A 119,789-nucleotide genomic window follows, 5' to 3' on the forward strand; every position below is an offset into this window, starting at 1 on the left:
CAAGTGCTTTCTTTTAGTTTGACGGTGTTCTTGGGACTTACTTACTGTGTGACCTACCTTGCTTGTAAATAGAGTAATAGTCGTCCTTTTTTTTTTTTTTTTAAATATTTTATTTATTTATTATTTATACAGTATTCTGCCTTCGTGTGTTCCTGCACGCCAGAAGAGGGCATTAGATCTCACTATAGATGGTTGTGAGCCACCATGTGGTTGCTGGGAACTGAACTCAGGACCTTTGGAAGAACAGACAGTGCTTTTAACCTCTTAGCCATCTCTCCAGTCCCAGTCGTCCTATTTATTTATTTATTTATTTATTTATTTTTGTTTTTTCAGGACAGGGTTTTTCTGTGTAGCCCTGGATGTCCTGGACTCGCTTTGTACACCAGGCTGGCCTCGAACTCACAGCGACCTGCCTGCCTCTGCCTCCTGAATTCTGGGATTGAAGGCGTGCGCCACCACACCTGGCATAATAGTTGTCCTTAACTCATAGAGATGAATAATTGAGATAGAAAGCGCTTTGCATTGTGCCATACTTTAGAAACATCGAACCCAGGAAGGGGAAATAGCCAGCTCCAGGTTTTCCTTTTTGTTTTTCCTTCGCGTTCGGCATCCTCAATGCACCCCTTCAGAGGTCAGAGTAAAGGTGCAGGTAGCTCCACCTCTTTACAGTAATTTCTTCCATCCGGCCTCTTCCGGGTTAGTGAGTGAGAGATCGCATTTCACAGGACAAAGACATTTCACTATTTCACTATTTCCCCGTCTTTTCCACTCTGAAGCTGGTGGTCTGGTTCGTTCTCTCAGGAGGGTGACAGCCTCTGGGCGCCTCAGGCTTGAGTCGGAACGCTTTCCCGTAAGCTTCGCGGAGCCAAGAGGCCGGGACTACAACTCCCAGAATCCCATGCTCCAGGGCGGGCACAGGCGCCATAGTGGCGAGGGTGGGGGTTATCGGAGGTGTCGGTCTCTGTGGGTTCCTGGTGCACGGCTTTTGCTGGAGCGCTCACGACTCTGGGAGCTCCGGTTCTTCCAGCACAGGTCGAGGAGAGGGAGGAGCTGGTGTCAGGGGTTCGGCAACATCTTAACTCTTGAGTAGGCCAATCCCTCAAGAGTTAGGCTGTGGGTGAGCACAGGCTGTGCCTCGGGCCCAGCGTCTTCACGGTCCTTCCCTAGGAACAGACCTGGAGAAGCGTGGAGGGGAAGAAAGAGTGCGAGGCCTGCGGCTCATCTACCAGACCCACTCCGGATTTCCAGTAGGTTCTGGAGAAGCTGTCCCCCTGACGTGTGAGGAGACCCGGCAAAACCTAGGCTGGCTATGAAGAGCGACACCTCGACTTCTGCAGCCCCTTTGAAAGGGCTCGGGCCGGGCCCTTTGCGGAGCAGCGAGCCGGCGCGCGCCCTCCCGGCTGTGTCGCCCGCGGTGCACCTGCTGGAGGAGGCGGCCGACCTGTTGGTGGTGCACCTGGACTTCCCTGCCGCACTAGAGACTTGCGAACGGGCCTGGCAAAACCTGACCGAGGAGCCCTCGAATGGCACGTATGTGCTGGGCTATGGTGATCCTTTCTGCACCCCTTTGGGGAGGAACTCGGTCTCAGAATCTCTGGCATTGCCAGACTGCGTCAGCCTTACACCGAGCTTTCACTCGGGGGTCCTCCCTCTGAGAAAGGCCGCTCGCGCATCCTGCACCCATGCTACTGACAATGAAGTCAATCATGCAGCAACAGCTTGGAGGGGTGGGGCACAGCCAATTCTTTTTTTTTTTTTTCTTTTGGTTTTTCGAGACAGGGTTTCTCTGTGTAGCCTTGGCCATCTTGGACTCACTTTGTAGACCAGGCTGGCCTCGAACTCACAGCGATCCGCCTGCCTCTGCCTCCCGAGTGCTGGCCTTTTCTCACCATTTTAGCGAGGGAGGACCAGGGTGGCTGTCTATTAAGTGTTCAGTCGTAAGCAGGTTCGGTAAGCAGGTCTCGGAAGGTCTCCTTTGGGGACCCACCTCCTAGTCACTCTTGGGCATGGGCAGATCATGGAAAACGGGCGTCAAGGCAGAAACACTCCGTTCTGCTCCTGTCGAAGGACCCAATGATTTGGCTTTAGGATTTGAGTTGCTCTTTCTAACGCATTAGCCGCCTCTGGCAGCTTGGGGGCACCATTACTCTGTGGAGTGTAAACTTTCCTCAGAGCAGTTTGAGGGAGGGAGTAGGCATAATAGTCAAAGTTGGCGGCAGAGCAGCAAACACTGGAGAGACTTGGCTGTGGTTTCAGTGGGGTGGAGGTTGCACGTCGAATGTTGAGGCTTTGCTTATATGAACATCTGGATATAGTTTTTTTCCCCCCTTTGAGTCGGGTTCCTGTAACCCTGGTTGTTCTGGAACTCACTATGTAGACCAGGCTGGACTCAAACTGGGAGACCCACCTGCCTCTGCCTTAAAGGCGCGTGCCACCACCACCCCCTGACTGGATGTAGATAATTCTAAAAGACCAGTTATGTTCCCATATGAACACATAGCCAGAAACCTCGCTCCAGGCTCCTTTCTCACCAAGCAAACCCTGGACTCCAGTCTCCTTCAGTGCACACCTGTTCATGCCATTCCCACAGGATTACCTTTCTGTTTTCTTTTCGTTTGGTTTTTCCAGACAGGGTTTCTCTGTGTAGCCTTGACTCTCTGTACTCACTTTGTAGACCAGGCTGGCCTCGAACTCACATCGATCAGCCTGCCTCTGCCTCCGAAGTAGTGCTGGGATTAAAGGCGTGCGCCACCATGACCGGCGTCCTTTCTGTTTTCTTTAAGATTTATTTATTTATATGAGTGCTTCACTTTCATGCACTCCAGAAGAGGGAATTAGATTCTGTTACAGATGGTTCTGAGCCACTATGTAATTTCTGGGAATTGAACTCAGGTCTTCTGGAAGAGCAACCAGTGTTCTTAACCACTGAGCCATCTCTGCAGCCCCTAGGATTACCTTTCATTCTGATTCCACCTGGATGCAAACGTGTGTGTTGGGTAATAGGTCATTTGCCTCTGAAAGGTTTCCAGAACTATATCCAGGGGGTGGGGGGCAGGGCAGCCCAAGAGACCTGTGGTGAGGCCTGGGCCACCAATCCCAGAGTGGAAGAGGGAGAGAGGGAAGCACTTCTGAACCGACTTGTGTCTTTCTGCTGACAGTACTGTGGAGGTGAAATGCTCCCTGTGTGTGGTGGGGATCCAGGCTCTGGCGGAAATGGATCGCTGGAGAGAAGTCCTGTCCTGGGTCCTCCGGTATTATCGGCTTCCTGCAGAGCTGCCTCCCAGAGTCCTGGAGTTGTGGTAGGTCCTTGTGCTGACACTGGGTCAGTGGAGGAGCACAGGCTCATTCAGGGGCTCGCGACTCCCTTGTCCCCTTGCCTAGCAGTTCCCTTCAAACTCAGGTTTCCCCACCTTGTGCAGACTTCAAGCCACAGGACTAGGAAGCAGGCATTTGGGGTTAGGATAGATGAAGAGAGTGCACACGTGGAGTAGGCTCATGAGAGGACAGAGCCAATCAAGCTTCCTGTTGCCTCCTGGGAAATCTCCTAATTCTTAAAACGTTGTGTGTGTGTGTGTGTGTGTGCGCGTGTGTGTGTTCGTGTGTGCGCGCGTGTGTGTGTGTGCGTGTGTGTGTGCGCGTGCGTGCGCGCGTGAGTGTGTGTGCGCGCGCGTGTGTGTGTGCGCGTTTGTGTGTGTATTTTGTGTATGTGGGTATGTGTGTAAGTGCTGTATGTGCAAGTGCATATGCGGGTGCACATGCATGTGTGCATGGAGATGGGAGAAGGGTATTTGGAGTCCTCTGTCACCCCCTGCTTTATTCCTTTGAATCAGGGTCTCTCCCTGACGCTGAAGCTCATCTTCTTTCTTAGCTAGGCTGTTAGCCAGCAAGGCCCAGTGATCCTCGGGTCTCTTCCCCTGAATGCTGGGATTACAGGTGCAGGGGGAGCCATATCCAGCTTGTTAGATGGGTGCTGGGCTCCTAACTCTGACCTTTCAGGCTTGCACAGCAAATACTCTTTTTTAAAAAATTACGTTTTCCTTTATTTTAATATGTGTATGGATGTTGTGCCTGAGTGTACTACGTGCATGCCTGGTGCCCAAAAAGGTGCCAGAAAAGGGTGTGGAGTTCCTTGGAGCTGCAGTTGTAGTGAGCCTCCATGTAGGTGCTGGGAATCAAACCAGGGTCCTCTGGAAGAACAGCCACTTCTCAGCCTCTCTCCAGCCCCCAATCTCTATTTTAAAAATGTCATTTTTAAAAGTTATGTGTGTTTGTGCACATGACTGCCAGTACCCTTGGAGGCCAGAAGATGGTCTCAGACACCCCAGAGCTGGAGTTACAGGTGGTTGTGAGCTGCCCAATATGGGTGCTGTGAATAAAACTCCAATCCGCAGCAAGAGCAGTGCTCACTCTTGTCACTGTCTCCAGCCCCTCCCCTCCCCAAGTCTCTAATGAATAATGGTGTGCCATCCATGGCCCACAGGGAAGGGCTGGAGGACCGGGAGGGTAGGATTGCAGACACCTGTAGGGCACTGACTCTCCTTTTCTGGGGGTTGTGTTGTCTGGGGACACAGCATCCTTTTATACAGCAAAATGCAAGAGCCTGCAGCTGTGCTGGATGTGGCAGATGCCTGGCTCCAAGACCCAGACAACCAGGGCCTTCCTGAGTATGGATCATTGGCAGAACTCCACCTGCTCCGCGTGCTGCTACCCTTGGGCCGCTTGTCAGAGGCGGAGGAGCTGGCAGTGGGCTCCCCGGTTTTCAGTGAGGCGCAGCGGGCAGCAGTCCTCCAGGCCGTCCTTGCAGCACGGCAGCGACAGCACATGCAGGAGACCTTGAACTCCCAGGAGCCTCAGAAGCTGAGCCAGGAAGGTAGGACTTCAGGGCTCTGTGGCCTCTGCAGAGAGGTTCCCGGGCATCCGCTGTACCTTTCTGGCTTTCCTAAGCTTAGGAACTTAGGAATAAGTCTTAAGTCACTAGGCTGCATGTAAACCGAGCCGAACTCTGAGGCTGGAGCGCAGGTCCATATGGAGAGGTGTTGCTGAGTCTCTCAACCCTCACTTGTCTCCTGAAATGTTAGCCCTCATTCACACGCAGCTTAACTCAGTAACTCAGGACATAAAATGACCTCCTTCAGCGTTGGGTCTTTGTGCACAGCCTCCTATCTGCCTTCACTTAACTTGAATATTTTGTTTTTGTTGAATATTTTGACTATTTTGTTTTTCCCACTGAGGTCTGCCTTGTTCATTAGCGTGCAGCAGCTTCTGGTAGCATCCTTATAAGGCATTGGAGCTGGGTGTGCGGTTGTTCTGTTAAAGAACTTTAAAACCCTTGGCCCATACTTTCCTTCCTTCTCGGTCTTTTCAGTTCCTTTACCCTCAGCCTGTGTGTGAATACTTCCAAGGCTAGAAAACCACTTGCTTCCCGAAGCAGGGCCTTCTGTGTGTCTGTGGTTTTGTTTTTTTTAAAGATTTATTTTTATTTCAAATTATGTTGTGTATATATCTGGTTTGGATATGTGCATGTGAATATGGATAACCATGAAGGCTAGAGGCATCAGATTCTCCTGGAGCTGGAGGTACAGGTAGTTATCAGCTCCACAGTGTGGGTGCCAGGAACGAACATAGTGTGTGTGTGTGTGTGTGTGTGTGTGTGTGTGTGTGTGTGTATGTGTAAACTTGATTATAGGAAAGATTGCATCCCCTTTATGTGCTGTGATCTCACTTTATTGTATGGTGGAATAAATAAACTAAATAAAAATTTAGATATGACCAAAATGGTTGCAAATTAAAAAACAGACAACACAGAAATAAGCCAGACCAAAAGATTACAGTTCAGTGAACTTCTTTTCTTTTCTTTTTTCTTTTCAAAAAAGATTTATTTGCCAGGCGTGGTGGCGCACGCCTTAATCCCAGCACTTGGGAGGCAGAGGCAGGCGGATTGCTGTGAGTTCGAGGCCAGCCTGGTCTACAAAGTGAGTCCAGGCCAGCCAAGGCTACACAGAGAAACCCTGTCTCAAAAAAACCAAAAAAAAAACCAAAAAAAAAAAAAACCCAAACCCAAAAAAAAAAAAAAAAGATTTATTTATTTAATATGTATACAGTGCTCTGCCTGCCTGTGTCCCTGCCTTCCAGAAGAGGGCAGCAGATCTCATTATAGATGTAGTTGCTAGGAATTGAACTCAGGACCTCTAGAAGAGCAATCAGTGCTCTTAACCTCTGAGCCATCTCTCCAGCCCTCAATGAACTTCTATACAGTTTGGACAGCCGTTCAGAACAGAAGCTGTTGCACATTATGTTTTTATGTACTTAGCCACCATCAGAAACAAATGGCCATTTCAGAGTGGAACTAGAAAAACAATTAGCTTTATAGTCTCTTTCAGCACCTTCTGTCTTTGCACAGCTTAGAGGTTATTAAGCTTTCTTCTTTTTAAAGTTTACATGAAAACCTGTTGTTTTAATCAGCAAACTATAATCAAGGCACTTTTCTCTGTGGACTGGCTGAGATAGGCTCACTTCTTTGCTAGCAGGTTGTTGGTTTCAGGAGTTGCCTGTGGCTGCCAGGCCCTCCACCACTGGCTCAGTTAGTCTTCTATTGCTGGGATAAATCACCATGACCAAAAGCAACTTGAAGAAAGGGTTCATTTCATCTTATACTTCTGCATCACAGTCTGTCATTAAAGGAAGCCAGGGCAGGAATTGAAGACAGGAACCTGGAGGCAGGAACCGAAGCAGGAATCATGGAGGAGTGCTGCCTACTAGCTTGTTGCTCATGCCTTGTCTAGCCTGCTTTCTTTTTGTTTTGTTTTGTTTTATTTTTTGAGAAAGGGTTTCTCTGTGTAGCCTTGACTGTCCTGGACTCACTTTGTAGACCAGGCTGGCCTTGAACTCACAGCCATCTGCCTGCCTCTGCCTCCCAAGTGCTGGGATTAAAGGCGTGTGCCACCACTGCCTGGCCCAGCCGGCTTTCTTATACAACCCAGGACTACTAGCCCAGGGATGGTACACCCCCAGTGGAATAGGCTCACCCACATCAATTATTAATCAAGAAAATGCCCCACAGGCTTGTCCACAGGTGGGTCTGGTAAGGGCATTTTCTCTGTAGAGGTTCTCTCTTTCCAAATGATTTTACTCTGTCAAGTTGACATGAAAATGTGTACAACCATAACATCTGTGGCAAGAGGAGGTTCTGTCAGGACTGGCATCACTTGTTTTTGGGCTGCTGGTATTCATGATTTTATTCACAACCCCAGTCTTGAATTCTGTACTGAATATATTAAAGGCCTTCACTTCTCTGTGTTACCGTATCACAAGTAAGGCCCTGAGTTATTTCACTCAAGTCAGTTCTCAGTATGAAGAATACTTACACAGCTGAGTAGGTCTTGCATGCACTGGCAGTGTCTTCGTACGGCCTGACCTTAAAACATCTTTGGATAGCTGTGGATGTAGCCCAGTGGTAGATACTTGTCAAGCGTCCACAAGGTCATGGGATCCATCCCCAGCACTGCCAAAGCCAAACCAAACCAAACCAAACCCAACCCCCAAACAAACAGTGTCAAAGCTCAGTGCCAAAGAAGCTAATCTACCTGACTCACGTGCAGTGCTCTGTCCCCTGGTCAGGTCCATTCTCCCGTAAGTTGCTGTCTCTCCTGATGTTGCTTCGCCGGCTTTGGGGCTCTGCAGTGAGCCACCTCCTCTCTCAGCCCTTCAGAAAGGGCCTCCTGGTTGCCCTGATCCTCTGTCTCCTGGTTCTGCGGTTTGACCCAGGTGAGTGGAGGGGTCTGTCAGCCTGAGCAGGTGCTGCTGGGGAAGGAGCCACCTCCAGTGATATGGAGCCTCTTTCACAAAGAACAAGAGTCTACCTCGCCTAGAAGGAGAGACCAGGCCTAGAACCTAGGAGAGTAGTTGGAGAGCATTCCCCTACTCCCCCATGCTGAGGGAGTCACCTCTGCTCCATCCAGGGTGGCCTCTAGTCAGAGCGCAGGATAAAAAGCTTCCTCGTGGTAACGCCTGGGAAACAGTGGGATGGTCCAAGGGTCTCTTGGCTAGTGTGGCCTGGAAACTGTAAATGAAAGTCTGATGTGTTTTGGAAGAGGTAGGAAATTAACTTGAAACAGCTAAATGCTATTGTGGTTCACAGAACCGTCCCTGACTGGTTCCTGTTGGGCCATTAGATGGTTAGTCTCTTCTGCCTCACTGTGAAGTAGAGATGGGACTTGGGAGCACACCTGGCCATGCCCTGAGTGGGCCACAGTTAGGTGACTGCTGTTCAAGACCCGCCCTTCCCTTAAAACAAAAGGGGGGGGGGAGACAAGGTCTTGGTGCATAGTACAGAATGGCGTCAACCATTTTTGTTTCTGCCTCCCAAATGCTGAGATGACAAGTGTGCATCACTGAGCCAGCTTTCTGCTTTGCCCTCTTTGAGTTGTGAGCTAGTCTCTACTTTTCTCAAGAATTTAGACGTAGGATAGAGTTATGCAACTTTCAAAACCGAGGGAAAATGAGAAACCTTTATTTTGGTCCATTCAGTTTCTTTCAATTTTGGTTGAGAAATCTAATATCCAGAGAGGCAAAGTGACTAGAGCAGAGTCCTACACTTTGCCTGCTTGTAAAGGTGCTTTGGACTGTAGATCCCTGTGTTCCTCATATCCCCCTTTCTTTAGTCAGAGTTTGTTTAAACCCTTTGCTGGACTCTGAGCAGGCCTATCTGCCCCCCCCCCCAGCCCTGTTGGTTATACAGGAGAGTTGCTGGCAGCTTCCACAAACACTAAGAAAATGACTGTGAGCAGCCACACCTAACATGGGAAGTACGTTCTCAGCACAGGGAAGATACACGTCAAAAAGAGAAGTTTAAATGTGTGTGATTTCCCACCATGTTGACTCTCGCTTTTCAGATTTGATAAGAATTTAGAAATTTCTTGTGACTTCCCTTAAACCCTTTTGTGTCCTAGTCCTGACTCCTTTACAGTGACCAGAAAGCCATTTGAATGTGGATGTGTACTGGGCAGCTCAGAGCTTCCTCAGGAAGACTGGGGGTGGGCTGCAAGGCAAACTTGGAAGAAAGGAGGTCAGTTACTTTAAAGAGAAATACCATGTCTGGAGGGGCTGGGGTAGAGTTTGGTGGCAGATGGCATACACAGCATGTATGAAGCACTGGGTCTCATTCCCAGCCTTAGAGGAATAAAGAAATCTCTCTCTCCACTGCCCCCACCATGTGTGCATGTGTGTGCGTGCAGGTGTGCACATGCATGGAGGGTGGAGGTTAATGTTGGGTGCTTCTCTTACTCTCCACAAGATGACGATGATGATGATGATGACAGTGATGACTGGGGGTTAAATGAAGGGCCTCATACTTCTACCTACCACTGAGCTACAGCCCCAACCCTTCCATTCTGCCTTGTTGTTGTTTTCTGGGACAGGGTTTCTCTGAGTAACCCTGGCTGTCCTGGAACTCTCTCTGTAGACCAGGCTGTCCTGGAACTCATAGAGATCCTCCTGCCTCTGCCTCCCAAGCACTGGGCTTGAAGGTGTGTGCCACCACCACTGCCATCACCACCATCACTGGCCCACTTTAGTTTTTGAGAGCGTCTCTTCATTGAAGCTGGAGCTTGTCGTTAGGTTCCAGGCATGGGTGTTTCGGATTCAAACTCAGGTCTTCACACTTGTTGGGCAAGCATTGTACCGACTGAGCCATCTCCTTAGCCCTAAATGCTACTCTTTCCTGTTTTGAGGGGCAGGCCTGTGTGTTTCATTGTGTTGCCCAGCTTGGCCTCAACCTCTGGTCCAGGCTCAAGTTCCTGCCCCAGCCTTCTAAGGACCTGGGATATTTGTTCTGTTTAAGGAACAAATGAGCTCAGGTACTATGCCTGCCTGGTATGTACTAAAGCCTGGGTTCAAGCCCCAGCACCAGATATAACTTGGTGTGGTGGCTCACATCTATATTCCCAGCATTTAGGAGATGAAGGCAGAGGGATCAGCTCAGCCATCTTGGCCTGTAAAAGTTCTAGGCCAGCCTGGGCTACATGAGACCCCATCCCAAACATAAAACAGCCTCCCCAAATCAAACCAAAACAAGATAGAAATACATATTTCCTGCTTGTTTGATTTTTAAATGTGTAATCCAAACAAGGAAAAGAAATAAATGGTAGATTTTTCTTTATTTTCAATGTAGTTAATTTGTGATAAACTAGGTAATACTTGCAAAAGGCTCCAAATGGAGAAAGTGTAGCAAGGTACAAATGTAGTAGAAGTCTTGCAAATGACTCTCCTCAGTAGCAGACATTGATACCAATGTTTTTTATTTATCTTTTCATGAAATAGAGTTGGGGCTTAATAAACATCTTTTTTTAGACTTAAAAAAAAATATGCTCCATGAGTGGTGGCACACGCCTGTAATCCCAGCACTGGGGGAGGCAGAGGCAGGCGGATCTCTGTGAGTTTGAGGCCGGCCTGCTGTACAAAGTCCAGGACAGCCAAGGCTACACAGAGAAACCCTGTCTCAAAACCTCTCCCCCAAAATATGCATGGGGCTGCATGTGTATGTGTGCACCACATGCATGCCTGCACTCTTGGATCCCCTGGAACTGGCGTTACAGATGGTTGTGAGTCTCCAGGTGGCTGCTGGGAACTGAACTCAGGTCTTTGCGAGAGCAGCGGGTACTCTTAACCATTGAGCTATCTCTCTAGCCCCAATAAAATTTTTTTAAAATATAGGCCTAAACATGGGAATTAAGAAAGAGGCACTCAGAAGAAACTGAGACACCTGAGGCACCTGGAGCTTTTCTGAGTCACCAGCAAATGTGTATATATCAGAACGATTAAATGAAATACATCTGGATTTTTTTTCTAAAATATTTAAGGTTACTGTAATTCAAGTGGAGAAAATTTATCTCAGGGAAAGAGAATTCCTTGTTGTTGAGGAGGCTGCGAATAGCTGGAAGCCCAGATGTGTGCTCTAGCCAGCATGGAGGGGCTGAGGGCAGAGCGCTCAGTGGGCAGAGCACTCAGCGGGCAGAGCACTCATACTCTTCTCCATTCCCCACAGCATCTCCTTCTTCACTGCCCTTCCTCTACCAGCTGGCCCAGCTCTTCCGCAGGATACAGAAGGCCACACTTGCTCGGCTGTACCCTCTTGCCCTCCAGGACTGAGTGGCTGCCTTGGCCTCTTGCAGTCCACATCTACAGAAGCATAGAAGTTGAGCCCAGTGGCTGGGACCCACCTTGTCTCTGAAAGAGTGACTGAGGCAGGCGAGGTGTGACTTGCTGCCTTTGAATCCTCCCTTAGGCATCCCGTTGTGGCTGGCCTCAAAGGGAATGTGGGAACAGTGGTGCCAGCTACCCAGAGCAGAGTTCCGGCTGCCCAGGGCAGTTCTCCTACCTCTGACTGCAACAGCTCCTCAAAAAGGAGGGGCTTAGGAGCAGAGAATGGGTCTTGAGACATTCAGTTTTCTTGACAAAGGCAGAGGGTTACTTTCTAGGTCAGGGTGCTGAGGGAGCTGGGAGTTCACAAATGTGGTGGAGTGGCCCTTGGTCACTTACCTCTGAAAATTGCAACACGGGTTAGTATTTGAATGGAGTGAAACCAGAGGAGCCTCTTCTCCCACGCTTCTCCCACAGATGCCATAATTCCGAGTCAGTCCACCCGTCCCTCCCATTGGTCCTGCAGTGGGGCAAGAGGCTTTCTGCTTGAGGCATTTTGCTGTTCAGACAGGAGGTGGCTTCTGACCTACCCAGGTGGCCACTGGGAGCAAAGTGAGCCTGCTTGACCTTATCTCTGGGGAATGTGATCTTGCTTGGTGCCGCTTAGTCTTAGTTCAGTTTTCTAGTATGCCGGGGCCAAGCACGGCTCTCCTGGACCCAGTGTTCTCCCGCTGTACCTCACCACCCTTTGACCTGTCCAACCGACTCTGTCTCATCGTGTTCTCCTCAGTACACGTGGTGGCAGGTCCCTTCTCTGTGTCCTGTTGTCCTAGTTGTGGTCTGTTTGTTTGTATAATGCCCAAGTTTCTTTGCTCATGTGGCGTGAAAAGTAGGCCAGTCTCAGAGCTGAGAGCTGAAAATGGAACTGGGTAATCAGGTGAGCTGGGAGAGCTGTGGGGGCTGGGCTGAGGGGCTGATGGGGGCCAAAGGGACAGATCTCAGGGAGGAGCACTGGCCTCTTCCTTTTGATGACCACAAAGGTCTCGTGTTCTTCTGGATAAGTAAATACAGAGCACTGTGGTGGCATCAGGATGGGGCCCCTCAGCTGGCTACCCACACTCGATCTGTCAGTGTGGGTGAAGAGAATGCAGAGAGGGTTTACTGGCTTTTTGTTGGTTGATTTTTTTGGAACTGTGAGTCAACAGCCTTTCTTTAGAGGATGAAACTAGCCTGGTGTGTTGGCGCACGCCTTTAATCCCAGTACCCCAGAGGCAGAGGATCTCTGTGAGTTCGAGGCCAGCCTGGTCTACAAGGCGAATCCAGGATAGCCAAGGCTACACAGAGAAACCCTGTCTCAAAAAACCAAAAATAAGAATAGAAGAGGAAACTTGACAGACACTTACAATTCCATCTAAATCCTGGAGGCCTGGCATCCAGATAATTTTTTGTATGACTGTTGAATAAGCCCTAGATCACCGGCGGAAGAAAGGGAGTGATTCAGGAAGGCTTGAGATCCCTTGACCTGGTCCCTCTTCGCTTGCTTTTGAGATGTGAGTCTCACTTGTCCAACTTGGCCCAGAGCTCCTGGGCTCAAGGGATGAACTCCACCCACCAGCCTGTGAATATCTGTGACTCATGCACCATCTGACAAGGATTTTGAAATGAGAACTTGGACATTCGCTGGCCTTGAACATCCTCCTTAAAGGCTTCCATGGCCCACAGGATAAAAATCCAGATTCTTCTTACTGGAAACTTAGGCCCAGGTTTGGCTGATAGTGTCTTTGCTGTGTTGCCCATTTCCCTGGGCAGGCTGCATTCTCGTTGCCAGGCTGTCCTCAGGCCTCTCTGCCATGGCTTGGCTGTTACTGCTTGAGGGTCTTATAGCAGCTCTGCCTCGGGCTCTTGACTTTTCAGGCTTGGTCAAGGGTCACCTAGCATCTTTTCCCAGCTCTTTCTGCTTTCCCGCAGCAGTGGCTTGGTAGCTGGGGCACTGTTTGCCTCCTCCAGTGCTGTGAGCTCTTTGAGGCTGCAGAGTAAGGCTGTGTAGTGCCCTCTCTTCTGTGTGGGTGACTGCTGTACCGAGTTCAGCCTGCTCATCTGTCAGTCAGTCTACATCACACAGGGCTTCTTCAATGATGAATGAGCACCCAGGAAGCTTCTCCAGCCCTGAGAAGGAGTTCCTGTGAGAGGTGGCTATTCCCACACCCACTGGGCGTGGCAGGCTCTCGGAGGGATAAATGAATGGACTGATGGCGGAGGGCACATGCTTCTGGTGTGTGTGCTGCCCTGTGCTGTGAAACCCTGGACGTATAGGCAGGCTTGGTTGTGCTAGCCTGTCTTTGTGCTATCTCCTGATGCTCATCACGGTTGTTCTGCATGTGGACAGTGGGGCTCTGGTTACTCTTGTCCTGAGTGCTGCAGGGCTGTCTGTACCCTAACCACCTGGCTGTCAGGTGAGGAACTCACAACCCAAACTGCTGCTGCTACTTTGACCTTTCCAAGGATGTAGGCTGGTCCTCAGCTCTGGGCTTAATGAGATCAAAATGACAGGAGGGCCTTCTGGGTAGATCAGTAGCCATCAACCAAAGGTGGCTTTTGATCCTTTGAAATGTGGCTCATCCATGTGGACACATTCTGTAATTGTAAAACATGTACTAAAAATTAAAAATAAAATAAAAAGAATGGAAATACAAAGATTTTTATATTGTCTGTTGACATGATTTTATTTTGGATATATCAGGTTAAAGAAAACCTATTAAGCTAATTTCAGCTGTTTCTACTTTTTGTAACGAGGCTTGGGTTTAAAATGTCTGGTGCTGCTTGCATTTGGATAGTGCCATTCAAGATATTGCATGTACTGGCCAGTTTCAGAGGGGGATCGATGTCCAAGAAGAGCAGTGCATCCTGGGATTGGGAGACACTGGGCCTAGAGAGTCTCAATTGCAGATGGTATCTTGCAACCACTTTCTTTTTTAGTTAACGAACCGGAGACTCAGAAAGGTGAAACCGTTTGTCCTAAGTCACAGCCTGAATAAGACCCAGGCCTCCTGACCCTGCTAGTGTTCTCACCCAACCCCCACCCCCACCGCGGGCTTCTCTGTCATCCTCTGGCTAGAGTCCCTCCTTAATAGGCAGATGTACCAGGGAAAAGTGGAGAGAGTAGACCAACTCTCAGGTGTCTGCTGCTCGTGATGTAGAGTGGGCATTCTGACTTACGGGGTGCCTAGGACAGCAGGAGCAGGGTCCCCTGGGCTGGCACGGGGGGGGGGGGGAGGTTGTGTGGGATCAGGGGGAGGTGGGCAGGCAGCAGGACAGCCAGCACCTGAAGGAGACAGGAAGTTCTGAGATGAGATGCGTAGCATCCCCTGCCCGCACATACGTGTATGACAACATTCATATATTAGTTTTACACGTGCAAACTGATGCATGAGGTATAAAAGGGTAATCATGGGAAAGAAAACTTGTCCCTTCCGTGTATTTGTTCCCGTGCCCCATTTCCTGTCCCAGCGCAGCTTCTGCTGGCATCATCACATATTTTCACCCATCCTTCAAGTTTTCCTTTCTCTTACACAACGATAGTGCACCACTGCTTTTATACACACTTGAAAAGAAAAGAAAAAAAAAAAACCTCATTAATCAAGTGGACTTTGCTCCCTGTGAGCACAGCCGACCTGCCTCATTTTTCTCAGTTGTATAACAAGATGGCATTTTCCCTTAAAAAGGCCCTGTAATTCTAAGCACTCGGGAAGGCAAAGGCTAGCGCATCTCTGTGAACTGAGTCTAGGACAGTGTAGGATAAACCCACAAGCACAGAGCAGCTGCTCTGGCCACCTGGTCACTGCCCCAGCAATAGTGGCTGCGTGTCTGGGTGGAGGGAGGCCAGTGTATACTCTGGGCTTTGAGGTTCTGCTTCTAAAGCTGCCAGAAGGAATGACTGAAAGGGAAAGGTCTGATGCAAACAGCCTATAGGTGGACTGTCAGGGATCAGGCCTGACTTTTCTCTCTTTGCATGGAAAAGCTGAGGGTTGGTGGAGTTTGATCTCTGTACCCCTTTCGGGGTGTGGTGAGTTTATCTCTGCCTTAGTTAGACAAGCTGCTTGTGGCCTGGCCGCAGTTGACCTCGCCCTGCTCATTGGAAGTTAACTGGGAAATGCTAAATGACCTCCTCCCCCACTCCCCCCTCAATGCTTTTCTCCCTCTGTATTTTGTTTCCTTCCATTAAATGCAATGGGCGTGATGCCTTCAGAAGCTTAGTAAGCCCTGCTCTGGATTAAGGAGATCCAGATGTTGTTAGTTAAAACACATGCCGTGCTCTTTTACGGTGCTAGGGAATCATTCAGGGCCTCACATGTGCTGAGCATAACCTCTACCACATAGCTGTACCCCAGGCCCGGTTTCCCTGTCATAGAGCATTGCTTCAGCCTGTCCAGTTGCCGTTGGTTAACCTTGGAGGGTAGCAAACTGAATACATACAATACAGTAAGATTCAGAGAGAGAGAGACAGACAGACAGACAGACAGACAGACAGAGAACATGCCTATCATTTCTTACAGTGTTACTGTGATTGGTCTATATTATTATCAAGTATGTGATTTCATATTGTATCCAACTTATAAACTTAAAATTTTATTTAATCATTATGTGTGAGCACAGGCTTAGCACAGCACTTGTGTGGAGGTCAGAGGACAACCTGTGGGAGTTGGTTCTTTCCCTTCACAGTATGGGTCCCACAGATCAAACTCAGGTCTTCAGGCTTGGCTGCAAGCACGTTTACCTCCTGAGCCATCCTGCTGGCCCCCAACTTATTATCTTTATCATTACATCACATATGTGATATATGATAAATATAGTATCTTTATCACATTATTTATAATATACTATATTACACCATATATATTACATATATGATAAAGATAATAAAAATAAGAAATATTAGGATATGCCACTATCGTCAGACATCCACTAGTGGGGAGTTTCTTGTTTCCTTAGGTAAGGTAGGGGTACTGTGTGTGTGTGTGTGTGTGTGTGTGTGTGCGCGTGTGTGCGTGTAGGTGTGTGTGTGATCCTCCTAATCAAGCTTGCCTCAAACTGAACTCACCATGTAGCAGAGAATACCTTGAACTCCTGAGCTTCCTGTCTACTCCCCTGCTGCTGGGATCATAGGCCTGGGCCACCATGGCCAATAGCTTTCTAAAGCTGTTTGTTTCTTAATATAAACACAGACCCTTGGCAGCTTGAGACCCTGTGGAGGAAATAGCCTGAGAGGGAATGAGGCATACCCGGGGGCATGCTCTGCTCAGGCAAAGGGAGATGAATGTGGGAGGGCCCGGCTGGGCACAGGGCCACATGTGTGCGCTCTCAGTTCCGGGGCCAGATCTGAATACACAGGCAGGGGTTTTGTGGCCTACGTCTAGTTTTGATGCTACAGACTGACGCTTACATCTTTCTCCTACTTTCTGGTAGCTTTCTGAACCGTTTTAACACCCGTTGTCCCCTTCATCATACCTGAGGTGGGGGTCTTAAGTTAAATGGAGACTGACAAGCGTAGGATGATATATTTAAGACTTGGTTGAAAACCTAAAGAATTTTTGTAGACATATTTCACTTTGCGGGGGGTGGGGAGCCACTTTAACAATAATATCAGTGTTATTTATATGGTGACATTTCTTGGACAGAAACCAATTTGTATGGCTAAACTATACCCAACAGTTCTCACTCTCAAAGGTGCTAGGTTCTAGAAGAAAGCATTCATATTGGGCCTAGAACCTAGGATCTGGCCCAGGATCTGGAGTATGCTAGGCAGCAGCCTGCCCCCACCCCCAGCCTCTCCTCCAGCCCTCTACCTTTGTTTAAGATGCTTATTTGTCCAGGGTGGCAGCACCATGCCTTCTCCTCTTGCCTGGTGCTGAGCAGTGTGGCATATCTGTAGGGAGGTGGGTGAGTGGCAGGGGCGTTTTCTTACCTTTTGTTCTCTCTTGACCTCTGTGAATTCAACCACCACTACCTTTATTTGGAAGTTTTTTTCACCTCTGTTCTGACAGCTCAGGGGTTGCCTGACTCCATTTCCAGCTGCAGAGAGAACTCGGACCTATGTTGTCCCCACCATATTCCCCATCCCAATTGTCACCCTTTGCTTATTAGTCCCAAACCTGTTCATGTCCAACGTTCTCAGCACTTGGTAGGCAGAGACAAGCTGGTCTGAGTTCAAGGCCAGCCTTGTCTACAGAGAAAGTGCCAGGACAGCTAGGGCTACACAGAGAAACTGTCTAAAAAAACCAAAAAGCAAGCAAGCAAACAAAGAAACAACCCAGCCGGGCATGGTGGCGCACGCCTTTAATCCCAGCACTCGGGAGGCAGAGGCAGATGGACTGCTGTGAGTTCGAGGCCAGCCTGGTCTACAAAGTGAGTCCAAGATGGCCAAGGCTACACAGAGAAACCCTGTCTCGAAAAACCAAAAAACAAAAACAACAACAACAAAAAAACAAAGAAACAACCCAACCAACCAAAAAAATTCCCCTCTCATAACAACAACAACAACCCCTTAATAATAAACCATTTCATTTAGTCAAGAGATACATTTTTGAGGAGGATTAAGTCAGAGTGTTCCCCCTGCCTCATATTCCTGAGCTGCTGTCATCCTGTGCAGCGTGTCTAAGTACTTCCTTATATTAGCAAATTGTATCTTGCAACACATCAGTGAGGCAGGGCTGAGGCCACAAAGCAGACGTGGCAGGGCTCAATAACTTACATGCTCAGCTTTGCTTGGCTATTGGGTGGTGCTGGGATTGAAAACCAGGCTGACTGGCACCAGAGGTCACATTCTCACCTTCCACTGTTGCACCTAGAATGAGATTTTATGCATAAGAGGTGAATGAAGTTGGATTTGGGCCTTGAGAGTCGGAGGAAGGAAGGAATAGAAGCAGCAGAAGTTGGGGAGCAATAAAGGCAAACATTAAGACTATGGGGTGAAGGCAAGGAGGAGGAGGGACCAGCTTTGGGACCTGTTATGCAGTGCCCTTGCTCAGCTCACCAGCACTGTACTGCCATGACAAAGACAGCTTGTTGGCTCCCCCAAGATGACCCAGGTGGATGAGCCACACTCCTGGGTGCCACTGGCCTTAGCTGGATTCCAGCAGATAAAGCTGCCTCTTCCGAGAGAGCCACTTGGTGCCTTTGGTCTTCTCCACAGGGTTGTCCCAGATCCTGCTTCCTCTCCCTAGTCTAGTACAGAGCTGAGAGCTGGTCAAATTGCCTGTAATCCCACAAGAGACACCGCAGTACCCAGTCATAGCCTGCCTTTGGCAGTGGATGGCAGGTTCCTTTCAGCAAACACTCACAGTGCAAGGAGACTGAGGATCCTAGCCCCTCTCCTCTTTCTAGTAGTTTTCTGTCCCATTCGTGAATTTTATGCTTCTAGCAAAGTAACAATGACTTTTTTCCTTTCCTTCCCCTTCCTTCCTCTTTCTTCCTTCTTTATTATTATTATTATTTTTGGTGTTTTCCAGATAGGGTTTCTCTGTGTAGCCTTGGCTATTCTGGACTCACTTTGTAGACCAGGCTGGCCTCAAATTCACAGCGATTCACCTGCCTCTGTCTCCCGAATACTGGGATTACAGGTGTCTGCCACCATGTTCAGCTATGACTTGTTTTCATAGGTGCTACAGACAATGGCCAAAAGACATGCTCACGCCTGTGTACTTGCAAGTTCGTGCATGCGTGCTTGTGTGCGCACGTGTGTGTGTGTGTGTGTGTGTGAGTGCGCGTGTGTCTGTCTGTCTGTGGCATGTGTGTATGTATGTGCATGTGTTTGTGTATGTATGTGCATGTGTGTGTATGTGTGTGTGTGTGTGTGTGTGTGTGTGTGTGTGTGTGTGTGTGTGTGTTTTGGAACTCAGAGTCTTGATCATGCTAAACACAAACTACTGCCCAGATGCAAGGATAAGTAATCCCTTCAGGGCCTTTTTTTTTTTTTTAAAGGTGTGTACTCAATGGAGTACTTTTGCTATATGAGTGAGTGAGCACTGTGGGATGGTATTTAGGAGTCTGGTTCCTGATATTTTGGTTCTCATTGATTTGGCAAATCATTCTTTCCCATGCCTCAGTTTTAAAAAATATACCTGAGTTGACCTTACTTTGGATGCCTTGAGGGGTCTAAGCTTTAGATGCTGGCCTCTAGGCACCTAGAGCAATTGCTGAAGGAGATAGCATGTTTTTCTTGGTCCCTTGGTGCCTTTTTTTCCCTGCTGTCCTTGACTTTTAGCACGACCTCCCCTCCCCATCTGCTGAGTTCTCTGTGTGATGTGTGTTAGTTAACTGGCATCCTAAAAAGCCCCTTCCCACCACCAGTAGTCTGTGATGCCATCAGAGGCTATGTTGGTGTCTGTGGTCCATGCTGCTACCCCAGGCCGTGATGAAGCCTATGGATATAAGTGGTCCATGCTGCTGACTGATGACTTGGTGATGTCCTCAAGCTTCACTGCCTTGGGGGCCATGTTGATGTGGGTGGTATGTATAGCCATCTGAGGCCATGATGAGTCCCAGGGTCTGTGCTGCCCCTGAGGGCCGTAAGTGGAATGGTGTTCTAGATACGTCCAGAGGCTGTGTTAATGTCTGTGGCCCCTATTACCAGTGAAGGCCATGAGGATGTCTGTGGTCTGGACTCATGACTGAAGCCATGTTGATGTCCAGGGACCTTGCTGAGCTGGCCCTGCCCCTCGATGGCTACTGCATGGAGGTGCTGATGGCGTGGGCACAAGAGAGAGCTGGCCTAGGTGGTGTGGGTGCAGGAGAGCTGGCCCTGCTCCTCAATGGCCACCACTTAATGGTGTGGGTGTCTAGTGGAGGCCCAGGCTGACCAATTCAGCTACCATCCAGACCCAGATTCAGGCCTTTGAGTTGGCCCATCCCAACATCTACCTCATATGAGCTACTAGGGCTTGTGAAAGAGCAGGTCCTTTGAACTGAAGCTGCAGGATCTCTATGACTCAGGACAACGGCAGGATATCTGAGGCGAGTTCTCGGCAAGGGTCCTGTATTGATGGTGTAGCAGAAGTCATAGGCCTTGAGCCAGGCCAACGACTCACTGCAATGAACATTTGTAAATAAAGCTGTTTGGGGGAAAAGGGTATGTTGTGTGACACACTGCAGCTTCCAATACCACAATGACAAAGGAATATATGATGGAGAGGTGGGAAAAACAGAGAGGATTGGGGTGGGAGGGCTGCGGAGGGGTATATGCAAGATAGAACTGAAGACACAACAGCTGTGATGGGTGTGAGAGAAAGCTGCAGTTGATAGAGGAGAAGGTTTTGTCCAGAGGGGTCGGCAAGACTTGTTTGTTTGTTTGTTTGTTTTGTTTTATTTTTTTAAAGATTTATTTATTTTTTTTAATTATACAGTATTCTGCCAGCATGTGTGCCTGCAGGCCAGAAGAGGGCACCAGATCTCATTACAGATGGTTGTGAGCCACCATGTGGTTGCTGGGAATTGAACTCAGGACCTTTGGAAGAAGAGGCAGTGCTCTTAACCTCTGAGCCATCTCTGCAGCCCAATTTTATTTTATTTTTAAAGATAGATTTATTTATTTATTTATTTATTTATTTATTTATTTATTTATTTAATGTCTGATTGCTCTATCTGCATGTATACCTGCACACCAGAAGAGGGCATCAGTCACATTATAGATGGTTGTGAGCCACCAATGTCGTTGCCGGGGAATTGAACTCAGGACCTCTGGAAGAGCAGACAGTGCTCTTAACTGCTGAGCCCTCTCTCCAGCCCTGTTAGTTTTAATTTTTATACTTTATTCTCTTTTGCCAGGGATGTTACAGGGGTGGAGGTAGACATGGAAGGACTGGGAAATGAGGGTTGGGGTGCATGATGTAATATTCCCAAAGAATCAATTAAAAAATATTATGTTGAGGGAGGAAAACACTTCCTACTCTCAGGCAGGTGAGTTGAACACAAGTTGAAACCGAAGCCAAAGCGACAATGCCCTGAAAGTTGCCATTTGTGACATCGTCCAGTCAGCATGAGTGGGAGCGGGGAAGAATCAGGGCCAGTGTGAACATACTGTTTTTTCCAACTTAAGAGAGATCCGGAAGCTGGAGAGGTGGCCCAATGGTTGTGAGCACTGGCCTCTTTTCCAAAGGACACAGGTTCAAATCCTAGTACTCACAGGGCAGCTCACAGCTGTCTGTAATTCCAGTTCCAGGGGATCGGATACTATCATGCAGACATACATGGAGGCAGAACACCAATGTAAATAAAATAATAAAAAATTAAAAAAGACAAAGAGGCCCAGCCACCCTACTGTTGATTTTGGAAGTATTTCCTAGGAGAAGGGCCCGTGGGGTGGGGTGGTCTTACTGTTGTCCTGACATTTGCTTTTCCCTGATTATAGCTGCTCTAACCATGGAGGCTTGAAAAGGAGGCCACTGTGTCCGTGATGCTATGGCCCAAATCTTCACCCTTCCTTTTCTAAATGCCCTTCAGACTCTGAGATAACAAGGTTGAACATCAGCACCTAAATATGAACATACTCAAGGTGGTAGGGGATACACAACTGTAATTACCAATGTCAAGTACTTGAATCCAGGCCATTTCATGATAAGATATTGCTTGAGGTCTGTCACAGGCCGTGGGCACCTGGGCATGGAAACTTCTTCTTAGTTCTTTCCGCGAGGTAAACTCCGTCTTTGGCGCACCTTACTTCTACATGTGAGGTTTGGCTTCCCAGTGTGGGTTCATGGCGAACAATGACATTGAAGCTCAGGCTTCTGGCATCAGACTCCTGGGTGTAAAGTCCAGCTCAAGGCCTTTTACCAGTTGTTTAATAAGCACTAAGAATCAACTTCTCTAGGTCTCAAGTTCTCTATCTGTACAGTGAAAATGATAACAATTTTATTTTCTGTAGGCTGTTGTGAGAAGTAAATGAAACAATGCACAGAAAGCCCCTAGCAACAGCATTTATTCAAGATCAGCAAATACTGCACAAATAAACATGAATGTCACCAGTAGGCCTGGATCCCAGCCCATCAGCAAGCCGAGCCTGCTGGATCCAAATTCTACATGTAAGTTTAAGGTTAGCCCAGGTAACACAGTGAGGCTGCCTCAAAACCAAAAGGTAAAAAGCCAGGTGGTAGTGGCAGCAGCGCACACCTTTAATCCCAGCACTTAGAAGGGAGAGGCAGGAGAATCTCCATGAGTTCGGGACTAGCCTGGTCTACAAAGTGAGTTCCAAGACAGCCAAGGCTACACAGAGAAACCCTTTATTGAGAGAGAGAGAGAGAGAGAGAGAGAGAGAGAGAGAGAGAGAGAGAGAGAGAGAGAGAGAGAGACAGAGACAGAGAGACAGAGAGAGAGAGAGAGAGAGAGAGAGAGAGACAGACAGACAGACAGACAGACAGAGAGACAGGAAAGAAGAAAAAAAGGACGGAGGCTATAGCAGGTACAGGGCATTTGCCTAGCACACGCAGGCTCTAGGTTCAGTCCTCACTATCACAAACACAAATACCCACCTACATATCCATTCCTATGAAGACTTACTTTTTCTTGTATAATCTGTAGATGTTATCTCCTACTCAAATGAGTATGGCTCAGCGTTTAGGTCATAGTTATTCTAGTAACAGGAACTCACTCTGCAGAAATGCATGCCAGAGGAGGTATGTATGTCACACCTGCCAAGCAGAAGGTAGTCGGGGGGAGGGAATTCCTTCAGAAGGCTTTTCAAATGCAGTATGGGTGGCTGCCTTCCCACAGACAGCCTGGGTTTCACATAGTTTCTCTATTTACATAAAGGACATCATATTGGGTTCTTCCAAGGAATGGAAATGTCTTTATTTACTTATCTACCTAGATATAGAAGAGAGAGATTTATTTAATTTACATGTGCAGTGCTGGGGATCAAACCCAGAAATGTACGCCAGGGTGATGCTCGACCATTGAGCCACATACCCAACTCTAATAGGACTGACCATAAAGATTGGTTCATGCTATTGTGGTGGCTAAAAAGTGTAAGCTGTGCAATCTGTAGGCTTGGATCTAGGAGTCAAAGGCATAAGTTGTAATTCAAATGCAAGAGAGCGCAGAACAATCCTCGTAACTTAGCCCTCTACTCTGTTCTGTTCTTCATATGGGTGAGTCATCCTCACATAGGAAGGCATCCTATTAACTTCGTGTAAGTTTCATTCAGAAACGCTCTCATCGATAAACCCAGGTGTTAACACCCTGTGGCACAGTTAAAACACACACACACACACACACACACACACACACACACACACACACACACACGGGAATGGGGAAACATGTCCTTTTGTTTTTCTACTCAGAAAGGGACATGTCGGGTAAGGGTGGGCTGGAGGAGTGTCAGTGAGCATAATAGATGTGCTTAGGTCAAATAATTTTTAAAACGAGGACTTAACTGTCGAAAAGAAGCATACACTTTTATTCTTTTTAATTATATTTAGTTATGAAGTTCTATATGATGTGTTTTTTTCCATTTTATTTTATGTGTGTGGGTGCTTTGCCTGCATGTGTCCAGGTGCTATGGGCATGTAGTACGAAGTGGTAGGGGAGGCCAGAAGAGAACATTGAATCCTTTTGGATTAGAGTTACAGACAGCTGTGAGCTGCCACGTGGCTGCTGGAAATGGAACCTGGGTCCTCTGGGAGAGCAGCCAGTGTTCCTAGCTGCTGAGCCATCTCTCCAGCCCCCAGTACACATTTTTTTTTCTCTAGTCACTGCCAATCAACTCAGGCTACCAAAACAAAAATGCTACAAGCAGGGCAGCTTAAAGGGTGCAAATGTGGGTTTTTTGTTTTTTTGTTTTTTTGTTTTTTGTTTTTTGGCCTGAAGGTCCAAGAACAAGTGCTGGTGAGAGACTTCTGAGTCCTGTCTCCTTAATGCGCAGATGCCCACCTTGCTGTGTTCTCACGTGACCTGTGGGACTGCATCTCTAGACCCTCTCCCTCTCTCTGTAAATCCTGTTGCATTAGGGCCTCATCCCTTGTTGTATTGATTTCCTGGGAATTTCATATCATGCACCCTGATCACACTCATTTCCCAGTCCTTCCATGTCTGTCCCCCCCAACCCTGTGACTTCCCCCCAAAAAAATAAAAATAAGAATATTAAAAAATAGCTGGGCGTGATGGCGCACGCCTTTAAGCCCAGCACTTGGGAGGCAGAGGCAGGCGGATCTCTGTGAGTTTGAGGCCAGCCTGGTCTACAAAGCGAGTCTAGGACAGCCACAGCTACACAGAGAAACCCTGTCAAAAAAAACCAAAAAGGGAAAAAAGTTTAAAAATAGAAAAAAAAAAAAAAACCCAAGTTTAATTTGTGTTACCTATATACTCACTGGAGCGTGGCCTGCCCCTTAAATAGAACTGAGCCCTTCCCCTTCCATACTCTTGCCAGAAGCCATCAATTGTGGAGAGCTACACTTCAGTATCCCCAATTACACTTTAAGAAACATTTATTTATTATGTATACAGTGTTCTGCCTGCATGTAAACCTGCACATCAGAAGAGGCACCAGATCTCATTTCAGGTGGTTGTGAGCCACCATGTGGTTACTGGGAATTGAACTCAGGATCTTTGGAAGAGCAGCCAGTGCTCTTAACCTCTGAGCCATCTCTCCAGCACTGCCAATTAAACTTTTTAAAAGTTCTTTTTTGATGGCTTCCTGCCCAGGCTGTTAGCTTTTGGGGGAGTGAGATGAGGGATGGTTGATGGTTGTCACAGAAGCCTTCCATTTCCCTCCCTCTCAACTGTGTGTCTGAAGTCATCGCTATCACACAAAGGTAACCACCTGCTCTTCACATGGTTTCTGGCAACAGACAGCACAGACCACTAACACTGTCCCCATCTGTAGTAGGACCAGGGATCCAGACATGGCCTCAGGTGACAGTGCAGGCCACCTGAGTCAATATGGCTCCCCGGCTGTGGTACGGCCTATAGGGCCTTTTAAAAATGTGTATGGATTTTTTTTGTTTTTTGAGAAGGGTTTCACTGTGTAGCCCTGGATTTCGTGGAACTCACTCTGTAGACCAGGCTGGCCTTGAACTCACAGAGATCCACCTGCTTCTGCCTCCTAAATGCTAGAATTAAAGGCATGCACCACCACTGCCCCGCTATGTTTATGGATGTTTTGCCTTCATGTATATCTGTGTACTACACACATGTGGTACCTGTGCAGGCCAGAAGAGGGCATCAGAACCTCTGGAACTGGAGTTACAGAGTGTTATGAGTTGCCTTGTGGGTGCTGAGATTGAACCCTGGTCCTCTGCCTAAGCAACAAATGGTCTTAAGGGCTGAGCCTTCTGCCTTAATCTTCTCCTTAATCTAAAGACCCTATCTCCAAATAATCCCACTGGGGATTAGGCCTTCAGAAACTGGGAGGAGGGGGCAGATGCTAACAGTTCCATAAATGACAGTCAACATTCTTTTTATTTCTCTGGACCCAAAATGTTTAGCACTTGTTGTATAGCCGTGGCTCCATCAAACCCCGCAGAGACGAGGTGTTCAAAGATATCACCATTATAGGATGCAATTGACTGTCATCATTGTTACCAGTATCATCAACTTTCTCCTGAGACATTGAGAGCCTGTTCATAATATATGATGGCTTGTGAAGAAGACTTGAAAATTATCTTATCCAGGTGCATTCTCTGAGCCCTGGTGGAGTAGGCAGCGAGCTAAACAACATATCACAGGTGTTGCAATTTTATAGGCGTGTTGAAACACATATACACACAACCTGTAATCCAAATCATATAAAGTAGTAAGTAATAAGTGGGTGGAAGAAGTAATATAATATCCCATAGTCTGGAAGAGAAATAAATTGTGGAATTAATAATAATAATAATAATAATAATAATAATAATAATAATAATAATAATAATAATAATAGCTATTCTTTATTGAGCATTTGCTCAACATAATTCAACTATGGGTCTCCACTTTTATTTTATTTTTGTTTTTGTTTTTTATTTTTTATTTTTTATTTTTTGAGATGGGGTAGCCCTGGTTGTCCTGAGACTTATTCTATAGATCAGCTGGCTTCCAACTCACAGAGATCTGACTGCTTCCTCCTCCTGAGTGCTGGGATTAAAAGTGTGTGCTACCACCAGCTGGCTAAGTCTCCATTTTTAAGCTATTATAAGATTGTGAGTTTCCCCAGTCCTTCCTCTCTGAGGGCTCTGTGATGCTGCTGGGAAGCTGCTGGCCCAGCACTCTCCTCAGTGTGTTACAGCGGTGGGGGCCGGCTTATCTGGAGCCCTTGGTGTGGGCAGTCTTGGCTTGCAGGCTGTGTCTCAGTGGGAAGTGTGTTCAATAGTTTCTCATGGTCAAAGATAATTAAAACACATATCCTATCATCAAGTCACTCATAAATAGGCAAATACATGAATGGTGGGCCAACAGAATAAACTACTACATAGATAAGTCTTACTCTGCTGGTTCCTGAGGACAGAGGAAAGATGTGTCTTCATCTATGCTTGGAAGCAGAATGGCACAACTTCTGGCCACAGCAGGCTTCACATACATCTTGGGAGAGAAGAACAGCTGGGTTACATTTGTTAAGTATGAAGTGGCCCTTGATAGGGAAGTCTGTTGAGGTCAAGGCATAAGAGCCATCCAGCCCCCACCTGCTTGGAGACAGAGGGACATGTGGAACCAGTTAGTAATGTGGGCAATTAGAGGGTAGAGGCTCTTAGGCTGCTGTGTGGTAGTACACGCCTTTAATCTGAGCACTCTTGAGTTCAAGGCCAGTTTGGTTTACAAAGTGAGTTCTAGGTTGCCCAGGGATACATAGAAAGACCAGATTGGGGCGGGGGGGCAGGCTTTTAACAAGGCCAGGCATACCTTCTCACCCCTACCCAACTAGATGGAGAGTGCAGAAATCCCTTGCTCATCAATGTCATCTATAGTCACAAACAAGAGGTCCTAACGGGACAGAAGCACTGAGGACCCCCCCATGTTCTGGAGTACGAGAGGTGACACATTTGGAAATTAAGTAGGAAGGGATCTTGTAGGAGTGGATCAGGAAGAGAGATCTGAGAATCGTGGAGGAGGGGGAGATACTCTATTTTAAACAGCACTGAATTTCTGAACCCGTTATGGAGTGCTTGCCATAGATCAGGCGCCATGGTTTATGCCATCTCGCTGAGTTCTCCAGTCACCAGGCAGGCGGAGTTGGAAGCCCGGGCCCTGACCCCGGGTTGCCCTGATCCCGCGGCCTCTCCGGGGGTTTATTCTGGCTAACAGACCAGTGTCTTCCCACCACACTAGCCAGTGCTGGCATCGGGAAGACTGCGAACATTTGGGGAGAAATGAGCATTTGTTTTGAAGTATTTTTCCACTGCTCTCCAATGCTGATCTCGGAGTGGATGTGGGGGGTTTGTGTGCACACGTGTGTCACGGTCACAGGACTGCTTCCCGGACTCAGTGAGGCGCAGGAGCTCAGCTGCAGCTCCGGGCGTGGGAAGAAGTTGGGCTGGAGCAGGGAGCCGCCGGTGGGAGGAGAAGTGCCATTGTGACCTACCCAGGTCCCTCCCCTCCGCGGGCACTGTGATGCTGCAGGGCAGCTGCTGGCCTAGCATGTCTGTCTCAGGCCCCCTCCCTCTCAGTGTGTCACAGACGCGGAGGCGGCCGGATCTGGAGCAGTTGGGGTGGGCAGGCCCAGCTGCGAGGCGAGCGCGCAAGTAGAGCAGCCACGATGGTGAGACTTCCCGGTCCGGGCTGGTCAGGGACGCGCACGCAGGTGCTGGGTCCAGAGCTGCGGCGCCACTGGGTAGCTTTGGATCTACTGGGGCTCCAAGTCTCCTGGAGGGGGTGTGGGTCAGTTTAGGGTCAAAGCTTTTGTACTCTGGAGTGGGGAATATCTAGTTGTTCAGTACCTTATATTTTGTGGAGAGTGTAGAGAGCAGGGGCCGGTCCATCTAAGGGAGATCTGCTCTTGCCAAGGGAGGTGGGGGGGGGGCGGCGGACCCGAAGAGCTGGGTGGAGAGGCGAGTTAGAATCTGAGGGACCGCCACTCATGGCCCAGGGTGGGAAGAAATGGGGTTCGGGACAGGTGGCCTGGACCTGGGTGGCTGCTGGAGTAGATGGAACCAAGTCTCCAAACGGAATCAAAAGTGACAGGCTGCAGACTAAGGTCATTTTCCACCCTCATCATCCTGCCATCGGCTTGGGTTGGGGGTAACTTCAATTCGAGCTGGATCCTGCGTACCCAACTAGCTTCGCAGGTGCCTGCCACCGGTGCTAGCTCTCCGGTCAGCGGCTTGGGTTTGGAACACCCTCAGTTCGAGCTGCGAGCTGCGTCCTCTGGACCCAAACAGCTTCGCGGGCGCCTGGCGCTGCTGTAGGCTCCTCACCTTTCCCAGCGGTCAAAATGAGAAAGAGTTTGGGACTCGGAAGCTTCCCTCTCCGGAGACCAGGGGACCTCAGCCTTTTAATTTTATTTCCTTTCCTGGCTTTGAGTCAGGACTTCTTACGGGTAGCTGTCTCCACTAGCTGCTGCAACCTTTATAAGCTAGAGAGACCCCCCCACCCCCACCCCCTCAAGCCGCCCCCCACCCTCCCCGCTCCTGAGCGCCAAGGCAGCTCCGCAGGAGTCCCTGGGATGACCCGCTGCCTGGACTATATTGTTGCCCTCAATTCTCGCCCCTGTCCCCCGCGTCGCCCCCCTCCCTGATGCCTGGAAGCCCTAGTGTTTCCGCAGTGAAGTGGGACAGAAAGGTTAGGGTGGAGGGTGGGGCAGAATTAAGAGTATCTCACAGACCAAGGTCAGGTTTTCTGAGCCACTTGCTCCGGTGTCAGTGACAGAGCAGCTGGCCAGAACCTCCTTTTCCTCCTCCCTCCCCTTTCCCCCTCCTCCCTCTCCTTTCTCGTCCTCCCTCCCCTTTCCCCCTCTTCCTGCCACCCTCCTCCTCTCTGGCTGTTCATTTGGGAGAGTGCCCAAGACTTTCTGGCGCTGGTCCTCCTGTTGGTCCCACCCCTTAGCCTAGCTGTCACTCCCCAAGCACACTCCCAGACACACCTGGGAGCTTGAAGAATTTGGCAACGCAGGACAGAGAGTGTGATCAGAGGAAGCCGCCTCAGCTCAGGCCCCTAGTGTGGGAGCCTGGGAGGGCAGTGTTGAAGTTGAGTTTAAAGCACGTGGTCATGCAGCTAGCTGTGTGACTTCAGGACGCTCACAAACTTCTCTGGACAGGTTTTTCTCACAAAAATGAAAAGGGCTTAGTCCGACCTTCTAAGGCGCTACATAGATTTTATTATTTTAGGCTATTTATAGAGTGATTTAAACATATATGAATTATACACACACGTGGAGAGTTAATAAGCTTATTCTAACCATCATCCAACTTCACTTATTTGTTATGATCAGTCGTTATTATTATTATTATTATTATTATTATTATTATTATTATTATTATTATTATTATTTTTATTTTTAAAGACAGGTGTTCACTATGTAGCCCTGATGGGCTAAAACTTATGTTATAGACCAGGCTGCCCTTGAACTCACAGAGATCAACCTGACTCAGCATCCTAAGTGCTAGGATTAAAGGTGTACACTATCACATCCAGGAAAAACATTTTATTTGTGTGTGTGTGTGTGTGTGTGTGTGTGTGTGTGTGCGTGCTCACGCACACATGTGTTTGTATGTGCATGCACAAAGTCTTTGAGCATCGCTGTTCTCCTTTTACTGGGGAATCTGTGGATCTGATTTAAGTCACCAGGCTTGGCAAGTGCTTTTACCTGCTGAGCCATCACTTTGGCATCAATTATTAGACTTGTTTTGTTTATTTGGCTGCACACTGTAGAACTGGTATTTACCATTTACAGTATCCACTGCATCAATATAGCTTTTCAATTTCCAAAGTGCTTGCACTTCTGTACTTGAATTCTGACCTGAGTGTCTACAGACTCTCAGAGCAGAGCCTAAAAGATGCTTGGCTAAGGGAACAGAGGGGATAACCCCGCCCCTGTATGTGCCAGTGTGCTCCGCATATACCCAGGAAACAAAGCAAAACAGCAAGGTTGAAGAGGTTTTGAAAAACCTAAATGGTCAAATATCATGTTATTGTGTAGCCCTGAGTGTTGTGTACTGAGAATGACCTTGTATGCCCAGCACTGGCTTGGTGGGTACCATTTCCCACTCATGTAACCTTTTTCTTTTTACCTCTTTCCTTCCCTCCCCCTTCCTCTTTATTTTTTATTTTGAGAAAGGCTCCCTTTTAACTTGTGCTCCCCCCCCCCCCCGCAATCCTCCTGAGCAGCTGAGAGACTAAATCTTTTTCTTCTTTTCCTTTTTACGTTGGCGGTGAGGGTGGGGATGGAATTCTGGGGCCCAGCCTTGCCTGCTTGGCATCCTCGCTACCTCTGGGTCACATCCTCAGACCCTGACTCATTCCTGAGAGACTAGAATGGTCATTTTGTATACCTTGATCCCAAGAATCCCATTTCGCTTCCTCCGGTAGGTCAAGTTTCAGACAGCTGGCCTGGCCTCCAGGTCTCCTCTTCCTTCACGGGTCAGGGAGGTCTCCTTGGGAGTTAAGCAGAATTAGCTTGGCCATTTCTATTTTTGTTGGGTAAGACATGCAATTAGTCCCCACACATGAGGCCATTCTTCAGTTGTTAGGCAGGTGGGCGTTTTTCCTGTGACTTGCTGGCTTTCCCCCCTGGCCCATATCGTTCCATCCACCAATGTCCTTGAGTGGTTCCACACCAGATACGCAAGTTACACAGCTGATAAGATTTCAGCTTAAATCCACCCTCCAAAGCCTTCCTTCTTAACCATCAGATCAGCAGGACAATCCCACACCCCAACATCCTGTCTGCTATCCGTGTCTCCCCAGTAAGCATCCCCTGGGAATGTGATGATGACCCTTAGTTTTGGGGAGTAGTATGGAGATTCCTGGCCAGGCTAAGCCGAGCCCATGCTAATTGTAGCAGGAACCAGTGAGGTTTTTAAAAAAATAAAGGTCACATGGAGATGGGGGCACATATAGCATGACCTTTGAAATACCTTCATGCCCTTTCTTTAGCTTTGGGGAACACTTGCTGCATCAGTTGGAAATTGACATCAAAGGTAAGACAGGGCTTCTCTGTGTAGCCTTGGCTGTCCTAGACTCGCTTTGTAGACCAGGCTGGCCTCGAACTCACAGCGATCCGCCTGCCTCTGCCTCCCGAGCGCTGGGATTAAAGGCGTGCGCCACCACGGCTGGCCCGCCTGAGTCAGTCTTGATAGGAATCTTTCCTGCTTATCTCAAGCCAGTGCGCAGTTGAGGGGTGGGGGTGGGGATATTAATGCTGTGGTCCAGTGTTTGCTGACTGTCGTTGGTGAGGGGGGACTCCTAAGTGACCTTGGTAGGATGACAAGTTAATAACCTTGAGGAGGAAATGGCTGGTAACCAGGCCAGTGATAGCGAGGAGGGGGAGGATGTGGTATTTTTGAGGAAGGAAGTGGACCAACTGTTCACTTTTTCTTGGATTACTTGGGGAGCTGACAATGCTGTGGCCTTTGTGGTGGGCACATTTCCTCTGTCTCCTGGAAGATGATGATAGGCAATGTGTACATCATACTGAAAGCCCAGAGGCCTTTGCCACCAGGGGCCTCTTGTGCCAGATTCTACTTACCAAGCACCCCTACCGCTTGTCTCTCATCAGCACTGTGCTGCCCACTCCCCTCGGAGCCCCTCCCCTGGGCTGCTCTCTCCCCTCGGAGCCCCTCCCCTGGGCTGCCCTCTCCCCTCGGAGCCCCTCCCCTGGGCTGCCCTCTCCCCTCGGAGCCCCTCCCCTGGACTGCCCTCTCCCCTCGGAGCCCCTCCCCTGGGCTGCCCTCACCCACCGATGCTCATTTAGGTCGCCTCTGTTCTGGCTGCTGCTCATTTGCTGGCTTTTCTCTCTTGTCAGTGATCCCAGATGCACTCTAATTGAAGGTTGTGGGCAGAGATAACTCAGTCTCTGATGAGTCACCTTTGTTCTTACTTTAATTATCCCCTAGGACACTATAGATCTACTTTTCACTTGCTGGCTTTGTAACCTAGGTCCGAAAATATATGTGATTTTTAAAACACTAACTAGAAATAATGAGGTGGTAAGACGCTTCTTGATAGTGACTCCGTGGCAACCGGGCACAGGTGGCCAGGGACAATGGACCTTGTCTCAGTCCCTCACACACTTCCTGATGCTGGTCTGAGTCACTAACTTTTCTAGAGAAATATTCCACTTTTAATGCTTTCTTGTGAAGTGTTGAACTGGCTTTTTTCTCCCTTTTGTTCTTCAAGGCTGAGTTTCTCTGTGTAGCAGCCCGGGCTATCCTAGAATTCCCTCTGCAGACCAGGCTGGCCTCTTACTCAAAGATCTGCCTGCCTCTGCCCGCCAAGTGCTGGGATTAAAGGGGTGAGCTCCTAGCATGGCTCAGACCACAGAGTCTTAAACATGCTTGAAATTGGCCAGGCAGTGATGGTTCACACCTTTAATCCCAGCACTCGGTAGGCAGAGGCAGGTGGATCCCTGTGAGTTCAAGGCCAGCCTGGTCTACAATGCAAGTCCAGGACAGCCAAGGCTACACAGAGAAACCCTGTCTCAAAAAACCAAACCAAACCAAACAACCAACCAAACAACCCCCCCCCCACAAAAACCAAAAAAACAAAAAACCTCATGCTTGAAATTGCTCTACCATTGAACTTGTGTCACAGGCCTTGAAATGATATAGAAAGAGTCAAAGCATGCTTTAGCTGAGGAGAGAGTGTAGCTTATTTTAGTCTTCTGAGAACAAAGCAAAAGGGACTGACAACTCTAAAATAGAGGAAATACATTAAACAGGATGGACATAAGGAAGGGCCTTTTGTAGTAGACTCTGAAAGGCTGTGGGGTTCTGGAATATTATTTCCTGTGACAGATTTGCTCTCTAGAGAGGGTGGGCAGAGGGGACACAGCTGTCCCACCGACTTCGTCCTTCATGCACTTATGCTCCATATAAAGTGGCAGTTGTGGGACATGTCCTAAATTCTCTCCACTCTTGCTCACTATTCCCAAGCGCACCCAAACATGTCCCCAGGCCTGCCTAGGGTCCTCCTTCAGCCGACCACACTGGCAGCTGCAGTCTCTGTGTTCTTAGGCTCTACTCTCTCTTCCCATTAAAGTGGCTGTCAACCCACAGAGGGCTCTTACTCTGCTCACCTTGGCTATGCCCAGCACTGTGCTTGGTGCTGATGATTCAGTTGCTTGCCCATAGAAGGAAAAGGCAGACACTTGAAGCAGCAGCCACCGTGGCTTGAGTCTTGTGTGTGATAAACAGAGAGACAATTATTAGCAGACACAGCAGGGACCCTGTGCTGTGTTCTGCCAGTAGTGGCATTTAACTGATAGGTGTCAGCACACTGCCATTTAGAGCCTCCTTGCAAGTGGCAGGGGTCATGGTGTTGGGGTGAACCTTTGGAGGTGTTCTGGAGTGTCAGGTCTATTGAAGGGGTGTCGCTTTTCTCAAGGTGGCCTGTTAGTCCCGTCGATCAAGGTGGCGTGTAAGTCCCGTTGATCGCCGTTTACCCCCAGGACTGTTGAGTTCAGGGCCTCTGGAATCATATAGAGCCTTTCCTTACGGGGACCCAGGAGAACAGAGCTCCACAGGCCCAGATTCAAAATAGAATCTAGAGGAGGAGGAAAACAGGAGCTCGGGCTACCAAGGGGGAACCTGAGCTATGCCTTTGGAGCAACACAGACTGAAATATCCTTGCTGACTCAGCTTATCTTTGTGGGGGTGTGTGTGCCCCCCTCCCCCTGGCTGCTCAGCTCATCCCGAGGAACAGCCTTCTGGTAACAGCAGAGGAATGTGACTCATTTTTTTAAAAAGAGACTGGCCCCTGATTCTCTCCCAGCGTTTCTGGACAGAGAGCATTTCCTGTTTGGAATCTGGGGCGTCAGGCTTCGCACTGAGGTAGATGCAGCCGTGCTCCAAGGCCCTGGGCATTCAGGATGAGGCAGAGGTTGTAGAGTGAAAGGACAGAGCTCGGCTGGGGACTCACAAGGCCTGGGTTCTGGGCCAGGACTTTTCACTGCGCTGCTGTGAATCTTCAGATGAGCTTTCTGTGCGTCTGTTTTATCTACCGGCAATGGAGAAGGAGTCATTAGGTGATCCGTGGGGCCATTCCACCTATGTGCTGAGTGTGCTAAGCTCATGTCACATCCTCAGCATGGCAGCAGGTGGATGACCTTTCATGCCGGGGGGGGGGGGGGGGGCAGTGGGGGGGCTTGAGGATTGGCCTCCTAAGATTGTCACACTGGTCTCTCGTGCTCATCTGTAGAGCTCCAGGTGGGAAGACGTGTGGCTGAGGGGACAGTGTTGAGAAGGTTGCTTATCAGCCGTACCAGCTTCTGCCAGGGTAACAAGCACTGAGGTTATCTCCCTAATCCTAGTGCTTGGGAGGCAGAGGCAGGTGGATCTCTGTGAGTTCGAGGCTAGCATGGTCTACAAATTGAGTCCAGGACAGCCAAGGCTACACAGAAAAACCCTGTCTTGAAAAACAAAACAAAACAAAACAAAAAACCTTATGATGTGAAAGGTTTATTTTGGCTTGATTTTGGAGGTTTCGGTGTGTGCTTGGTTGTCCCTGATGGTTCTCAGTCTGAGTTGAGGTAGCCTATGATAGAAGCAAGTGGTAAAACACATACTTTGATGCCTAAGGAGCAAAAGAGAAAAAAAAAAAAAAAAAAAAAAAAAAAAAAAAAAAAAGAGACACTGGGATTCCACAGTCCCATGAGGTTATGTCCCTGAGGACCAAAACACATACTGCTAGGCCCCACCTCTTAGCCTCCCCTGCTTCCTATCCTGCCAGAGGCTGTGGCTCAGGCCTTTAGCAGAAGACATTTCAGACCCAAACTATAGCACCCTATCATGAGCAAAGCATCCTGTGGAATTCTGAGCATTTTTTTTTTTTTTTTTTTTGAGACAGGATTTCTCTGTGTAGCCTTGGCTGTCCTGTACTCACTTTGTAGACCAGGCTGTCCTCGAACTCACAGTGATCCACCTGCCTCTGCCCCCCAAGTGGTGAGATTAAAGGCATGTGCCGCTACGCCCTGCCTGAGCATGTTTAAAGACCACATGGTTCCAAGAAACTTCATACAAGTTGTAAGTTTACTTACATCTGAACCCTACTCTTTGCATCCCACTTTGCCTCCTCTTAGTCTGAACTTCTGGTGTCTTGGAGGTGGCTGCATCTACCGCAGTGCATCAACACCAAGCTTGCCACGCAAGACTCCAGGCAGGAAACAGTTCCTGACCTTGCGTGTGGCAGGCAAGCTCTCGCTATGTAGCTTTGAAATCTTCACTTGCCCTTGCGTGGTGGGCCCTGAGTAAATGTTAGTTGAGTAAGTGGCTGTGTGAGGCGGGAAGGGCCAGGCTTAGTGGCTCTTACACCGCATGGAGTCTTTATCCGGACTCTTGCTTTTCACCTATCTTTATTTTCACTTTATTAACACTTTGTTTTTTACTATGAAGAAATTTAAAGCTCCAGAAAAATAGATGAGTATAAGGCCACTGTTGTGTTTATTGCTTAGGTGTAATAATCATTTAGACAATATCTACTCATCGGTGAGTGTAGGGTACTTTCCTAACATTGCAGGCCCTGGGTTTGGTTTCTAATACTGTTAAAAATTACAAGAAAAAAAAAAGTACTTTAAAGTATGCTAGATGCTTCAGACATAATTCTAGACACTGAGAGCATTTTCAAACTTAACCTCATTTTTATCTTATTTAATAATTAAAATTAATGAATTTTTCTGTTTTGACTTGTTTAAGTCAGAATTCAAAGTTGGCATAGCTGATTTAGCTGTTCTGCTTCTTGCATGGTTTTGGTGTGGCACAGTCCCTGTTACCACTCTTATTTCTCATAAATTGAGAGAGAGAGAGAGAAAGAGAGAGAGAAATACCACTATCCTTCCTGGAAGAGCCCTGTATTTTCCCAGGAAAGGTCTAGAGTGTTCCAGAAACGAGACAAGTGGAAACCAGGCACTACCCTCAATAAGCTCGGGACGATTGGCATATGATGGTGATATGAAGGGACAAATCTCAGAAAGCTGAAGTTTGGGGCCAAAGATGTTACTGTAATTTGGCAGAAGAGATGCAGGATCAGGTTTCGTGTGGATGCAGGATGGGGTTCTGTGTTGGCCTGCCCAGCGGTCCCCGGTGTCTGTGCCTTCCTGAGCAGCCACAGTTCTCTCTGAATGCGTGGGGCAGTTTTGTGTCAATAATAAAATGCTGGGGCAGGGGGCAGTTACTTGGCTGGTTATAGGATGTGCTTTCCTGAGTCCTGGGCTAAGAAGAAAATAGAAAACAGCCCTGCCCTGCAACAAAGAGGGGTAAGAACGGGAGCCCATGAGCTCGGACTCTACCTGCTCCCAGCAGGTGGAAGAGAAGCTCCAAGATTACGTCATAATGGTGACTGTGGTAAAGCCAATGGCAAGCATGGCTAGATGCTTTATTTTCAGGTGAGGAGAGGTTAAGTGACTCAGCCAAGCTCATACAATGCAGCAAATAAATTGAGATGGCTAGCTGTGACCCCTGGGTGTGGGCCAGCTCTGAGAGAAGCCTTTTGCCAGGAATTGGGAAGTGCAGCTGTACTGTACTCTACAGCACTGTGCTCCATAGTGGTAGCTTTGAATTCCTGCCCATTTTCCTTCCTGGGGCAAGGGCTAGCGGAGTGAATGGGGAGGAGAGGGACTCAGGCGTAAAACCAAACCAGGGAGCAACAGGTCCTGAAGACTCTGGCCCTCGGCATATCCAGGGCATGTGCTCTGCCCCATGTCCACAGAGGCTTCTGAGTTCCCAGGATGTGGACACTGCTTGCTTCCATGACCAGCCATGCTCTCCGGAGGCTCTGCTCCTGGCTTGAGCTACCCAGAGCTGGAAAGTGCCACATCAGGTCGTGGATAAGAATAGAAACCTAGGGGCTAGAGAGTTGGCTCAGTGGTTAAGAGCACTGTCTGCTCTTCCAAAGGTCCCAGGTTCAATTCCCAGCACCCATGTGGCAGCTCACAACTGTCTGTAACTCCAAGATCTGACACCCTCACACTGATGCACATAAATTTAAAAATTAAATAAAACTATAGAAAAAAAAAAAAAAAAAAAAAAAAAAAAAAAAAAGAATAGAAACCTACACACCAGGCATGTGCTTCCCTGCTGGGTTCTGGCAGGTATCACAGTACAGAGTCACCCCGTGGGGACCACTGTGTCCCCAAAGGCTGGGAATGGGTGAAGGATGAGCTGTTTTCCCCAGGAAATCTGCTTGGGAGGGAACTGAAGACACACACACACACACACACACACACACACACACACACACTTTATCCTCAGGTGACAATAATAGGATCAACTAGACAGTAGAGGCTTCAAATCGGAGCAATACAGATAAATGGGCACTCAAAAGGTAAGTTTTACCGAACATTTGGCCTGATCTAAGCAACGCAGTAGTTTATGGTAGCTTCAAAGTGTTTCCAACTTCTCAGCATTCAGGAAGAGCAATTGTTAGAGCGGGCAAGCCACGGGACAACTGACTTCTTTGGGACCATCTCTTGTGCCAGGCACTTGGAGCCCCAGATACATCCTGTTTGTGGGGTGACGCGGCTGTAGGGTTGAGCGTCCTGTGTGTTAAATGTGAGAAAGAGACCGCCCTTAGATGTGGGGCCTCAGCCCACGGCCAGGACCGGGTTCTCTGACCTCGATGTGCCCTGTTCCACAGCGGGAATGCATATCAGTCCACGTGGGTCAAGCTGGAGTTCAGATTGGCAACGCCTGCTGGGAGCTCTTCTGTTTGGAACACGGCATCCAGGCAGATGGAACCTTTGGCACTCAGGCCAGCAAGGTCAGCGATGACGACTCCTTCACCACCTTTTTCAGTGAGACTGGCAACGGGAAGCACGTGCCCCGGGCGGTCATGGTTGACCTGGAACCTACCGTCGTAGGTGAGTTCCCGCCAAGAGCTCTCGCTGGAAACAGCAGCGTGCAGGGAGTTGAAAGGTCATGAGTGAGCCAGCTAGCCCCGCCCTCCACGTGACTTCCCTTGCTTAGCTCCTTGGGGAGCTTGTAATAGGGATCCAAAGGCCCTCTGCAAATCTGTGCGGAACAAAATGCTCCTTAAGCCGGCTTAAACAGATAGAATGGACCAAGATTGTTACTAGGGAGTTAAAAACACAGAAGTTTTAGAAACCATTAGAAACCTCTCAAACGTGAGCCGCAGTGTGACCTCACTGGTACGGTATAACCTCGCAGCACATTACTGTCAACATGTGGGACGAGTAGCCACGTTCAGAACTAGGGGTGTTGCATTGGCAGATCACCCCTGGTTTAGATTTAGAAAAACATAGGTGGGTTCCAGCTGTCTTTGAAGGACCCAGAGCCAGTGGAGCGAAGGAGAAGAAAGGGGCTTTGGTGTTTGATGAGTGCTGTCTGCTCCTCCACTCTAGCTTGGCTCAGGGCCCTAGGCTTGGCGAGTGCCCTTGTTACTCAGGCTCTCGCAGTCAGTCACAGACTTGTGCTAGGGTGGACTGACTTCACTCCAGCGGAGTCTCATACTCAGATGGGAGGGATAGAGAGTCTCTCCTAGAAAACCAGGATCTGAGGGTCCCGTCTCTTGACAGATGAGGTGCGGGCAGGAACCTACCGCCAGCTCTTCCATCCTGAACAGCTGATCACAGGGAAGGAGGACGCAGCTAACAATTACGCCCGCGGGCACTATACAGTGGGCAAAGAGAGTATCGATCTGGTACTGGACCGCATCCGTAAATTGGTAAGCAGGGTAGGGCAAGCCTGGTCAGGCTTGGACTCGGGGTAGGATAGAGACATGTGCCAACTGGCTCCTAGAGGGGAATGTGTGTGTGTGTGTGTGTGTGTGTGTGTGTGTGTGTGTGTGTGTTGAGGTTCAAATCCATGGCCTCATCATGTCAGACACATGCTGTCCTACTGGCTGTACTCCTAGTCCCCTGTTCATGTTTCAGAAGGAACAATCACAGGACAGTGTACCTCCCTCTGCCTGGGTATCCCTGCCTGCCCTATAGCCTGATTTGTCTATGCTCATATCCGGGGAAGATTTCAGCCATCTGTGAGGTTGAAGGTAGAAACATAGGTTAGTAAAGCATTAGTTTGGAAGAAGTGAGGAAGAGATTTGCTTTCACAGTTGAGTACTTACATACGCATTATAAGTTCCTATTACACACTTTACTCTCTAATAAGCATACAAGGGAGGTCTTTCCTTTGTACTTGACCAATCCAGGAGTTGAGGGCTGGGGTGGCTTGTTGTCTTAAGTCAGGCCACATGCCGGACAGGCAATTAGAATTTGAAAGTGTGGCTTTTTAAAACTCTCATTTCCATGTGATGGGAAAAAAATTGACTGGTTTGTGGTGCCCAAAAGTTCAGAACCGATGGCTTGAATGACTTTAGCTCACATCCTCCAGGAAAATTCTTTTAGTTCTTCCAGGAGTCAACACTGGGTGCTTGCCGCACATCAGGTGCTTGCTGAGAACATGGCGTGGTCTCACCAACCATCACAGACCCTCCCAAGATGAGGCTTTAGCCAAAGGGAGCAGACCTTTGGGAAAGGTTAAAGGGCTCAAGTGTTTACAAGTTGGGAATTCACAGATAGGTTGGTTGTGTTGGTGTGGTCATTCCAGAATGTACACAAAAGCCGCAGCATCACACTGTGTTCCACATGTGTGACACATGGCTGTGATTTGCCAACCTGAAAATAGCTTTAAAAAATCTTGAATTTTTTTTTTTGTTTGTTTGTTTGTTTGGTTTTTCGAGACAGGGTTTCTCTGTGTAGCCTTGGCTGTCCTGTACTCACTATGTAGACCAGGCTGGCCTTGAACTCAGAGAGATCCACCTGCCTCTGGCTTCCTGAGTGCTGGGATTACAGGTATGCACCACTGTGCCTGACTGAAATTTCAAAATCTTAAAAGAAAAAAAAAAAACAAACAAACATAGTTCCTTTTACATCTCTAAGACTGGCACCCTGAGCCCTTTCCAAGGTTGAGATGTGCAGGTCAACCTTGCCCATAAGATCATGTGACTTGGACAGGGGTAGTGGCCAAGGTTCCAGCTCTCGTAAGGCAAGGTCCACCACTGTGGCAACTTTGAGACTTCCTTCCTACTCCTGGTTTGGCCAGCTCTGAGGCAAACCACTTGTGTGGTTTGTCAGTCTGGCTGTTAACCACTCCTCTTAAAATTGGAACAAGCTCTTTTGTGTTTTATTCCATATAGACTATTATGATTTCACTGACATAAATATACTAAGGATGGGTATGGCAGACGGGGGAGGGCAGGGTTTGTTTGGATTTGTCTTCTTGTATGTGTGTGTGTGTGTGTGTGTGTGTGTGTGTTGGGGGGGGATCTCAGTACTCTGCTTTGCTTCTGTCTCTCCCTAGACCGATGCCTGCTCCGGCTTGCAGGGCTTCCTGATCTTCCACAGTTTTGGTGGGGGCACAGGCTCTGGCTTTACTTCTCTGCTGATGGAACGCCTTTCCCTTGATTATGGCAAGAAGTCCAAGCTAGAATTTGCCATCTACCCGGCACCACAGGTCTCCACAGCAGTGGTGGAGCCCTATAACTCCATCCTGACAACCCACACCACCCTGGAACACTCAGACTGTGCTTTCATGGTGGACAATGAAGCCATCTACGACATCTGCCGCAGGAACCTGGACATCGAGCGTCCCACCTACACCAACCTCAACCGCCTCATCAGCCAGATTGTGTCCTCTATCACTGCCTCTCTCCGCTTTGATGGAGCCCTCAATGTGGACCTCACAGAGTTCCAGACCAACCTGGTACCCTACCCGCGAATCCACTTCCCGCTGGTCACTTACGCACCCATCATTTCTGCTGAGAAAGCCTACCACGAGCAGCTGTCTGTGGCAGAGATCACCAGTTCCTGCTTTGAGCCCAACAGCCAGATGGTGAAGTGTGACCCACGTCATGGCAAATACATGGCCTGCTGCATGCTGTACCGCGGTGATGTGGTACCCAAGGACGTGAATGTCGCCATTGCTGCCATCAAGACCAAAAGAACCATCCAGTTTGTTGACTGGTGTCCCACAGGCTTCAAGGTGAGAACTGATGACTTGGGGTTGGGAGAATTCTGGCTTATGACTGCGACACAGAGAGATGTCTTAAAGCAAATGCAACAATGACTTCATTCACCTTTGACTGAGACATTCAGAGGTTAAAGGCTGGTCTGCTTAAGCCACTTTAGAAAGTGTATGAGTTTGCTGCTATTCAAAATTAGTTAACCAACTTTGACTTTTTTTTTTTTAATTGAGGGACCTGAATCACAATTCCTTGAGGACTTACAATTAATTTCAATTTACCTAAAAGACTCTTCTAGGTACATTTTAACTTTAGAGCTAACTAAATGGTTCTAATTGCTAGAGAGGCATAATTCTTCTAAGAGAAGATGTGTTTTCCTGGCATAAAATAAGTCAATTATTTACCCTGTAAGCCTTATTCAACTTAGAGAAACACCAAGGCAGTTTCTAGACTTTACCTGCCCGAATCCTGTTAGTCATGAAGCCCTGACTTTATCCCTTCCTATTAGCTGTGCTGCTTCTGCAGAGCAAGAGAACACGGGTTTGCTGCTTGCTGGTCCACTCCCTGTGACACACGTTGTCTTTCCTTTCTAGATACTACCTTCTTCTGTGGGTCAGCTTGCTCATGCTTGCCGAAGCAGTCAAGGCTGTCCAAAAAACTGAACTTGTCTTTTTGACTTGAGATAACAACATCCCTAATAAGGGAGAAAGAAAAATGAGAGAAATGTGGGGATGATGGGGTGATGAACAAAGAGGGGATTGCCTCCCTCGTTAATTTAAAGCCTGCTCTGAGGTTCCATATGGAAAGATGAGCAGGGTGGTGTTAGCATAGGTAGTTGCTTTTCAGGAAAGTGCACAGCAGCAGAATGCATATTGCTAAGCTGACATTCTCCCCAGGGGGATTTGTCCCCAACTTGCCTCACAGTGGTGTCACTGTTGAGAAGGCAAAAGAGGCCTTACGCTGGCCAGAGCCACACCAGCAAGATACATGGTGTGGCAAACGATGTATTTCTTTCACACCTGTGGCCCGCTGCTTGTGTAGCAGGTGTGTGCCTCACAGGCAGCAGTATCTGAAGACATGTTTTAAGGCAGTGACTCTAAGAGGCTGGCAGTTTAAGCACAACATTGGGCCGGGATATATGTTCCTTTGGGACAATGCAATGGATCTCAGTCCCTATAGATGATGCCACAGTTTGTCATCTTGATGCCTTCCAGTTTCCTGTAATTCTTGGTCTTCTTTGGTTTGGGGCCTTCATGGGGAGATTTCGAGGGTGGAAGTCCCTCTAGGAAGCCTCCCTCCCCATCCCCCTGCTATTCCCCCAGGACCTCCTTAATTTACTGCTCTGGATTCTCCCTGTGGCCTCTTAAATAGCCCTTTACCCCTGACAGAGAAACTTCCCTAAATTTATCACAAAAAAGCTAAGAGGAGCATCAGATAAGCATCTAGAAAACAATAAGCTTGCTGATAAAAATGTCAGTTCTGGAAACGGACCTGCCTCTAACAGGGAAGGCATTTCCTGCCTCTGCTCCCAAGATAAACATTCGAGACGTCTCCTTTCATGCCACGATTTCATTCACTACATTTGTCAACTTGATAATTTCCACAGACATATTACCAGCCTGTCCTCTGTTTCTCCTCCAGCCTTTAGTTTCTAAAGCCCCTGTGATCCTCCTGCCTCAGACTCCACGGTACTGACATTATGGGCGTGTGCTATCACGCCTCCTCCCTTTTGCTCTCAGTTTTCCTTCCTAGTGTACACTCTTTTGATCCACCCATGGTCCCAACTTCCTTATTCCTTCTGCCCCTCAGTCCCCGCAGTTCCACCTCACACCCATGCCTAGGTCTTGGCAACATAGCTTGGTACCAACAGATTGCACAAGGTTGTCTTTGGCTGACTTGTGTGTTGTTCTGTCGCCAATCTTTTCTCTCTGTTCCCCAGGTGGGCATCAACTACCAGCCACCTACGGTGGTGCCAGGAGGGGACCTGGCCAAAGTCCAGCGAGCCGTTTGCATGCTGAGCAACACCACAGCAATTGCAGAGGCCTGGGCCCGCCTTGACCATAAGTTCGATCTCATGTATGCCAAGCGGGCCTTTGTACATTGGTATGTTGGAGAGGGAATGGAAGAAGGAGAATTTTCCGAGGCCAGGGAGGACCTGGCTGCCCTGGAGAAGGATTATGAAGAGGTGGGGACGGATTCGTTTGAAGAAAATGAGGGGGAGGAGTTTTAAATACACGCTGCCCCATGACTGTGTCTCTTTGTTTGTATGGCCTGTTTTATTTCCTTGCACTGCGCTCAGACCCAGGGCAGCAGACGTGCCTGCCGGCTCCTGTTTTCTCTTCCCTCTTCCCTCTATGGGAAAAGGAAACCACAGAAAGAGAAAGTGACAGGCTGGCTTCTCAGCCTCAGCCTGGCTGGCTCCTGTCCTACAGAGAAGGAGGGGCCCCTGACTCCTCCTGCACCCAGGCAGTGCGACCGTCTGCATGGATGCTGAGCACATACGGACCCCTCCCTGGAATGAAGATAACTTCATTACTGAATGAAGGGCGAGGGTGAAGTTGAACAAGTCACAAACAGAGGGTGGGAGCGAGGGCACACATTAGGAATCTTAATTCTAGCTTAGGCTGCTCCCTCACCCCAAGACGGGGCATGTTGGTGGAAGTATAGGAAAATACCAGCAAAATCTCAGACTGGGAAGATGCTGTGGACAGAGCAGGCAGAACCTCCTGGATCTGTAGCACAGCCCTGACCTCGTCTGGATCCATCACATCTGTTTATCAAGTGTTTGAGTGTCTCCATCCCTTTTCCCTCCGGGGTGTATGCCAAGACCCTCATTAGATGTTGACGACCACAAAGGGTCCCAACCCTGTACCTGTATATGTGTTTTTCCATACTTACACATGTTATGAAGTATAATTTATATATCAGCATAGTGAGAGATTAACAGTCACTATCTACAGAATAGTTGTTACGCAAGAATTAAATGTTGTATAAGGACTTGGATGTAGTTCTACGGTGAGCAGGTGTGTAGCATGTGTGAAAGAAGCCCTGGGCTCATTTTTTTACCATCATACTCAGACAAACAGACAGAACAGCAAATGTGTCTGCTTCCTCCTGTTTTCTCATCTGATGCTACTGCACTCACTCTTCTATGGGAAAAGGAAACCACAGAAAACAGAAAGTGAAAATAAAAGTACCTCCAGTCTGTGCTCTGTCCTAGGCACTGGCTCAAGAGCCAGAGAGTTAGAGCCTTCCTAAATACATTAAGAAAATAAGTTCACTTTAGATGGTGTTTAGAGATGCCAGACAGCAATGGCAGTCTCTGGAGTGGCACTGTGGCCTAATGGAGCCCATATAACATGAGTCCAGGGACACTGTCCATAGGGAACAGCAATAAGAAAAACAGAAGGGAGCAAAAAGGAGTTTTCCAGGAGGGTGGGAGGTCAGGTGGCACTGTTATCCAGAGAGAGAGAGAGAGAGGAGAGAGAAGAGAAGAGAAGAAAGAGAGAGGGAGGACAGGAGGGAGACAGGGAGAGGGAGGAGAGAGAAAGGAGAGAGAGAGAGAGAGAGAGAGAGAGAGAGAGAGAGAGAGAGAGAGCTAGATAGTAGAGAGAGTGCATATAGGAGTATATAAAGAGAGAGGAAGAGAGAGAGGAGAGAGTATCATGGGTGCTTAGCTGTCTCCCAAGCGTAACATAAGCACTTGACGGCTTGAGGAAGGCTTCCACAGCACCTCATCTTTTATACACACATTCAGTGTCCTCAACAGTCTCACAATGGAGTTTGGGTCATTTCGTAGAGGACACAAGTATGGAGAGTCGACTGCTAGAGACAGCAAGGCGGAGTTCAACTGGGTCCCAACACCAGACCTCTCTCCTCTGTTTCCAGTCTCTCGTGCTTCTCAGCTCCGCACGAAATAGTACAAGAGAGAAACATCTGCCAAGGAGATGGAGGGAGGCTCAGCGTCTCCCTGCAGCCAGCAGCTCAGGGTTTCAGGAGCAATTCATTCGGTTGATTTCCTGTGAGACCTCCAAGGTTGAGCCCCTTATGTTATGGGTCCTTGGGCATCAAAAGCGTACTGCTTCAAGTCTGTGCTTCCAGAAGGTTTCTAGCCTAGTTCTTTAAGCCCAGAGAGAAGTAGAATGTCATTGTCCAAGAAAAGGAAAGTTAGGCAAGAAAGGATGCCAGCTGTCTTCAGAGAGCCTACTCTTCTGCCCTTCTATGCAGGAGATCGTGGTGCTAAAAAAAAGAGGCCCAGGGCTGTTTTCTGTGGCGATATCTGGCAAGAAGAATGGCATAGAACATGCCCTTCGTGGAGATGGACTTTCCAGTTTCCACAGCTGTCTGTACAGATGTCTGTGGTAGGGAGCTGCCAGCGCCTGTCAGAAAGGGGCATTTTCTCTGTTGGCAGAAATGAGAGATGGATTCACTGATAGACACCAACCTGATGTGAGCTAGATTAAAATAAGCCTAAGTGGCAGTCCCAACAATGATGCCTCAGAGGCACGTATAAAGGGAGTGGGGGTTCAGGAAGGTTTGTAAAACATCCTTAAAGGGGTTTTGGATGAGGCTGTTTCTCCTCTCCCATCTTCCCTCATTTGTTTGGACCCTCTTCCTGTCATGAGCTTGGGTACCTCTAGGCCAGTACCGCTTTTATGTCCTAGTTCAAGAGGTGGAAGGAGTGTTGAGTTTGTTTTTGAACTGGAGGGTAAAGCAGGTCCCTATGGGAGGGTGGGTAGGGAACAGGGAGCTGCCACTTCCCAGGACATCAGCTTGCAAAACTTAGCCTGCTACAAATCGGCTTGAAGCTGCTTAGGCAGGTTAAAGTAGGGACTGGAGAGATGGCTCAGTGGCTTCCTGTTCTTCCAGAGGACCTGACTTTGGTTCCTAGTACCCACATTCCGCAGCTCTTAGCCTGGAACTCCAGCTCCAGGGGATCTGAGATGCTCTTTTGGCACCGCACACACGTGGTGTGCACATGTGAGTACGCACTTATACACATATATATCACACAACACAAACACCTCCCCCCCGACCTCCCATATACCACACTCTCCACACCCTACAGAACACTACACACACACACACACACACACACACACACACACACACACACACACACACAGTGGGAGGAGGGGAGGGTGAAGCAAGTTTTGCAAATACCAGCTGAGTCCTGGATTGGAGGGATGGTTAGGCAGTAGTAGCCTTTTGGGAAGTTCTCTCTTGGCTCATGCCAGCCCCACTAAAGATCCCTTTAGAAAATTCATGACTTTTATACCAGGGCCTAGAAGAATCCACGGCTAACATAATCTCAGTGAGGTTTGTTTCCTTCCCCCATTTATCAATGCGATTCCAGGTTCTCCCAGTGAAAGTGTGGTTGTGCATGCTGCCCAGGATACACTTTTGTTTCCAGTTTAGGGGTCAGCTTAGGTCAGTCAGTCTATGGAGGAGGAAGGCGACATGTCCATTTTCTCTGAGCTTGTTGATTCTGTCAGCACTTTGATGAGTCCTTGTTTTGGTCAGGGCTCTTTAGAGGAACAGAAACTTATCGAATGAAAATATAATATAGTTCTCTCATCTAGAGTCCCAATAGGATGTCCTCCCCTCTGTCCCAGTTTCCTGGTAAGTGGAAGGCTTTCGTGGGACATGCCCCTTGGGCTAGTATGCAGATATAAGTGAGTATATACCATTTGACTCTTTCTGCTTCTGGGTTAACTCACTCATTATGATCATTTCTAGAGGAAGGATAGCAGGCTACCAAGAAGAGACTTGATACCCTATGAGCATATAAAGGCGGGGGTGTGGTGGGGAGAAGTACCCCTCAGTCACAGTCATAGGGGAGGGGAGTAAGGGGAAAATGGGAGGGAGGGAGGAATGGGAGGATACAAGGGATGGGATAACCATTGAGATGTAATAAGAATAAATTAATAAAATAAAATTTAAAAATTAAAAAATATATAATATGGGATTTATTAGAATGGCTTACAGGCTGTGGTCCAACCAGGCCAACAACGGCTGATTGGAAGGTCCAAGAATGCAGTAGTTGTTCTGTCATGAGGTTTGGAAGTCTTGGCTGGCCTTCAGTATATGCCCGAATCCCAGAGAAGCAGGCTCTAACGTCAGTGAGGCAGTGCGCTTGCCAGGGACAGGGAGAGCCCGAACAAGCAGGGGAGAGTAAGCTTCCTTTTTCCAAGTCCTCCATGGAGCAGGCTTTAGGCTGCCAGCAGAAGGTGTGGTCCAGGTTAAAGGTGGATCTTCCTATCTCAAAAGATGGAGATGAAATGGGGTCTTTCCCTTCAATTTAATTAGGGAAAATGTCCCTCATAGGTGTACCCAGCCACATGTGTTGTAGCTATTTCCAGATTAGTTAAGTTGACAACCAAGAACAACCGGCATGGTCCTCACAGTCTGACTTGACTTGTGTCAGGAGGTGCAGTCTCTCCTGCAAACTAACAATTGCTACCTCCTCTCCTCTCCTCTCCTCTCCTCTCCCCTCTCCCCCTTTCCCCTTTCTCTCTGTGTTGCAATATCTAGCTCTCCACACTAAGAAACAACATAAAACAAACTTCCCCAATACAGTACCATAAGCCCAGGATTGTGGGCACCTTGAATTTCTGTTTGCAGCAATTTGGGTCATGCTGAAAGTGTTTGGCTAGAGCAATTGGATAAGGAAAAATCTAGAAAATAATTTCTATACTAATATAATGGAACATCTGGACAATTCTATGCAATCAATGATAAGATTAAATAAAATGAAATATAGCTTTTATTTTCAAGACAATAAAACAGTGGAAGAGGAAAGCTCTGCCAATAATTTTTACAAATTTTATTTTTAAAAAAATCCTGTTATTGGGCTACAGAGGTGTCTCAGAGATTAAGAGCACTGCCTGCTTCTTTCAGAGGTCTTGAGTTCAATTCCCAGCGGCCACATGGTGGCTCACAACCATCTATAATGTGATCTGATGCCCTCTTCTGGCCTGCAGGCACACATGCAGGCAGAACATTGTATACATAATACATAAATAAATCTCTTTGAAAATCCTGTTATTATGAAAAAAAAAGGAGTTGTAAAAATAGTATAGAGAGCAGCCACAAGCTGGCTTGGTGGATAGAGGCCCTTGCCACTGAGCCAGGCAGTCTGAGTTCATTCCCCAGGACCCACAGGATGAGAGAGGGAACCACTCCCACAGCTGTCCTCAGGTTTCCACGTGTGTGCTGGAAGCATATGCACACATACAACAAAATTTTAAAATGTAACTAAAAAACAACATAGATTGGGGCTGGAGAAATGGATCAATGGTTAAGAGTACTTGCTGGTTTTCCAGAGGACCCAAGTTCAGTTCCTAGGTTGGGTGGCTTACAACTGCCTGAAACTCCAGTTCTAGGAGATTTGACACTTTTTTTTTTTTTTGCAGGGGGTGTGTGTGTCTCTTTGGCATATACATAGACACACACAATGCACATAAATAAAAATACATCTTACACAAAGGCACAGAAGGTTTAAGAAGTATAGACTTATCCCTCTAGTGATTGCATATGACGTATAAAAACCAACAAAGCAGTGCAGGTATATGTGTGTCCCTATGACACATGTCCTTACACACAGCTCTCTGTGTGGCTACTGCACCAATCAAGACAGCAAACTCCATTACTGCAAAGATCTCTCTTTTTTCATCCATAAAGAGTCACACCAGTTCCCATGACAAACTGGCTGTACTGGCTGGTTTTGTGAGTCGACTTGACACAAGCTAGAGTCATCAGAGAGGAAGAAGCCTCAGTTGTGGAAATGCCTCCATGAGATCCAGCTGCCAGGTATTGTCTCAGTGATCAATGGCGGAGGGCCCAGCTTATGGTGGGTGGTGCTGTCCATCCCTGGGCTGGTGGTCCTGGGGTCTATAAGAAAGCAGGCTGAGCAAGCCATGGGGAGAAGCTAATAAGCAGCACTCCTCCATAACTTCTGATCAGCTCCTGCCTCCAGGTTCCTGTCCTGCTTGAGTTCCTGTCATGGTTTCCTTGATGACAAACAGTGATGTTTAAGCGTGAACCAAATAAACCCTTTTCTCCCCAAGTTCCTTTGGTCATGGTGTTTCATTACAGTAATAATAACTAAGATGGCTGGCATGCAATTATTTTTATAATTGCTGAAATATCATTCCTCCCTTCTCCTCCTATTCCTGTTCTTTTTTTTTTTTTTTTTTTTCATCTTTTGAGACAGAGTCTTGCTATGTAGTCCAGGCTAGCCTTGAGCTCTCCGCCTTCCTCCTTCCTGTTCCAGCCTCCCACATCCTGGAATTACAAGCGAGTACCAACACGCCCAACTTCTCTCGTTGAATTCCATCTGCTAACACTTTGGGAGGGCTTTTTATATCTCTACTCATGGCAAGTATGGCCTGCAGAGTCCCTCTTTTTTATACTGTCTCTGATTTTGGTGTTATAAAAATCTTATGCTCATAGAAGAAACAAGTGTTCCTTTTTCTTCTGCCTTTTTGAAGTGTCTAGTTGATGTTAACTCTTAAAATATGTGGTAGCTCTCTCCAGGGAGATCAGCTGAGCCTACAGATTTCTTTTTGGAGAGTTTTAAACACTAAGAGTTCAGAGCTGAATGACTCAATGGTTAAGGGCACTGACTGTTCTTCTGGAGGAGCTGGGTTCAAATCCCAACACCCACATGGTGGCTCAGAAACATCTATAACTCCAGTTCCAGGAGATCTGACACCATCTTCTGGCCTTCTTGGACAGCAGGCTGGTGTGGCGCATAGACACACATGCAGGCAAAATACTCAAACTGACAGAGAACAAGTGAAGGGTTAAATTTGTTTGCTAGTCACAGAGTTATTCTTTCTTTCTTTTTTTTTTTTTAAATTAATTTATTCTTGTTACATCTCAATGTTTATCCCATCCCTTGTATCCTCCCATTCCTCCCCCCCCCCCCGAGTTATTCTTTCATATTGGCCTGTTGGGGTGGTTTGTGTTTTCGGAAGGATTGGCACAGTTGAGATGGATGTGGAATTTGTGTTATTGTTTATGGATTCCTTTGTGGAGCTTTGTGTCTGCAGGTCTGTCTCCTTCTCCTCCTCCTCCTCCTCTTCCTCTTCTTTCTCTTTTAATTTCCCATATTGGTATTGATGTATTCATTTTTCTTTGTTAGTCATACTCCTGGAGACTTTTAAAGAATAGACTTCCCATTTTATTATTTTTCACTGTTGTGTATCACTCAATTTCAATGACCTATGCTCTTATTTTATTTTTTGTTTTGTTTTTCTGAGACATGGTTTCTCTGTGTAGACTTGGCTGTCCTGGAACACAGTCTGTAGACCAGGCTGGCCTCAAACTCAAAGAGAACCGCCTGCCTCTGCCTTCTGAGTGCTGGGATTAAAGGTGTGTGCCACCACACCTTGCCTGGGTTCTTGTAGTGGAATGTTAAGTGATTAAGACTTTTAGGGTTCCCCCCCCCTAATATAAATACTTAGTGCTATACATCTCTTCAGTGTTAGCGTTAGCTGTGCTCCACAAGTTCTGATGTGCTGGATCTGATGGGCTCTACCTTAGGAAATGTTTAAGTGCACTTGTGCAGAACCTATGTTGTGCTGTTGTTAAGTTGCTCCATAAGTACAAGTTAGATCCCATTGGTGCTGAGTTCCAGTTGGAGCCCATGGGCGTCTAGATACAGTTAGATCCTATTGGCATCAAGTTACTCTGTTGTTGTTCTGATTTTCTGTCTAGCTGTGTGTCAGTCATCGAGATTTCTCCATCTAAATGACTGTCCTGTTGTTTAGGGTTTCTAAGTCTTCTCTGTGGACTGATCCTTTCGTCATTACATAATGTCCTTTTCTTGTCTTTGCAGTTTTCACCACTCTGAAACCTACTCTCTATGGTATTAACATAGCCCATGATCTGCCCTTGTGTTTGATGTTTGCACGGTAAATCATTTTCCAGTTTTACTATCCACCCACTTGTGAGGAGCAGATGAAGTCCTTAGCGGATGTGTGCTGTTGACATGAGCATGGCCATGCTAAGGCTGCCAACGTCTCAGACCCAAGAGAATGACAAAGCCTTCCCCAGGTTGAGTACAGATGTTGACAGTGTGTGCAGAGGGTACCAACCACAGCTTCCTGTACAGACCATGGCTTCCTCTCCCAGGTTGGGATGCCTGCAGCGTGGGATGGTTCCCCTACAGAGACCCTCTACAGAGCTTAGCTTGCCTGTCCTCTCCTTCCTGCTGTATAAAAAGAACACTCGGAGTCTCCAGGCTGCTGCTGCAGCATCTCCATTGGCGTGCACGGCCGCCTAATCCCAGCTTTTCTGGATGTGTGTCTGTTGTTTCTTCATTCCTTGTCACTTCAGGTAGGTCAAGTCCAACGCTCTTCAGGCCTTGGCAGCAACCTGTATTATTGTCATATTCCTGTGACCAAAATACCCGGCAGGAACAATTTAAAGGAAGAAAGATCTGTTTTGGTGCTCAGTTTCAGAAGATTTGAGCTCATGGCGGTGGCGGCGTATGGTGGAGGCGCTGTACACTGCAGTGACCCAGGAGACAGAACAAATCTGCAGCTTGAGGTCAAGCTTCCAACTTGTACTAGCTAGGCCTCTCCTCATAAAGGCCCCGGAACATGAGCTTGTGGAAGCTGTTTCAGAGGCAAAGCATAACATAGCCTGGATTATCGTGTGTATTGACTTTAACTCTTAAAAACAGTGGTGTGCCCTAATTATAAAAATGCCAGGTTTATGGGGCCCAGCGGTCCCGCTCAAACTAAGGCACCAGCCAAGGACAATACAGGACAATACAGGCGGTAAACTTTAAACCCCTACCCAGATCTAGCCAATGGACAGGACATTCTCCACAGTTGAGTGGAGAGTGGGATATGACTTTCTCACGTACTCTGGTGCCTCACATTTGGCCATGTCCCCTGGAGGGAGAGACCTGGTGGCACTCAGAGGAAGGATAGCAGGTTGCCAAGAAGAGACTTGATATCCTATGAGCATATACAGGGAGAGGTAATCCCCCTCAGGAACAGTCATAGGGGAGGGGAATAAGGGGGAAATGGGAGGGAGGGAAGGATGGGAGGATACAAGGGATGGGATAACCATTGAGATGTAACAAGAATAAATTAATAATAAAAAAAAAAAAGCCAGGTTTTATTGTGACAGTTCTATAACTGTCACACTATATAACAACCCTAATTATTGCCCTTATTTCTCCAGTTTTCTTTCCGCTCCCCAATAGATTTTTGTATCATCTTTATTATTTTCCCTAGGTTGTGCATATGAGAGACTCCATGTGATATTTATCTTGGTGACGGTCTCTCTAAGGCCTATTTAATTATTATTTATTAAATTTATTTGACACTTCCATTCATTCATGCATGAGTACTCTCACTTCTGCCCATCTCCCATTTTCCTACTACCTCTATCTATGTCCCCCCACTTCCCTGCAACTCTTTCTCTCACATTCATGTTTATTTGTTTTGTTTTGCGAACCACGGTCTGTGCGACCATGGTTGTCTGTGTGACTGTGGGTTTGGAGCTGTCCACTAGAGCCCAATGGGGCTCAACAGTGGAAAGACAACTACGGTTAATAACTCCTCCCCCTTCTAGAATCTGTTAGTAGATAATAGTTCAGCTGTAAGCGATAAGGCCAGATGAGCCTGCCCATCATTGAATGATTGACTGCTGACAGGTCTAGTGCCGTCAGACTACGCAGAGATCTGTGGTTGTTTTGAGTCCATGTTTGTGAGTGAGGGTTGGGTCTAGTCATGAGGATCGCTCATCACAGCCCCCATACTTCCTGTTCTTTCTTCTGCAACATTTTTCGTGCCTCACAGGGGTTGTAAATATCTTGTTTAGGGCTGAGATCTCAGTTTCCTCTTGTTCTCGGTGTCTCGGACAGCCAAGAGTCTCGGAATTCGCTGTGATATTCACAGCAAAGAGAGGCTTCTCTGGTTGAGACTGAGAGTACCTTTTGTTTGTGGTACAAACAGAGACTTAGCAGGCAGGATGATGCTCTGTCAGCCGGCTTTAGTTGGTTCCTGTTCGTGGCACATACCTCGGATCCAATCGGAGGGTTATTGGTTACCTCTACAACAGCTGTGCCTGCTTTCCCTATGTATTAAAAGATGTTTGGTTTTGGAGGATAACAAGGACTAGTAGAACTGGTATTGTTTCAGGGGTGTCTGGGGCCTTCCCAGTGTAAACTAGGAAGCCATGTTGGAAACCAGTCTAGAGGTTTCTCAAAACATTAGAAACAAAATGTGATCCTGGGGTGCCTCTTCTGGGCAAATACTCAAAGGGGATTGTATCTCACCACCGAGATCCCACACATTCATGTTTATTGTTTCTCTATTCGCAGTAGCTAGGAAATGGCAGCAGCCTGGATGTCCATCAACTGTGATGAATGGATGGTGAAAATGTTGTGCATACTGTTAGTATTCTGCCTCAGTCCGCCTACCTGTGATGTCATTGCCTACCTGCCACGGGGTGTGGTCCTGCCCAGGACCATATAAAAGGACAAACCTCCGCGTGGCTCTCTCTCTCTTACCTCTCACTCTCTTCTCTCTACCCCTCTTTCTACTCTCTCTCTCTCTCTTTCTCCTCTCTCTTTAACCTTTCTCTCTCTATTTCTCCTCTCTCTCTACTTTCTCACTCTCTGGGGTACTCCTTCCCCCTTTTCCTTCTCCCCCATGCTCATTTAATAAACTCCATATAACATAACATAACATCTGCTGCTTGGTACCTTCAATCTATCATTGCTTTAATCTTTAATTATAACACATACACCTAATGAAATTTTATCCAATGTAAAGAAATATAAAACTGCAAAATTTGTAGGTAAATAGACGGAGCTGGAAAAAGGTATACTAAGTGAGGTGACCCAGGACCAGAAGGACAAATGCATAGTGTTCTCTCTTATATGCACATCCTAGCTTTGTGTCCTTTGTTCTCTTTGTTTAACTTGGAATACTTGTGGAAGCCAGGAAACTGAGAGAGGAAATTGAGTGGGAGGTTGGACTAGAATGTACATAAAAGTAGAGAGTGGGGAGAATTCTGAGGGTGGAGAGGGTTAAGTAGGGAAGGAGATAAAGGAGTGGGGAGGTGAGGGGGAAGAGAGGGGATTAACCAAAATAAAGGATGTATGGAAGAAGCTGAGTGGAAACCTCTCATCTTGTAATCCGAATAAGGACTAAGGAAGAGGGCCTAGAGAGATAGCTCACTTGTTAATCACAGTTGTTGCTCTCCCAGAGGACCCAAGGTTGGTTCCCAGCATCCACTTTGGGCATCATACAACTATCAGTAAATCTAGCTTCAGAGGAGCCAAGGTTCTCTTCTGGCCTCTCTGGGCACTGGCATACATGTGCACACACACACACATACAATGTAAGTCAAATAAAACAAATATAAAAGATGGGGCTAAATTAATAGTGAAAAGCAGAAAAAGGATATTGACTCAATGTAGACACATCGAGAAGAGGAACCAAGATGTTCTGAGCTCTCCCAGGAACCCCAGCTCTATCATCTAGGTCCTAACATGGGGGTAGACTTTAAATAGAAGGCAAGAGAACTGCATACTTAAGCAGCCCTGGCCAGGTGTGTTTCCATCACTGATCTGCATCTCAGCTCCAGTCTCTCCTGTAGGGGATTGGGCAGGCTGGGCTGTGTGAAGCCCCCTCCTCCTCTCTGGCTGGCACCAGGCTTCAGCCATTTCCTTCTCTAGTGTGGGAGCCCTGGAGTGGGGAATTCCAATTCTCTGGGGTCCTTTGTTTCGAGATGTCAGCCAGCCAGACAGAAAGGCTCCTTAGGGCATCCTTTCTCAGGCTTGCCAGTTTCGGGGGTTTAACAGGAATTTGGGAGGCTAGAGCTTGAAGTTGATCCCCAAAGAGAAAATACAAAAGGCTTCATTTTCCATGGACCTAGGGACTAGAAACTCTGCCAAGCGTGGAGTAGGTGGGATTCGACTATCTCCCAGACTCAAATTGGTGGATGTAAAAGACTCCATTTTCTTCTACCTGGACTTACGTAAAAAAACTATCTTAAAGACAGCCTGGGACCTGCAGTCCCCTTCCTCAGGAGGCAGGGAGCAGTTGGCCTATGTGACAGTTAGATGTTCATCCATTATAGTCATTGTCTCACAGTTCTATAAACTGAGTGAAGACCATAGGCAAGGTGGGAGCAAATGAGATGTCTCCCCCCATTTTAACCTAACCGTAAATAAATGTGTGTGTGTGTGTGTTTATGCAGGGGCACATGTATGCCTTTGAGAATGGAGGTGGGAGTGGGGGGATGAGGACCCTGTACCGTTGTCTTGGGTATATGTGTTCTCTCTCTAGCCTCCGTTCCTCCTATTTCTCCCCCCAATCTCTCTCTCTCTCTCTCTCTCTCTCTTTCTCTCTCTCTCTCTCTTATGTTTTGAGACATTTGAGGCAGGGTCTCATATAGCCCAGGCTGGTCTTTAACTTGCTTTACAGCTGAGGCTGATCTTGAACTCCTGAACAGTTTATGCCTAATCTCTCCAGTTGTTAGAATTAACGGCACACACTACCTCGTCTAGCTGTATGCTAATCCCAAAGATGGGAGGAGAAAAGCCATGGGCCTATGTCATTATGGCCAAATTAACTAAAGTAAGTTTTTATATTTGTATGCATGGGCTGCCTCTCCCTAAGGTGGGATCCAAGAGTTTAGTAACGGAGGTGAGGAAGACAAAGTTTTCTCAAAGCTCTGGGGTGGGCTGGAGAGATGGCTCAGCCTTAAAGGCTAGGCTCACAATCAGAAATAAAGCTTAGCGGTAGGGGGTTTCCAAATGGGGCATTTGATGAGTAAAGTAGGCAGAGTTACAGGAGCAGAACGGAACAGAACAAGTTAGGCTTAACAACCTCCTGAGACAAGGACATGGTGGCAAGGTGGACATAACAACAGGTAGTTATAAGAAGGTAGCCATAACAACCCTTTTGAACAACGGGTAGGGTTGCAAGATGTTTCTAAACAACCTTTTGAAGCAAACACATGATGGCCATTACTGGAACTGGCAGCACAGAACCATTTGTAGTTAAGGTTATGAGTGGGACATAGTCCCATCCTGGAGAAACAGAGGCTAAATTATGTATAGATGGAACCTAGTTCATCTTTACTATAAAATGGCTTTTAAGTCTAAGATGGAGGCAGACTGATTCTTCACTGTACTGTTCTTTTCTTAAGGATATCTCTCAATATTCATGCACAACCTATGTCATTTATGATTCTTAATTCTGCTTAATAATCTTACCCATGGAGTAGTGGGAAGGAGATAAGTAGGAAGGAGGTAGGAAAAATAAAGTAAAAACAACCCAAAACAAAACAAAACCAACCAACAACGACAACAACAACAAACCAACAAAACCAGCTGGGCCGGCTGTGGTGATGCATGCCTGTAAACCCAGCACTTGGGAGGCAAAGGCAAGTGAATCTCTGGGTTTAAGGCCAGCCTGGTCTACAAAGTGAGTCCAGGACAGCCAAGGCTACACAAAGAAAGCCTGTCTCAAAACAAAACAAACAAAACAAACAACAAACCATACACAGAAAACCCCAACCCCAAAACCAAAGCCAAATGAAACAAACCAACCAAATAAACAAACAAACAAAAAACCCAATAACAACACACACACACACACACAAAACCAAAAACCAACCCAGCCAAACAAAAAACAAAAATACAAACCCACTATTAAAATACAAGAATTGCCACACAAACCAATCGAGATATTGATGGCTTAATGCCGCCCCCCACCTTACGAGCGAATCCTAAGCCACTCACTGGCCGTAGAAACACCACTCCTGAGGTGAATTAGCCCTAGGACAGCCCCCAGGGAGATTAAAATCTTTAATCCACACATTTTAGGTTCCCAAACACATTTAGCTGGCCAGTTCTTCTCTTCTCTCTACAGAACCAGAGACTTTCCAGTTGGTTCTCAAGCCCCTCCTGCTCTTATAGAAATCATCTTTTGTAAAGTTGGCAATTTCATACACAAGGAAAGTAGATGGCCCATGCTGTCTTACAACAACGTGCTGGCAGCACAGTTCCCCCCCTCCCCCCGCCCACTTCTCTAAAGGAGTACGCTAAGGAAATTGAGGATTCAAGGTTTTTCCTATTTCTTCCTTTATTTTTTTCCTTTCCTATGGCACACAGAAGCCTCAATACGAAAACTTAAAGAAACAAAACAACAAGAACAACAACAACAACAAAAGCCAAATTGGTCCAAAGCTAATATGAATATATTATGTTCTTTCAGTTTCCTGTTAGTCTGTGTTCATAACAAGTATTGGTTTCCCATGGTTGTTTGTGTGCCAGCTTCTCTGTTGGCTTAGCTGTTAACCCTCACCTATGAGTTGGCATTCTTGTTTTGTGTTTTGTTTTGCTGCACAAGATCACATGTCAAACAGCAGCAACCTCAGCCACAGAACAAGGCAGCTGAGGCAGCAACAAAAGTCATTAGAGGAAAAATTACGGTCGACACAGGAAGGCAGAGAAGTTGCTCAAAACGGGATCCAGTTTGCATTTCTTGCTGGCTGAGTCAGTAATGCAACCTGTAAAACGTAGAGATGATGCATGTTTTCTGCAAGAATTCCCAAGCAAGGATGGTCACAACAGTAAATGAACTGTGTGTGCTCAGGGTCTTGAAGATGACTGACCAAAACCCCTTTCTTCTCTCTAACGGTGTTTCCTTCATAGAACCACTTTATTTATTATAATTTAAAAAATATTTTACTTTATGTGTGAGTGTTTTGCCTGCATGGATGTCTGTGCACCACTTGTGTGCCAAGGTGCCCAAGGAGGCCAGTAGAGAGGGTGTCAGATCCCATCAAACTGCAGCTGCTGATGGGTGTGAGCCACCATGTGGATACTGGGAATCAAACCCTGGTCCTCTGGAAGAGCAGCCAGTGCTCTTAACCACTGAGCCACCTACTCCAGCCCCCATAGAACCACTTTAAAAATCTCATTTATAAAGGAAATTCTTCAGGAAAAGTAAAACAGCTAATTCTTATACTTGATTTTCATCTTGGTTAGTCTTTAAATCATGTGAGTTACATGCTTTGTCCAAAGTAACCTGAAAAGATGTTATGATTCGTCAGCCAATACAGAGACGCCTGCCCGAGAGGGGCGCCTCTCTCTTGAGAAGCTTGTACTCATGACTTGCATGGATATTCTCTCTGTCTCCCTCCTCTCTGTATCTCTCTTTTTCTCTCTCCCTCTCCTTCTCTCTCCCCCTTTCTCCTTTCTCCCTCCCCCTCTCTTCTTCCTTCTCTCTATGTTTAAATCTGGAAACGTGCACTGTCCCCCTATTAACCTCTTAATAAGCTAGCTAACCTGTGTCACTTTGTCTTGTCCTGAAAGTAGTCAAGGACTTGACTTTATCAGAATGGAGGTCCCTGTGGGAAACCTGTCAGGCTACTGGCAGCAGTGCTGGGCTAGATCTGCTCCCTACTGTGGGCACTGTCAGAATGGTTAGCTAGCAAGCAGTGACACCAGCAAATGCTGGAAGGATGCTGGTAGCCAGAAAACATACCCATGGCTATTGGAAACATAAAACAGCATTGTCAAATGTGGAAAAGAATTTGATACTTCTAAAAAAAAAATTAAGCATAGAGCTATATACCATCCAACAATTGTACCCTAGGCATCTATCACAGAAAAAAAAAATCTACACAGAAAAATACATAATTTTAAATAGTGGTTTTATTTGTAATTAATAAAAAATTAAAATAACTCAAGAGATGGCTAACTAGATACATTTATCTCATGGAATACTACTCAGCAATAAAAAGGAGCAAACTATTGCTATTACCCAGCAACAATAATAACACTCTAAAGAACTATATGTGTGTGTGTCTCAGAGCTAATATCTATTTGTCTAACATGTTGATGCAAATCCACAAATCTAGCCTCTAAGGGAATAAAAGTTGATTCAGGAGGCAAACTTGAGTGACCATAGCATGAGCAACAGAACTAGGTTGCCCCAGGGCCCGTGTTCCCACATGAAAGCAGTTTCATAGTAGCAGAACAAAGAAAGTCATAAGTCAAAGCGATTTTTAAAATACAATGGTGAGTACATCAGAGAGGTGGTTAAAGCAAGACTGGGGGGGTGGAGTAGGGGGCTAGGTGGGGGAGCGGGGTGGGGGTGGGGGAGCGGGGTGGGGGTGGGGGAGCGGGGTGAGGGTGGGGGGGGGGGTGGGGGGGGGGGGTGAGGGGTGGGGGAGGGGGGGGGGGGGGGAGCGGGGGTGGGGGGGAGCGGGGTGGGGGTGGGGGCGGGTTGGGGGTGGGGTGGGGGGGGGTGGGGGTGGGGGTGGGAGGCGGGTGGGGGGTGGGGGGGGGGGGGGGGGGGGGGCGGGAGGGAATCTTTCCTATAGGTCTCAGATGCTATCCGATGATGACATCTTTAGCTTTTGGGTTGGTGGAAGCTAGTGGCCTCTTACTGCGTGCTAAAAGTTTTGTCTGTTAACCACGGGCCTTAAAGTCCTACACAGAGGCAGGCAAGGACATATTTAGTTAGGGGGCTAAAGCTAGCCCACATAAGGTACAGTTCAGCCTCCCCATATCACGGCTGTTCTAATCAGTTAACCAGACCTTGCAGCACGTGTCTAGGAAATGTCATTTACAGACACTTTTGAAGTGACAGAATTAAAGATATGGAAATCAGGCGAATAGATGCTAAGAGTCAGGGAAGGAGGTGGAGAGCCTCCTTACAAGGCATGCTTCTGAGGCGGAAATGCTCTGTGCTGGGGCCGTGTCAAAACTCCGGTTGAAATTTGTACTATATTTTTTGCAAAATGTTGTACTGGGAACATAAGAATCTAGACTCTAGTTTTCTTATAACTGAACACAAGAGTCTATAAAGATCTCTCAATAATAATGAAAAACCTAAATAAATGAGATTATTCATTTTAGGCAAACCTAAATACTAACTAGATTTTAGGAAGTTTCCAAGTTTGATGCTACTTGTACGAGGGATGCTTAGTAAGGTGTCTTCGATTCTCGGAGACACACAGTGAATTCTTCAGAGCTGAAGAATCTGGACTCTGTAATTCAGCACCACATAGTCCGAGGGAGAAAAGGACAATGGTAATATATAGATTTATGTGTGGTGTGTTTGGTATGCGTGTGTTCAAAGGCTGAGAAACAATTAGACAGTGTACCCAAAATAATGCTAATAATGAGTGAATGTCATGTTGGAGTCACTGAAATATTTCTGTTTTCCCTTATGTGCAAAATCTATTTTTCAAAATAAGACATTTAGTACCACGTTTGAAAGGCCCTGCTCGAGGACAGGGAATGACTGAGCAGGTAACAGGTGCCTCCCTTTCCCCTCCAAGTCTCTGTTATTTGTCTTCTGAACCTGCAGCTGGGAAAGTGAAACCTAAGGTTGTGTGTGTGTGTGTGTGCCTGCTTCAGCACCACCCTCCTTCTCAGGGAGGACGGCTCTGCTGAGGGAGATTCCGTTTACAGCCTTCCTTATTCTTGACTATATGGGGACCACAAAAATTTAGGGTACCAAAACATCGAGGTGCAGATAGGAAACTAGGGAGGAACTGTGGAGATGGGGGTCACACGAGACAACATATACAGAAGTGAGCTTGGTAAACAATTATTACAACTTTATCAGCTCTCTCTCTCTCTCTCTCTCTCTCTCTCTCTCTCTCTCTCTCTCTTAAAACAGCAAACCTTCTTACTCCACGCTGCATGGTCTACCCTTCTTATGAGCAGGGGCGTCCTGGCCTCTGACATGACTTGTCTCTAAAGTAAGTTTTCCTGTCAGGGAGGGGACTACTTTGTCCAACCTAGTCTGTCAACAATTTCTTCTGTGGCCAAGTTTTGAGTGAAGTGGTTAGGCAGGGCCTCTTGTTTCAAAATTCAACTTTACAAAAATACAAAAAGTTAGGTATACTGCCAATGAAGATTCCAATCACACCGAAATCACCCCACTGTAAGCAGCACAGACGAGCCACAGGAAAAGCTCCTGGGGGGCCCAAACTCACTTTTGCAACAAGTATTACTGTGGTTTGAACTTAAATTCTTTCCTCCCTGGCATTGAAAAGGCATCTAAAAACCACAATTTTATTAGCAGTCTTCAGATGTACTGCCCCATAATTTGGTTTTATATTTAAGAATTTGAAACAATATGAAACTTATAGGAAGCCAGGCATGGTGGCACATGCCTTTAATCCCAGTGCTCTGGAGGCAGAGGCAGGCGGATCTCTGTGAGTTCGAGGCCAGCCTGGTCTACTAAACGAGTCCAGGATGGAATGAGTGATAGGAGCATAGTCCCCTGTAGAAGACCTTTGGCCCGACTGCTCCCAAAAAAACACCCGAGTGGCCCAAAGTGACAGATGTTCTGCAAATCAGCTAGCTGTGAAGTCATGAAAACCAAAAGTGTGAGGAACACTCCCGGACTGACAGGGACATGGTCTTCAAGATAAGCTCCGTGTCCTGAACTGGGTCTTTCTGTCGTAAGGGGTGTTGTTGGGACAACTGGTAAAATGTGAGTGATAATAAATTCACACTAAGGCATTAGGGGGAAGAAATGCCATGTGGAAAGCGTACTCTCACCTCTACCAGTGTCTTCTTACACGGCACGTTCCTCTCCCTGCCTCTGCCTTCTCACACATAGAACCCCACTCCAGCCCTCTAGGCTCCAAGGCCCAGGCACACGGCTGGACTCCTCAACGAGAGTGGGTTTTGACACGGGAGGGGGGGTGTGTGGACAGTCTCTTTGTTGTCACCCTCTGACATCCTGCCCTGGGCCACTGTGGAGTTCTATTACCTTGCTCAGCCTAGCTCCTGGTGATAGCCCTGGACTGTGCTGGAAGGTAAGGAGACAGCAGGGATGGGGAGGGAAGAGAGCCACAACAGGAATTGCAGTGGGTTCTCGCATCATCCAGGCATCCCCTGTCCTGTCCACGATTGACCCTCGTTCATTCCGTACTGGTGCAGATGTCAATCACTCGCTTTACTGAGCAAGCAGGATTAAAAAAAAAAAAAAAAATGATTTGGCTATAAGGAGCTGTTTGCTAATCACCACTGGGAACAAATCCACTTTGTTCCCTAGAACTCTACAGGAATAATATATTGACCAAACTATCAAATTTTGTAACATCCTCTTTTCATTCCCCTCCAGTTTTTGATGTTCCTGTTTTTGGATACAACTGAACCGATAGATAGAAGGTGCTAATCCCACAACCAATTGGCTAGCAGATGTATTGAGGACTTAATATATCTGTCTGAAATGCGTGCAAATGCCATGTTGTATACCTCAACCACTGATCAGGAGACAATGCGTTGCCCTCAGCACCATACTGTTTTCTATATCCAAACATGGAAATTCCGGTTCATTATCAACAACTCTGCATAGCTCATGCTTCTCACACTCACACACACACACACACACACACACACACACACACACTCACACACACACACACCTATTTACATATCTTTATGTTGTAACTACAACAACAAAACTGTTCATACAGTTCATAAAGAATTCATAAAGTCCTATTAGCTTCGGGTTAGAGATAGCTCTCTGTCACCTTTGTCCAGTGCTGGGGGTGGGAGTGGGGGAACCACTCTCAGAACAAACCCGTGTGGAAACCTCATTCTGATCCCGCGCATAATTCACCTAGCCCAGCAGCCAGGCAGCCCTCTGCCTCCACTCACACAGCCTGTAGATGAAACAGAGAGAGCTAGCAAGCATTCCGTGTGTGCATTCCAGATCCTTCAAACCAGGCTCGGCTTAGGCTGTGTTTGTTCATCGCACTTCTGGACCTGGTGTGCTAACTACAGCGGTCTGTTATTTTCCACAAAGGGGTGGAATTGCTCAGAGGTCCCGGTTAGAATCTTGGTTTCAGCACTCACGAACTTGTCACCCTAAGTTGGCCACAACTTCTTTGATAAAGCAAAAATTTAACGTTTTATTCTATAAAATTAGGATTAGACGTAGAGGAACAAAAGACCGTTGTGTAGGTAAAATTATTTTCAGAGTCTAACGATGAGCCGGGCAAATGACAGAGGAGCAGTAAATGTTATCGCTAATTGGCTCTTTACCCCTGGAGGTAGCCTCAGCAAGGGAGTCCTCCGCTGCTGAATCAGAAAGCAGAAGTTACAGCAATTGTGGGCATTTCCAATCTTAAAAATAGCAGATAAAAGGAGCATGTATCCGGGAGTTACCGGGCTGGGTCCAAACGAGGATGCTGAGATCCCGGTGCGGACAACCGCGGGTTCCCTAGGCGCGGGCGTACGTACGCGCTTCTTGCGCAGGCCCTCCCGCTCCGGGCCTGAGTTTCGCTTTCCTTTGGATCTAGGGGAAAACGAAAGCTTGGTAGTGAGGGGGCGTGGTCAGGCGTGCAGAGGGCTTGGCCCAGGAGCACCAGGGAGGAGCTGGAGGCTGCGGTGCTTTGGGGACAGCAGACGCTCCTGAGTTGCCAGGCTGGTAGGCTGCTTGGCTGTTCTGCTCCGCTGTGCCATGTTCTCCTTGCGGATCCGGTCCAGTCTTCGCTGGTGGGCTTGACTCGAGGTGCTTGAGGCAAGTTTGTGGCTTCATCCACTAGAGCTTTGCTCATGTATCTCCAGCTGATTAATAATTTTCTTGGGCTCTGCAGATAGTGGCAGTGTGTATTCTTGGCGTGCATGTACTGGGACAATGTTTATTTGGGCTTTAGTCATGATTTATGTTTAATTAAAAAAGGTTGCTTATTAAAAATTAAAACACCAGCCAGGTGGTGGTGGTGCATGCCTATTGATACAGAGAGACGCAGAAGGATCTCTGAGTTTGAGGCTAGCTTGGTCTACAAAGCGAGTCGAGGACAGCCAAGGCTATAGAGAGAAACCTTGTCTCAAAAAAAAAAAAAAAAAAAAAAAAAAAAATAAATAAATAAATAAATAAATAAATAAATAAATAAAACAACGCAGACAAAGTGTAGGGATGTTTCTCTTAATTTTCAACTCAGTATAATTTTTATGTACACTTTATCAGAAAAAATTTTATGCATATCTTTAACATTGTTGTGTAACTTGCTTCTTATTCTGCGCCTTTCCATGCCAATATTTAACTGACATGTCCTATGAAAAGTGTGTATTTGTTTAAGTAACTCATGGACACTTAGGTTACGTCTTACTTTTACTTGTAAAGAAGATTCATCAACAAATATCATTTTTGTATGCCCCTTTGTAAATACACAACCACATTTGTGAAAAACCTCCTAAAATTGAAATCAGTGGACTGGACACTGGAAAGATTTTTTCAAATCTCCTAAGTTGGGGTGTTTTAGATCTGTTCCCCAGTCTGCTTTTCACGTTCTGTGAAGAAAGCTAAATATAACTTTAAGCATAAACCTCCCCCCTGGAAGTCCAAGTTCATGGCATTTCAAAATAACAACTTAATTTTATACTTAATGTTGAGGCAGTTTATACTTTGAAGTCGTCTCAGAAAGCGAGGCAGGTGTTTCAGAACATTTTAGCACGTTTCCTGTGAAATGTCTTTTGTGTGCTTTGATACCATTACCTCCTGCGTTCGAGAACAAGCTGAGCAGAAAGTGCCATACGGTGTGGGTTGTACTACTGCCTGACTCAGTATGCAATAGCAGAGGACTTTTTTTAAAAAAAGGCTTCTCAAGCCGGGTGTGGTGGCGCACGCCTTTAATCCCAGCACTTGGGAGGCAGAGGCAGGTGGATCTTTGTGAGTTCGAGGCCAGCCTGGTCTATAAGTGAGTCTAGAACAGCCAAGGCTACACAGAGAAACCCTGTCTCAAAAAACCAGAAAAAAAAAAAAAAAAAAAAAAGCTTCTAGCTTGTTTTCTTTCTTTTCTCTCACTGTGGAAAACTGTGCTTCCCGGTCTTGGCACTTTTATGCAATGTTATGTTTATGAGGGAGAAAAATCACATCATCTTCAACTGAGTGCATCATGTGATTGGGCTGTGGCCAGAGCCCCAGTGGACCCTGGAAAGGTTTCTAGCATTTCCAGGCTGAGGATAGATGTGTCTACAGGCACCGTAAGGGGAGCACCAGTTTGCACCATGCCACAGGACCAGAGGAGCCCCAAGGTACTTTGCTAGCTTGGGTTTCCTCTGGAAAGGTCTAATTTGGTCCATCATATTGCCATTGTTCATAAAACTCGAGCAGATCACCAAGAATGAGGTCAAAGGCCAGAGCAGTGGTGTGTGTCTTTAGTAATCCGTGAGGATTTTAGCCCTAGGGAGGCTGAGTGAGACAGGAGGGTCTAGAGTTTATGGCGCTTCAGCACACACCTGTAACCACAGCATTGGGGAGGCTGGGGCAGGAGATTTGCTGAGAATCTGAGGCTAGCCTAGGCTACATGGTGAGACACCCCTCCCCCCATCTAAAAAAAAAACTATGCACAAAAGTCTGAGGTCAGTGGACTACATTACTAAACCTTGTCTCAAACGTTTTGACGACGAGGCTGCTTAGATGCTGCTGATACTGCTAGTTTTATCAGGGCATTTATAGCTGAGACCTGCTCTCTCTCCACACCCAGAGTCCCAGGGTCCGGGAGCAGCTAGGGAGGAACTCACCACCCCGAACTCTCATGCCATGCCACTGGCTCCCTAGCTCTTTCTCCCAAGAGCCTCGTTGATTCTGGGCTGCATCAGTGGCTCTCCCCACGGTGGGTTATTTCAATCCTTGGCCCTGGTTGGACTGATGCACGCTTCAGCAAGGGTGGGGCCAGGCGTCTGCTCTGGAGCCAGTGTCTTGAATCACTGGTTGCGTTTAGGAACGCAGGGTTCTCCACTCTGGCAGCTGTACACATCCTCTCTGCCCGCTTGCCACCTCCCTCAGTGCCCTTTGCTTCCATTCCCTTCCCCACCACGCTGTGCTACCCGCCTGCCCTCAGTACCAGCATGAGCCTTTAAAGAGTCCCCTTCACTGTCAAAGTGATCTTTGTAGACTTGCTCTCCATGCGCTGGCTCTGCCTCCCAAGCTGTTCTGGGCAGGTGAGCGCTCTGCCTGTATGTGAGGCTGTTTGCCTCAGGCCTAAGCTGGACCATGTCTGCTCTGTCCGACAGTCCACTAGCCGTGACTCCGGGTTCCGTTTAATGAGCTAATTAGTAGTAAGATAAACCTCACGTACTTGCTCCGCCACCAAAACAGACTGTCCCCAAGCAACAAATGCCCCTTCTCCAGCCCTCATGCCCTTGCCTCCCCTCAAAATAGTTGCCTAAACTTGATTTTTTTTATAACTTTCTATTTAGAAATTTTTATCACATGCATGTATTGATGCATACATAATACACTTTTCCACTGGCAGTAAGTTTGGATCTATAGTAAGAAAGCATATAATGTCTTCTGAATTTTAATGGTGTGTCTTTCTTTCTTTCTTTCTTTCTTTCTTTCTTTCTTTCTTTCTTTCTTTCTTTCTATGTGGATGTGTGCGTGAAGGCCAGAGATTACCCTCAGTGTAGGTCCTCAGGAGCCATCTTGTTTTTGAGGAGTCTCTCTCTCTCCCCCCCCCTCTCTCTCCCTCTCTCTCCCTCTCCCTCTCTCCTTCTCTCTTTCTTGGTTTTTCAAGACAGGGTCTCTCTGTGTAGCCTTGGCTGTCCTGCCTCGCTTTGTAAACCAGGCTGGTCTCGAACTAACAGTGATCCACCTGCCTTTGCCTCCCAAGTGCTGGGATTAAAGGTGTGTGCCACCACACTTGGTTGAGACAGGCTCTCATATCCTGGAGACCACAGATGTGCACATCTGCCGTCCTAAGTGAGTTCTCAGTGCTCACACTCAGATCCTCCGTGCTCTCTCAGCACGTGCTGTACAGACTGAGCCACCTCCTCAGTCCCCAGATTTGCTGTTTTGAGTGATATTTTATTTTTTAAAGGCAAATTTACTTTTGTTTTATGTATGTGAGGGTTTGCCTATATGTGTATATGTGCCCCACCTGCATGCAGGACCCGCAAAGGCTGGAGCAGGGCATCAGATCCCCTGGAACTAGAGTTCTGAGCTGTGATGTGGATGTTGGGAACCAAACCCAGGTTTTCTGCAAGAGCAGAAAGTACTCTTAAGGCTAAGTCATCTTTCTTGCTCCCTTGACTACACGTTTTCTGTTTCTCAGATTCAGTCTGCTGTGACATGTAATGTGGTCCAGTCATGCCCACAGAAGAATGAGCAGGATCTATGGTTTGTATAATGCAGACAGCGCTGCCATGATCATGCCACACATGTCTCCAAGGGCACATCTGAGATTTTCTTTAGGGGGCTTAGATGTAGTTTAGTGTAGACCGTTGGCCTAGCATGTGAGAGAGCTTTAACATCTCCAGCACTGCAAACAAACTAGCCAACCAACCAAAAAAGAAAGAAAGGAAGGAAGGAAGGAAGAAAGGAAAACAGGTGAGCCATCACAAACAAAACAAACATAACCAAAGAAACAGCAAAGGGGGGAGGGGCAAGGGAGAGGGAGGGAGAGAGAGAGAGAGAGAGAGAGAGAATTCCTCTTGAAATTATAGTGTTGAATTTGACTTTAAAAAGTAACACCAATTATTTCCCCAGGTGATTGGGCCATTTTATGCTCCTCTCCTACTAGCATATAAAAATCCTGTTAGGGGGCTGGCATTAGATGGCTCAGTGGGAAGCCTGACAACCTGAGTTTGTTTCCTAGGCCTATGTGGAAGGAGAAAACTGACTCAACTGACTCCAGCAAATTTCCCTCTGACCTCCCTTTGTGTGCTATGGCATTCATGTCCACATAATACACACAGAAGATAAATAAATAGTATAAGACACTTTGGGGGGGCCTAGAGATAAGGTTTCTCTATGTAGCCTTGGCTGTTCTCAGACTTACTCTGTAGACCAGACTGGCCTCTGCCTCCTGAGTGCTGGAATTAAAGGCCCCTGCCACCACACCCAGCAAGGAAAAAAAACAAAAACAAAAACAAAAACAAAAACCTTTTACTCTTAAAAAATCCTGTCAAGGTTCAGCAGGTAAAAGTGTGCTGCACAACCCTAGGGGCCTGGATTCAATTCCCAGACAGAAGCAATTCAATTGAGTTGTCTTCTGATTTCTGCATGTCTGCTATGGCATGTACCCATATGTGTGCACACACACATTACACATTGAAAAGAAAAAATTTTGTTCACCCACACTCCCTCCAACATTTGACTCAGTAAAAAATTTAAATATATATTTTATTTTTAGTTGACACATAAGAATCATACACATTTCTAGTGGAGGTGGTGGCATTGCTGCCTGTCATTATGGTACCTAGGAGGCTTTGGCAAAGGGGTGGAGTTTGAGACAAGTTTGAATACAGAGGAACACCTTAAAAAAAAAAAAAAAGATTTATTGGGCTGGAGAGATGGCTCAGTGGGTAAGAGCGCCGCCTGCTCTTCCAAAGGTCCCGGGTTTGGTCCCCAGCAACTACATGGTGGCTCACAGCCATCTATAATGTAATGTGATGTGATGCTCTCTTCTGGCCTGAAGGTGTGCATGCGGGCAGAGCACTGTATACATAATAAATAAATAAATAAATCTTTTAAAAAAAGAAGAGGGCATCAGATCATGTTACAGATGGTTGCGAGATACCATGTGGTTGCTGGGAATTGAACTCAGGACCTCTGGAAGAGCAGTCAGTTCCCTTAACCTCTGAGCCATCTCTCCAGCCCCCAGAGGAACATCTTTCCACAAACAAACAAACAAACACCAAAACCAAACACACACACACACACACAGAAACCCAACCACACCCCACACCCCCAACTGCATATTTATAATAGAGGGCGTATTGAATGGCCTCTCAAGTCAGTACATGTGTAGTGTGTGGTGATCAGATTCTGTCAGAATTACTGACTGTTCCCAAATGGATAGTGTAGATGGTGGGTTTCCATGACTGTCAGCTTACCGGTCAGTGCATTTCTGTTTGTATTTCCTTCCATTTTGAGTTTGGATTTACTTATGCAAACTTACATATGCAAATCCTCTTAAAAATTCTCGGCAAAACCTACCCATATCCCCTTTCCCCAGAAACCAAGCTTTCACACATGACACACATTACCTTCCTCGTCTCTTATTCTGTAGGCCAGGCTGGCCCCAAACTTATTACTTCCTTTCCTCAGCCTTATAAATGCTAGAGTTACTGGTGTTTAGCAGCCTGCCTGGCTTACCACCATAAGCACGCCCACCCTCTTGTCTTTAGTAAACTCGGCTACAGACAGACCTGTTCCATGAAACGCACCCTTATAAACACAACCAGGCTTAGGGTTACTCATTTAGCCACCCAGTTCTGACTGGCCTCTTACACTTCATTGGCTAGGTTTTAAACCAGTACTTAGACATGTTAGCTTTTGGTGCTGGAGAGATGGCTCAGCGGTTAAGAGCGCATTACTGCTCTTTCAGAGGACTGAGTTATTTGGGCAGCTCACAACAGCCTGTAACTTGAGCGCCCGGGGATCTGGCGCCCTCTTCTGGTCGCCACGGTATCTGCACAAATCCACACTCGGGAACATGCTGTGTGGTAAAAGGCTGGCTGTGTGGATGTGTTAGGATCCTCGCACCTGTGTAGGTGCTAGGTGAGCATGATGGTCTTCCCAAGATGCTAGTACTCAAAAGCGCGGGGGGGGGGGGGCAGGGAATCCCTGCAGTAAGGTGGCTAGCTAAACCCGCCTGTACTGGTCAGCCCTGGGCTCACCTGAGAGACCCTGCCTCAGTGAATGAGATGGAGGGCACTCGAGGAAGACCCCCCCAACACCAATCTCTCTCTCAAAAAGAATCTAATTGAGGGGATCCGAGTTTAACCCAGGTGACTTAGGGCTCCATAGCCAATGGGTTCTCAGGAGGAAGTCTGTGTTGTGTGTGCGCTCTGGCTAGAGAGAAGGAGACACAGGACACAGTGCAGTTGTGCACTCCAGCTTAGACCTGTGGATGTGCTGCAGATGCGGGGGAAGCTGCAGGCAGAAGTTGAAACCCTTTCAGAAGGGACTGCGGGAAAGCAAAGGGCACATGGATAGCTGGGTGTTTTCCAGTTTCACAGCATCCCTGCTTGAAGATGCCAGCGAACTCTCTCCAGCTGGCCCCGGTGTCTGGCAGAGCCTCGCAGCTGCCCAAGCACACTGGAGAGAGGCAGGTGCGGCTGGGAGAGCAGCTGTGACGTTTGTTCTGAAACACACGGGAGACCTCCAGGGATCTCAATGAATTTGAGGGAGGGCTTACAGGTGCCTGAGGTCTGTGTTGTCAGGAGGAAGTAAGAACTGGGGGTTCACAGTAGTTCGTTTCCTCATTTGTAATATGATAGTGTTCTTATGAGGCCTTGGTTTGGGTGAAAGGGACTCAGTTTTACTTTGGGTCTGGGAAGGGATGTCTGTGGAAGGTGGGGCCTGAGCTGCGAGCCACCAATTCCACACTCACGTCAGAATGTGAGTAACTGGGCACAGCGCGCTAACAGCAGAGATGGCCCCAACGCCTACCTGAGAACCTAGGACAGGCTTCCCAGGGGAAGGCCCTTAGATGTCTGCAGGCATGTCCCAGGGGGCCGAGGATGTGCAGAGCAAGAGATTTGCCAGTGAGCGGTCTCTAGCCCGTGGAACGGATACCTTTTTCATCTGTTAAGGACTGAGAGTGAGGGTCAAGGGGATGGTAGGTTTGTGGTCCAGGCCGTTTGCTGAGACTGAGACCCCGGGAGGAAGTGTTTATACACTGCAGTCCATGCCGATGAAGGGGAAACGAAAAGGTAGAAGAAGGGCTGCATTGCCATCAATTCCCGCTGTAGAGCTGTCTAAGCGGGCCTTCCTCCAGCAACAGTGAGGGCTGGCGGCATGGATTCGTTCCCAGTCTTACGGCTGCCTGTGGCTTTGTGTTTCCACAGAGGATCCATTGGCTCCAGCTTGTGTGGACTCTCCCTGGAGGCTAAGTCCTGGAATTCTGACCTCCAGTCTGGCAGTCCCAGCCTCCGGGGGTTTGGACGTGATCACTCATGGGCAAGGGGTTTGGGATCCTGAGGAAACCCTGCCAGTCGGTTGCGACTGAGCCTCAGCAGCACTCAGAACTGGAGGAAGAGAAAAACATGAAGAGGAAGAAAGAGCTGTCGGGAGAACATGGCAGCGCCTGGGACAGCCCTTATGGTCATTAGCGCCCTCCCACCCTCGCTTATCGCTGTGTAGAGATGCTTTGCTCACACTGCATTTTTGGAAGTGGCGCGTGTGCGCTCTGCCACTCCGTTGACTTTCGTGTGCTTAGGGAAGGTGCCCCCCAATGATTCGGGAGCTGAAATCCATTGCCTCTGAAATCATGTGCTTTGTCCTGTCTCAGAAGCTCTTTGCCCAGGACCCTGAGATTTGGGATAGTCTCTTGCTTTTCAGACTCTCACCTTCTGGGGTCAGCTGAGCCTGTGGTTGGGGTGGGACAGGAGGTTGCTTGCTGATGTGTCACAGACATATTGTTTTTGCTTTTCTCATGTCTTTGAAAGTTGTGGCCACCTCTTGAGGTAAGTTTAGGGCTGGTGGGGTCTTCCCCACAGCCCTATCACTATCCTCTGTTTCTTCTTTTTCTTCTTCTTCTTCTTCTTCTTCTTCTTCTTCTTCTTCTTCTTCTTCTTCTTCTTCTTCTTCTTCTTCTTTCTTCTCTTCTCTTTTCTTCTTTCTTTCTTCTTCTCTTCTTCTTCTTCTTCTTCTTCTTCTATTCTCCTTATTGTTTTTGCTTGTTTGTTTGTTTTTGAGACAGAGTTTCTCTGTGTAGCCCTGACTGTCCTGGCTCTTACTCTGTAGAGCAGCCTGGCCTCTAACTCAGAGATCTGCCTACCTCTGCCTCTCTGAGTGCTGCGATTAAAGGCGTGCACCACCACTGCCCAGCAGTGTCCTCCATTTCTGTGGTGAGGACCAACTCCTCTCCTGGAGCGCACTGTAGACCAGAGTCCGTGTTTTCCCTGAGCCATGCTGACCACAGTGGTTCTGACTCAGCATTGCAGAGTGCGAGGAGGGAGCAGCTCCCCTCAGCTGCCCCCATGGGCTCTCAGTGTTTCTTAGTGTGACGTCACTCTTACTAGTGCATTGCTAAGTCTTGCTTTGCCATTTATGCTTTTTCAAAGCCTGACGACTGATTGCCCTTTCCCAGATTGCTTGCAAGCTCCCTGGCGAACTCTTGGTGTCTGTGAGAGCATTTCTCAGGATTTTATGTTTTTAGTAGAACCCCAGAAAAATGCTTGAGTTCTGTTCCATGTTGTGTCTTGCCTTCAGTGCTTATCTCTCTTCACTTTCTAGGTCTGGTTGGTTTACACAACATCGGACAGACCTGTTGCCTTAACTCCTTGATTCAGGTGTTCATGATGAACGTGGACTTCAGGAAGATACTGAAGAGGTAACAGCTATGACTCATGTTCATATCCTTTATGTTTTACACTATTTGATTATTCACAGTGACCTTGACTTTTATAAGTCTTCATTCCAGAGATGCCTGACATAAGATCTTTTCTTGTGTATTTTGTACTGCAAGTTTGCATCACTTATGAAGTTTAAAAATATATAACAGTCTTGCCCCCCACCTCCATTTGGTTTCAGGTTGGGTGGCTCATTGCTGCTCTATAAAATTTTTTTAAAAATTATTATTTAGTTGTTTTATGCATGTGGGCAGTTTGCCTGCATCTATCTCTGTGCACCACATGTGTGTCCACAGAGGCCAGAGAAGGGAATTGGTTCCCATGGAACTCTGAGCCACCATGTAGGTGCTGGAACGTGAACCCGGGAACTGTGGAGAAGCATTTTTAACTGCTGAGCCATCTCTCTAGGCCCCAACTGTGCTTTTAAATAGACTCCTCAGATACTTTTGAAGTGCAACCATGGGTGACACTCACTGGTTTAGAGTTGGGACCGGACTAACATCAGAGGAAGTCAGTGGTCTAATGTAAGTGGACAGATGCAGCCATTTTATCGATGGCTTTATTTGGCCCCGTGCTTTCTCCCTTTTCCTCATCCACAAAGCAAGGGAGAGTCGCCTCTAACTAAGTGAACCCTGGCAAAACCACATTGCCCTTTCTTCCCAGGACCTAATTCGTTATTTGGTTTTGTAGTGTGAAGTAGCTCAGGTTGCACGTTTACCTGCTTGCTCAGGTGTAGGCCCAGAACGCATTGGCCTTAGCATGATGGCTGAGTCTGGTTGGGGTGGGGCTGTGCTCATCCCCCTCTTAGTATGGTATTCTGTACATGCCAGTGCCTAAGTCACCTGCGTACGCGCATAAATCTACCCATTTCCACCATTGGAACTTAAATCCGGTGGCCTGGATGCTGAAAGTCTTTGCAGCTCTTACAGTGGTTTCAGTGTGCCCGCGCCCGAAGAGCGATGGGTATGAGCCACCTGGCTGATCTTACTTGGCAGGATAACCGTGCCACGGGAGGCAGATGAGCAGAAGAGAAGTGTCCCCTTTCAGCTGCTCTTGTTGCTGGAGAAGATGCAGAATAGCCGACAGAAAGCAGTGCTGCCCATGGACCTTGCTTGCTGCCTTCAGAAGTACAATGTGCCGTGTAAGAGCCGTTGCATCCCTCGCCTGCCCATGGATACCCAGTGGGGGTGGGGAGCTTTAGGGAAAAAGCAAGGGAGGGGGCTGATGGGCAATGGACGGGCAAGTGGACTCTAGGTGGTGTGGAGCTCACTGTTTTGCAATGGCTTTAAAAAGACGAGCAGGGCACCTGTCCATTTTCAAGGTGCAGTGCATGACTTGATACATTTCTGCAATGTCTGGGTGGTTGGCACATTGTTCTCTATAAACACTCATTTCTCCATGTTGCCTGTAGCCAAGTGTACCTTTGCCAAAACACAGAGCTATCCTCCCTGTTGCCCTTTGCCCTGGTTAGCTTCTAACTGTCAACTCGACACAGCCAATAATCACCTGATAAGGAAGTCTCATGGAGGGATTGCTCAGATTAGACTGGTGTGTAGCTGTGTCTGGACATGACTGTGTAGAGTGTTAATTGACATAGGAGGGCTCAGCACACTGTGGCCCAGACACATCCCTGGACAGGTGGTCCCAGGCTGTATAAGAAAGTCAATTGAAGCCAGGCATGATGGCACAGGCCTTTAATCCCAGCACTGAGAGGCAGAGGCAGGTGGATCTCTGTGAGTTTGAGGCCAGCCTGGTCTACAAAATGAGTATAGGACAGACAAACTCTGTCTCGAAAAACCAAAAAAGAAGAAAAGCCGGGCGTGGTGGCGCACGCCTTTAATCCCAGCACTCGGGAGGCAGAGGCAGGTGTATCTCTGTGAGTTCGAGGCCAGCCTGGTCTACAAAGTGAGTCCAGGATGGCCAAGGCTACACAGAGAAACCCTGTCTCGAAAAACCAAAAAAAAAAAAAAAAAAAAAAAAAAGAAAGAAAATGAAAAGAATGAAAGAAAGTCAGTTGAGCATGAGCTGGAGAACAAGCCAGCGAGCAGCATTTCTCCATGGTTTCTCTTTCATGTTCCTGTTAGAGTTTCCTGCCTCCATGTTACTGATGGACTTGTGACCTCAAAGTGTACCCCAGATAAACCTTTCCCTCCTCTAAGCTGCTTTTGTCACCGTATTTTATCACAGCCACAGAATGGAACTAGAAGGTCTTTCCTTCGGAGGTTCTAACTCAGCAGGCTTGACTTTGGATTCTTCTCTTCTAGTCCTTTATAAAATATGCAATAAACTGAATGAACTACATTACAGCAGAATGCTTTTTCCTTACTCGGTTTTGATTTGGAATGTTCTGTAAATGTGTGTTGAATCCACTTGGGGTATAGTATTGCTTAACTCATTGTTGGTTGTAAGAAAGTTTAAAACTTTGTTTATTATTGTTATCTTACATATGTGCTGTGCTGTGTGTGTGTGTGTGTGTGTGTGTGTGTGTGTGTGTGTGTGTAGTGAGGGTGCATCTATACCACAGCTTGTGTTTAGCGGTCAGAGAAGAACTGTGTGGAGTTGATGCCTTCCTTCCACTGTGGGTTTTAGGTGTTGCACCCAGGTCTGAGGAGCAAAGTGTTTGTTCTGTGGTGAGCCATCTCACCAGCACTGTTGTTGTTGTTGTTGTTGTTGTTTTGTTTTGGTTCAGATGATTTTTCCATTGTTGAAAATGGGGGTATTGAAGCACCCAACTATTATTATTTTGGAATCCATCTCTGTGTTTAGACCTAGGAATATTTGCCTTATGTAACTGGGTGCTTCCGTTTTGGAAGTGTGTATGTTTACAATTGTTAAATCTTTCTGTTGAATTGATTGCTTTCTTATTACTCTCGGACCTCTCTGTCTCCTTTTACACAGCATTGGAATTTTAAGTTTACTTTGCTGGTACAAGTATAGCTGCTGCCAGCTGCCTTTGGTTTTGATTTTCTTGTACCCTTTTCAGCCTTTTACTTTCATTCTGTGTGTCTTTACCAGTAAAATGATTTTCTTGTAGACATCATTGAGTTTTGGTTTTTGATGTGTCAGTGGGGGACTGGTTTACATGAACTATTACCACTGATAAATGAGGCATGCCCTTGTAATGATGTAAAATTTTAGTATTTGTTTTGGATAATTCCATGTTTTTTTCCCTTTCCTCCCTCTCGTCTTCCCTCTCCCACTCATCTGTATCCCCTCCTCTTCCTCTTCTTCATCTTTTCTTCACTTCAAGCTCACTATGTAGCTGGTTGACATTGACCTCCTGGTCCCCTAGCCTCTGCTCCCTGCTTCCTAGGCTTAAGGCATGTGCCACCACCCTCAGCATCTTTCTTTTTTCTTGTACATCTTTATGAATAGTTTTTTTTTTTATGTATAGAAGGTACACTGTCTTGCCTGTCTTGTACTTTTATAGGCATTTCTAATGGGGCAAATCTGGTGAAGAATTTCTTAGGTTTTTGTTTTTATTGGAAAAATTTTATTTTTCTTTCTTTTTTTTGAGGGACACACACACACACACACGCACACACGCATGCACGCACATACTTCGTTGGCTTAAAAAAAACCTTTTTATTGGTTCTTTGTGAATTTGACATAATGTACCCTAATCCCACTCATCTCTCCCTCTCCTCATACCTGCCCTCCACCCTTGAAACCTTCCCAACAACAGAGAAAAAATATCTCATTGTGGAAGCTGCAGTGTGTCCCACTGTGTGCCACAGTATATATACCCTTTTGTCCACACTTCTTTGTTTGCAAATGTTTATTGCAGCAATTCATTGGTCTGATATGAGGCCTCTGGATTCTGATACAGTATCAAAACTGGAATCTCACTGGCACTCCTCTTGGATATTCGGTTGTTGCCCTGTGTCATGGAGACCTCATAGTTTTGGATCTGTAGTAGGACTACACTCCATGCACTCCAGTAGTTCATCAATGGGTGCATGTTTTGTAGGCCAATTCAAAGCTCTGGATCTAGTTCTGAGAGGTATCTGAGTTGGTCAGCCTGCTGGATCTCACACTTTCACACTCATAGGGCTGGCTCACCTGCAACCCCTGAAACTAGGGCTAGCTGTGCCCTGCTGCCCAGATGAAGTGCAGGGCCTGTTCTTCTGAGAGTTGCAGCCTGTGAGGGATATGGCCCATTCTCTCACTCTCATGATCCCAGGTGCCATAGGTGTCCAGGGGTGAAGGAGGAGAGGAGGCCGCTTCTCCCTCATCTGTGCCACCACACAACAGACAAAAGGCAGGGATAGCTCTTCTGTGCTCACACCTTTGGGGCTGGCTCATCTACAGTCTCCACATCCAGGGCCAGTTCTATTATGCTGCCCAGGTGAGGTGTGGGCTTGCTCTCTTGAGTGCTGCAGCAGGTGAGGGGCAGGGCCGGCTCTCCTGAGTGCTGCAGCAGGTGAGAGGCAGGGCCGGCTCTCCTGAGGTCTGCAGTAGGTGAGGGGCAGGGCCGGCTCTCCTGAGGTCTGCAGTAGGTGAGGGGCAGGGCCGGCTCTCCTGAGGTCTGCAGTAGGTGAGGGGCAGGGCCGGCTCCCTGAGTGCTGCAGCAGGTGAGGGGCAGGGCCGGCTCTCCTGAGTGCTGCAGCAGGTGAGGGGCAGGGCCGGCTCTCCTGAGTGCTGCAGCAGGTGAGGGGCAGGGACAGCTCTCCTGAGTGCTGCAGCAGGTGAGGGGCAGGGCCAGCTCTCCTGAGTGCTGCAGTGGGTGAGGGGCAGAACCAGATCTCCTGAGTGATGCAGCAGGTGAGGGGCAGGACCAGCTCTTCTGAGTGCTGCAGCAGGTGAGGGGCAAGACCAGATCTCCTGAGTACTGCAGCAGGTGAGGGGCAGGACCACATCTCCTGAGTGCTGCAGCAGAGTCAGATCTTCTGCTTGCCATAGGCGGTAAGTGGTGAGGATGGGAGAATGGCATCTCTCCCTTGTCCACGATGCTTCACAGCAGACAAGTTGTGAGGCCAGCCTCTCATGCTCACACCCTCGAGGGTGGCTCACCTGTGCCCTGGCATCAGGGACAGCTCTATTGTGCTGCTCAGATGAGGTGTAGGGCACACTCTCCCAAGTGCTGCAGCTACCCAAGGGTGGGGTCAGCACTCTTGCTCTCACACCACCAGGGTCAGCTCTCCCATGATATCCATAGGAAGGGTGGTGCCAGTGCTGCATAGCCCTCAGACATCAACATGTCATCTTGGGCATGGGCTGTTCCTCTAGGCCTGGACAGTGGACTAGTGGTCATCTGAGTCTAGCTTCCTGTCTGGACCCAATGGTTTGAATCTGGTGGTCATCTTGGGCTTGCTTCTTACCTGGGCCATCTAAGTGGTCTTGTGGGAGGGTCTATCTCAGGATCACTCCTGCCTGGAGCCCATGGTCCCAGCCAGGGTTCTTCTAGTCACTGGCTTGCTTCCCACCCTGGGAACATGTCCTAACCTGTTCAATGCTGGACTGGTGGTCATCGACTCAGGTCAGGGAGTGTTAGGCTACAAATCCTTTAGATGTTCAGAGGTCAGAATGCTGAGTGTAAATATTGCCTGTCTCTTCTCTGCCGTCTACTGACACACATGCGACACAGCAGCCACACCTGCAACACCTCTAAGGGCACACTGGTTGGTATTTTTTGTTTTTGTTGTTCAGGATTTTGTATATCTCATGCCACTCTTGTCTTTAAAAGGGTCTTTTCTAACTAAATCTATTAGGAGGCTTTTGAGCTTCCTGGACTTGGATGTCTATATTTGCCATGATTTGGAAAGTTGTCATTGATTAATTCAGTAGGTTTTCTGTGCCTTTATCATCTCTCTTTCTCTCTCTTTTTAAAAGAGTTGCATATTTATTATTTTTACAGTATTCTATCGGCATTTATGTCTGTAGCCAGAAGAGGGCACCAGATCTCATTATAGATGGTTGTGAGCCACCATCTGGCTGCTGGGAATTGAACTCAAGATCTTTGGGAGAACAGGCAGTGTTCTTAACCTCGAAGTCATCTCTCCAGCTCTACCATCTCCTCTCACAGTACTTGTATTATAAGTGTTTTGGTAATTAATTTCATGCAGTATGTTCCCTAGACCTTGATTTTTTGTTTTTTGTAATTTATTTTTCATTTTTCTGATTAGGTTATTTCAAAAGATCTGACTTCATGCTTGGAGAACTTCCTCTGCCTGACCAACACTGGGGAGGACCTCTTTTGTGTTATTGTTTAATTTAAACTTATTGAAGTCATTAGTGCCATGATTTTTAAATTATCTCTATGTATGCTGATTTTTTTTCACTCATATAACAGTTTTCCTTTTTAACTTGATTGATGTTTTCATTTTCTGGTATCTCATTAAATTAGTTTTCTTTCTTTCTTCCTTTCTTTCTTTTTCTTTTTCTTTTTCTTTTCTTTTCTTTTTTTTTCTTTTTTCTTTTCTTTTCTTTTTTTTTTTTTTTTTTTTTTTTTTTGTTTTTTTTTTTTTGAGACAGGATTTATCTGTGTAGCAGCCCTGGCTGTCCTGGAACTCGCTCTGTAGACCAAACTGGCTTCAAACTCATAGAGATTCACCTGCCTCTGCCCCCCAAGTACTGGGATTAAAGGCATGCGCCACCACCACCTGGCTTTCTTTTGTGGTCTGTTGCTAGAAAGTAGTTATTGTGTTCCTTTGGAGATGCTAGGATGCATAGTTTCTTGTGGTTCTTTAAAAAAATTCAGAATTTGACTTATTAAAAATATTTTTTATGATTATGGGTATTTTGCCTGCATATATCTCAGTGTATCAGGTGTGGTCCTGGTGCCCTTGGAGGCCACAAGAGGTTGTTGGATCTGTAACTAGAGTTACAGACAAAGGTTACATGCCATGTTGGTCCTGGGGATTAAACTCAGGCCCTCTGGAAAAGCAGCCAGTGTTTCTGTTGGTATTTGAATATTCTTAATTTGCTGCAAATCTTGGGGAAAGAGCTCAGATTTCCTTCACACAGTGTGATATTAAGTTTGGGTTTGACATATATGATCTTTTAAAAAATTTATTTTAAGAATTATTTATTTATATGTTTATTATTTTACGTATACGCATGCAGGTCTACGAGGGCCGCAGAGTGTTTGATGTGGCAAATGCAGAGGGCAGGGAATAGCTTCTGGGAATAGTCTCTGGACACAGTGGGTGCCAATGTTCAGATTAAAACCCTCAGGCTTGTTCAGAAAGTGCTTTTGCTTTTGTTTACCCTCTATTTTTTATTTTTATTTTGTGATCATTTAATTACTTTTTATGAAGAATTAGACTCCTAGAAGCTGTCTTCTTAACCATCTCATTTCCTAGTCTCACTTTTCTTTAGCTTCCCATAGTGCTCTGTGCACCCTAGGGGTGTTCAAATTATGGCTGGTTGGAACCTGTCCTCCATTAGAACATGGCTTCTCAGGGACATGCATTTCCTTTAGTACTCCAGAGTGTGAGCTATATAGTGGGGATAGGCAAATATCCTTGCATTCTGTAGATGCCTGGGGACTCTTGGCTCTGGGATGACTGCAGACAGCAGCCATCCCAGTTTCATTTCTGTTCCTGTGATAAAATACCCTGAAGAAAAGCAACTTGGGGAGAAAGGGTTTCCTTTAGCTCATAAGTCCAGTGTGGTGCAGTCTGCCACAGCAGGAGAGTCAGAATGGGGGTGGGGACTTGGAACAGTGGGGCAAATCACACCCACAGTCACGCTAAGATGGAACGCGTGCCCACACGCCTCTAAAACATAGATTACTCTATTTTCATACAGCCTAGGACCCAAACACGGGAATAGTGTAGCCCACAGTGATCTGGGTCTTTCCGTGTCAGTTAACACAGCACAACCCCTGCAGATATGTCCACAGGCCAACTTCATCTGCACAGCCCCCCGCCCGGCTGAGACACTCTTACCAGGCGTTTTTCAAGTGTGTCAAGTGGACAATTAAGACTGACCATCACAGGAGCTGGAGAGCTGCCTCAGTGGTTAGAGCTCATGCTGCCCCTGCAAAGGACCTGGGTTTAGTTCTTACGACCCATGGGCTAGTTCACAACCATTTGTAACTCCACTTCCAGGGGATTGGATGCCCTCTTCTGACCTTCAAGGCATGCACACAGTACACATACATACATACATACATACATACATACATGCATGCAAAACATATATGCATATAAAATAAATAAATCTAAACAAAACTGATCATTACAGAACCATACATAATCCAATTTTCCTTATGTCAGGATTAGCTCTGAGACAGGAAACCATCTTCATATAATTCCCTGGGTAAATCAATTTTAATCATCTGGTAGGCTATTTTTTTTTAACTTGGGGTTCATTATATAGATTAATTAATATATTTTATTAACATATAATGTTCATATTCATCATTGAAGGCTTGATGTGCATAGACGCAAATGAGAGTGACAGAGATTTTGCCTCCAGGGAACGTACAGTTTAGAAGCAGGACAGATCAAAAATCAAATGGAAGAAAAATGACTGTCAAGTTTATGTTGAGATATGTATCATTAAGGGAAGGCAGTGATAGCTGGGCGTGGTGGCGCATGTCTTTAATCCCAGCACTCGGGAGGCAGAGGCAGGCAGATTGCTGTGAGTTCGAGGCCAGCCTGGTCTACAGAGTGAGTCCAGGACAGCCAAGGCTACACAGAGAAACCCTGTCTCAAAAACTAAAAAAAAAAAAAAAAAAAAAAAAAAAGGAAGGCAGTGATGCTATAACGGAAGATGGAAGATGCGACATGTTCTCAGAAACTGCCTTGGCCTGAAATGTCTTCACATTTTGGTGCAGATTTGCCCTTTTATGAAATAGTCTGAAGTTTGTTTCTCACCTTTTCTCACTTCACACGTTGGCCCAACACCATTAAAGTCAGTTGTGTCTGTTCACAATTTCAGACCTACTCACACTACAGGGAGACAGTTCCCTGTAAAGCTCCTGCTTGTCTTGCCCGGGATCATCTAACATGGAGTTGTTCTTTTCTCTTCGCTCCTTTATTCTGGCAACTTTGGGGAAACCTGGTCAGATTAGGCAGAGACCCGCTTTTAGTGAAGTGAATAAAAGTTGCCAGCAGGGGCGGAGGAGTCCAGTCATGTAGTACCTGCTGGGCAGAAAAAGGGGTGAAAATAGTTGCTATCTGTCGTTCAGAGTTCTAGGAGAAACTCTTAAACAAAGAGTCAACGCCGAGCTTATTTTTTATTGAGTCTTCTTGAAAGTGAGGGAATGCTGGGAAAGGACAGAGTGGCGAGTGATCTCGTGCCTGGTGTCCGGCCGGCTCTACAAGGGCGTGCGATGTCTCCTTGCTAACTGTGCTTCCCTCCGACCAGTGTCCGTCCAGCACGATGCTGCTCATCTCTACCTTACAATCTGGAACCTGACTAAGGACCAGATCACGGACGTGGACTTGGTAAGGGCGGGGATCTGGAGAAGTCAGTGCCGTGAGATGTGGGACCTGCTTGTGGGACCTGCTCCGCTATTGTGGGCACTGTTAGCGAGGAATAAGTCAATGCTCCGCCCCTGTAGCTCCCTGGGTGGTTTCTTCATGTGGAGGGGAAGCAAAATTTTGTGTCGGCCATTTCTGAACTTCTGTTTAGAAACCACCTATCCAGGCTCCTGGGTCATCTTAACATCTCACTCTCTACTTGCAGGCCGAGCAGCTGCAGGCCCTGTTCACAATCTGGACCAAGGAGTCCCTGATTTGCGGGGGCTGTGAGGCGGAGAGGAGCAGAAGGAGCAAGCTGCTCACCCTCTCTCTTCCTCTCTTTGATATGGACTCCAAGCCCCTGAAAACGCTGGTGAGAGACGTCTTGTTGGTGATGTTGGGTATCCTGAGGTAGCCATTTTCCCCTTGCGTCTGTCACCCACCCTTGGAGTTTTAAAAGCAACTTGTGGGCTGGCAAGATGATGTAGCAAGTGAAGGGCCTTGCTGCCACGTTATGACCTGAGTTTGATCCCCGGGTCCTACACATATGTGCCTTGGCATGTGTGGGCCTCTCTACCACCACCACCACCACAACAAAATGCAACACAATTTTTAAAAAATGACCTGTGTTTCCCCTGTAATACCCGGGGCCAATCCCTCCCCTGCCTCCCGGTTTCCTCTCGTTCTTCCCCTGGCAAGTCCCCTCCAGCTCCGTTCCTCTGCCAGTGGGTACTTTCTGAAATTCTGCTCTGTGTATCACATGTGTCCACTCAGGGGAAAGGGGACTAAAGGGTAGCTCAGGCTTCCACTAGGAGAGGGAGGGGGCTGCTTTTTGAGACAGGAAACACCAATGCTGCCTTGTATTTGTTCTCTTGGCTGGGGCAGGAGGATGCCTTGCGCTGTTTCTTCCAGCCCAAAGAGTTAGCAAGCTCAGACAAGTGCTTCTGTGAGAGCTGTGGGAAGACAACACCTTGGACACAGGTACTCTTTAAACCCAGACTCTTCGCTGATCTGGGATTGCCCGGTGGGGTTCCTGACAAGCCTTTTCAGATCCTTTAAGGGCATCTCCTAACCTAATGGCTGACATAGGGAATCTGGGTCCAGCCAGTACCTGGCACCCTAGGACTCCTGTTTTGCATAACTTCAGACGTAGCATCTCAGATTTCATCACCAAAAGGGACAGGAAGAGCCTTTTAGGGACAAGAAAGGATGATGGTTCAAGAGCAGCGGGTAGGGCTTTCCTCTCCGGCTTAGGCTGGGGTCCTCTGCCTGAGCAGAGACCTTCTGTGCAGATGTGTGGTGGGTGACACTCAGTCTCTGTGAGTCCAAAAGGTGCCTAAGGACTTCATCTTCATGCTGACTTTGCCTTTTCAGGCTCTGGAACTGACTCATTTGCCCCAAACCTTGACCATCCAGCTCATGAGATTCTTCACCAGGAACTCACAAACGGAAAAGATCTGCCACTCCGTGTGTTTCCCCCAGAGCTTGGATTTCAGTCAGGTTCTGTCAACTGAGAAAGACTTCGGTGATACCCAGGGACAGGTGAGGCCTGCCTTCCATCCTTCATGCATAACAGTAGACTCTGTGGCCATCTGAGGTAGCCATCCATCCCCATCAGGGGCTGGACCCACTCACTCATAAGTGCTCTAGTTGTGAGTAGTGAGTCCATGTCAGAGATGGGCCCATAACTCAGCAGACTGTGAGGTGACACGGACCAGCATCATGTAAGCCAAACACATCCTGGGTCAGGCCCTCATCCAGGTACCCGGGCCCCCCATTTGGCCATCTTTGGTATAAACAACAGTGGAGAACCGACCACAACTTGGTATGATTCACAAAAGCACATACCTATTCCAGGCTTCTTTCTGCTTTTCTTCTTTAAAAATGAAATTTAAAAAGTGAGTTGTATTTATTTGTTTGTTAGTGTGTGTGTATGGCATGAGTGGGGGTCAGAGGGCAACTTGTGGGAGTCAACTCTCTCCTTCCACCACCTGGGTCCCGAGGTCACCAGTCTTTGAGGCAGTCACCCTTACCTGCTGAGCCATCTTGCCAGCCCAAGGCAGCCTTTCTTTCTTAAGCAATCTGTAATGATCAAACCTATGTAGTTCTGAAGCGATGCTGGGCCATCTCCCCACTGTCACGGCAGGCCTTCGCCTTTGCTTTTAAAGATTCCGAAAGCTTCCTTTTTCTAAGGACTGGGCTTTATGTAAATGCCTCGGAGCATTTAGAAAAAGGACCTGCAATTTGGTACTTCCCATTTGAAATGGCACTTGGAATACTCACAGACACCTAAACTAATGCAAAGTTTCAGGTTCTTAGAACCAACTAAACTTTCGTATTGAATAGCCAGAGTCTGCTCTGAGGATAATAATATCAAAGTAGTCACTTGTTGAACCATATTTCATCAGAGGAAAATTTAATTCAATTGTCCCAAGTTAATAACATCTTAGGAGAGTCTGTATGGTGGGGGGGGGGGGGGGGAAGACTGTCTCTTCTTTGTAGGTTTGAAGTGGGAAATGCGACATTTGCAAGTGTCTCTGCGTTTGTCTCTCTCCAGTCTGAAGTACACTATGAACTCTTTGCCGTGATTGCTCATGTCGGGATGGCTGACTTCGGTCATTACTGTGCCTACATCCGGAATCCTGTGGATGGGAAATGGTTCTGCTTCAACGATTCACACGTTTGTTGGGTGAGAAACATCAGCCACATTGCTACTCGCCCCAGATTAGGTACCTCTAATAAATCTGGGACCGCGGGCTACCTGAGTCCTCACCCCGAAGACTGTGGTCCTGTCCTCTGAATGGAGGCATTTTTAACGAAGTGCAAAGTCCCCCCCCCCCCCCCCCCACTTGAAAACTGCATTTGGTTTATAACTACACTGCGAGCTCAGTGCCCCGGGCACTTCAGACTCGGTGGGAAACTTCTTTAAAGCCAGAGTTGTGACTCTTGGATAGGCATAACCAGGCTTAAAGAGAGGAACGGATTTCACTGGGGTGGGGGAGGGTGAGTTACAGTGCCGTGCGGTCTCGGGGACACTGCACACGGAGTTGTGTGCTGACTTTTTCCTTCTGTGCTTCCAGGTCACCTGGGAGGACGTTCAGTGTACCTATGGGAATCACAGATATCGGTGGTAAGAGGACGGGGGTCTTGTAACCCTAGGAGCTCACTCTGAATTCTTGGCTGTGTGAAACTCATAATGGCTCTGGTGTTTCTTACATTCTGATGACTCCCCTGAGACCAACTAGTCAGCGTTATCTGTGACTACCCGTCCCACTACATCATGCTTTTCTCGATACTGAGATTTCAGTAGTGCCTGTGGACTCGTAGTGGAATCCAAACGCTGTGTCTGCCATTTTTCTTCCTAGTTGCAAAGTCAGCCTCAGGTTTTGTTACCCATGGCCTTTTGCTGCTGCGCAAAGCCTTTACAGGTCAACCAAGGCAGGTGTGTGTGTGTGTGTGTGTGTGTGTGTGTGTGTGTGTGTGTGTGTGTGTGAGGGGGTCTCAACGCTGTCTCTGCATCTTGAGAGTGCCTCCCCGACAACAAAACCCATCTCTTAATTGCTTGCTTATATAACTTTCTTTCACTTTTCATATGTACTCTTTGAGGGGGAAAGGCTGACCCTTTTCATTTATGTATGCTTAGCATTTAGTGAAACATCAACAAGTACCTCTTAAAACCAATTGCTATGGGGGGGGGAGCTGGAGAGAAAAAGAAAAAGCTGGATGAAGATAGATAAAAGAGTCTCCATCAAGCTTTCCCAGCTTCCCTCCGCCCCCCCCCCCCCCCCCCCCCCCCCCCCAGTCTGGGAACAAGGACGAACATGAAAGGTGATCAGAGATGGTTCTCAGCTCAGAGTCAGGCTTGACCACAGGAAAAAGAGAGAAGCAGAGAAACCCTGTCTCAAAAAACCAAAAGAGAAAAATAGATGCGATTGGTTTGAAATCCCCCTTCAACCTACTTGCCAGCCTTCTCTCTTCCTTTCAAGTGTCACTCTTCTCGACGCCAGATCTTTGCTTCTGATTGTTGCTGGTGCCTTCCTGGTTTAGAGCAGGAACTGGCTGACTCTCTGTAAAGAGTGAGGAGGTTGTCAGCTCCGTGGAACACAACTCCCTGCAACACAACTCCCTGCGGCGCAGCTCTGTGGCTCCCCCACCCCCCACCCCACCCCCACCCCTGTAGCGCAGAGAAGGCAGCACACAATACACGAGCGACTGATTAATTTTATTTATTTTTGGTTTTTCGAGACAGGGTTTCTCTGTGTAGCCTTGGCTGTCCTGGACTCACTTTGTAGACCAGGCTGGCCTCGAACTCACAGTGATCCGCCTGACTCTGCCTCCCGAGTGCTGGGATTAAAAACGTACGCCATCACGCCTGGCTGAGCGACTGATTTAAATCACTTCTGTGGTTGAATCCATTTGCAGAAACAGAGTTGCACGTATTTTGTGGTCCCACAGGTTTTCACTATCTGATTTAGATGCACCTCACAGCTCCTCACTCAGGTAGCCATTTTGCCCTCTGGGGGAATGAACACACAAGTGGGTCACTGACCTGTGTGTCAGCTGCTTGACCTAAGAGCCAGGAGGTTTACTGATGCCCACTGTACCACGGTTTCACTCTGGATGCTTCGTTTCTCTGTGCTGACATGTGCTCTTTGCTTTCTAGGCGGGAAACTGCTTACCTCTTGGTTTACATGAGGACTGGACCCTGATGGGGATACAGACGCCTTCAGAGAGTGATAGGTTCTTCTCTCCTTTCCTAGTCCCACGTCTGCTCCATCTTCAATGAGAATCATAATTTAAAAACCATAATTAAACCTTATTTATAAGCAAGAGTTATTATTGCCATGGCTTAGATGCAGTTTGTCTCCCAGAAGTTCACACATGGAAGGCTTGGTCCTCAGTATGGCAGTGTTTAGGTGGTAGAACTCTTAAGAGTCAGGGCCCAATGGAAGGCAATTGGTCTTCTGTGCCCTAACAGTTCCCTTCCTGTTCCCTCTACCATGATATGATGCAATCAGGGCGTCCACAATATGATGCCAGTGCCGTGCTGGTTGGATCCTCCAACCTTCAGGATTCTGAGTCAAATAAATGCTATTGCACACTATTCTGCCTCAGGTATTTTGTTATAGTAACAGGAAACACATGGATGTAATTGTTGAAAAGACTCAGCAATGACCCCACATAGGTCTAGCTAGACCAGTTGGAATGGATGATTTCGCCAGTGGATCTGGCTAGATCGTGGTTCCCCATTGTGGCCTTCGGTATAGCACATGACCTGTCCAGTTGGGAAGCTGTGAGAATCCAGGCATTGTTAGGTAGGAATCAGCGGTAGGAGGAGGAACTGGAGTGCCAATGGGCCGTGGAGGGCAGCATTTTAGTGTTTCACAGCTATTGTGACTGGACTGGTATGCACTGGCTAACTAGCAGACCAACTTAAAAGTATTATTGCTATTATTATCATTATTAGTTATAGAATGATTATTATTACATATTCATATTTAAATATATTATTTATATATATTTATTTAACATATAATAATAACTATTAGTGTGTGTCTGTTTGTGTGTGCCATGGCATACATATGGAAATCAGTTCTCTCATCCCATTGTAGGATCCAAGGATTGAACTCAGGTGGTCATATTTGCTGTATAAGAAGCCATTCTACCCTCTCAGCAATCTCATTGACCTTTGCCCTGACTTTTTTTTTTTAACTTCTTTATTTTTCTTTTATGAGTGTGAGTGTTTTGTCTGCATGCTTCCCTGTACATCACACTTGTGAAATACCTGTGGAGGCCACAAGAGGGCGTTGGATCCTCTGGAACTGGAACATTGGTCCCTGGACTCAAACCCAGATGCTAAGGAAAACAGCCAGTGCTCCTAACTGCTGACCCACCCCTCCAGCCCCTCAGCCCTGACTTTAGTCTATTACACACTTACTTGGGAAATATAAAGTGGTCACCCAGTCTCTATGGGGTAGCCATGTTACTTTTGCACAATCATGACCAAAACACCCGAGAGAGCAACCGGAAGGAGGAAGGGCCGATTTTGACTGGCCGCTTCGGAGGGTACATGGTCGCTTAGCCCTGTGCACATCACGGCAGTGCAAGTGTAGTGGAAGTAGGTTCCTCACCCCACAGTGGACAGGAAGGAGGGAGAACTTTAGAGCAAGGAAGAGAGTGAGGGTGGCAGGAGGAGAGAAAGGGCCTGAGAACCATTCTGAAGTCTCCATGTCAGCTTGTGCTTCAAGGGCCACGCACATCCTCCCCAGAGTCGCCCTGTAGGCAGTGTAACCTTGCTTGCTACATACCGCTTGGCCTCACAGAACTCTCTGGGACCTAGTATAAGCCTTTAGGACTCCACTGTTCTTGCCTTCTGCATGTACCAGGCTGGAGAGATGGCTCAGAGCTTAGGAACATGTACTGCTGTCGCAGAGGACCTGAATTCAGTTCCCAGCACCGCTGTTGGGTGGTTCACAACCACAAGTCACTCCTTCCCCCAGGAGTCTGGAGCCCTCTTCTGGTCTCTTTGGGCAAAGGTAGTTAGCCTGGTAAGGATTCACATTTCCTGAATGTTCCCTCTCACTCTCCACTGATTAGCCTCCTAGCACGTCAGGTTGTGAAGTTGACCTACCACAAATAGGAGGAGATGCAGACACTACCTACACTAGGGATAAAAGACAGAAGTCATCTTGGCCAAGTGCACTTGCTAGGCCAGTTTGGGTCTGGGCACATTCAACAAAAACAACAATAACAACAACAACAACAACAACAACAACAACAACAACAACAACAACAACAGTTCTTTTGACCTAATTTTGCTTTGTTTGTCTAAAAACCAAGAATAATCTTTGTTTCTAAAAGCTGTAAAATGAAATAAACCCTTTCTTCTTCCCCAAATTGATTTGGTCATGGTGTTTTATCACAGCAACAGAAAAGTGAGTAATACAGCAGTTGGGTACCACAGAGTGGTCTGTTGCTGTGATAATGTTACAGTGCTAGGCTTTAGAGGAATGTTGGACTAGAAAAACAGCTGAATGCTGCAAGTGGGACTTAAGGGCCATTGTTTTTTGAGGATGTGGATGTTTTACCACATGGGCTGCTCAAAACTCTCTGATTCCCAGGCAGGAGGCAGGGAAAAGATGAGGAGCAGGCTGGGTGGCCACCAATATCCTTTGATGTGAGTCTCATTTCCCTAGGTGAGAAATTCAGGGACCCAGAAGTCTGTCAAATAGAGTCTTTTTTTTTTTTTTTTTTTTTAGACAAAGTTTCTCTGTGTAGCCTTGGCTGTCCTAGACTCGCTTTGTAGACCAGGCTGGCCTCGAACTCACAGTGATCTGCCTGCCTCTGCCTCCCGAGTGCTGGGATTAAAGGCGTGTGCCACCACGCCCGGCTATCAAATAGAGTCTTACAGAGTGCCTCAGTAGCTGCCTGTCAGGGCTTCTGTGGGCTCTGTGGCTTGAGCAGCAGCTGCCTCCAACTTCACACTCTTTTTAAAAATATAATTTTATTTTATATTTTACTTATATATATATTTATATTGTTACACATACAAACAATAAACTACATACAGCAAGAAGGGCCATGAAACAATTAGGAGTTATATAAATGTTACATTCATAGTGTTATGCCTCTTTGTACTTGGCAACCTTGGAGAAAACATCTTTCTTATCTTGGTGAGTCTGTAATTCTGAATGTAAATCAATATCTATCTTATCTCATCTATATCAACCCATCTATCTATACCAAAACATCTATCTAAGCTAAAAACATCTTAACCCCTAAACAACTAAGCTTAATTGTAAAGCTAAACAATCTGGTCTTCAGCCACATCAGAGACTTGAGAAGGAATAAAAATTAATTATCTGAGTAAACAGGAAGCACAAGTTAGCAGCTTCCAAAATGAGAAAATGACAGAGACAGTTCGTTGCCTGAACAGTCACCCAAAACTCTCTCCTGGTCCAGCCTCCTGGTCCAGTATATCTGGCAGACATATTTGTGATGCAGGAACTATTGAGGACTTGCTTACCCTGTCTTGGCAGAGTTTGGCCGTCAACTCTGCCTGCGTCCAAGGTTGCCCACTTTTAGGCAGAATTCTGTCTGTAGAAGAAATGAGGGCATTTTCCCCAGTGGCTTGTTTGCCACTTTTGAGGCCATCTCCATCAGGAGGTTCTTGGATGTTCATTCACACTCGTACAGGCTTGACCTGTCTTTTGACCTGCCTGCCTTGTCCTCCTTCTCTCAAAGTCCAAGTTTCCTTCCAAGTTCAGTTTCAAATTTTACAAGACTAAGAAGCCACAACAGGGAACTTTGACTTCTCACTAAGGTATTTAGGTATTAAATCAGCTAATTTTAAAGCATTGTTTATAACAATGTATTATTTCTTAGCAATTATCCTAATGGCAAAATTAGCCAGTTTAACACTGACAAACTGTATATTTCAAATAGACCAAGGCCAAGAAAGCATATTAAAATATTTCTTCATAAGATTGCTTAGCCAAAAAAAAAAAAAAAAAAAATCACATTAGAGTCCAGGCATGGTGGTACACACCTTTTAATCCAGCACTCAGAAGGCAAGAGGATTGCATTAAGCTCAAGAATAGCCTGGTCTACAAAACACAACACAAAACAACAAAGACAAAGTCAATTTAGAGATTTAAAAAAAATTTTTAATAAAAGTACATTTCAGCCGGGCGTGGTGGCACATGCCTTTAATCCCAGCACTCGGGAGGCAGAGGAAGGCGGATCGCTGTGAGTTCGAGGCCAGCCTGGTCTACAAAGTGAGTCCAGGATGGTCAAGGCTACACAGAGAAACCCTGTCTCGAAAAACCAAAAAAAAAAAAAAAAAAAAGTACATTTTAATAATTCAATCAGCTTTTAGATTTACTTATTTTACTTGTATTTAACCTTCATTTATATCTGTGCAGTTCCCCGCACCCACCACCCCGCCCCCGAGTCAGAAGGGGATGTCGGATCCCCTGGAGCTGGAGGTACAGATGTTGTTAGATGTCACGCAGGTTCTGCGAATCCATCAGAGCCCTTTGCAGGATCAGCAAGTGCTCTTAACCACTGAGACAGCTCTCCTGACCACAATCAGCCTTTAGATGGGACAAATTGGTCTCTCTTCTTTTGTTACGACTTACAGGAGTAAATTTTGTTTTGTATTTTTAAAACTTGGTAAAATAAATTCATCCCAATTTAGAGAGCTCAAGCTATGTTCCTTCAGGTACAAAATCCTTTTATTTTTATTTATTATATTTATTTATTTGTGTGTATGTTTGTTTGTTTGTTTTTGAGACAGGGTTTCTCTGTATAACCTTGGCTGTCCTGAACTTACTTTGTAGAACAGGCTGGCCTCGAACTCACAGAGATCTGCCTGCCTCTGCCTCCTGAGTGCTGGGATTGCAGATATGTGTCATCACGCCTGTACTACATACAGAGAAAGCTGGAGAGATGGTCTCTGGCCTCTGTGGGCACCTGTACTCGTGTGCATGTACCCACAGAGACACACACCTATACAAATTAAATATAACAAAAAGAAATCTCTAAAAAGTTATTATTTGTGGAGATTATATGTTCTGTAATTTCCATTGAAAAAGGAAATTTAAGCTGAGTGTGGTAGCACACACCTATAATCACAACACTCAGGAGGCAGAGGAAGGCATATCTCTGTGAGTTCGAGGCCAGCCTGGTCTACAAAGTGAATACAGGACAGCCAAGGCTACACAGAGAAACTCTGGAAAAACAAACAAACAAACAAAAAACCAAAAAAAAAAAAAAAAAAAAAAAGAAAGGAAGACATTTAAGACCTTTGATGTACATGTATCTTAGTCTTCATTAAAGTGGTATATTTATCAGTCATATATTAAAAGAACAAATGATAACTAACAATCTAAAACCAGATTTTTAAAAATGAGTATCATTTAGAGGCATTTTTAATCAACATAAATCATTTTTGTGTGTTTTTAAATTTGATTTTAATTTTACCCAGTTCCTGTAATTTCTGTATTTTCTCTTTATCTCAGTTTCTTGAATTAACATTTGAAAATATCAGGCTCAAACGTTCCATCAGCAAGAAATCTCATAATTAACATTTCCATTAGTTAACGCTTTACATAGGCCAGCCAGAAGTCCAGCTTTCCTTTAGTTTCAAATTCCCTCAATGCTTGCCTTCCAACTGTCTTCTCTTTTAAAGGGCAACCCCTCCATCCAGGCAAAACGAGCTGTTACACAGACACGCTCCAGGGCTTGTTCAACACCAGCTCCCCTCAAGGGAGCACTGAGGTAGCACTTTTCAGAGTTACAGAAATCATGGCTTCCTTATCTCGAATGGGACTACAGAATTAAATGGTCCAAGAGCCCCAAACCCTCTCCCGTCACATGACAAACACCAAGTAGTTCAACGGAACTACAGATTTGTTCAAGAGCGCTTCCAGATTGAGAAAGCTCATCATACAGATGCCAAGGTAGCTCAAACAGTTCAACGAGAGAGCTTCCAGGGACAAACCCGACCCCTCAGTGGCAGTTGTCCACGATGGTTCAGATAGAATCCAAGTTGCTCACAAACCTCTCGAATGTGCAGTACTGTTCCTGCAAAACCAAACCCAAACCCAAACAATCCCAACCCTTCCCCCTCAACAAAACAAACAAACAAACAAACAAACAAGAAAATACAGGAAAGCAAAGCCTGAGGGTGCACGGATTAGGGAGAAACTTTCTCCAAGGATCAGACTTTCAGGATAATCTGAAGCAAATTAGAAGAGGAGATTTATTCAATGTAGATGCAATGAGTAGAGGAGCAAAGAGAGTCAGAGATGCTCCAAGTCCATATTCAGGGTTCTGCAGTGAGGTTAAGACGTAAGGAGAGGCCTAGCATTATGCATATGTGAAAACCCCTTTTTCCCCCCTATTAAAGATAGTTCAAGGGTGCAGTCCATCATGGCAGAAGTCAAGGCTAAAGGAGCGGGAGGCATCTGGTTAAATCAAGAAGCAGGCAGATGATGGGGGCTAGAGAGATGGCTCAGAGATTAAGAGCACCCATTGGGTGCTCTTCCAGAGGACCTGGGTTCAAGTCCCAGCACCCACATGATGGTTCACAATTGTCTGTAACTCCAGGGAGTCCAACACTGACTTCTGGCCTCTGCAGATCCTGCACGCGTGTGATCCGCAGATCTGTAGATGCTACCTGCAGGTGGTCTGCGGACATACATACAAAACACAGAAAATAGTAAAATAAAAATGTAGATAGCCAGGCGTGGTGGCGCACGCCTTTAATCCCAGCACTCGGGAGGCAGAGGCAGGCGGATCGCTGTGAGTTCGAGGCCAGCCTGGTCTACAAAGTGAGTCCAGGATGGCCAAGGCTACACAGAGAAACCCTGTCTCGAAAAACCAAAAAAAAAAAAAAAAAAAAAAAGTAGAAAAGCAGAGAAGGACGAATGCAAACTGATGGTCAGCCCACTCTATTATTTTCTACAAAGTATTTGTTATTATCGTGTGTGGGAGCTCATGTCAGGGAGTGCAGGGTGCTCTCTGGAGTTGCTCACCTTTATGCGGGCTCTAGGGGTTAAACTCAGGTTGTCAGGCTTGCATGGCAAGCTCTTTACCCACTGAACCATCTTGCCAGTTCAGAATCCCAGCTCTTCCTGTTCCGTGTCCAGTTCACATTTCATTTTCACTTTTGAGGCTTTGGTAGTGCCTGCCTATGGTCCAGTAGTCCTATTTACCATGGAGTTTGAGGCAAGATGGTCACATGAACCCAGGATTTGAGGTTACCTAGGTAACAAAGGCCCTCTTGCATCTCCCCTTTAGTAAACCTTTGTTTTCACTCTCATAGGTGTTAGGATTCTGCCCCAATCTGCCTACCTGTGATGTCATTGACTACCTCTACTCAAGATTATAAAAGGACAAACCCTCCTTGTGGCACTCTCTCTCTCTCTCTCTCTCTCTCTCTCTCACACACACACACATACCTCTCTTTCTTCCTCTCTCTCCCTATCTCTCTGTCTCTCTGTTTTTCTCTGAGGTACACCTCCCCCCTTTTCTTATCTCCCGATGCTCATATAATAAAATTCTCTGTATAATATCTATTGCCTGGCATACTATTTTCAATTATTAAAATTAGTGGCCCCTATGGCATGGAACCTGTATGGGGTCATCAGGGAACTGGCAGCTACCTTTGCCATCTCAGTACTTCCCCTGGTTGCTAAAACACTGCACAGCCTGGTCATTGCAGCCTGCTTTACCAACCGCGCCCCTGCACTGGCAGCTGTAGCACCTAGACATCATGGCAGCCCATAGCATTTTCAAATCTGGCCGCCAGTGGTTGCTCACAAGATGTGGCAGACGCCATGTTGGTTTTGGGGTAGAGGAGGTGGAGCTTTTGTCCTCCGTGCCATTTTTGTTAAGGGCAACCACATGTCTAAGCGCCATCTTTGTTTTCAGATATTGTGGATATGCTTGCCAGCCCTGTTCAAATACAGCTTCTGTGTCTTACAATGTTTACCTAATTTTGATTTTTACATTTTCAAGGTTATGTTTTTACTCTGGTTCAAAATATTTTTATTTCTAACTTATGTCTTTACTAATTCCTAGACAAATAAATAAATACTGTTCCTCCTGTCACCAACTGCCCCAGATTCAACTATAGGCTTCCTGGCTAATGGGTTTGATAAGGTTTTTAAAATTACTCTGTAATGTTTTGCTGTATTAACATTCATTTGTTTTGAGAAACTGTAAAATTGTAAAATTATAAAATGTAAGACCTGAGGCTTCTCCCAGTTCTTGTTACTGCTAGCCTCAGGAGTTCCACCCTAGTTCCCAGAATAGCTACATGTGAGCTCCCCACTATCAAAGGTCTCATACAGTTTCCAGTAACTGCCCTAGGGACCCACACCCAAGTCCCCACAAGAGGTCTCCCAACGCCAATGTCCATATGGTCTAACTTGATAAGCAACCCCCCCTGCTTTGTGGTTTTAGCCTTTAAAAACTAGCCTGTAACAGCTACTCAAGGTCCTTCACTTCCCGAGTGCTGAGGGACCCTGACATATCAACAATTGGGACTTCTGATGTGTCAGTAATAAATTTTACCTATATATCCAGCCTGTGTGATTTGAGTGGTCTCTCGCGGCGACCCCCTTCCTGAATTGGACTCTAGGGTCCAACAGTTTATGATGTTAAAACTGCCTTTTAATATATTTAGTCTTATTTTCTAAATGTGTGGTTATTGATCATAGAAAAAACTGTTCTACTCTTTTATGGACTGTGTTATACATAGCTTTAAACTATAAACAAAGTTTGTCTATCTAAATATTCTTAAGATAGACTGCGGTCTCACTGCCATCTTAACTAACAGGCTGAGGATGGTTCATAAATCCCTGTATAGGAACTGGTAAAAATAATTTAAAAATCTGCACAGTCTTAGCTACAGCAAAAACAATGCTTCAGGTCTTAGCCACTACCCTGAGGTAAAAACAAAACAAAACAAAACAAAAAACCCCTAGAAGTCTGCAATGTCCCCTCCTGCTGGGGTCCAACCTGAGCCTGCTCCACCAGGGACTTGTTTCAGATGCATCCAGAATGGGGACACGGGTCCCACAGCTGCCTAAAAGCCACAACATACCCTGCCTGTCAGCAGATCGGCCCATGGATGTCAGAATGCTCACACACAGGCTTGTCCTCTGTGCCCAGCCGCTGGAGGCTCAACCAGCACAAGAGCTGTAGACACTTCCAGCCTTCAAGCTCCTTGACCTGCTGGAGTACAGATGTTTACTAGATTCATCAGCCTCACCAAACTCAGGGTAACTCTACAGGTCTGTTTTAACCTCACACTAGGGCTACATAGTCACTCCTGTCATGGGAGGCTTCAGGTACCTTCCCAGCCCTCTTCATACGCAGGAGACCAAACTTTAGCTGTCAGGTCTAGATAGTCTACCTTGTTATCAGGCTTCCTTTCACCATTTTTTTTTTTTTGAGACAGGGTTTCTCTGTGTAGCCTTGGCTGTCCTGGACTCCCTTTGTAGACCAGGCTGGCCTCGAATTCACAGTGATCTGCCTGCCTCTGCCTCCCGAGTGCTGGGATTAAAGGCGTGCGCCACTACACCTGGCCCTTTCACCATTCTTTTAGCTAAGGGACAGTGACTGCTCACAACAAATTCACCTGTATCTTAAAGCTTCCAAGAAGGTGTTTTATGAACTCTAGAAGGTCTAAGAAGGTGTTTTAAGTTGCTAAATGCAAGTTATGAAAGTCAACATGTCTAAAAGGGTATTTTATTTCTTCCTGTTGCTATGCTATTGTATTAACCATTCAGAGCTTTGATGCCCATCAATGGAGCTCTGATTTATTAGTCTAACTATGGTAAGGCATTCTACTGCACAATCCTATCATATTTCCAAATTCAAGATTTTAAATTTCCTTTTGTCTCTTTCTTAAAACGTCTCTCATTGTGCTAAAATTATATCCCTCCAGTCTTCTAAACAGAGGGAAGAAGCCCCTCTTTCATGATGTGTACTGATGCTAAAAACCAAGATCAAGTACGCCTTTGCCCTTCTGCCATACAGGAGATTTCTGTCCTCCCCGTGTGATCATTCCACAGATGTCAGAAAAGTTCTGTAAGGCTTCTGCCTTTTCTAAGCTCACCTCAGAGTATCTGTGCCTTTTAACATAAGTCCCCCCTGCAATCCCTTGCTGTACGTCTACTAACTACTGCTTGCATGTCTAACAATAGGCATTTCACTGCATATTTCAAACAGTGAAAGTGCTAACATGTCTAAAATTTATTTCCCTTTATGAACTTAAAAGGATTCTTGTAAACTACATAAAATCCACCTCTCAGATCAAATGGTATCCAGATAAGTACTGTCAATCAACAGCCTAAGTTTCCCACCTATCTCCTATCTCTAAGGGTGGGATTCCCGCTCCTTTCTCTGATTTTGGAACTCCCCTAACTACCGTATTGCTACACTCCTGCACCCAGCACCAGCTGATTAAATACATTCTCACTTCCTAGTTGGCATAAAAGATTCCCGTCGTCCAACAGACTGTCCACACCTCTCTGGTTCACTGGGAAAGGAGGTACCCATCCCTGGTCTGCATGACTGGCAGTTCCTTCTCACTGACCTACAGCTAGGACTTTTCCCGCTGGGTGAGGCCACTGACATAGCTCTTTCTCCTCTGCGGCTGCCGTTGCTGCTGCCAACTGCCTGCAGCCGCCGCTGCCACAAAATTCTAGTGCATTGCCCCTCCTAGCTGCAGATGTTCTCAGACCCTGGACAGCAAATGGAACAGTCTGTTCTTTGGGAACCTGGCCAACACTTCAGCCTTTTAACCCCTGTTGCTGCCTTACTGTCAGTAGAAAGTAGTCAAGGACATTGATTACTTCACACCTTATCCGTTTTCAGAAGGCTGAAATGATTTGCTCCAGGCCTGGGACAAACAGCTCCAGCTTCTCCCAGAACTCCTTGGTCCCTATCTGCTGCAGGACATGGCTGACATACCCTGCCTTCTACCCTGAACTTTCAGGACAGAGCTTTTCCTTCCCCTTCGCTATATAATCTAAACATTTTTGTTGCTCTTGCTTCTCTCTCTCTCTCTCTCTCTCTCTCTCTCTCTCTCTTTCTCTCTTTCTCCCTCTCTCTCTTACATGGCAGCCAAGCTCTGCTTCCAATGAACCTACATTTATATGCTTTAACTTACCTTATATGAAAAACAATCCAACATCCTCATTTTTAATTATAGGAAAAGGGAGGAATGTTAGGATGCTCCCCCAGTCTGCCTACCTGTGAGGCCATTGCCTACCTCCCACTGGGCATGGCCCTACCCAAGACTATAAAAGGACAAACCCTCCTCATGGGTCTCTCTCTCTTACCTCTCTCTTTCTTCTTCTCTTTCCCCATCTCTCTGTCTCTCTGTTTCTCTCTGGGGTACCCCTCCCCCTCTCCTTCCCTCTTCATGCTTACATAACAAAACTCTTCATATAATATCTGTTGGCTGGCATCTTATTTTTAATTATTAAAAACAGGGATATAATAACTCTAGACATCCAAAATCAGTGTGGAGAGAGAAACAGCCTTCTCTTAAACATTTACTTAAGAAGTGTTACATTTGTACGTTTGTATGCCATTTCCATTTCTTTGCTTCCTTTCTTCATGTTTTGAGGGAAATGTTCCAGCAGCCTCCAAAAGAGCCCTTTGGTTCCCCCAAGTTTGATGTCTCCAGTGTTGTTTTCTCCTGGAGCTGAAGTCCAGTTGGAAGAAATCATGGTTGAGACCTTATAGAAGTGTCTCTGGATGAGACACAGCACATGTGGGAGATTCTGCAGGACACACAGCCTGCTCTCTCTCTCTCTCTCTCTCTCTCTCTCTCTCTCTCTCTCTCTCTCTCTCTCTCTCTCTCATACACACCAGAGTCCTGTGTATCATGGAGCCAAGGATTTTATGTTACCCGAAATTTTGGGAGTCTTGCCAGAATCATCACAGGTTGCTTGGAAAATTGGGGTTCCCTCTCAGAGTTCTTTGCCTCATTAGTAAAAGAATTTAAGGATGGGCTCAAAAGGGAACTTGAGGGCAATTTAATTAGAGTTTAAAAGAGAACCCAGGCTTTCTGACTCTTTCCTGGCACTCAAGATGTCAAAGTGAGGACGCAGCGGGTCCTCCGGAGCAAAGTTTCGGATTTCCTTGGGTCTTCCGGTAGGAGCTGTGATCCACTCTGCTGACAACACAGGAGCCAAAAATTTGTATATCATCTCTGTGAAGGGAATCAAAGGATGGTTGAACAGGCTTCCTACAGCTGGCGTGGGCGATATGGTGATGGCCACTGTTAAGAAGGGCAAACCAGAATTAAGGAAAAAGGTCCATTCAGCAGTGGTAATTTGACAACGAAAGTCATATCGTAGAAAAGATGGGGTGTTTCTTTATTTTGAAGACAATGCAGGGGTCATAGTAAGCAATAAAGGCGAGATGAAAGGTTCTGCTATCACAGGTCCAGTTGCAAAGGAGTGTGCAGACTTGTGGCCCAGGATTGCATCCAATGCAGGCAGCATCGCATGGTTCTCTGGTGTACTTGTAAAATATATTCATTAAAAAGTCTTTGCTCAATTGGCAGGATACAAAATAAACTCAAAAAAGTCAGTAGCTTTCCTGTATACAAATGACAAACAGGCAGAGGAAGAAATTAGGAAAACTGCTCCCTTCACAATAGCCACAAACAATATAAAATATCTAGGAGTAACTCTAACCAAGCAAGTGAAGGACTTATTCGAAAAAAACTTCAAACCTCTGAAGAAAGAGATTGAAGATGACATGAGAAGATGGAGGGATTTACCTTGTTCGTGGATCGGGAGAATCAACATAGTAAAAATGGCCATCTTACCAAAAGCAATTTACAGATTCGACGCAATCCCTATCAAAATACCTACAAAATACTTTGAAGATATTGAAAGATCAATTCTCAAATTCATATGGAGAAATAAAAAACCCAGAATAGCAAAAACAATCCTATACAACAAAAGATCCTCCGGAGGAATCTCCATACCTGATCTCAAGCTGTACTACAGAGCAACAGTAATTAAAACAGCATGGTACTGGCAAAGCAATAGACTGGTGGATCAATGGAATCGAATCGAAGACCCAGAGATGAATCCACACACATTTGCTCACTTGATTTTTGACAAAGAAGCCAAATCTATTCAATGGAAAAAGGATAGCATCTTCAATAAATGGTGCTGGTCTAACTGGATGTCTACATGTAGAAAAATGCAATTAGACCCTTATTTGTCACCATGCACAAAACTCAAGTCCAAGTGGATTAAAGACCTCAACTTAAAACCGGAGACATTAATTCAGTAAGAGGAAAAAGTGGGGAAGAGCCTGGGACACATAGGCACAGGAAACAACTTCCTGAACAGTACACCAACAGCCCAGGCCTTAATGTCAACAATTAATAAATGGGACCTCATGAGGCTGAGAAGCTTCTGTAAGGCAGGAGACACTGTCAAGAGAACAAAGCGACAGCCTACAGAATGAGAAAAGATCTTCACCAACCCTTCATCTGACAAAGGTTTAATATCCAAAATATATAAAGAACTCAAGAAATTAAACACCACAAACCAAACAACCCAATTGCGAAATGGGGCTTGGAACTTAACAGAGAATTCTCAACAGAGGAATATCAGATGGCCAAGAAACACTTAAAGAAATGCTCGTCCTCGTTAGTCATCAGAGAAATGCAAATCAAAACGACACTGAGATTCCATCTTACACCCATCAGAATGGCTAAGATCAAAAATTCAAATGATACCACATGTTGGCGAGGATGTGGAGAGAGAGGAACACTCCTTCATTGCTGGTGGGAATGCAAACTAGTACAACCACTTTGGGAAGCTATCTGGCATTTTCTCAGAAAAATGGGAATAGGGCTTCCTCAAGACCCAGCCATCCCACTCCTTGGAATATACCCAGAAAATGCCCTACCATATAACGGGGACATATGCTCAACCATGTTCATAGCTGCTCTATACATAATAGCCAGAACATGGAAACAGCCTAAAAGTGTCCCTCAGTAGAAGAATGGACTAAGAAACTGTGGTATATTTACACGATGGAATACTACTCAGCTATTAAAAATGAGGAATTCCCGAAATTTGTGGACAAATGGATTGATCTAGAAATTATCATAATGAGTGAGTTCACCCAGAAGCAAAAAGAGACAAACGGTATATACTCACTTATATCAAAACACTGGTCCAAGGGATACGTACCATGAAAATCTTTACTTACCAAGAAAGTGGGTCAGAGGAGAGGATATCCGATTGAGACTTTAGGCAAGAGTAGCATGGAAGAAAAGGGAAATAGTAGGACCCACAGGGTCCTGGAAACCTACAAGAAGAACTTTATGACAGGCAGATCTGGATCCTGGGGTCCTCCTCAAACTAAGGCACCAGCCAAGGAGAATATAGGCAGTAAGCTTCGAACCCCTACTAGGACCTAGCCGACGAACATGATATTCTCCACCGTTGAGTGGAGAGTGAGATCTGACTCTCACACGAACTCTGGTGCCCCTTTTCTGACCATGTCCCCCGGATGGGGAGACCTGGTGGCACTCAGAGGAAGGATAGCTAGTTACCAAGAAGAGACTTGATATTCTGAGAGCATATATAGGGGGAGGAGGTCTCCCTCAGTCACAGACATAGGGGAGGGGAGAAGGGGAGAAATGGGAGGGAGGGAAGAATGGGAGGAAACAGGGGAAGGGCTAACAATCGAGATGCAATATGAATAAATTAATTTTAAAAAAGTCTTTGCTCAAAAAAAAAAAAAGTCTTTGCTCAAAGAGAGAGAGAGAGAGAGGGAGAGAGAGAGAGAGAGAGAGAGAGAGAGAGAGAGAGAGAGAGAGAGAGAGAGAGAGAGAGAGAGAGAGAGAGAGAACACCCAGGGCAGCCAAGTTGTAAATCTTGGCAGCTTCCTGGAGGAGGAAGACAGAGAAATGAAAGAAAAGTCATGCTGTTTGTGTTAGGCCAGCTGGGAGCAAGCTTTAGAGAAAGAATGAAACTCAAAGCGTTAGGGAAACATGGTTAGAAAAGAGAGAAGAAAAGGAAAAGCTACACCTTTCCGAGTAATTAAGGAATGAGGCACATTTACAAAGTTTGTAGTTGTGGCTCTCTAAATAACCACACTTGGGAGTGAGAATTCTGGGAAGAAAAAGCACATTATGATTAAAAGGACAGTTATTCCTTCTATCTCTAGCAGGGCTTAAGGTGGACTGGACTTAAGGTGGACTGGCCGTAAGGTGATCCCCTAGCCAGGTGATTGACTTGCTCAACTGAATGTTAGATCTCTGTCTGGGCTGGAGATTCCATTATTGTGAGTAGAAGGCAATAGCTTTTCCTTACAGGGCTGTCAATGCTACTGTAGCAACACTGACTTCAATAGAACTCTAAAGTTATTTAAAATGCCCAGGTGCCTGCCTCCATTGACACTGCTTAGCAGGTCAAAGCACTAAGTGCTCAGCCCACCAACAGAGTTCTCTCTCTGGGACTCACATGGTGGAGGGAGAGATCTGACTCCCATTGGTTGTCCACTGGCATCCACATATGTATGCATTGGCATGTGCATAGCCCCTGCTCTCAATCAATGCAATAGAAAAACAAAACAACCAAACAAAAAAAAAGAACCCAGGTTCTTAACGATCCATAGATGGTGGCCAGGGCATGGCTGAGTGGACAGATGTCTGGTCCTTCTGTTCCCCCATTTAAGCTAGAGTTAATAATTCTGCTCTTCTTCAATTAAAGTTTTATATAATACTTAATTTTTTAAAAACAAGTGTGAAAGTATTCTACTTTATGTGTATGATTGTTTTGCCTACATGCCTGTCTGTGCACCATTTGTATGTCTGGTGCCCACAGAGGCCAGAAGAGGGTGCGGGATCCCCTGGGACTGGAGTTACATATGCTTGTGAGCTGCCATGTGGGTGCTGGGAATTGAGCCCTGGTCCTTGAGAAGTGTACCCAGTGGTCTTAGCTGCTGAGCCATCTCTCCAGACCTAATATTTAATATTTTTAGAATAAAGTCTATTTCTATGAATAAAGATGGGAAATTGGGATGAACTAGTTTAGAAAACCTCTTAACCCAGAAAAAAGAAATGTGTGTGTGTGTGTGTGTGTGTGTGTGTGTGTGTGTGTGTGTATAGCAAGATGGCAGATAGAAGCGGCCTTTGTGTGATACCAGGATTGAGAAAAACAAGAGAAACATAGCCCAGTCTCTATACTAAGGAGAGAAAGAAACTATAAAAGACATCCTAGAATACCTGAAGAGTTCAGAGAGACAGAAAAGATAACATGGAACCAGTTTGCTCTGCTCCCTGGTGAGGTTAAGAAAGCCAAAGGTTCCTCCTTCAGGCTCAGACAACTGAGGAGACTGTTAGCCTGGAGCAGAGAGACAGGGTGCCTCAAATGCCACAGCCAGTGTTCTGCCGCGCGGTGTTCTCTCTGCATCGCTGAAGACTCTGAGGTTCGGGTCCAGTGGGTACTTCCTCCCCACAGGGTGTTAAGTGCACAGCACAGTGAGAGCCTTAGATGGATCCCAGGGCTGCTGCGCCTGTCCCTGCATACCACACACACCCAGGAAAAGATCTTGGCAGATGTTAGCCACCCCAAAGCTGAAATCAGAGTTCTGGAGTGAGTGTTCAGAAGTGACTGCTGGTGTGGTAAGAAGGGAAGCTGAAGGAGAGATAAACCTGTTTTTTATGATCCCAAGTGTGGGATTGGAATGGTCTTGTGAGAGAACAGATGAAGTTAATTCCCTAGAAGACCAACCATCTGGTGCTGGAGCTTGATTGTTGCCAGCTGAAAAGATCCCATGAACAGACTCTGGGAGGAGATATATAATTGAGCTCAGAACTGGAGGCGGGGCTCTTTGGAGACTTCAGATAGTTTTGGCTGTTCATCGCTCCACTTCGAGATGCTCCAAGAGAGAACCGCTCGAGGGAAGGCTTCGGGACTCTGGCTCCTGCTGAGGTTCTGGGTTCTGGTTACTCCAAGTTCCAGCAGAAGAAATCCTGCTGTTTACGCCAGGAGAATCGTTCCTCAGAACTGATATCCTTACGGTTTTGTTACTATGTCTGTCAACCCTCTTTTCCTATTGTTTTGGTTAGCCGGGTTATAAGTGACATATACTCGGTTAATAAATTGTAATAAAATATATTGGTTAAGAAAATCGAGCCTATGGGAAGCCCCTAAAGGGATTATAACACCGTTCAGTGACTGACTGGAGATTGCTGTGGGCTGAGCACCTACTTGAGCAGAATGAAGCAGAAGGGCCTCCAGTCTCAAGTGACCATCCTTAAACTTGTCAGGATCTAAAATTAGAGAAGCCAGGAAAAACTTTTGCGTGTGTGCTTGTGTGTGCTTAAGGTACTTTGTTCTTTGTTTCCTTTCATTATACTCAATATCAGCTTTTACATTTAATTTTTATCTTATGTTTATTTAGTTGAATTTGTCTACTTTTTTTCATTGTTCATTTATTTATTTATTTTTGAGACAGAGTCTCACCACATAAGTCTGGCTAGCCTGGAATTTGATAAAGCAGACTGGGTCAAAATCACAGAAATCTACCCATCTCTCTGCCTTCTGAGTGCTGGAATTAAAGACATTGTGAATTAAACAAACAAATAACAACAAAAAGTACCTTTTACAATTTTTATAACTTTTCTGCTTATTTCTTTTTTTAACCCAAGTTCTTGCTTCCTTTATCTCCTTTCTCTGTCCTTTTTTTATTTCATACAATTAAACTTTTTATTACATTAAACAGTGTGTGTGTGTGTGTGTGTGTGTGTGTGTGTGTGTGTGTTGCATATATGACACTGTATGTGTGTGGAAGTCAGAAGGCAACTTGTACGAGTCTGTTCTCCCCTGTAGTGAGGGGTCTTAGAGACTGAAGTCAGGTCTCCAGGATTGGCAGTAAGCACCTTTACCTGGTGCGCCATCTTTTTGTTTTGTGACAGGGTTTCTCTGTGTAGCCTTGGCTGTCCTGGCCTTGAACTCACAGAGATATGCCTGCCTCTGCCTCCTGAGTGCTGGGATTAAAGGTGTGCACCACTATGGCCCGGGAGCCTCAGGCAAATTCTTGGCACAAGGGAACAGGCACATTCTTTGCTGAAACATCACAAGAATGGTTTCTAGCTAAGTTGCTAATATTGTTCTCTTCTGAAACCTTTTGAGCTGGGCCTCTAGTTCACATTGCTCTAAGTGCTATTGTCTTCCAAACTCCTACCAGGATGGCCCATTAATCCCTGATTACAGCAGTCAACTTCCTTCCTCAAAGTCTTCCACATTCTTCAAAAGACCAGCATGGTCATGTTAATTGCAGTAATAACTCACCCCTTTGTACGAACTTCTATCTTGATTCACAACCATACAGCTGTGGGGGTGGAGGTGGGAGTAGGGGAATCAAGACAGCACTGGGAAGTGAATGAGTCCTTTGAAAATTCTAATCTGCCCCTGGAGACACACCTCTTAAGAAGGCCATGCCTACTAATCCTTCCCCCAGTTTCCTCAACTGGGAACCAAGTATAGGGGCGATTCCCACTCAAACAACCACAGCTAGTCAATAGGAATGACGCTTTCGTGTCTGTAAGAGCTCGGTTTCTCCATTTCCTAGGATTCAGGTACGTAGCATCTTCAGGTCTTGATGGTAAGACTTTAATCAAACTCTGGAACAGTGACAATAACATGTAATATTTTGAAGGACTCTAAGACCCTCTGATCAACAACTTGAAAAGAGATAACACATGCCTGGCAATGGACTTTTTTTATCTGATAGCCTATGGTATCTGGGAGGCTCTATCCTCCTTAAAGGGAAACTATTTAGCCCCCTGTTGTAGATGTGTATGCATACATTTTAGAGGGTTTACTGTAGTAGGTTTCCACATGGTGTTTAAAAAATCTTTAGTGTTACTTGCTGTTCCTTATACTCTTCTTCCTTCCTTCCTTCCTTCCTTCCTTCCTTCCTTCCTTTCTTTTTGGTTTTTCAAGACAGGGTTTCTCTGTGTAGCCTGGGCTGTCCTGGACTTGCTTTTGTAGACCAGGCTGGCCTCAAACTCACAGAGATCCGCCTGCCTCTGCCTCCTGAGTGCTGGGATTACAGGCGTGCGCCACCACACCAGTTCATACTCCCTTTTCTACCCTGCTCCCCACCCCCACCCCACTTAACTCTCTGTTCTATTATTCCCTATTTCTTGTACATACCACCCGCGTTCTATCCCGCTTCCGTTGAAGTTGCCCACCCATTGGCCCTTTACTAGTTTCCTGCCTTTTATGTATATTCCACTTTAAACATACATATCTAAAGATTCAAAGTTAACATCCACATATGAGAGAAAATGCGTGACATTTGTCTTTCTGGGTCTAGGTTACACCTCTGTCAGAATGATTTTTTTCAGATCCAACCATTTTGTTCATATTTCATTTTTTCCTTTATAGCTAAAAATATTCCATTGTGTATATGATACCACATTTCTATAGTCTATTCATTGATGAATATTTAGGTTGTTTCAGTTTCCTATTGTATTTATTTATTTATTTATTCATTATTTATTTATTTATTTATTTTGGTTTTTTTGAGACAGGGTTTCTCTGTGTAGCCTTGGCTGTCCTGGACTTACTTTGTAGACCAGGCTGGCCTCGAACTCACAGCGATCCACCAGCCTCTGCCTCCTGAGTGCTGGGATTAAAGGCATGCACCACCACGCCCGGTTCCTGACTATTGTATTTAAAGCAGTAATAAACATGCATGCTCAAGGGTCCCTGTAGCAGGATACAGGGTACATTCCTTTGGGGATATGCTTAGAAGGTGTATAGCTGGATCAGATCGTAGATTTATTTCTAGCTTTTTGAGGAACCGCTACACTAATTTCCATAGTGGTTGCACCAGCTTGCACTCCCACACGCAATGGATAAATGTTCCCCTTGCCTGCGTTCACATTAGTGTTTTTTGTTTGGTTGTTGTTTTTAAAATTTTAGCCATTATGACTATTGTAAGATGGAATCTCAAAGCAGTTGTTTTCTTTTAAAAGTGATTTTATTTTTGTTTTATTTGTGGTAGTGTTTTGCCTGCATATATGTCTATCAGAAGGTGTCAGATTACCTGAAACTGGAGTTACAGACAAGTCTTGAGCTGCCATGTGGGTACTGGGAATTGAACCCATGTCCTCTGGAAGAGTAGTCAGTGCTCTTAACTCCTGAGCCATCTCTCCCGCCCCTCAAACAAGTTTTAATGTGCATTTTCCCGATGGCTAAGAAGATTGAACATTAACTTCATCTTGGCCATGTGTATTTCTCTTGATAACTCTTTGCTTAGTTTCATGCCTCAATTTTTTAATTGGGTTGTTTGTTTTCTTGGTGTTTACTTTTTTAAGGTCTTTGTATACTCTTAGACAGTAACCCTCTGTCAGATGCACAAGTGACAAACTTGTTTTTCCCACTCTGTGGGCTGCCTAGTCACTTGAATGACCGTGCTCATTGCTGTACAGAAGTCCTTTAATTTCATGAGCTCCCATTTGTCAGTTGTCGGCCTTAATGCCTGTGTTATCAGTGCCCTATTCAGAAAATCCTTTCCGGTGTCTGTAAGTTGAAGCATATTCTCTATTCTATCAGATTTATGGTATCAAGATTTCTGTTGCACTTCTTAATCCATTTGGAGTTGAGTTTCATGCTGACGGAGAGATATAGATCTAATTAAATTATTCTATTCATAGTTAAATAGTTTGACCAGCACTGTTGAATGTGATATCTTTTTTCTAATGTGTATTTTTGGTCTTTTTGTTACAACTCATCTGGCTGTAGGAAAATGGGATCATATCTGTGTTTTCAATTTAGCTTTATTATAAGTGAGTGTTGGAATTTGTCAAAGGTACTTTCTGCATCTAATGAGATAGTTATGTAGCCTCTTGAGTCTACATGATGGATTACGTTTATTGATTGACAAGTTGAACCATCCCTGCATCCCTGGGATGAAGCTATCTTGGTCATGTTGGATACTCTTTTTGATATGTTCTTAAGAATTTGGTTGATAATTTTTATGTCTGTGTTCAAGGAACTTGGCCTACAATTTTTTGTTGTTGTTGGATCCTCTTCTGGTTTTGGCATCAGGGCAATATTAACTTCATAAAAATAGTTTGAAATATCCCTTTTCTTCCTTTTTTGAAAGATTTATTCATTTGTTTGTTTATCTATTTATTTGTTAATTATACATACAATATTCTGCCTGCATGTGTGCCTGCCTACCAGAAGAGGGCACCAGATGTCATTACAGATGGTCATGAACCGCCACGTGGTTGTGGGGATCTTTGGAAGAGCAGCCAGTGAGTGCTTCTACATCAGGATGCCATTAGGTTAAAAATATGACTGAATCAGATTCTAGGAAATCTCTCTCTCTCTCTCTCTCTCTCTCTCTCTCTCTCTCTCTCTCTCTCTCTCTCAAGATTTTATATTTTAAAACCTACTTTATTTGGAGTTTCTTAATACCTTTACTTCCCTTCCAACCCACTGACCCTAGGTAGAAGAGAAAGAAGGTTAGTATAGACAGAGGATGTAGACCTTTTTAGACTCAGCTCCTTGGGGCAATTCCACTCTTTGTCATCAGGATCCCAGCAGCTCAGCAAAGCAACAGCAAACATAGCATCAGGAGCAAGCAGCAGTGGGAGCAACAACAGGGCCTCTTTGAAGTTTTCTCTGGAGTGTTTCTCTCTAGGAGTATCTTGAAGTGAAGCTAAGTGAACTGAAGCGAGGTGATCTCTCTCTGTTTTGGGTTCCTATTTATATCCTCTCAGAGTCTGCATCAGGATGCTTTCCAACTAGCAAAGACCATATCCTTGCACGAGGCAGTTCCCAGATGACAAAGATCATGTGCCCTCTCTTGAGTCTGTTTCTAGCTGACAAACATCATGCTCCCTCTCACAAGGTAGTTTCAAATCCCACACTTGGAAAAAAAAACCATGTTTACGTAACCAAAACTTCCACCACGTTTATCTATCTATCCATCTGTCTGTCTGTCCGTTTTTCTTTCTTTCTGGGCAAACAGTTTTTTAGCTTGTGAAGTCTGTCTGTTTTGGGTGTATATTTTAGGGATGAAAAGGCACAAGGATCCATGTTTCTGTAGGGAGCAGGGGATGATGACTAGTGAGAATGCCTTACTGAGCCCCAGTGATGGAAACTTTTGGAGGAAACCTCCACTCATAAATATTCTAGACTCCACAATGCTTCAAGAACTGCCACGAGCAAGACTGGAAAATAACAGCTTTTGCCTTGCAGCCCTCACCTTGATGTGTGTGTTTCTAACATGACAGCTTCTACACATGCCTCCATCAGGTGTTGCTGAATAACACCATGGCTTCCTCAGGGGATGTGGGCTGTAGGTCCTCTGGGTGTGAAGGTGTTCCAGTAAATCTGTTTTATTTATTTATTTTGGTTTTTCGAGACAGGGTTTCTCTGTTTAGTCTTGGCCATCCTGGGCTCACTTTGTAGACCAGGCTGACATCGAGCTCACAGCGATCTACCTGCCTCTGCCTCCCAAGTGCTGAGATTAAAGGTGTGCGCCACGACGCCCGGCAGTAAATCTGTTTTTAAAAGGAAAGGAAAAAATGTTTTTACCTTTTTTAAAGATGCATCTGACTACTAACTGTTTTATACTTTTTTCCCATGTATATGTTATGTGTGTATATATGAGATAGAGTTTCATCACCACCAAAGACCCATTTGGGATCTTGCTTTTTCTACTCCTCCCCCACTTTTTCTACTTTTTGATAAACAAATCCCATTCCTTTCTTGTAGTCCAAGAAGTTATAGCTCCCTAATCTACTATCACTTGAATGTATTTTTGATTTTCTTTTGTTTACACTGATATGTTTCCTTTGTGTGTTGGGACTTGTCTCTGTCTGCTGGACAAGTTGGTCTTACTCTACAGTGTTGGCAGCTTGGTGTGTTTGAAAACATGGTGCTGTGTTGTGTTGACCCCCACACCCCCTGTCCTGTTTTACGTTCTTGTTAGGTTGTTAGTGAGTTAGTGTAAGGAATGGAGCTGTTCATCTTCTATTCAATGTCCTATACTTTGTTTTTAAAATGTACAGCTTTTCCGGGCAGTGGTGGCGAACACCTTTAATTGCAGCACTTGGGATTTAAAGGCAGGCAGATCTCTAAGTTCAAGGCCAGCCTGGTGTACAGAGTGAATTCCAGGACAGCCAGGGCTACATGAAAAAACCCTGTCTAGAAAACAAAACAAAAACTCAATCCAATAACCAACCAACCAACCTAAGTGCAGCTTTATTTGAGTTTAGCAGTTGTCTTCTTAAAGGGAGACATTGAGCAGAACTAGAAAATACTTGTCTCTACTTCCCTTTTTGCCTGGTCTTTTTTAAGGAAGTATCTTCCAGGAACTACAAGTGAGATACACTGTAAGTGAGTTTCAGATGTGGTGAGTGTGAGGTTTAACTTGAAAGGCATCTCAGGAAAAGAAAAGGGGCGTGGGTAGGGGGGAGGGCTTTTAAAGACAAGATCCCATTTCTACAGATGCTTTCTACATGGTTTATATGACCTGCTTTTGGTTACTACTTAATACTTTGTAAAAGTTTGAGTGCTTCCATCTTGGAGGTGGTTCAAAAGTGCTGCTGTGCTTGTGTGTCTTGAGTTTTCATCTCAATGGGTGAATGGCTTAGGGCCAATGAGTGAATGGCTTAGGGCCAATGAGTGAATGGCTTAGGGTTTCTGTAGAGATTACAAGGTAACTAATTTTCTAATTTGATAGGTTTTCATTTTGACAAACTATATGGAACTTGTAATTTTATAAAAAGACTTCATCTGATTATTTTTATAGAAGAATACATACATATGCATGAATATATATACCTACACTTATACCTTTTGCTTTTTGTAAAATTATTAAAATACTTGTGAGTTAAAAAATGCAATTCAACCATTTTAAAAATAATTTCTTTTATTTTTTGAGATTAGAATGTAATTATATCTCTCATTCCCTTCCTCCAAATCCTCCCATATATTCCTCCCTATTTTCTTTGAAATTCACGGCTTCTTTTTCTCCCCGTTAATAGTTGTCTTATACACGTATGTCTAGAAAAAATATCCACAGAGATCCCCCTTGTTGAGTCCTGGCATGGAGTACGGGGCCAGGGGAGGGTTGAGCATAGGTCCCCAAGCTTGTGTGGCACCTTTTACAGACTAAGCCATTTCCCAGGCTCCTTGCTGCATCCTTTCCTTCTTTCTTTCTTTTAGACAGAGTTTCTCTGCATAACAGCTCCATCTTTCCTGGAATTCACTCTGTAGACCAGGCTGGCCTCGAACACACAGAGATCTACCTGCCTCTGTCTCCTGAGTGCTGGGACTATAGGCGTGTGCCTACACCACCTCCCCGCTGCATTCTTAAAGACATGATTCTCTGAGTTTTTTTTACTTCAGGTGCTTTTTCACTAGATGTTTAGCTAATTAACCTCTCGGTTGAATGATGAATTTTGTTTTATAGCTGCATTAATATTTCTGAAACATCCTTTAAAATATATTTCTTATTTAAAAAAAAAAAAAAGCAGTTCATGTACATCTACTTCCGAAATCGTATGGGAAAAGGTAGAATTTAATTCGTTGTGAGTCATTCACTTTTAAAAATAATACTAGGATAGTTAAAAGTCTTCTTCCACATAAAATAGTCAATGTGAAGATTTAACTGAATTTATTTTGAGACAACTTGCTGGACATATTTTTATGTGTATATGAAAATCACAATCTACATACTGTTTTGAAATGGTATAATAGGAAATTCTTATCAGAACCTGAGCTGGCAGGATCAGAAAGTAGAACACAACTTTGCTAGGTATTCTGGCTCCAAGGTTTCTCAAGATGGTGACCAAGGTGGTGTTTGAGGCTGTGGCCACATCTGAAACCACTGGACTGGAGAAGAGAAGGTCTGTTTCCAGGCTCCTGTGTTTTTTTTTTCTTTTATTTATTTATTATTATGCATACAGTGCTGAAAAGGGCATCAGATCACATTATAGATGATTGTGAGCCACCATGTGGTTGCTGGGAATTGAACTCATGACCTCTGGAAGAGCAATCAGTGCTCTTAACCGCTGAGCCATCTCTCCAGCCCCAGGCTCCTGTGTTTTGTGGCTGCATTTAATTCCAGTATGTTGTTGGACTGAGGTGTCACTTTTCAACAGGGAAACAACCAGAGGACAACTCTGATTTCTTGGCTTCTCTGCTATCCACAGCAAGAGGGAACTTAAAGAGTCTTAAAACCAGTTTTTTATGTGACAGAGTTGCACACACACAGTCACGTGGTCATGTCATCTTTGTCTTATTCATTTGGTTAGAGGCTGTTCATAGCTCCTGATCACACCAACAGGAGGTCACAGAAGGCTGGGAATAGCAAGAAGGCTCGGATCACAGGAAAACACTGTGCCCTTCATGCTCACATAGTCTGGGTGAGAAATGCACTGCCCTGTGAAGCCAAGAGAAGCAGCTAATTTCCATGGCCTTTAAAATCCATTTTGTGCACACTTCCCTATCCAACATTGGGAAGGCCAAGGCTTCATCTTTGTTTTCTAGCATTTGTTAGAGCAAATCCAGTCAATTTTCAGTTGAGCTAAAAAGATATGGTTTTTTTTTTTTTTTTTAAGGTGAGAAGTTTTATTTTGGCACATGGTTCCAGAAGTTTTAGCCCAAGGTCAGCTGACTTCATTAGTTTTAGGCCAAGGTAAGCCAGAACATCTTGGAGTGGAGGTGTTTCCTGTTCCTTTCCTGGTGGCTAGAAAGCGAAAGGAGAGAGAAGAGGCCAGTGACAAAGGCTATCCTTAGCCAAAGGCCTGGTAGGATAAGCTACATCCAAACCTTCTTTTTCAAATCTCTGTCTCTATCTCTGTTTCTCTCCTGAACATTTAATTTAATCTAATTTTAATTAATTAATTTACTTTACATGCCATTTGCAGCCTCCCCTCCCTCTTTTCTTCCCACCCGACCCCCTCACCCTCCTATCCTCCCTCTCTCCTCAGAAAAGGCTCAGAAAAAGGTAGACCTCCCATGGGTACCAAGCTACCCAAGCACTTCAAGTGGCAGTAGGACTAGTCACATCCTTTCCCACCATGGCTAGGCAAGGCAGCCTAGCTGGGGGAAAGGGATCCAAAGGCAGGCAACAGAGTCATGTACAGCGCCTTCTTCCACTGTTGGGAGTCCCACATGAAGACCAAGCACATGGCTGCTACATATGGGCGGAGGGTCTAGGTTCATCGGGTGTATGCTCTGTTTGGAGGTTTAGTCTCTGTGAGCCCCTATGGACCCAGGTTAGTTGATTCTGTATGTTTTCTTGTGGTGTCCTTGACATTTCTGGCTCCTTCAATCCCTTAAAAAAAAAAAAGAATCCCCCTCTTCCATAGAATTCCCCAAGCTCCGCCCAGTGTTTGACCAGGGGGTCTTCACATCTGTTTCCATCAGTTGCTGGGTGAAGCCTCTGAGATGACAGCCATGCCAGGCGCCTTTCTGGAAGGACAGCAGGATATCATTAATAGTGGCATTGGTCTCAAGCCAGGCCAGTCGCTGGTTGGCCATTCCTTCAATCTCTGCTCCATCTTTCCTCTGTACATTTTGTTGGCAGGAGGACTTGTGGGTCTAAGGTGCTTTGGCTTCTCTCTGTTGGAAGTCTATTCTAGCTGCAGGAGATGGCTATTTCAAGCTCTGTATCCCCCATTGCTGGGAGTTCCAGTCAGGGATACTCTCATAGATTCCTCAGGAACCTCCACTGTCCTAGATTTCTACCTTGCCCCAGAGATGCCCCCATGCGCATTCCAGTTATTTCTCCCCATACTCTCTCTCTCCACCCCCACTTTATCCATCTTGCCCTCTCCCCCACCTGTTTCTTCCCTCTTCCTACCCTCAATGCTCACTCTATTTCTCCTTCTCACTTTGCTTCTTAGTGTCTGTGGACTGTAGCATGATTAGCCTGTATTTACTGGCTAATATCCACTTACAAGTGAGCACATACCATGTTTGTTTTTCTGGGGTTTCTCACTCAGGATGATCTTTTCTAGTCCCATCCATTTACCTGCAAATTTCACGATGTCATTGTTTTTAATAGCTGAGTAACATTCTATTGTGTGGATGTATCACATTTTCCTTATCCATTCTTTGGTTGAGGGACATCTAAGATATTTTCAGTTTCTGGCTTCTACGAGTAAAGCTGCTATGAACATAGTTGAGCAAGTGTCTTTGCAGTATGGTGGAGAATCTTTTGGGTATATGTAGTTGGGCTAAACTTTTATAAGGTAGATGCAATTTGGTTTATAACTTCTCTTTGGCCTGCCACCTGCATGTAATGAAGTTAGTATTTTCTACTTAAAAAAATTTCCCACATCTCATTACATCTACCGCTGTGAGTTCTGAATTTCGTCATGCTTCTGAACCAAATGGTTTGCACTACTTTTAACAACGTTGTAAAGCATAATTGTAGCATGACACAAAGGAGTCAGATATTGGCTTTTTCATTCTCTTCCTACCTTCCTCCCTTCTTTTCTCTCTTTCTGTGTGTCTGACTGTTCTCACGCTAACTCTGGTGGCTTGGAGCTAACCCTACAGCCCAGGCTGGAATTGTGCCTGCAATCATTCCCGGTCTTCTGTGCTTCTGAAGTTCATACTGTTCACAGTGTGCATGGTTACGAATCTGCCTGTTAACTGGGCGTGGTGGCGCACGCCTTTAATCCAGCACTTGGGAGGCAGAGGCAGGCGGATCGCTGTGAGTTTGAGGCCAGCCTGGTCTACAAAGTGAGTCCAGGATGGCCAAGGCTACACAGAGAAACCCTGTCTCGAAAAACCAAAAAAAAAAAAAAAAAAAAAAAAAAAAAAAAAAAAAAAAAATCTGCCTGTTTGTTTCCTCTCCATGTCATCATGTTCTTCTTCTTCTTCTTCTTCTTCTTCTTCTTCTTCTTCTTCTTCTTCTTCTTCTTCTTCTTCTTCTTCTTCTTCTTCTTCTTCTTCTTCTTCTTCTTCTTCTTCTTCCTCTGTAGCTTTCTGAGATGTAAACAGAAGTTGCTATTTTTTCCATTCCTGCTTGCCATTCCCAAATACAGAAATATGAGGATTCCCTCACTGTTGAAATTATTCATTCTTCCTGTGTATCACACGTTTCTATTTTGCCTTAGGGATGTGTCAACTGGGGTTTAGCAAGTTGGTTTCTTGGTGTATAGTGTGAATATATAGGAGGCAGAGAAAGTGGGAGCAGAACTCACAGTTTTAAAAGACTTTACCTACATTAATAAACTAGTAATACATGTCCTGCCTCAGTTGGCAGGTTCTAGAAGCTGGTATGCAGTTCTTGTCATAGTCACTTCCCTACAGACCCATCTACGTTTAGTCGGATCTCTCTCTGTCTCTCTCTTCCCACCTCTCTCTGTGTCTCTGTCTCTGTCCCTGTCTCTGTCTCTGTCTCTGTGTCTCTGTCTCTGTCTCTCTGTCTCTCTCTGTCTCTGTCTCTCTGTCCCTGTCTCTGTCTCTCTCTGTCTCTGTCTCTCTCTGTCTCTGTCTCTCTCTGTCTCTGTCTCTCTGTCTCTCTCTGTCTCTGTCTCTCTCTGTCTCTGTCTCTCTCACACACACATACACACACACACACACAGAGGATCCTGTTTAATACTTTACCTTCTCTAAATTTGTGAATTAATACCTATCTCCTAAGTCATGCTTTAGACCTTATTCCTAAGACTCGAGGCCTCCCAACACACCAGTCTTTCCATGCCTCTGTTACCAGCAGGAAAGCATCTAATCCATTCACAGGAAGATGCCCAACACCTGAAGAAAAGTGTGTCTGGGAAACCTGTACATATAAGTCGCCCACTTTTACTGTGTTTGTTTCCAATACGACTAATTAGACTAATTAGGCCACCATTGCATGGTAAACATTTGTTTGCTGAGCAATACGTTTCTCATCTGGGAGATGGCTACAGCTGTGTGGGAGGCATTGAGGCCCTGGTAGGCACAAATGGATGGCCCAGAGGGAGGGGGTGTGCTGGGCTCAGGAAACTCTAAATCCAAGGTATTTATTTCTTTGCTGTATTTTCAAATTGTTACACCCGATTCCTCTACAGAAAAGAGGAGCAATTTTTAAAAGGGAGGGCATTTTATACATAGAAAATATAAAAATGTGAGATGATAGATACTTTAATCTTCACTGTGTAAATATAGTAAGATGGTGGTGGGGAGAAAGGGTGCTTAGGAAAGAAGAAAGGATGTGGGATTACTTATCTTGGAGAAGTAATGGCTGAGGCGGCGTTGGAAATGAAGCCACTGTACAACATCCTCTTGATGAGAAATTTGCTAACAGCAGCAAGATTTAGTCTGCAGAGGTTTTTAAACTGAGCTGCCCATTAGAGATAGCAGGGGTTTTGTTTGCTTGTTTGTGTTTTTGTTTTTTAAATCAAGCTGCAATATACAATTACATCAGATTCTTTGGGAGTGCAACTATCAGTAATGTCTTAACACTTCTCAGGAGAGTCTGAAGGGCAGACAAGATTGACTGATGGACAACAGTTGACAACTAAAACTTTTTAGATTGCTAAGGACTATGCTGTTTGGAAAATGGTGGGTTTGCTTTCTATTACTGTAATGAAATACCTGAGGCAAACAATTTAAAAAGTGGAAAGGTTTACTTTGAGTCACAGTTTCAGGAATTCCAACGCATGCTCCTTTAGCCCTGTTGCTTTGAGTCCATGGTGAAGCAGCACACACTGGAAGGAATCACACCCAGGTGCAACTTGCCCACCTGGGTCAGCCAGAAATCAAAGAGAAAGAAGAATGGGGGCCCTAAAAGCCCCTTCCCTGCTGTGCCTCCAGTGACCTAACTCGCTGTGACTGGGCCAGGTCACCTCCCATAAGACCAGAGTGGGAACCAGGCTGTTAACACACAGGCTTTGGAGGAAATTCAAGATCCAAGCTATGGCAATTGCTGAATGACATGGGATCTGACTTGGAGTGGGTTTCAGTGCACGGCTGAATTCTTGGGTCCTTCAGAGGCTAGTTTTGATGTGCGCGGTTTTTAGCCTGGGTTGTGCACTGGGGTTACCTGTGATGCCTTGAAAAGTGTCTTCCTGGGTCTCACCCCAGAATGCTGAATGGAACCCCTGAGTAGCCATCTAAACTAAAGTCATACATTGCTTGCATATAGCATGAATAGACAGACTTTTTTTTCAGGCTTTCTGAGGGGGTCTGATGCACTGTCACACAGCATCACACTCCAAGGGAAGGCCTCAGTCTGGTGCTTTCCTGGGTGACCCATGCTCTGGCGGTCTCTGAGGGGCACTGCAGGTGACAGCACTAATTTGTTGGTCTTTAATACCCTGGAGAGGTAGGCACACCTGGGAAGAAATGCATGCTCACCTCCACCCCCTCCTTTCTCAGAATACACGTCAGCATCCTAACTGAGGAGTGAAAGCCTCATACCCAGCAGCCATTAGGTGTGTACTGTGCACTTACTGTGTGCTTAGTTCTGTGGTATCCTCTGGGGACAGAGACGGGGTTTTCTTAAAGAGTTCATAAGTGAAGGCCACTACAGGCAATCATGGCTGCTGGGAGAGGGAGAATCGTCTCTAGGGATGAGTTTCCTGATAGGTTATCCAGTCCCAAATGGCTAACCCTGCACACAAATACAGATGAAGGGCACCAAATGGACTCAGTAGGTTTAGGTATATGGACATATGTATATGTTTACCTTGGAGGGGTGAGAAGGGGCAGTAGAAATGATAAAAATGCAGTACGCAGGCTGGAGAGGTGTCTCAGGAGTTAAGAGCATGGGCTGCTCTTCCAGAAGTCCTGAGTTCAATTCCTGGCAACTACATGGTGGCTCAGGACCATCTACACTCAGACCTGGTACCCTCTTCTGTCATGCCGGTGTACATGTAGAGCACAGCATATACAAAATAAGTAAATCTTTTTTTTAAAAATGCAGTATGCATGTATGAAATTCTAAAATCGCTTCACATTTTGGTTAAGAAATAAAAATGTTCACAGGCTCCCGCGCCACCAGAGCTGCAGAGCATAGCGGTGGAGGCAGTCAGAAGCCACAATGCTCAGATTGCCGAGGTTCAGACGGTAGCGCGATTCACAAGGGCTGAATGGACTGCTGAGGGCCTCTCGGAAGTAGGGCTCCAGCTGGTTTGGGGGACCAGGAAGGGCCTGAAAAGGGAGTGAATGAAGGAGGGGTATGCAAGAGAGTTTTGAACAAGGTAGCCATCTTTTGAAAAAGAAAGCTTATACATGGGGAGTAGAGGGAAGGGAAGTATGGGGTGACTACAGCCAGGTTTCTGTGCTTGGCCAGCAGCCAGAAGGTAAAATCTGCAACAAGGCAGGCAAAGTACAGGGACTGGGAGGCTGTGCAAGGCTCAGCAACGAGAAATAAGGCCAAGCTCGCAAGACCCAGTGGGACTTTCTAGATCACGGGAATGGCGCCCTCTAGACTCCTAGTGACCACGTTGTGACACGATTCTCAAAATTAAAAACACTTGATTTTATGGAAGAATTAGGAGTAAATGGTCTAGTCATGTTAATCTAGAATAGAATTTTTGTTGTTGTTGTTGTTTTTGTTGTTTGTTTGGTTTTCGAGACAGAGTCTCTCTGTGTTAGCCTTAGCTGTCCTGTACTCCTTTTGTAGAGCAGGCTGGCCTTGAACTCACAGCGATCTGCCTGCCTTAAAGGCATGTGCCACCATGCCCAGTGCTTGGTTGTTGTTTTAAGGAGTAAGGATATATAAGACACACACACACACACACACACACACACACACACACACACACACACACGACCAACATATGTGATTGCTGCTCCTTCCTAATTACATCTTAGTTTTCTTTCATTCTTCCTCCCAAATGATCCATTAAGAAACATTCTCCACAGTTGAGTGGAGAGTGGGGTCTGACTTTCACATGTACTCTGGTGCCTCATATTTGACCACGTCCCCTGAATGGGGAGACCTGGTGGCACTCAGAGGAAGGATAGCAGGCTACCAAGAAGAGACTTGATACCCTATGAGCATATACAGGGGGAGGAAGTCTCCTTCAGTCACAGTCATAGGGGAGGAGAGTAAGGGGAAAATGGGAGGGAGGGAGGAATGGGAGGATACAAGGGAGGGGGATAACCATTGAGATGTAATATGAATAAATTAAAAAAAAAAGAAAAAGAAAAAGAAAGAAACCCCTGCTGCAACCAGCTCTGCTCCGCAGCCACATTCACTCTGAGCAAAGCTCTGCTTCCTGGCCCCTTCTCAAGGTCCTCCCATAGAAGCTCATCCTGTGATAAATCCTCACCAGCCCCTCCCAGCCTACAACCAGAGAGGAACAGGGCCACACTGCCCTCACCTTTTCAAGTCTCTCTAAACAAGAGTGAAAGACAAGGTGTGGTTAGACTGCTGGGTCTACGCTCACCAGCCAGAGACCAGCAGCGACACCTGTAGGCGATCAGGCCCTTTGCAGCAATGAAGGATGAAAAGAACATGACACCAGCGTATTCCCTCACTATGAATGAGATCCTGCGGTGCTGTTTTAAAGCACTTAGGAACAAAGCTGTCTAGTGGTTGATGCTGCCTTCTAAATAGTTACTCTGCCCAAGCCCCGTCCTGTGGCTTGTTAGTATCAGGGTATGGGAGCTCATAACGGCTTCACTGACTTAAACCAACCAACAGTTTCCCTCTGAGGCTGCTTGAAACTTTGCAAGCCTTCAAGTGCTCTGAGAATCATGAAAAAAAAAAAAAAAAAAAAAAAAATCAGGAAGCAGGCATTAGAGATCCAGGCACAACTGGAAAATACAGTTACTCTTCTGGAGTTAAGAGAAAACATGGCACTCCTCCTTTACTAGGAAGGCGGAGTGCTAGGAATGGGGATTGAGGAACACATGGACAGCGAAGGGATGTCTAATGAGATTTAACTGTTAAAATGTATTATATTTATTCATTCATTTATTTACTAGTGTGCACGCGTGTGTTCACGTGTGTGTGCGTGCATGCATGCCAGAACAGGAATGTGGAGGTCAGGGAAGAACGTATGGGAGTCTTTTCTCTCCTTCCGCCATGTGTCCTCCAAGGACTGAATTGGGGCAGTCAAGCTTGGCAGCAAGCGCCTTTACTCACTAAGCCATCTTGTTAGCCTTCTAATGAGGTTTTAAAAGTAGTCTTCAAGTCTGAGTGAAATTTCCAGCAAAGGAAACATGTTTACTTCTTCTCTTGTGGAACTTTTTATTTACATGCATGTGTGAGTACATGTCCTGAGGCCGGAAGAAAGTATAGCCTTTGAGCTGGGCCTCCAGGCAGTTGAG

At 46.1% G+C, this 119,789-nt stretch overlaps 3 protein-coding genes, 1 non-coding gene and 1 pseudogene across 4 annotated transcripts; 4 read left to right on the forward strand and 1 right to left on the reverse strand.

Moving 5' to 3' along the window:
* Positions 1–912: 912 nt before the first annotated feature.
* On the forward strand, positions 913–11,275 carry Pex26 (peroxisomal biogenesis factor 26). Its single transcript, XM_051155280.1, has 5 exons — positions 913–1,530; positions 3,159–3,299; positions 4,572–4,870; positions 7,618–7,764; positions 11,042–11,275. The coding sequence occupies exons 1-5, from the start codon at positions 1,310–1,312 to the stop codon at positions 11,143–11,145; spliced, it is 912 nt and encodes a 303-aa protein (XP_051011237.1). The 5' UTR covers positions 913–1,309; the 3' UTR covers positions 11,146–11,275.
* Positions 11,276–27,645: 16,370 nt separating this feature from the next.
* Tuba8 (tubulin alpha 8) lies at positions 27,646–43,454 on the forward strand. The gene is made up of 5 exons (XM_051155281.1): positions 27,646–27,856; positions 37,882–38,104; positions 38,780–38,928; positions 40,563–41,243; positions 43,163–43,454. Exons 1-5 carry the CDS (start codon positions 27,854–27,856, stop codon positions 43,451–43,453), a joined length of 1,347 nt encoding a protein of 448 aa, XP_051011238.1. The 5' UTR covers positions 27,646–27,853; the 3' UTR covers position 43,454.
* Positions 43,455–71,062: 27,608 nt separating this feature from the next.
* Positions 71,063–86,860, forward strand: Usp18 (ubiquitin specific peptidase 18). The gene is made up of 10 exons (XM_051155282.1): positions 71,063–71,300; positions 72,435–72,531; positions 73,546–73,691; positions 81,869–81,948; positions 82,190–82,336; positions 82,849–82,944; positions 83,338–83,505; positions 84,521–84,652; positions 85,044–85,093; positions 86,627–86,860. Exons 1-10 carry the CDS (start codon positions 71,153–71,155, stop codon positions 86,670–86,672), a joined length of 1,110 nt encoding a protein of 369 aa, XP_051011239.1. The 5' UTR covers positions 71,063–71,152; the 3' UTR covers positions 86,673–86,860.
* On the reverse strand, positions 78,037–78,168 carry LOC127197778 (small nucleolar RNA SNORA17). The gene has a single exon (XR_007831744.1). It is a non-coding gene; the product is annotated as a small nucleolar RNA SNORA17 (small nucleolar RNA).
* An 11,720-nt stretch (positions 86,861–98,580) lies between the features above and the next one.
* On the forward strand, positions 98,581–99,049 carry LOC127196860 (60S ribosomal protein L23-like; annotated as a pseudogene).
* Positions 99,050–119,789: the final 20,740 nt, after the last annotated feature.

Source organism: Acomys russatus, chromosome 13 (genome assembly GCF_903995435.1).
Source record: "Acomys russatus chromosome 13, mAcoRus1.1, whole genome shotgun sequence".
NCBI classification, from domain to species: domain Eukaryota; kingdom Metazoa; phylum Chordata; class Mammalia; order Rodentia; family Muridae; genus Acomys; species Acomys russatus.

Bases quoted from the DNA above. Each gene is read 5' to 3' on its own strand.
- Pex26 (XM_051155280.1), top strand. From the start codon at position 1,310: ATGAAGAGCGACACCTCGACTTCTGCAGCCCCTTTGAAAGGGCTCGGG. The intron at 4,871-7,617 runs GTAGGACTTCAG...TCCCCTGGTCAG, and splicing joins TCAGAAGCTGAGCCAGGAAG to GTCCATTCTCCCGTAAGTTG. The intron at 7,765-11,041 runs GTGAGTGGAGGG...CATTCCCCACAG, and splicing joins GGTTCTGCGGTTTGACCCAG to CATCTCCTTCTTCACTGCCC.
- Tuba8 (XM_051155281.1), top strand. The intron at 38,105-38,779 runs GTGAGTTCCCGC...GTCTCTTGACAG, and splicing joins CCTGGAACCTACCGTCGTAG to ATGAGGTGCGGGCAGGAACC. The intron at 41,244-43,162 runs GTGAGAACTGAT...TCTGTTCCCCAG, and splicing joins GGTGTCCCACAGGCTTCAAG to GTGGGCATCAACTACCAGCC.
- Usp18 (XM_051155282.1), top strand. From the start codon at position 71,153: ATGGGCAAGGGGTTTGGGATCCTGAGGAAACCCTGCCAGTCGGTTGCG. The intron at 83,506-84,520 runs GTGAGGCCTGCC...GTCTCTCTCCAG, and splicing joins TCGGTGATACCCAGGGACAG to TCTGAAGTACACTATGAACT. The intron at 84,653-85,043 runs GTGAGAAACATC...CTGTGCTTCCAG, and splicing joins ACGATTCACACGTTTGTTGG to GTCACCTGGGAGGACGTTCA.